The sequence below is a fragment of the Euphorbia lathyris genome, chromosome 7 (assembly GCF_963576675.1).
Source record: "Euphorbia lathyris chromosome 7, ddEupLath1.1, whole genome shotgun sequence".
Classification (NCBI taxonomy): Eukaryota; Viridiplantae; Streptophyta; class Magnoliopsida; order Malpighiales; family Euphorbiaceae; genus Euphorbia; species Euphorbia lathyris.
Window position 1 is genome coordinate 49,875,018 of NC_088916.1, and position 144,179 is coordinate 50,019,196.

The following is a 144,179-nucleotide window of genomic DNA, read 5'->3' on the forward strand; positions in this document are numbered from 1 at the left end:
ATAATACCAATGCTAAGATGTGGAAGACCTATAACAACATGGTGATTGCTTGGATCACTTATAATTTGTCACCAAATATCAGGAAATCAGTGATGTTCATGACTTCTAAGAATGATATCTGGTTGAATATGGAAAAATGGTTCTCTCTTACCAATGGATCTCGAAAGTATAAATTGAATAAAGAACTTTGTGAAGAGACACAACATCAAATGAGCATAAATGATTATTATACCTCCATGAGATCTATGTGGGAAGAGTTAGACTCTTTGAATCTTTTGCCTATGGTTAATGAACCTACTATAGAGGTGAAGACCTTGCTTGCTGCTATTGATTTGCAGCGTGAAAAAACAAGCATCTTCCAATTTCTTAATAGATTGAATGATTTAGCTTCTAGTGCTCTGCAATAGGAAGAGGCACATCGAGAGGTTCTTAGCTCTGCAAAATTTCACACAGACATATCAGCTATGTTTAGTAAATATCAACTTGACAAACAAGCTTGTGCAACTTGTGGAGGTAAAGGTCATATCAAGGATAGATGCTGGATACTGGTAGGTTATCCCAAATGGCATTCCAAGCACAAAGGAAAGTCAAAAACATCTCAGTCCTATTCTCCTTCTGGTCAGGTCTCAACTCCTAAATGGAATGCTCCTACACTGGCTACTAGTGCACAAAGTAGTGGTTCATATGATGCTCCTGGCCTTCTATTCAACCCCTCAAAAAATTGAACAACTAATGCAACTTATGCCAAAATTGCAATCACATCAAAATAAAGGCTCTGAGACTGATGAGGAGCTTTACCAACCCTTTTCTAGCATCATTGCTTGTCATAATTCCACCACTACTCCTGGTGAATGGATAATTAACTCATGAGCCTATGATCACATGGCTCCTTACTTAGAGAATCTTATTCAGCCAACTCCAGCTACAAATACACCTACCATCAACCTTCCAAACAGGCACACAACTCACATATCTCATGTGGGAAATACCATTTTGCCTACTGATGCGGTTTTCGGAGAATCCTCACTAAGGGATAAGTGTACCCCGTCGTTATCAAGTAATAAATTTCTGGTTTAAGTCCAGGTTATCGTCCACAGGATTTATTTCTGCAAGTATCAAGCTACTCGGTCTCGGATGTTATCTAGGCTTAGGGGGTTTTGAGTTTGGTTTGTTTAATTAATCTACTCCTAGGTTGAATTATGCTAATCCTAGCTAAGTTATCTAATTCTAACTAAATTATCTAATTCTAGTTAAGTTATTCTAAGCCTAACTAAGTTACTCTACCCCTAATTGATCTTTCATTAATGAAACTATTCGAAGGAACATGGTATGAACGATAATAATAAAGATAGATTATCAAGTCTATTGAATAAAGACCTAATCTGAGTCACTTATATTCAAGGCGATTAACCCTACTTACCCTCCTGAGGTTCCTAGCGCGTGATTCCCTAAAGCCGAAATTAGGTCTAAGGCTCAGTAAATTGGCGCTTAATCAACTAAGAGGTTGTCAATCTCCTAGGCTCTGACTAGGTCAGATTCAGCTCGCAATATGTGCCTACTAGATTTTGGGGCTTTTGAATGAGTTAAACCAATTGAATAAAGCGTAAGACAAAGATTAAACAATAAACATAGAACAAAACAAGAGCTAAATTATTATTAAAGGCGAAGATAATTGTCACAAGATACAATAAGTCAAGTTCGGCAACTGTATCAAAGAGTACAAACATGGAAAGATAAAAGGAGATACAAAAATCCCTTTCAGGGAACCTGTTTACTCTGCAGCCGGCGACTTGATCTTAAGGACGGACCTTGATAATTCCTCGGTAGAAAGCTTTGAAGGAGCTTCAATGGAGGTTGAGGAAGATGGAGAAGATGAAGAGGAATTACAAGGGGAAAGCTAAAATAATTTACAAAAACGAAAGATATCTAATTACAATTGAAAAATCCTATTTATAGATGCTTCTCGGGCCTCGTTTTGACCTATTTTCGTGTCCTCGTTGGTGTAGGAAGACGTGGGGCCGAACGTGGCTTCGTGGGGGCGGAATTGGTCTTTTTGACCAATTCCCGCAGGGCTGCTCGCCGAGCAGGGAAGGCTGCTCGCGCCGAGCAGGCTCCTGCTCGGCGAGCAGGCCTCCAGGGGCCTGCTCGGCGAGCAGAAATGGCCCGTGGAGCCCTGCTCGCCGAGCGTTTTCGCCCGAAGCGTGCTCGATCCAAGCTCGATGAGTTCCGCGACCTTTTTCGTCCGACTTCACACCTGCATACGCATAAAAACTCCAGAAAACATTAGTCCAAAAAGCCAAATTGATCCGTCAATCGCTTATTTTGAGCAAACGCTTCGTTTGGTGCGACTTTTGACGGACCAATTAGCTTCAAAAGATAACGGAATTCTAATACGCATGCTATTTCGGCCGTATTTGCCTAAATTGATTACAAAACGAGCCTAAACGGCGAAAAGTAAATAGAATGTTTTCAATTCCTAACTAACTCACACAAAAGCATTTAAATGTGAGTATTGCTCGCTTATTAACCGAATAACTCTAAAAACCGTCCTAAAACCGTACCCAAAGATAGGGGTTTTTGACCCCTATCAAACCTCCTCGCTCTTAAAACTTTACTTGTCCCCAAGTAAACTAAAAAACTAAACCCGCCATCATAAGCAAGCTAGAAAACTTCCCAGTTTGACTAGGTGCTTGACACAATTTCGAGCATCTGTAATTACATGCATTCGGAAATACAAAGTAGAGACACGATATCCAAAAGCTGCATTTTAATTATCATGGGTCATAGTTTTAAGCAAATGGACACATGTTCAATTAAACGAGTTTAAGGGGATCGCTAGGTAAAACACCTCACCATAGGTAGTTCACTCATTCACACAATTTTGGTGGCTAAAGTGTTTACTCTCGGCTTATGTTCTTGCTTAGGATTACGTTGATTTTGCACGTTCATCCGAGTTCCTCTACTATGCTATATGACTCCGATGATATCAAAAACAGCCTCTAATTGGGGTTGTAATGTGGTTAGAGGGTTAAAGGTACAACAAGGGTTAAAAGTTCTAGCGCTACAAAAACAAAGTTAAAATGGCTTTAGCAAATACGAAGTGACTGAGCTTTTTATTCATCCCTTATATTTATATTTTTTTTTCTTTTGGGATGTTTTCTTGAGACGTTTTTGATTTTTAGGAACTGGGGAATGAAGTTTTTCCCCTTTTGTTCGTCTCTTTTCTTTTCTTTTTCTGTTTCTGTTTTTCTCTTTTTCTTTTTGGGGTAGTGATGCTCATTCACTTCTTAGCCTTTTGGCTTGCTACTGAAATGCCATAAACAAAGGTAAAGCGCTAGAGGAAAGCAAATGCTCAATTTCGAGCTTTGCAAAAACAAAGGTTAAATAGCGAACCAAGTTGTGGTTTGCAAAAATGGGTTAGAACGAAAGAAAAATCTACAAACTACAAAAATGTCGGCTCAAAGGGGCTTCCTAGAGTTGATGAAAAAGAAAAAAATAAGGTAAAGAAAAGGATTAATTCTAATGAGGCTTATTCATCGTTTATCATCTCAAATCATTGCATGTAGGTTCAACACAGTATTAGGTGCAAAATCTGTAATCTTCCACAAGTCAAAGCATTCACACAAAAATGTCAAGAAAAAGAGCTTTTTTGATGTTCGCTCTTAGGCTCAAATTCAGCTCACAATTCTTTGGGTTTCAATTTTGTGTTTACTAGTTTTCCCCAAACTCAAGTTTAATATCACATGCCTTCAATTCTTAAGTTATCTACCTAAGTAATGCTTTTAGCATTTCTTCAAAAGTAGGGTCTAAATGCAAACTGTAGCTCATGCTTTTACAGATACAAGAGTTGTGTCCTACGCCTAAACTAGTTGTCATGCAATTTTAGATTCGGTTCTCAGCCCTCAAAGACAAATAACGAAGTTTAGATTCGAAGGAGGTTCACGGTTTTAGGTCCTAAACATGCAAAAACATAAGTAAAGCAAAAATAAAACACCAAAACGCAAACCTAAACTAGACACGACGCAATAAAAATTAAAAATTTATACAATTTTTGTAAGTTTGTCTACCCCTCCTCCTCACACTAAAACATGCAATAAGTTCCAACATTGCATCACAAATCATGAAGTACGAGTGTAAAGAGTTAGGGTGGAGAAGACAACTTACTGATCAAAGTTAAAAACAGAAATCTATAATTGAATTAAAAAGAAAAACAAACCTAGAAAAAGTTTAATCCAAACTTGGGTTGCCTCCCAAGAAGCGCTACTTTATAGTCGGTGAGCTCGACATAGAATTCTCGCCTAGGTGTATGCTTCCTGAATAAATAATCCGTACCTACAAAACGGATTAAGAGCCTCTAATAAGTTTAATGAAAGCAGGAGGCCGAATTTAAACATATTATGAAAAAGTTTGGTTTGCTCCCTTTTGGATTCTCTTGGTAGGTCGAAGAGAATGAAAACTTCTGAGCATGAAACAAACCTAAACTTTTCTAATTTTTGAGGAAAAGGTAATTGAGATACACAAGTTTTGATTTGATCTTTTATCTCTACCACATGATTTAGAATTTCAGATTTTGAACCGGGGTTGCTTACCGCTTCCGGTTCTTCACTTACCTCGAGTGATGCATGTGATAGTGGACTTGGTTCTACCTTTTTGTCATTCCTCAATGAGATGGCTTGAGCTGATTCCCTTTGTGGGATTTCTATGTTTTCCTTTATGCATGGGAGAGCATCTCGGGATTGCTTTTGCATCTCTTGGTTTATTTGAGCCAATTGGTTGCTCAAGTCCTTGCAAACCTCCTCGTTGATTGTAAGTCGGGCTGATATTCCTTTCAAAAGGGACAGCACCTCATCTCGTGAGCTAGAGGGTTGTGGAGGAACTTGGCTTGCTTGTTCGTAAGGGAACATTCCCAATTCGTTTTCCATGTGCTCATTAACAAACCTATTTGGAGGCCTCAACATGTTAGGGTTCCCGTAGGACAGATTTGAGTGTTGAGGTCTCCTCCAATCACTACCATAAAAGCTGTAAGAATTGGGGTTAGAATTATACCTTTGGTGATTACCCACAAAACTTACACTTTCATTGGTGTTGAGGCTCAGATTTGCCATCAAGATATCCATTTTCTCATTTAAGTCGGCCATGGAGGGATTGGGAGCCTCATTCTCCAGGGTATGAATGTATTGTCTTGATGGGATAGTAAACTTTTGAGCTTGCCACTCGACTTTTTCTTGCCAATTCATTGATCAGAGAATGCTGAGAAAAAGTGAAGTTCTAGCACAAAAGTTGATAAGTAACAGTATACAGATATGAACAAGTATAGAAAAGTATAAAGAAATCATATATCAACAAGTATAAACGATATAAACAAAGATATTCACAATGAATGCCTAAACTAACAAATCAACCTTTGGTTCGATATTGCAGAAGAAATAAATCCCCGGCAACGGCGCCAAAAACTTGATGCGGTTTCCGGAGAATCCTCACTAAGGGATAAGTGTACCCCGTCGTTATCAAGTAATAAATTTCTGGTTTAAGTCCAGGTTATCGTCCACAGGATTTATTTCTGCAAGTATCAAGCTACTCGGTCTCGGATGTTATCTAGGCTTAGGGGGTTTTGAGTTTGGTTTGTTTAATTAATCTACTCCTAGGTTGAATTATGCTAATCCTAGCTAAGTTATCTAATTCTAACTAAATTATCTAATTCTAGCTAAGTTATTCTAAGCCTAACTAAGTTACTCTACCCCTAATTGATCTTTCATTAATGAAACTATTCGAAGGAACATGGTATGAACGATAATAATAAAGATAGATTATCAAGTCTATTGAATAAAGACCTAATCTGAGTCACTTATATTCAAGGCGATTAACCCTACTTACCATCCTGAGGTTCCTAGCGCGTGATTCCCTAAGGCCGAAACTAGGTCTAAGGCTCAGTAAATTGGCGCTTAATCAACTAAGAGGTTGTCAATCTCCTAGGCTCTGACTAGGTCAGATTCAGCTCGCAATATGTGCCTACTAGATTTTGGGGCTTTTGAATGAGTTAAACCAATTGAATAAAGCGTAAGACAAAGATTAAACAATAAACATAGAACAAAACAAGAGCTAAATTATTATTAAAGGCGAAGATAATTGTCACAAGATACAATAAGTCAAGTTCGGCAACTGTATCAAAGAGTACAAACATGGAAAGATAAAAGGAGATACAAAAATCCCTTTCAGGGAACCTGTTTACTCTGTAGCCGGCGACTTGATCTTAAGGACGGACCTTGATAATTCCTCGGTAGAAAGCTTTGAAGGAGCTTCAATGGAGGTTGAGGAAGATGGAGAAGATGAAGAGGAATTACAAGGGGAAAGCTAAAATAATTTACAAAAACGAAAGATATCTAATTACAATTGAAAAATCCTATTTATAGACGCGTCTCGGGCCTCGTTTTGACCTATTTTCGTGTCCTAGTTGGTGTAGGAAGACGTGGGGCCGAACGTGGCTTCGTGGGGGCGGAATTGGTCTTTTTGACCAATTCCCGCAGGGCTGCTCGCCGAGCAGGGAAGGCTGCTCGCCGAGCAGGGCTGCTCGCGCCGAGCAGCCCCCTGCTCGCCGAGCAGGCGCCTGCTCGCCGAGCAGGCGCCTGCTCGCCGAGCAGGCCTCTGGCGGCCTGCTCGGCGAGCAGGCCTCCAGGGGCCTGCTCGGCGAGCAGAAATGGCCCGTGGGGCCCTGCTCGCCGAGCGTTTTCGCCCGAAGCGTGCTCGATCCAAGCTCGATGAGTTCCGTGACCTTTTTCGTCCGACTTCACACCTGCATACGCATAAAAACTCCGGAAAACATTAGTCCAAAAAGCCAAATTGATCCGTCAATCGCTTATTTTGAGCAAACGCTTCGTTTGGTGCGACTTTTGACGGACCAATTAGCTTCAAAAGATAACGGAATTCTAATACGCATGCTATTTCGGCCGTATTTGCCTAAATTGATTACAAAACGAGCCTAAACGGCGAAAAGTAAATAGAATGTTTTCAATTCCTAACTAACTCACACAAAAGCATTTAAATGCGAGAATTGCTCGCTTATTAACCGAATAACTCTAAAAACCGTCCTAAAACCGTACCCAAAGATAGGGGTTTTTGACCCCTATCACCTGCAGGACTACAACTTTGTAGGGTGCTTTATGTTCTCTTCTTCAAACATAATCTTCTTTATGTTTAAAAACTAATCAATAGTAACAAGTGTGAGGTATATTTATATCCTACTCACTGTATTATTGTTGATGGTGTAAGTAAACAACTCATAGGAGTTGGTAAGGCTAAAAATGGTCTGTATTATCTTATGAATCACTTGGTTGAACATTGTCCTGGGGAATGGTTGCCTAATGCATCATCTATATGTTTTACTGCTGAAACCCAACCTCATACTTCATCTATATTAGATATCTGGTGTAACATGCTTGGTCATGATCCTATTGAAAAACTTAAGCTTATCCCTTGTATTACTTCTCATGTTCAACATAATACCAAAATATGTCTCACTTGTCCCCTATCGTAATTCACCAAGAGGCCTTTCAGTCTTAATTATTCTCATGCTAGTGAGCCATTTGAATTGATATATATAGACATATAAGGTCCATATAAAGTTGTGACTAGGGGGAAATATAGGTTATTCCTCACCATTATAGATGACTATTCTAGATCTACATGGGTTTATCTTCTTTAATACAAGTCTGACACTTTAATTGTGTTAGAAACTTTTCTAAATTATTCCAAAACACACTTCCAAAAGGCTATCAAACACTTGAGATCTAATAATGCACTTTAATTTGCTGATACTCATTGCACATCCTTTTTTTCTAAAAATAGGATTTTCCATTAGATATCTTGTGTCAAGAGGCCATAACAAAATGCTCGAGTAGAAAGGACACACGTGGATATATTAGAAATAGTAAGAGCACTTCATTTCCAGGCTGGTTTGCCCTTTTCTCAATGGGGGAATTGTGTTCTCACGGTAGTTCATCTTACCAATCGCTTGCCTACCCCTTCTCTTCAACACAAAACTCCTTATGAAACCTTGTATAATGTCCCTTCCACTTATTATCATTTAAGAGTCTTCAGTTGTCTTGCTTTTGCCTACAGTCTTTCTTTCCTTCCTGATAAATTATCTCCTAATGGTACCTTGTGTGTTTATGGGTTACCCTTCTTCATATAAAGGATATAGACTGCTTAATTAAACCATTTTATAAATATTTATTTCTCGAGATGTCCTGTTTAATGAATCAGTTTTTCCTTTTCACTCAAATTCAACAACTTCCTATATGCATCATATCCCTCATTTAACTCATACACCACCATCTGCTCATATCTTTGATGATATTTATATTGAGGGCCTTGGTTATCCACACCTTTCTCCACCATCTTCAGTTCCTCCTTATTCATCTTCTACTTCTTTGCCTTCACCAATCCCTTTACGCAGATTCACCAGGCCACACATTCCCCTGGACTAGCCTAAAGATTACACTGCTCCTTATATTTCAAATATAGCTTAAGCTATTACCAAATCATCTTATCATGGTCTTCTTGCTGATCTTATTTCCCACACTGGCCCTATTTACTATAAAGAAGATGTTCAACATGGATACTGGGTTGGTGCCATGAACACCGAACTTGATGCTCTTGAAGCAAATGACTCTTGGGATGTTTGTGACTTTACCTGTAGGGAAGACAACTATAGGTTGTAAAAGGTTTTTTAAGACCAAATTCAATTATGATGGCTATATTGAGCGTCATAAGTCTAGACTTGTCATTTTGGGGGTGCAGACAGAGGTATGGAGAGGACTATGCAGAGACATTTGCCCATGTGGCCAAAATGACCACTGTGAGGACATTACTAGTTGTTACAGCTGTGCAGGATTGGTATGCTGTTCAAATGGATGTCACTAATGCCTTCCTCCATGGTGATTTGTCTAAGAATGTCTATATGTTGCTTCCTCCTAGTTATACTCATTTTGGTTACAGAATTACTCATCATTGTCACCCTATTACACCTTTAACAACTAAGTCTACACTAGTGTGCAAATTGAAGAAATCCTTATATGGGCTTAACACAGGCCCCTAGATAATGGTTTGCTAAACTTTCATCAATTCTACTCTCTCTTTTTGGGCTTCATTCAATCGAAATCAGATTATAGCCTTTTTATTAATCATACACCTGATTCAATTACAATTATTCTTATCTATATTGATGATCTCTTGATACAGGTAATGGTCTTTCATCCATTAATCATCTTAAACTCATGTTCTCTCAAAATTTCTATATGAAAAACCTAGGTGAGTTGAGGTATTTTCTTGGTTTGGAGATTGACACTCTTCCTTAGGGTTCTTTATCTCATAGAAAAAGTACACTCAAGACATTTTACGTGAATTTGGGATGCTTCATACTAAGCCTTTCAAAATACATATGGAAAGTAATGTTAAACTCACTCTTGATAAAGGAAATCCCTTACCAGATGCTACCTTTTACCAAAAACTTCTTAGCAAACTTATATATCTCACCATTACAAGGCCTGATATAGCCTTCCCAGACCAACTTCTTACACAATTCCTTCATCAGCCTACTTCCATACATATGCAGGCAACAAAGAGAGTTCTTCGTTATCTGGTAGGCACCTTGTCTCAAGGAATTCTTCTAGCCTCCATTTTCGCTACTTCCCTTATAGCTTATTATGACAGTGACTGGGCCAGCTGTCCCATGTCTCAAAGATCAACAACATGGTTATGTATCTTTTTTGGTGACTCCTTTATTTCCTAGAAAGTGAAAAAGCAATCTATAGTGGCCAGGTCTTTTGCAGAGGCAAACTATATGGTCGTGGCCTTTACCACATGTGAAGTTACTTGGCTCTCAGCTCTTTTGAAAGACTTGGGCATCAAAAATCTTCCTTCTACAATTTTTAAGTGTGATAATCAGGTAGCTATTGTGAGCACAAACTTTTTCTGGCCCTAGTGATGAGTCTATGTTACAATCTAGCTAACAGTTGGTCTAGGTGGGCTTCACACGACGTGATGTGCGAGATACAAACTAAGACCTGGATCCCGTTTTCTGAGTCATTTAGCTTGCTTTACTTCGTTTTTATAAAATTCTATTTGATTTATCATTTCTGAAATTAAAAAAAGCCTCGAAGTAAAAAATGATCTTCGATCGAAGACCTGTTCCCCGATCGGGGATGAGGGTCTTCGATCGGCGATCCTTGACGGTTTTCGGGCAGTTTTTAGCCAGTTTTCTGGCAGTTTTTTCCACTCTCCACTACTAAAAGGAGAGTAAACTACCATACACAGAACAGAAGTTCAGAGACATTTTGAGAAATAATTTTAGTGAAATCAAGTGAAATTCACTTGAAAGTAAGTGAAATTGAGTGAAATTGTGAGGTTTTCTACACAAATCTTACCAAAATACATCATTTTGAGAGGTTCAAATACCCAAACACAAATTATTTCAAAAATATTAGTCGAAGAAACACGTTTTCTACAACTATTCTTCACTAATTTGTCAATTCTGAAGTCATTACACTTCTAGAATTGACCTTTTCGGTCAAATCTACTCCAAATCGGTGCTTTTCGGTCTAGTCTAGTGGGATACCACATTCTGGTCACTTGAGATTTCTTACTGCACGAGTCCGGGTTGCTGCTCAAGTTACAATCATGCGTACGCCGGCCTACTCCACATAAAAACTGGAAAAGTGTTTCAGAGGCAACGTCTGAAGGGTTTTAAAAGCCCGCTCCCTACTGCTTGCTCTTTATTTCTTTATTTTCATATATTTCTCCCCTTGTTTTTTTGATTCTAACATCAAAATAGAGGGCCTGCCCGAAAGGCAATCCTCGATCGGGGATACCATCCTCGATCAGGGACCCTTGTTACTGATCGGGGATCACCTCAGATCAGTAACATGGAACATTTTGGGCAGATTTCTATTTTCTTATCCAGGTAGTTTAGATTTCTAATTTCGGTAAATCTACTATTTTCTGTCCACATTTGCAAATGAAGATAAAAGCAATCCCGGGATGTATTTTGGACTTTTCTATTAAAATCATTTTAGATAAATAAATTAGGCTTCGAAATAATTGCATGTTATGTGTCAGATCTTAGGAGTAAATGAGTCCTATTTGATCGAGTCTGGCGTCGTAGTTAAATCCGAAAGACGGGTCCCAAAGCACCCGCAGCTAACGTTTATTGTCTTACAGGTTTGATAGATTTATTTCATAGGGTTAGATTTGATGTATTAGGGCTATTTGTGTCATTTGTGAATTGATGTAATAATTTGTATTTCAGTATTTATTTATCGCTTTTGAATGATTAAAATGATATATAACTGAATCTGGAATAGAAATATTATAATATTTTAATAAAGACAAGTCTACGCGTTTATTAATCAGACCCTTGAACCGTTTAAGTCACGAACCTAACTCTGAAGTGATAGCATGTTATGAGTCTATGTGCTATCTAACTTTTTAACATGTTCCCGAAGCATTAAAATTCGGGTGGTGACTTTGATATAAATACTTTAACCCAAAACATGATAAAAGGTTAAGGTATAAATATAAAAGAATGCATACACCGGAAGGGACACGCTAAGCGTTGTCCTTAAAAACAGAAAGTGACGGTGTTATGTAAAAACGGAATCCCATTTGCCGGAAATCCATCCTCCCTCGCAGGAGTAAAGGATAATCGGGTTCTGCGGCCGCTCACAGCTGTGTCCATTGCAGCCAATCCGGTTCTATATGAAAGGACTAAACATGTGGAAATCGATTGCCAATATGTTCGCGATCAAATCAAGGCAGGCATTATCACTCAAGTTTATGTCTCTTCTACTCAACAGGTTGCAGATTCATTCACCAAGGTTCTCAAAATCAAGCAGCATAACTCTCATGTATCCAAGCTTGGAGCAACATCTTCCTCCTCAGCTTGAGGGAATATTAAGGACGATCTAGTGTATTTTTTATTTTGACAGTGAGAAATGAACAATAATTTGGGAATTCATTTTTATATCATTCCTTTTCTATTTCTCTGATATTTCTCTGTGTTCTTCTTCTGCAATTTCGCTCATTAGTTTATAATAACTAAAGAAAGGAATTAATAATAACAAATATTTATATGATTCTTGTATTTTCATTATTAGATAGTTAGCAATGCAAATACGTAAAAGACTATAGAAACTTTTAAAAATCCACTCGTTTGTCTCTCTCAAAAGAACCAGTGCCACCGCCGCCTGCCTAGGGTTTCTGCTTTAGCACCGCCGCTGCCGCCTGTGTTTCCGCCGGTGAGAGGGTACTTCCGGTAGCCGTGAAGAGTGTCTCAAGCTAGGCTTTGAGAAGTTATGTATTGATGAGTTGCTGTCGTTTGGGAAAGGTCAGAGGATCGTAAGAGTGTAGTGTTGCCGCCTGGTTTCTGTCGTCGGTCTTCTAGCGCCGTCGCCGGTTTATTCTGCCGGAGTAAGGGTCGGCTGTTGCTACGACTTGGTTTTTTCAGGTTCAGTTTTCTAATCCTCTTGTGCCTGTGTGTTGCTGTTTTTGAATCGGTTTTTTCGGCTCCGTTGTGTCTGCGCATTGTTGGTTGAGGTGGATTGTTTTTCCTGTTTCTTGTGCCTATGCATTATTGTTTTGAGTTTGGATTTCCAGCTTCTTGTGCATGTGCCTGTGCATTGCTGCTGATATTGGATTTTATTGGTTTTTTCAAGCTTGTTTATACCTGTGTTGCTATTGAGTTGGATTGTTAGTAGAGTTGGTTTTTGGGGTTTGTGGAAATGGAAAGGGATATGTCATGTTTGTCAATTGAGGAGGATGAGTCGGGCCACCTTGAATTGGAGGTGCCGCCATCTGCTGAGGTCTTGGAGGACTTAGGATTATGGTTTTTGGGACGGTTTGTGGCTGATAGACCACTTAATTTTCTGGTCTTGTGCAACCGTCTGGCAGTTCTGTGGAGACTAGGGAGGGGAGTCGACATACAAGAGATAGGCCCCAATCTTTATTCTATTGAATTCTTTCATCCTATTGATAGAGACAGGGTGCTTGCTGGAGGACCCTGGACCTTTGACAATTATATTCTGATTATGAACAACTGGAGTCTAGGGGTTAATCATGATGAGACTCAATTGTTTAATGTCCCGATTTGGGTTCAATTTTTGGCTTGCCTGTGGGAACAATGTCTGAGACTGTAGGTAAGCAGCTATGGAATTTCTTGGGAAAATTTGAGGAATATGATCCAAATAACAATCTTGGTTACCATAGACAGTTCATGCGTATTAGAGTCAGTATTGATTGTAGGCTGCCACTGAAGAGATTTAAGAAAACCAAAAGCACAGGAAATATATGGTCGCTGGCCACCTTAAAATATGAACGTTTGGGGATTTTTTGTTATATTTGTGGAATGTTTGGCCACACGGAACGTTTCTATGAGAAATTATTTGACCTGCAGGGTGTGGAAGTTAGGAGGGAGTGGGGAGAATGGCTTAAGGCCCCTAGTAGAAGGGGAGGTGATCAGAGTGGGGCTAAGTGGCTTATGGAGGGTGCTGGGAATCCCACGTCAGGGTGGGGACCAAGAGGTCGAGGGAGTTCAGGGGGTGGGCGTTTGGGAGTTCTAAGGGATATTCCCAACATGGGGAGAGGAAGGGGGGAAAGAGAGGTGGGGGAGAGAGAGGTGGACATATGTTCATTTTCTGGACCTTTTTTTCGGGTGCCAATAGAAATTGAGGAGATAGGAAAAGGAGGGGAGAGTGGCGAGGCTGAGGGAGTCCTTGAAGATACTGAGATGGAGTTACTTGAAGCTAGGAAGAGGAGATGGGAGGGAAAGGAGAGAGAAGGGGGTCGGGTGGGAGGTCAAGGAGAGGGAGATTCTGTTCCAGAAAAGGATAAGAGATTCCAAAGGTTAATGTTTCGGCGAGCCCTAGTGCGCGGGGCCGCCAGGCGGAATGAGTTGTGTAAGCTGGAACTGTCGTGGTCTGGGAAACCATCGAGCAGTTCGTGCACTGAAAGAGTTAGTTACTTCCCAAAGACCGGTACTTTTATTTTTAATGGAAACACTTGTTGAGGACAATCATATAGTTACTATTAAGCAGCAATTGAAGTTTGAAGGGGCTTTCTCTGTAAATAGGAGAGGGCGTAGTGGTGGTTTGGCAATATTATGGAAAGCGAAAATTCAGGTGTGTGTGAAGAGCTATTCTGAGCACCACATAGACGTGGTAATAACTGATGGTTTAAATGGGGATTGGAGGTTGGTTGGTTTTTATGGATTCGCAGAGTGTAACAGACATGGTGAGTCGTGGGAACTGTTGAGGAGGCTTGCCGGTGAGTCGCAACTCCCCTGGGTGATTATAGGAGACTTTAATTCTATCTTACATGCAGATGAAAAGGTTGGGTGAGCCGAATATCCGACAACTTTAATGCAGGATTTCACTAAAGCAATTGAGGAGTGTGGTTTGATTGAATTGGGTTTGAAAGGCAATCCGTTTACTTGGGAAAGAGGTAGGGGTACCCAGGCTTGGGTGAGGAAGAAACTTGACAAGGGTTTTGCTTCGGCTGGGTGGCTTAACCGGTTTGCTAACTACCAGCTCAAATCATGTATGACGGGTTATTCTGATCATCTTCCCCTCTTACTTGGGATGGAGCAGAGGGAAACTCACAAAAGAGCCAAAAGGTTCTACTTTGAGGATAGCTGGCTAAAGGAACAGGAGTTCACTGAACTGGTGATAAGAAATTGGGCAAGCCATGGAAGCAGGCCTGTGCTTGAGAAGTCGAGGGAGTGTGTAAGGAAGATGGCTGAATGGGGCAAGAGTTTCAATGTGCGTTTTAAGAGTCAGATTCTCAAATGGAGAAACCAAATGGAGTCCCTTCATGGAAGGAGTGATGAGGTTTCAATTGCTCAATTCTTCTATGCTAAACGTAAGCTTAACGACACGTTGGATGCAGAAGAGAGGTTCTGGAAACAGAGGGTGAAGGTTTTCTGGCTAACAGAGGGCGATAGAAACACTCAGTTTTTTCACGCTAGTGTGAAGGCAAGGAGACAACAGAATTTCATTTCCTCCCTCAGTGATGAATCAGGGGTGGAAGTTGATAACCAGTATGAGATGATGAGCCTTGCACAAAGGTACTTCCAATCGGTTTTCTCTGCCTCTAGTACTTCTGGATCTGAGACGGTTAATGTCATTGATGTAGTGATTGATACGCCAACTAATGAGCTACTCACGGTACCTTTTGAGGCTGAGGAGTTTAAGTCTACCCTGTTTTCTATGAGCCCAAACAAATCTCCTGGCCCTGACGGGTTGAATCCTGGTTTTTTCCAATCTTTTTGGGGTTTAATGGGAAATGAGTTGGCATCGGCCTGTACAAAGTGGTTAAATGATGGGATTTTCCCACCTGAGCTCAACGATACCACAATCGTACTTATCCCCAAGATTGACAATCCCAGAATGTTGAAGGATTTTCACCCAATTTCCCTTTGTAATGTGATTTACAAAATTTTAGCAAAGGCATTGGCTAATCGGCTGAAGGGTGTCCTCCCAAAAATTATTGGGGAAACACAATCTGCTTTTGTCCCTGGAAGATCCATAACGGATAATGTGCAGGTTGCTTTCGAAACTATACACTTCATGAAAAGGCACAACAAGGGGAATTCCGGGCAGGTTGCCCTAAAAATTGACATTAGCAAAGCATGTGATAGGGTGGACTGGGATTTTTTAAAGGTTGTGATGACTCGCATGGGTTTTCACGAGACATGGATCAGATGGATAATGCTATGTATAACAACTGTTAGGTATAAAGTGGCGGTAAATGGAGAAAGCACTGAACAAATTATTCCAGGTAGGGGCCTCAGACAGGGAGACCCGTTATCCCCTTACCTGTTTATCCTTTGTGCTAAAGTATTGTCTAAATTGATCAATAGGGCTGAAAATGAGAATTTAATCTCGGGGTGTCGGATATGTCGCAGGGCACCGTCTGTTACTCAATTATTCTTTGCTGATGACAGCTTTATGTTCTTTAGAACAACGACCAGGGAAGCTAGAAAGGTGATGAGCATACTGTCTGAATATGAGATAACTTCGGGACAGGCTGTGAATCTGAACAAGTCTGGTATTTTCTTCAGCACGAATGTTCCCACTGGTTTGAAAAACGAGATTAAAGGGATCCTGAGGGTTGATATACCATTGGACACTGGTCGCTATCTGGGCTTGCCTTCTCTTATTGGGCGTTCTAAACGTTGGATTTTCAACTTTTTGATAGATAGGCTGCGCAAAAAATTTGGTTCCTGGGGACTCAGATTTCTTTCCCAAGCGGGAAAGGAGGTGTTGTTGAAGTCAGTGGCCCAGGCATTACCTACCTTCTGTATGAGTACGTTCCTTTTAACTTTATCTATTTGTGATGAATTGCAAAAACTGATGAATTCTTTTTGGTGGGGTTTGAAACCTGATGGGAAAAGGAGTATCCATTGGTTTGACTGGTCTAAATTATATCAGTCAAAGGACCTAGGAGGGATGGGGTTCAAAGACCTACATGTGTTTAATCTGGCTTTATTAGGCAAGCAGGGATGGAAATTAATTAGTCACCCAAATACTTTAGTAAGTAGAATGTTCAAAGCAAAATATTTTCCAAGGGATGACTTACTTTTCTCTAAATTAGGCAATAACCCTAGTATGGTTTGGAGAAGTATATGGGGTGGCCTAAGCATACTCAGGAAAGGTTTAAGATGGAGGGTGGGGGATGGTAGATTGATTAGAGTATGGGAGGATGCATGGGTACCTAAGCTTGATGATTTTTGTATAAACTCTTTTGTGGTCCCTAGAATGCAGGATTTGAGAGTTGCAGACTTATTGTTTGAACATGGCAGGGGCTGGGATATGGATATATTAAATGGTTGTTTTAGTGAGGCTGAAGTGAGTGCAATTTGTGACATTATTCTACCATTCAGTGCTAACGAGGATATGAGAGTGTGGCATTGGTCAAAGGATGGTTTCTACAATGTGAGATCGGGATACACTGCAGGGATGGAGGGGCAGGGGGAAATTCTGGGGAATGAGGGATGGAGGAGGCTTTGGAAATTGGAGGTCCCTCCTAAGCTTAAGCTCTTTATCTGGCGGCTCTGCTCGGGATGCATACCCACTCGTACTAGGCTGGCCCAACAACGAGTCCCCATCACAACTGAATGCCCAGTGTGTGTTGATCAGGATGAAACAGATAACCATTTATTTGTTGAATGTTGCTTTGCAGGTGACCTTTGGCGGATCGCTGGATTCCCAGTTCCACAAACTAACGGGCTGAATTTTGCTGATTGGCTATTGCAGACATTATGTGGTTCAAATCATGAGAACATTGTCCGGATTTGTTGTGTGTTGAAGACGATTTGGGATCACCAGAATAGAGGTCTATGGCATATGGTTTGGTGCCCGGTGGACGTTAGTTGGCGCCATAGGATTGCCGAGCTTCGGGACTGGAGGGCTTACCGACAGGGCTCGACGTCTATGCCAGTCCTGGCTTCGCCTGCAGGTCTGACACGCAACCAGCAGTAAGGGGTTGCCGCTGAGTTCGTTCCGCCTCCTTCAGCTACGGGTAACCGCGTTCAGCAACATGGTGAGGCTAATGATGCTGTTCAGCAGCTCGCACGCTCCTTGACTCGCTTTCAGCAGCAGCCGCGACATCCGACAATGCCAAAATGGAAGCCGCCAACTGCCGGTTTGATCAAGTGCAATATCGACAGTGCAATTTTCAAGGAGGAAGGGTCGTGCGGTATGGGTGCGGTGATTAGAGATGCTTCAGGTGCGTTTTTATTCTGTAGCAACAGTTTTATTATGGGTATCAGAGAGCCAAGGGTAGTTGAGGCGCTAGCCTTACGCACGAGCTTAATTTGGCTTGCTACTATACAATACACGCATGTTGAGTTTGAGTCTGACGCTAAGCTTGTAGTGGACGCAATCCACTCCTGCAAGAAAGATATCTTGGAGTTTGGATCAATTATTTATGATTGTCGAGTTATTCTTAGATCCAACCTTACTTTTACTTTAGCTTTTGTTTCTCGTTTAGCGAATAGGGCTGCACACTTGGTAGCTAGGCAGGCCTGTTCCAATGCTAGCGATTTTTTATCGACTGTTATTCCGGAATGGCTGTCAAACGTTATTGTTGAGGATATCAATCTTATTTTTATATGAAAGTTCTATTTCGGGTTAAAAAAAAGATAGTTAGCAATGCAAAGTCACTTCAATTTAGAGGAAAAGGTAAATGGATAAAGGGCTAATTACTAATCTAGCTCATTTGAAGGGGTCCATTGACATATTTGACCCACTTTGCTTTTATCTTACCAAATTAGACACTTTCATCCACTTTGGACAATAATACCCTTATTTCAATTCACTTTCTTCCTCAGACTCTCAACATCTTTTTTAGAAAGAAAACACGGTGGTTTATAGAGAGAGAAAGAAGAGATTATGTTTGTAAAGAGAGAAAAGACGGTGGTTTATAGAGAGAAGAGATTATGTTTCGTTCAATCATTGAAGAATTAGAGTATGCGGAAGAGGATTAGGATGGAAAGCTCAAAAAATGAAAAAGAAAAAAATCTATCAATTAAACTGCTGCGTTGTCGCATTTGTGACGAAATGCGACAACATTTGTCGCATTTACGATGAAATGCGACAACTGTTGTCGCATTTGTGACAAAATGCGACACTGTGTGCCGCATCTGTGATGAATGCGACAAATTTCATCACAAATGCGGCAACAATGGAGAAAAATGAGGAAAATGAAGGAAAATGGATATAGTTACTATCTAGAGACTTATGAGATATAAATGTTGAAGGAAAACGAATGGAATTTCCACCAAACTTGTTCATAATAAAAAGAGATGGAAATGGAGGTTGCGTTAATTCTCATTTTCAATTTTTCTTCCAGAAAAAATTAATTGCTACTAAATGTGTTCAAGGTTTTAATTATACATGGTGATAAGGAAGAGTGAAGAGACAATGGAATATGTGTAGAATGGAACTTCTTACTAAAAAGGCTGTAGGAATTAATTCCAGATTTTTTGAATTACAGATTACTAGCAGAAGCAGAAGCAATAATGGAACTAGGGTATATTTGTCCAAAAAGGATCAAAGTGTCTAATTTGGTGAGATGGAAACAAAGTGTGTTAAATATGTTAATGGATCCCTTCAGTTTGGCTAGATTAGTAATTAGCCGATGGATAAAAGATGCAATCAATCAATTAAGAAGGAAGGAATGAATAAATAATTAATTAATTGGTCCTTAAATTGTACTTTTGAGAAATGTAATTATTATAGTATTTTGAAAGAGCTTGATCACTTTCACCAAATATAAACAAATCCAAAAAGGTAATAAACCAAAGCACCCAGAAATTATCTTTGAGTTGAAAGGGCACTCACTAATATTGGCCCTACCCTACCCTAACTTAACGTCCATCTTTATATTAAAGAACATTATCTCTTCCTCTCTTTAATCTTTATATATTCACCACATAATTATTTTTTATTTTTTTTCCTTTAAGATAGTTTTTATTTATCAATTCATAATTCATAGTTATTTCTATTATTTTTTTTAAAAGGACATATTTTACACACTTAGCAAAGAGAAAGAATTTAACTAGCAGTTTTTTTTTTGAAGAATTTAACTAGCAGTATTAGTTTCTTTTTAAAAAAAAAGACTGGCAGTATTAGTCTTCAATGATGCGGCACAGTATTAGCTTCTAGTCAATGATGCGGCACATCGATTTTGATAACATGACATATTAACTTGATGATTTTACTGATATGGTACAATAGAATATTAACTTTTGATGGAACGATATGTTGATGTGCCAACATGACATGTTGAGTAAATGATGTGTCATATTGACTAGATTATGTATCAAACCATGTTAGTAAAATAAACCCATTAACCGTGTAAAGCACATGTCTTTTTTTACAAAAATAAATTAAAAGTACATTCCTCTACTAACAAATCGATGAAACAATGAGTTTTTTTTTTTTATACTTTTTCTAATTTTTTTATATTAAAAACATTAACCGTTGTAACTTTAGTTGGTCAATTGAATTAAGGTCTAATTTATTTCCACAGTAATTAAGATAAAATAGGAATTCTATCTATCTAAGGGATAGATTTCTAACTGATTAATAATAAAATTAAAATTATCATATTCTCATATTAATTGTGTTTAATCATAATCTCCTCCATATATAAAAGGGTTATGGTTAGAAAAAAGAACAAACGTGCGACAAGAGGTTACTCTAGACACTATAGCTAACACCCTAATAATGAAAATATGTACAAAGGATCACTACATGAATTCATAATAGTGTTTCAAGAAAAAAGTCTTAAAGGTCTAGAAATTGGTCAACTGTAATCGAGTCAAACATTTAGGTTTCTTGTTCAGGCCTGAATTGGGATTTAAACATTCACAAAATGTGTAATATGGATCAAAAGTGTTCCAACGCGACTAAGCATTCCTAAATTTGGACGTATAATAAGAAAGTTATACTCCGTGGAAATTTTGGACAAAGTAAAAAGTATCCAAAAGTCAGCCTTTTGATTTGAGGCTAGTTGAGGCATGATAATCTAAAAGATCTATAGTACTTGATGAAAATGTTCCAATGCAATCGACTATACTGGATTCAGAGTTGTAAGGAACAAGTTACGTTTCTCAGAAGTTCAGGACGAATTCGAGCCTTTGATTAAGACATTGATCATTTCTAACATTAATTTTTTTCTTAGATGTCATCACAAAGTTGTAGAGTGTCTCGTCACTAGTCTAGTGGAACTGGTTTGAAAGATACGATTCGTGGATGTTCACAAAAGCCTATCTCGGAATCACCATGTGCCCCACTGGATTGGGTGTACAAAGTTGACGTCCACGAAAACCAATAAAAATCATGTATATGTAATCTTGTAAACTCAATCTTGCAATAGATCGTGACTGCGTATACACAGTCCCGGTCTATCTGCTCGTAGTCCCGATCGAGGCCCAATTGAGACCATGTATACGTGTTCGCTCCCATAACAAAGTTATCCCATTTTTAAGCGGATTTCCACTGTCTTTTTAGGGTGACTTTTACTTCAAATATGACATTTTTAACTCTATAGAAGCTTTGATGTTAAAGTCAGTGAGAGTATAAAGAGAAAAAGTAGAGAAATGCAGTAAATCACATGAATAAATATTTGATGGAAGATTGCACACATTTTATAAGCCTTGCCAGGTTTGATAATACTAATATACTTTTGAAAAAGAGACGGTTTAGATCACACATATGGATCACATCGTCACATAGGGGCGGCGTCGCCCTTGAGTATCAGTCGTTTTGTTCCTTGTAGCCTCCCGTAATATTAGTGTCTATGTAGGATTATTTTAATGTTTAAAGGTATATAAGTTGGTTAATAATGGATGTTCTTATTTTAGAGATTTTAGGTTCAACTCCCACCAAACTTAATTTATTTTAGAAATTTTTATTTATTTTAACTTTATTTTTCAGTAATTATAAAAATATATTATCATATTATTAATTAATTTAAATGGACTCTTTATTTTGATAACACTTTTGAACTCATTTTTATTATGTATTTTCTATTAAAAAAATCAATTTCTTATTTTTTAAAATCAAACAACTTAATTTCTAAATTAAATTTTAATTTATAAAAAATATAAAAAAATTAAAACTAAAGATAAAAATTGTAAAAATGTTATCATTTTTTAGGAACCAGCATTAAACTAATAGAAAATTAAATATGGTTACTCTTTTCAGATTTGACACTTTTAATATTTTAACGAACACATCAAAATGAGGGTGTTTTAACACGTAGGAGTCTAATTTTTTTTTGCTCAATCCTAATAGATTGAACTCTGAAAATTTACGCTCAACCATACGTCTAAAATTAGTCTACATAAGTCTAAATTTCTAGCTTCCCTACTTGATCACAGAAAAGAGAAAGATAGGCGATGTTCAGTTGGACTCAGGATCGTCTCCAGCATTTTAGAGGCCTCAGGTGCATTGTGCACTTTTTTTTCATATCTAAATCTATTACTATTTTAGAAATAATAAATATAGATTTACTATTTTAGAAATAATAAATATTAAATAGTAAAACCAATATATTATTAACTACAATTCAAGTCATATAATAATAACATAAAACTAAAAATTTATTTGCTTTTGTAGATGTAAAATCGAGTTTTCTTTTATATATTTAAAATCAAGTTTCTTCTCACCAGTCATGCGAGAAGCAAGCAGACAAAGTATTAATTTTTGGAAATTAATATTGGACAGCTAAACTCAAACCTAATCGCAAGATTCTATGGAAAGAAAGAGAAAAATTTATCTTCGAGATTAAAAATTGGTTGAGTCGTGTATTTATTATGAATTACAGACTTAAATCACTATTTGGACATCGATTGATCCAATGAATCTTGTCATTTGAACCAAATTACAAATTGTAATTCATAAGTGAATTTCATCTTGTAATTTATAAAAAAATAAAAAAATTTAAAAATAACTACAATAACAAAATAATAATTTATACATTCGTGTTGTCAAAGAAAGAAAGAAAAAATATGAAAAAATATGAAAAAAAAATGATAATTTGGGGAATCAAACTCTCATTCTTATAAACACATCCACTATGTCTACCATTCAACCTAGCATTATTTTTTGTTATATATCTAAATCTATATACCTTTTAACCATAAATCTTTAATAATTATCAAATTTTAAAAAAATCCGATCGGAGACCCCCGTAAGTCGGAGGCCCTAGGCGACGGCCTAGGTGGCCTCCCCCTAGAGCCTGCCCTGTGGACTTTATAGATTAATTTTGTGTGGTAGTATATTATACAGTTGCGTTCACATGGACCCTGATAACCATGCAAATTTAGTCATTCACCGTTAGATCTATGCGGATTAAATATAAGTCTTAGGATGTTTTTAATTTTCACCTTAGAATTTTAATCCGTATAGATCTAACAGTGAATGATCAAATTTACATGATCATCAGGGTCCATGTAAACGCAATTGGTATACTATATGTAGAGGCTAAATGTATTCTCCCAAACCGAATAATTATAAGACAAAATTTATAATTATACGAAAATATTAATGGCCCTGTTTGGGAATTAGCTGTTAGCTGTTAGCTGTTAGCTGATTACATTAGCTGTTAGCAGTTAGCTGATTACATTAGCTGATTTGACTAGCTGATTTGAATAGCTGTTTGTGTAGACATGTTTGGTAAAAATTAGCTGATTGATAATAGCGGTTTGTGCAAAAAGACGAATAAGGGCATTAATTTTGACGCAGGAAAAGAGGGAGTCTATTTATTGGGGTCAAAAAAGTCCATTAATTTTAATATCCCAAAACGCTAATTGAAAAAGCTCCTAAAATGAGCTTTTTCAAAATTAGCGTTTTTATCCCAAAACGTTCTTCCAAACCTCTCTTCACCAAACACTTCAATCAGCGGTTTTAGTGGTCAAACCGCTAAAGTTGGTCAAAAACGCTCTTTTTATCCCAAAACGCTCTTTGCCAAACAGGGAATGTATGTGGTAGTATGAAGAAGGTCGGAAAAAGGGACACGTTCAAGGTGAGATTGGCTTGCCAAAATAGGGAAACACATGTTGGTCAATAATTGGGAGTGTCAGTCTGAGATTGGAAGCAAAGCAAGCGGAGAGAGACGCGTGGCATTGGCATGTTCTACTGAAAAAGACTCCTACAGATATTCATCTTTCTCAAAAAATTATCACAAATAAACTACAGTAAAAAATTGGATAATTAATTTATTAGTCCTTATATTTTAGCAAAACACATTGTTTAGTCCCTATATTTCCAAAAATACATAGTAAAGTCCCTAACAATTTTTTCGGTGAACTGTTTAGTCCCTAACGTTTTTTTTCGGTGAACTGTTTAGTCCCTATCATTAGACTCTAATGGATTTGCATTCTTCTTTTCCTTTATTTTCCTTTCCTATAAACTCTCATGCATCTGAAATCAACTTTGAGCGTTCTTCTTCTTGATTTTCTTCTTAATCGTTCAAATTTGTAAGCATTGGGTCTGTTCTTTTTCTTGTTCTCCATACAAATAGCTTCTTTTTCTAAATTGGATTTCCTCTTCTGAAGTTTGAAGGTAAATAGTAAAGGGTAATTTAGTCATTTTCAAAATCATAAATGGTAAAAAATCCAACAAACAGACGGAATGACTAAACAGTTCACTGAGAAAAAGGTTAGGGACCTTACCATGTATTTTTAAAAATATAGGGACTAAATAATGTGTTTTGTCAAAATATAAGGACTAATAAATTAATTACCCATAAAAATTTGCAGAAATAAACGTGATCGATATTTCATTCATTGAATTCAATAATTATAAAATTTATCTATTATTTAGTTGTAGTGATCTAAATTGCTGTTTTAAAAAATACAAAACTATTGTTTCTTTATTACAAGAAAAGAAAATGGATATTTTGTTAAGGATCAAGCCTATGCAGATAAAAGTGGGGACACAGACGTCCTCGGTGGCGAATACAAGATTAGTCAATTGGGCCGATTTTACATTTGCATTTGAGAATTTTTTTTTTTTTTTGCTAATTCGAATTTGCTTAATTATTTTTTTTTTGTATATATGCGTGTTATAATTTGAATGGCCAATAACCAATTTTAAATAGACCTAAGAGGCCAAAAAATTTAGAAATTTGGATTTATGGAGGCCTAAGAGGCCAAAAAAATTAAAAATTTGGATTTAGAAAAAGGCCTAACAAGCAAAAAATAAAATTTATAAATTTGGGTTTATGTAGTACCCAATAGGTCTAAAATATTGAATATTTGAATTTTGGACAAGCCAAACACGTAATGGAATATGTTTAATTTTTTTTATTAGTTCAATACTAGTTTCTAAAAAAAATTATAATATTTTTACATTTTTTTTTTTAGTCTTAAAATTTTAAAATTTAATTTAGAAATTAAGTTGTTTGAGTCTCAAAAATAAGAAACTAATTTTTTTAATGGAAAAGATATAATAAAAATGAGTTCAAAAGTGTTATGAAAATAAATAAATTAATTAATAATGGTAACATAGTTTTATAATTATTGAAAAATAAAATTTAAATAAATAAACACTTTCTAAAATAAATTGAGATTAGTGAGGCCAGATGTTTTCAACTAGCTCAACGTTTCTTGACAGCTAAGTGCTTTTGGTACGAGGGAATCGAGGATAGAGGGACCAAGCCCTTTTTAGTATATACAAACTCCCCAGACAAGTTCCTAATCATCACTCCAAAACCAAAACAGTCCACTTCATTGAAGGTTGTTGCATCGATGTTTAACTTCAACATGTTCGACAATAGGACCGACCCTGAGCCTAGGCCAGGAATGCGGTCTAGGGCTGGAGGGGTCCAAAAAAATTCTAGGTCTATATAGTTTAATTTTTTATTCATTATATTAATGTCATTTAGTCTTGGGTAAATAATTTATTATTGCTTTCATTTTTACTTAACACACTGTTTAGTTCCCATATTTTGAAAAACAAATTATAAGATCTCTATCCTTTGTTAATATTAACATTTTGGTCCTTCTGTCTATTTTTTTAGATTTTTAACCGTTATATTTGACATAAACATACAGACAGAAAATAACAGAGTAACATGATAATTTTGTATCTACTATGACTATCCTGAAAGCTAAGATATGTTCGGTTAAAAATCTAAAAGAACTAGACAGAAGGACCAATGAGTTAACATTGACAAAAGATAGGGACCTTATACTGTGTTTTTCAAAATATAATGACTAAATAATGTGTTAGGTAAAAATGAAGGAATTAATAAATTATTTATCCTTTAGTCTTTAAAAGGCTCAAACAATTGATATTTTAGATATAAAAGTGGTCCAATTGACTTTTTGAATATAGGCTGAAAGTTAATCTAAAGAAATTGTGAAACATTTTTTATTTTACATAAATAAAGGTACTTAATGACCGTAATAATATGAACCGTATAATCATTAATGAAATATTTTTTTGTTTATTATTTATAGGGTTAAGGTGCAAAAATACCCCTAACGTTTTGGGTCAGGAGCAATTTTACCCCTAACGTCGAAAATGGTGCAATTTTACCCCTAACGTTAGTAGCCAAGAGCAATTTTACCCCTAACGTTGATAATTTGGATCAATTTCAGACACTATTATAAAACACATATATTTTTGTTCCTTATTTTGCACCAATTGCATATCAATTTGTTCTAAAAAAAAAAGATTTCATGTTTTTATAATTTAATAATAGAATTGGATATTAATATTTATAAATTCGGTGAATTTTTTGAATTTTTTTTATCCAATTCGTACAAAAGACAGCATATGTTTTTTTTTATTTTTTTTTCACATCCCAACATATGTTTGTGATTTATTACTGATAAAATGAAGCACGTGTGAAGGGTAAATGACAAGATTCGTGACCGAGAAGACAGTTTGATGAATTATTTCTCAATTTGATCCAATTTATCAACGTTAGGGGTAAAATTGCTCCTGACTTCCAACGTTAAGGATAAAATTGCACAATTTTAGACGTTAGGGGTAAACTTGCTCCTGACACAAAACGTTAGAGGTATTTTTACACATTAACCTAAATAAGAATTTATTTTAAAATTCTACATAAAATAGTTTTTGTTAAAGAAACCTTATTATTATTGCTGAGTTTCGATTTTCAAAACTTTTTTATAAATATCACTTTCAAAGTGATTTCTAAACAATGTGTCAAACTATACCTTAAAGTTTTATTGTTTTTCTTTTTCTAAATTCAATTTGATCTTGTGGTCTAGCCCAAGAGTTTCGGTTTGTGCCATATATATAGTTATTTAATGTTAACTATTATCTTCAATGGGTTATAAAAAAAGAAAAAAAAAGGTTAAAAGCATTCTGAGGCTTCTCATCTTTTATTGTTTGGTGCATTAAGTCCTCGATCTTTCATTTAGACACATTGAGTTTCCGATCTTTCATTGTTTGGTGCATTAAGCCTTCGATCTTTCATTTAGACACATTGAGCCTTTGATCTTTCATATATGGGTATATTAGGTCATTTTGTAAATCAATTCATATATGGATGTATTAAGGGCCTGTTTGGTTCAATTGTTAGCTAGTAGATGTTGCTGTTGATATTAGCTGTTGTAGTAAACTGTTTGTTGTTGCTGTTGGTTGTTTGTTATTAATTGTTTAATTATTAGTGTTTGGTAAAATTATACTGAACTGTTACTATTAGTATATATTTATTTCTAATATGGACATGTTTTAAATTCATCTACAAATAAATTATAAAATAAAAAATATATTATACAAATTAATAAAAATAAATTATATAAAAAATTAAAAATTTATTGAATGCAACAAAACTTTGTTTTTCGATAATTTTGTTCTAGAAATAAAAATAATGTAAAAAAGGAGACACATTTTGTGGAAATAAGAAGGATAATTTTGTCAATAACAAGTAACTACAAACAACTATCCATGAAAAGCTCTAAAAAAGAGCTTTTCGTGAAGAGCTCCAAAATACTGCAGTGTCCAGAGAAAATACTAAACGTTGCGGTTATATATACCTAACCAAACGCTATGTTTCTTGCGGTTTGGAGTAAAACGCTAATAATTAAACAACTAATAACAAACAGCTTACTACAACCGCAAACAGCTAACATCAGCAGCAACATCTATTAGCTAACAGTTGAACCAAACAGACCCTTAATACATCCATATATGAATTGATTTACAAAAGAACCTAATACACCTATATATGAAAGATCAATGGCTCAATGTGTCTAAATGAAAGATCGAGGACTTAATGCACCAAACAATGAAAGATCAGGGGCTTAATGTATCTAAATGAAAGATCGAGGGCTTAATGCACCAAACAATGAAAGATCAGGGTCAGGATGCTTTTTGCCAAGAAAAAACTACTAAATTCAATTTATACTATAAAACAACTAAAAATTATATTTTGTCTTACTAAAATTAATGGTATAAATTTTCCAGCCAAAGTTATATTGAAAAATAATTTTCCATTACTTTGATTATAGAATTAAGACCATACCATGTCAGATTTTTAGTGTCACATCAACAATAAAAATATTCAATTACAAGTCCATAAATAACAACAAATTAATTTTTTTTGGGTGGTTCTCATGATCAAATTATATCACGTTAGTTTTCCGATATAAACTTGGACAGAAATTTATAACAGTGATTTTGTTATGACAAAAATCAATGCTCAGTTATTAAATGAACTTTTTTTTTTTTGCATGAAAAATTTCCCAGCTTGATATTAGACTATGGATGGATATTCTTGCATCTGTTCATCCTTTCAGACCATATAAAGTGTAAACAAGATTAATTCTAATTTAGTCAAAATCGAAATTTAAATATGAACTCAGTTTTGTAGATGATCACATTTAACAAATTAGCTCAAATTTATTAAATTTTAGATATTAAAATTGATTGTATTTTGATAAATTTATTAAATATTGTCAATTTGAAAAACCGAATAGATATCTAAAATTTGATATAAATTAAATGATGTAAGTGAAGGAATATTTTTTAGGCTTAATTGGTATAAAACCAGAATAAGATAAGGAGTGAAGCACTAAAAAAGAATATGAGCACAGTTGTGGGTCGGAGAAAAGTGTAACAAGTTTCCAAAAAACAACACACAAAACCCACAAAAGAAAATTGGGTCTTTGCATCATCTAAAGGATAGTAGTAACATCTTAGACACCTCAATATTTGGGCTACAGTTGACACCTGTTCTGTTCACTTCCCACTGTCTCAGTTGAATTAATGATTCTCCCAAGCTACTCATTTATCTTTCATTTTATAATTACATATATACCAGATAATATATATTTGTTTAAAAAAATGGAATTAGGAAGAATATTTCCCACACAATGCTAAGAAAAGCGCATAAGATAATTTACATATTTTGCAGCGTATGAACTATATTGAGAAAATCAAATCCAAATGGAGTGTTGCAAGAATTTCTTAGTTACCATTACAGCTAAAACCACCCTAATGTGCCTAAAAACAAATGTCATATCATAACTACCCATTTTATTACTTCAATATTTCCTACTTTCATGTGATATCTGGGGTAAATTACACCCTGTCCATTTTAACATTGTGTCCAATCAATGAACTTTAATTTTTAATGATCACTGAATTTTATATTTTTTAATATCGGTGGTCACTTAACTTTAACTAACTCCTCAAAATGACGGTCAGTGACCTTAAAATGAAAAGATTCAAGAATTAAAGTTGTTTAAAACACATTTACTATGAAACTACATTTTTCATTTTCAAAAATCACTTTTTTAGATCTTTCTTAAAAATCCACCATCTCTTCTAACCAAACACCACCTAAATGACATCAAAACTAAAATTTTCAAAATTAAAATTTCTTAAAATATCATTATCTCTTTGAATTTTTTATTTTAAAAATCTACGGTCGTTTTGGGTTAAGTGGTCACCATATTAAATAATGTTAAAATTGAACATGAGTGCAATTTACCCGTGATATCTGATGTGGATCTCTTGGGACTATTATTATAAGAGTTGATTCTATTTCTGTTGACTCCTTTCTTTTACAAGTCTTCATATATCCACCATCAGGTCTCATTAATTATTATTATTTCTAACTTCATCAACTTGATTATTACTTGGCTTGATGCTACTAGTAATCACTTTCATTTTACGATTCAGTCTTGATTATATAGAATCCTATTAGGTGGATCTTGAAACTTTAATTGATAGATTAACATTTTTCTTTGTCAAAAAGCATCCAGAGTTGTTTAATTATTCACATTTCATGGATTAGGCATGTGACCTTTCATTACAAGGCATTAAATCTCAATTTTTATAGTCACATTAAGTCTTAATGACCAAAAAAAAGTCACGTTTGAATGTCAAACTCAATTAATAAAACACAATCCATTTCATATATATTTAAAATTTACATTTTTAACTTTCTCTTAACTGTAAAAAATACAATAGACATGAAATCAATAACGTTCTTTTAATTGAATTAGATGTTACAAACTAATTAATTTAACTAACATGAGTCTAATGTGACAAAATATAAATGATTAAGGATTTAATGTGTTGAAATAGAAAGATTAGAGGCTAAACCCACTAAAACTGGGGATCATCATGACTAGGTTTGTAAACGAACAGAGCCGCTCATGAACGGCTCGGTAAAAGCTCGGCTCGGTTTGTAAACGAGACGAGCTTGAACAGACCAAAGCTCGGCTTGAAAGCAAACTCGATTAGAGGCTCGTGAACAAGTTCATGAACAATACAAATTATATTTACATATATTAAAAATGATAATTTAAATTTAATAAAAATGATAATTTAAGGCCCATCATCTCATTAAAAAGAATGAAATAAAAAGAGCAGTAGACCCATGCCCAAAAATAATGATCAGATAGACATAGTTAGGGCTATAAACGAGCCGAGCCGAGCTTTGGCCTGCTCGGCAGTTTCTTATCGAACTTGAACCGAGCTTCGAGCTCAACTCGATTGTGCACGAGCCGAGCTCGCTCACGAACAACTCGTTTTAATTGTTCGTGAGCAGCTCATCTGTTGTGCTCGCGAGCAGCTCGTTTGTTTTGCTCACGAACGAGCTCGTTTATGGTGTTCACGAACAAAATAATATTAATTGTAAACACAAAAAACATTACAAAATAAATACTTAAAAGTGACTAAATTAGCAAACTATGATTTAAAACAATAAATAGATGAAAAAATCTTAGGCTTCGTGAATCCTCTCTCTTTCCATCCTATTTTTCTTCTAAATCTCGTCCATTGCAAGATCAAATTTCATATTCAATCATGTGAACTTCTTGGTCGTCCTCCAAATTCTACATATTACAAAAAAAATCAATATTATAACTTATACAAACAAAAAAATTTAATAAAAACATACCTTCTTTTTCTTCAAACCATGTGAGGCTCTAACCCAACTACACATCAACATCTCCACTGTGTCGGCGCCCAATGACTTGAAATAACTCTACCTCCGGCACTAAAAGCCGATTCAGATGCCACAGTTGTGATTGGAATTGATAAAGCCATTATTGACAAAATAGGAAACTTCAAACTGTGATCTTTTCCATCAACTCAAAGCATCAAATGGAGGGTATATCTCATCGTTGTGAACATGGTTTCTTTCCTCTAAATAGAGATCTAACTCTGACTTTTCAGTTGGAAGAGTTTCAACATCTCTCATATGACTATCAAATTGTGTCATACCTCTAGATCTACCTTTCCCAAGTCTTAAATTGGAAGATTGTGATTGACTTTCATTTTGGAATTGGTTCTCCATAATTTTTGCTTTATAAGATGAGATGTATTCTTCAAAAAGACTATGCAAGTTCTCAATCACCTCATTCATGTGCTTCATTGCTCAACACTAGAATATACCTTACCAAAAGCAAATTCAATGAATCTAATTTTGTTTATAGGGTCCATTATGGCTGCAAGTGAGATTAACAAATTACCCCAATACTTATCAAACTTAATTTTCATCCTCAAAGTTATTCCTACCATACAACTATTTTCACTCAAAGTAGCATCATCCAATACCTTTTTTATATGGTATACTTCACGAAGAAATAAATTAGAGGTGGGGTAATCAGTCCCTGAGATTACATTAGTTACCACTTCAAACTCCTCAAGAAAATCACACACATATCTAGCCTTTTCCCAATCATTTTCATAAGGCAAAGTATGATAAGCTACATCTCTTTGAGCATAACGAGAAAACACATCCTTATAGCCTAATGCAACAACTACCATGGCATATGTAGCATTCCACCTTGTACTAACATCAAGAATAAGCTTTCTCTTAGGCATTTTCAATTGACTAACAATCCCACCAAACAGTTGAAGACGAGAAATAGAAGTACCAATATGTTTCACACTTGCACGCACATTTCTAATTGTTTCTCCAATTTCTGTCATACTATCTTGCACAAGAATATTCAATATACGTGCACAACACCTCACATGAAAAAACTTTCCATCAAGAGGAAGACTAGCAACATATTTCAAAGTTTCTTTCAACTCTTTCACACAAGCATCATTATTGCTAGCATTATCCATTGTAATTGTCCATATTTTTTTTTCAATGCCCCAAGCAACCAAACATTTACGCAGAATGTCAGAAAGCACAATACCCGTACGTGGTGAAGGAACATTAATAAAATTCAAAATACGCTTCTGCAATCTCAAAGTAGAATCCACAAAATGACAAGTGACAACCATATATCCAATATTTTGACCAGATGTCCATAAATCTGTAGTTATGCTAACTCTATTGGCACTACTCAAAAAGATTCCTAATTTTCTTTTTGTGTAACTCATAAGTACTAAAACAATCATCCCTCAAAGTAGAATCACATTCTTTTTAATGCGATGATGGGCCTTAAATTATCATTCGGCATTTGAAGGGTTGTATATTGACATATTTATGGACATCTGGTCAGAATATTGGATATATGGTTGTCACTTGTCATTTTGTGGATTCTACTTTGAGATTGCAGTAACGTATTTTGAATTTGATTAATGTTCCTTCACCACGTACGAGTATTGTGCTTTCTGACATACTGCATAAATGTTTGGTTGCTTGGGGCATTGAAAAAAAGATATGGACATTACAGTGGATAATGCTAGCAATAATGATGCTTGTGTGAAAGAGTTGAAAGAAACTTTGAAATATGCTGCTAGTCTTTCTTTTGATGGAAAGTTTTTTCATGTGAGGTGTTGTGCACATATATTGAATATTCTTGTACAAGATGGTATGACAGAAATTGGAGAAACAATTAGGAATGTGCGTGCAAGTGTGAAACATATTGGTACTTCTATTTCTCGTCTTCAACTGTTTAGTGGGATTGTTAGTCAATTGAAAATGCCTAAGAGAAAGCTTATTCTTGATGTTAGTACAAGGTGGAATGCTACATATGCCATGGTAGTTGTTGCATTAGGCTATAAGGATGTGTTTTCTCGTTATGCTCAAAGAGATGTAGCTTATCATACTTTGCCTTCTGAAAATGAATGGGAAAAGGCTAGATATGTGTGTGATTTTCTTGAGGAGTTTGAAGTGATAACTAATGTAATCTCAAGGACTGATTACCCCACCTCTAATTTATTTCTTCGTGAAGTATACCATATAAAAAAGGTATTGGATGATGCTACTTTGAGTGAAAATAGTTGTATGGTAAGAATGACTTTGAGGATGAAAATTAAGTTTGATAAGTACTGGGGTAATTGCAATTTGTTAATCTCACTTGCAGCCATCATGGACCCTAGAAACAAAATTAGATTCATTGAATTTGATTTTGGTAAGGTATACTCTAGTGTTGAGCAATGAAGCACGTGAATGAGGTGATTAAGAACTTGCATAGTCTTTTTGAAGAATACATCTCATCTTATAAAACAAAAATTATAGAGAACCAATCCCAAAATGAAAGTCAATCACAATCTTCCAATTTAAGACTTGGGAAAGGTAAATCTAGAGGTATGGCACAATTTGATAGCCATATGAGAGATGTTGAAACTCTTCCAACTAAAAAGTCAGAGTTAGATCTCTATTTAGAGGAAAGAAACCATGTTCACAACGATGAGATATACCCTCCATTTGATGCTTTGAGTTGGTAGAAAGATCACAGTTTGAAGTTTCCTATTTTGTCAATAATGGCTTGTGATATTTTATCAATTCCAATCACAACTGTGGCATCTGAATTGGCTTTTAGTGCCGGAGGTAGAGTTATTTCAAGTCATCGTGCATTTTTGGACGCCAACACAGTGGAGATGTTGATGTGTAGTAGTGATTGGGTTAGAGCCTCACATTGTTTGAAGAAAAAGAAAGTATGTTTTTATTAAAATTTTTAGTTTGTTTTTTCGTTTGTATAAGTTATAATATTGAATTTTTTTTTTTTTTGTAATATGTAGAATTTGGAGGACGACCAAGAAGTTCACATGATTGAATATGAAATTTGATCTTGCAAGTTGCAACGGACGAGATCTAGAAGAAAAATGGGATGGAAAGAGAGAGGATTCACGAAGCCTAAGACTTTTTCATCTATTTATTGTTTTAAATCATAGTTTGCTAATTTAGTCACTTTTAAGTATTTATTTTGTAATGACTTAAGGATGTTTTATGTGTTTACAATTAATATTATTTGATGTACCGAATTTGATATTATTTTGTCTGTGAACACCATAAGCGAGCTCGTTCGTGAGCAAAACAAACGAACTGCTCGCGAACAAAGCTCGCGAGCACAACAAATAGCTGCCCACAAACGATTAAAACGAGTTGTTCGTGAGCAAGCTCTCGAGCTCGGCTCGTGAACAATCGAGCTGCTAAACGAGCCGAGCTCGAACAAAAAATTGAGCTCGAACCGAGCTCGAAGCTCGGCTCGAGCTCGATAAGAAACTGTCGAGCCGAGCTCGAGCAGGCCAAAGCTTGGCTCGGCTCGTTTACAGCCCTAATCATGACACATTGCTTTTGGCACTTCACTCCGACAGCTCATATTAATTTGTTGCTTTGCTGATTTTACGTATTCAATCAAGTGTTGCCCAATTGAGTTTCATCACAAAACCCATTTATGGAGAGAGATTCAATCAATATCACATATTACAAATTGATTCTGCTAGTGAAAGCAGCAGTGTTATATAGAACAGAGGGCGTCGGACTCTATTATGTCCCAATCTAACTCGAACTAATCCCAAATCAGATACTTGATGCATTGAAGGAACATCTAGACTCAGTTTTGCAGAAATACCTACCTGCAAATTTTCAACTTCTATCACGAGTGTCATACTACTTTAAACACTCAGATGACGACGACGGTCAATTCTCATCTTTTCAGGACAAACATAGTTCAGGATAATAGGATGTCCAAATGACATGATTCGCAAAATTTTTGAGGATATGATTATATAAATGTCGTCAACTAGTTCAGTGTACTACCTTTATCAACTTCGTCTACGTCGGCGAAAATGTCGAAGGATAAAGCTGTCTGCATATAATGGATAGTTCTTCCTGATTAGGCCTTTAATGCATTTCCAATAAGAAAAGTCTATCAATTGTCCATCTTTTCGAACTATAAACATACATCTTGAGGTTTCAAAATCAGGATGATTTCCAACCTATAAGTAGACAAACAATACAGTGAGTTCATCTAAACATCAGATATGAAAGGAAAAAAATGATGTCAGAACAATTCACAATTAAGCTAGAGATTGTCATTGCTAAATCTTGGCAAAGTTGATGCATAGAGAAAAATAAACTTATATATTCACGACCAAATTGGGTACCGCCTTTGAGACTTGATAACACAGCAGCAATTTACTGTCACCATAGGATGCAGATTAGTCAGGGACATGTAGTAGCATTCTTATGCGCCCTGTGCAGTTTTTGAACTTTGACCATAAGGGGTCTACTTGTTCCCAAAACATATTTGAAAAAGAAGCAGAAAACCCATTATGTTTCTGTGAGAGACTTCTAATTTCCCGCTCCTAGCTAGACAGAAAAAATTCTAGCTGTTGGTGAAGGGGGAGGGGGGTCTACTTGTTCCAAAAACATATTAGAAAAAAAAAAAAGCATAAAACTCATTATTGTTTTTCTATGAGAGACGTCACTAAAAGCTGCTTCTGTAGGTTGGAAGACTACAAGTTTGACACTGGCACTTTGAATCTGACCTAGGACTTAAATATGCTGATGCACATGCATATTATGCTCCCTCCAATGCCAAAAGGCCTCATCAAGAGTTAATATAACATAATAAACCATGCAACACAGCGAACTTGATTCAAGCACTTCAATGTGTATGCAAGTTTTTATCTTCTAATGTTGTTACAATTACTAATTAATCAATTGGTAGCACCAAAAAGATGTCATAGCTATGTTTTTATTGCTATTCATTGTCCAATATATCTAATGTCCGATCAAGCAATAGGAGAAGAGAGCTTACAGTAATATAATCAACTCCGCATCCGATTTTCTTTTTGAACTCCGGATGATATGGAAGCAGCCTCTCTAAAATGGTTACCTCATGCTCTGGACTTAGTCTATCCCCATTTTCATATCTGCAACAAGAACCAATATATGGATAACAAAATAACAAGAGATAGACTTGCAAAACCACTTCATCACTTGATTATTCCACGAAAGAAAAAAAGCGCAGTGCAGACATGTAGATGTTAAAACCTATCATTACTCATCTATGTTGCACAAAAACTTCTCTTCGCGTTTCGCAGTTCGTACCTATCCGGTTTCATTTACATTTACTGACTATGTTTTAGAAATAATGCTTCCTGTTTCAGTTTCTGATTCTGATTCCGTGCAACATAGTTATTCATTTCCGCATAAATCATAACTAGTTTAATGTTGAACAGAAAAAGCTTGAACATGTAGCCTACATTTCCTTCACCATGTTTTACCAAAGTAAAACAAATTATAATGCCGCAAGAACAGCTAAGTTATATATTTGAAGTTGATGAGCAAAGGTGTAAAGTAAACCAAGGAAATAAAGATAAATAAGAAGCAGCTTCTTGCCTTGTGTTCTGTATCTATCAGAACTCCATCAATTTCAGAAACTATAACATCAAACCCAAAGGTTGAGCAACAAATAGTGTAGAGAGATGTCATTCTATAGCTATTTGGGATTGAAATGCTATCAAATATACTAAACATCCACGGGCTAGGAAAATTCAGCATATATAAAGATTGATTTTGAAGCGACAACACCAATTAACAGCAATCTGTAAACATGCTAATAAAAACATAAACCAGTGTAACACTGCACTGTGCTGAACATTCCATATAATTCCACAGTAAGAATTGAAGAAGCTGCTGAATCAAAGTAAAAATTCATTATAGAACTCGTATAACAGCTGAATCATACTTACTTGCCAGAGTGAAGAATCATTCTAACAAAGCCAACTAGCGGAACAGTGTCTTCCAAAATCTGGTCCTCCCAATCGACCCATTCTTCGTCTTCCTTATCTTTGTAAATTCTCTTCCCATGATGTTCCTCCTCCTCCTCCTCCTCCTCATCTTCAGAAATCACATCCAACTCCTTCCCTGTGGAGACAACCGGCTTCCTAATTAAGTCCGAACCATCGGATCCAGTCTTTAGGGCATGAAGACGCGAACTAAGAAAAGTCGTTCGACAAAAAGGGAAACAGAAAATAGGAGAAGAGGAATGAAGAAAGATAGGGTTGGAGTAGGCGTGCAGGTTGAGGCACGGTGGTGGTTTAAATAAAGAAGTCATTGGTAATCCGGCGAGAAGTATTAGTTAATTGGTGGTAAGAATGGGCGGTTCAGTGAAGAGTAGCCATTTGGGTATGGAAGGTTGAAGAAGAGAGGAAGCGGTTAATGGTGTTGCCACTTATCGACACAACACCCGTCCGTCGGTCATCAGAGAAGTTGAATGGAAATCTATAACGGATAAAATGGTCCGAGTAGGATATGTCATACCCTCTTCTTTTGCATTTGGGCTTTCACCTTAAACGTTATTTGGGCTTCATGCAACTAAATTGGGTACGTTGCATCAATGGTATAGTCACATTCTAGCACCTAGACTTCGTTCTTTATTTATTTTTTTTGGTCCAAAAATATACATCAGGTGAAGATAAATCTACAATTTTGTACCTTTACCGGTAAGTGACCGAGCAACACGCCATTTTTAATTAAAAGTATGACTCGTCATACATTCAACTAACATAAAAAAATAATACTACTCTTTAATCTTTTCCCTCCCAAATGATCAACATCAATTCTAAAAATCTATTATTTAGATCTCAACTCTCCCTTCACATATTCAAACATGAATCCTCAAATCAATAAAGCTATAAATCCCCCATAATTAGTTTAATGTAATCTTGAAAACCCCAATCTTGCAATACTTGCAATTGTTTGAACTCAAAGGACACTAAAGATGACGTTGTCGTATAATTCAAGAGACTGGATTTGTCATTATGGCTTGCAAGCACTTCTTATAACTTCGTAGAATAATGTGTAAGTTAATTAGTTATTTTCCTCTATGTTTTTTTTTCGCCCTTTCACTTCTCTCTTGTCTATTGTTTTTCCTCTGAGTGAGATTATTAAGTTTTGTGCTTTCCATTTAAAGAAATCAAATTCCTGCAATTTCTTTGAGTGGCTTGACCCACCAATAATGAAATAACAAAGTTTTTTATCCTTATACTTTCGAGAAAGCTTAATAGAATTGAAAGAGAATGTGCAACATTGAAAGCAACGAGAGGCAACATGAAATAGAAAGATAAAGGCCCTGTTTTGGTAAACAACGTTTTGGGATAAAAAGAGTGGTTTTGACCAACTTTAGAGGTTTGACCACTGAAACCGCTAATTGGAGTGTTTGGTGGAGAGATGTTTGGGAGAGAGTTTTGGGATGAAAACGCCAATTTAGAAAAAGCTCTTAAAAGGAGCTTTTTCAATTAGCGTTTTGCAATATTAAAATTAATGGACTTCTTTAACCCTAATAGATAGACTCCCTCTTCTCCTGCGCCAAAATTAATGCCCTTATTCGTCTTTTTGCACAAACCGCTATTATCAATCAGCTAATTTTTACCAAACAGGTCTACACAAACAGCTAGTCAAATCAGCTAGTCAAATCAGCTAATGTAATCAGCTAACAGCTAACGTAATCAACTAACAGCTAACAGCTAATTCCCAAACAGGACCAATGTGAAATGGAGAGAGAAAGTGAAAGGCAAATGCAGAATATGATGGGAATTGAAAGAGAAAAGAAAAGCGACACAAGTTGTAGCTCGAAACAGAAGTTTCTTGTTAATCTATTGGTTTGTGTATTTATTATTTTAGTGTATTATGTATCAAGCTAGTTAAATGGAATTGTAAGGTGATGTATTTTATTTTAATTTATTTCATTTTCATTTTCATGTGTTTGGTTAACAACTCTATGAAATGAAGAAATTTTATTGGTTCATTTTTGTTGTTGGTTTTTATTTGAAGCTGAATTGGTTACCAAATTTATAACATGTAACTTAACAAAATGAAAATTGTTTATTTGACATTGCTTATCTTCTATTAGACCGAGTAGAGTACGGTAGTGTTCATCATTTTCTTTAAGGTGCGATTTTTACACTCTGCCACTCCATTAGACCGAGGAGAGTACGGTAGTGTTACCTCGTGAATAATTCCATGTTGGAAGAAGAACTCGTAAAATGGTTCAACATATTGCCATCATGATCTCTTCTAACCACTTTAATCTTTTTATTAAGTTAGTTTTGTACTTCCTGTTTATAGAGAATAAATTTTTCTATAACCCCGAGAACATTTTATAAAACTCTTGTACTCTCGAGTTCGGAGGATTTTGTTTTTTTATTCATCCCGGGTTTTGTATTTTCTTTTGAGCAAATATACATAACAATATCTTGTACTGTTGTCAATAAAAGTAAATAAAATATTTATTACGTCCTCTAACTTGAATAAAGTTTAAGTCATAAATATCATTAAATATCAAATCAAACGGTTTTGTTTTTCTTTCCATTGAATGAAAGGAAGACCTTGTTAATTTGGACTCAACACAAATTTTATATTTATGTTTATAATCAATTTGGAATGAAGGGGTATGATCTAAATTAATTAATATACACATCATAATTAACATGTCCAAGTCTATCATGCCATAAATTAAATGACTCAATGATATAAGCAGAAAAAACACCATTCTTATTAATATTCATTAAACTTGGATTACACGAAATTGTATTGAATTTCCACATCCCATTTGATATATAACTTTTCCTCATACATTCCCCTTTAGGTAAAACAAAATTTTCAGCTTCAAAGACCATCCTAAAATCGTGTGCACTAAGGAGGCTTCCTGAAACTAGGTTATTCCGAATGTCTGGCACATACAAGATCTTCTGTAGTTTCATTTCCTTCCTAGAAGCCATCTTCAGAATTACAGTTCTGGTCCCCTTGATCTTCGAGGTAGAAAAATTGTCCATAAAGAGCTTCTCTCCAGTTTGAGGAGTCGGTTTAATAAATGACTTCTTATCACAATAAACATTATGTGTGGCACTGATTTCAACCACCATTCATTTGGGTTGGAATCAACCATGTTGACCATTGAGACCATAACACACAGATCGATATCAAATACATCTTGTGCTACGATTTCTATAATGTTTGCTTCATTTGGCCTGACCCTCTTCGGCAGCCTATGGTCATATGACTTGTATCCCATCTTATCACAATTGTAGCATTTTGCATTGAATTTTATATTATTGGATATGCCATGGGACCATATTTTGGCTTATTGCCTTTCTTGGAGTTTTTTTAGTCTTCGTCATATTGGCCCTAGCCACTGACTGACTAGGCACATTGGAGACATTCTTCGTTATGCCTCTATTGTCCTCCTCAATTCAGATTTGGATAATAAGTTCCTTAATTGTCATTTTCTTTCGCTTATACTTAAAGTAATTTTTGAAATATTTCCATTAAGGCCGCAATTTTTCTATTATTACTGCCATTTAGAACAATTTAGAGATTGACATACATTCGATATGAATTTCATGGATAATAAGTTGTAATTCTTGCACTTTACTTACAACTTTTTTGGAATCGACCATATTAAAATTCAAAAATTGACTGACTAAGAATTTCTTAGCAGCGATATCGTCTGATTTATATTTATAGTCCAGAGATTCTATCAGTTCCTTTGTTGTTTGCTTGACTTGATAAACATTATAAAGTTCATCACTCAGGTCGTTCCAAATTTAATTACAACAAAGAAAGTCAGAGTATCTTCATGCTTCCATTTCATTAAAGTTGGTAGCAACATTTACCTCATCCTCTCTAATTACATGAGGATAATCCTTTAAGCACTTTGCCAATTTAAGTATGGTTAGATAAAATAACAATTTTTGTTGCCATGTTTTGAAATTCACACTGATGAACTTTTCAGGGCATTCACTGTGGCTGACAGATGTTGGCACAAATACTAATAGACTAGTAGCCTCTAGAGTGATTGTGTTCTCATTAGTCTTAGAACTGATCCCTCTCACTTCTCAATTTCAACCATTGTTACTGAAATTTCAAACAGCTTAAGTAAGAATAAAAAACAACAATCTGATTTAACCAAATAGAAAAATGAATATAAATAAATCGATAGAGTGCATTTTATTATATTCTTTTAGAACATTCCCAAGACAAATTTTTGTCAACAATAAAAAAAGAATTAAAAAATTCGTTCGAAACAATATATTTGTATGTGTTCTTTGGAAAAATAGAAAACAATATATATGTATGTCTTCAAAATGTTGTCTTTGATCATTCGAAATGAAAATAGAATACATAAATACTAAATTTGAAGTGACAGAAATTAAGCAAAAGTATGTAAAAGTGTATGAAACACTTGAACTGGAATCATTAGAACATAATTACAAAAATATGAGGTATGTATTAGCAGTCTCCTTAAGTCAGATTTCATTGCTATTGACGATCGTCTCATTTGATACAACAAATTATGTAAGTGAACTCTTACTGTGTATAAGGCGTTATCATCGGACAAAGAAGAAGAAGAATACGAGAAAACAGAGAGCATGATAATTTAAGAGAGTAGAATTTGGAATTTTATATTTTTGCAGTACATGAAAACTAACAGTTTGATTTCGTATAGATAAAACTCGAACAGACACGACTATTCACAAACAGAACTGAGTTTGAGGAACAATGTGACTGTTGGAATTAAAATTAATTAAAAAATTACGAACAAAACTCAACTCAGACTATTTTAAGGATAAAAAAAATGGGCCAAAGGAAAAGTTGGCAGACCCAAGGACTCCCATTTTGGTGCGGCATTCACGTTGCCCACGTTGTGCGGGTACGCCCCTAATTTGATGGTGTTTCGACATTCCCCCACACGAGAGAGCCTTTCCTCTAATAATTGGTTAAAGGCTTGTAAAATCCTTTTACTTATAAACTAGTGGAAATTCTCATTTCTTTCATACGTGGGATGATGAAACTTAATTTCCTTTTGTCCTCTTCAAAGCCATTTCAAGTGGTTCACTTTGAGCATCAATTTCTCATTCGTTACTTGTCCGTTTTGAGCTTATAATATACTGTTAAAAAGATCACATGGTATACAATACATTGATGTATTTCAAGTTATTTTAAACTCCATTTATCCGTCATATATTTAAGACTCAAGTTGACAAAAAATAACAAACCAAAATTATTATTTTAATACAAAATTTCCAACACTCTTTCCCCTCCCCCCCTCTATTCCTCTCTATCTCTCTTTTATAACTCTACAAGAAAGGAAACAATTTTTGATATAAAGATTAAGCTTGAGGACAAGACTATTTATAGTCTACCAGGAAATTAAAATTGTCAACATTTCCAACTGGTATTTCAGTATTTATTGCATCGAAAGAATTCACGTGCTTTTCAAACATTTGTTAATATTTTCAATTGGTATTTTGATGTATTATTGCACCCAAAGAATTCATACACTTCTCAAACAATTGTCAAATATTTCAGTGTATTATTGCATCGAAAGAATTGACATACTTTTCAAATAATTATTTATAATTAAATCCTATAAATCTTCCTCCCTATATTGGGAAGATACCAAAAACTCCTGCCAATCAAACGCAGTTCTCAAACAATTGTCAGGTATTTCGATGTATTATTACATCGAAAGAATTTAAGCGCTTTTCAAACAATTAGTTGTAGTTGAACCCTACAAATCTTCCCCTCCAAATATATAGAGAGGACACCAAAAAAGATCTTTAATTAATTGAAACTCATGCCAATCTTCTCAACCAATTAATTGTAATTTTTTTTTTGGTAAGAAGGAAAGAAAAAAAACAAACAAACAAAAACCTAGCCTGGGATTAGCCTAGGGAAGCTAACCCCGATACTATCCTCTAACAGAAGAGACGAGAGAAAAGAAGGGGGAGCCGAAAGGGTAGAAACACCTAACGACCCCTCATGACCAGCAGCAGCCAACCAATTAATTGTAATTAAATCCTACAAATATTTCCCCTCATATATTGAAAAAACACCAAAAAAAGATCTTTCATTGAAACTCCTACAAATTAAATGCATTTCTCAAACAATTGTCAGGTATTTCGATGTAGTATTACATTGAAAGATTTTAGCACTTCTCAAACAATTAGTTGTAGTTGAATCCTACAAATAGTCCCCTCCAAATATATAGGGAAGATACTAAAAAAAATCTTTAATTAATTGAAACTCACGTCTTCTCAAATAATTATTTGTAATTAAATCCTACAAATCTTCCTCCCACATATTGAAAAGATACCAAAAAAGATCTTTAATTGATACTTCTGTCAATCAAACACACTTCTCAAACAATTGTCAGGTATTTCGTTGTATTATTGTATCGAAAGAATTTATGCACTTCTCAAACAATTAGCAGAGTTAGTTTTGGGAGTTTCAGGAAAGGATAACGGAAATAAGATATTTCATTCCTTTTGTTGGTGTTTGTTTTATTAATTCAATCATTCCATTTATCATTTTTTAGTTTTGGGTTTATCCATAACTTCTCTAATCACATTCCCCAACCTCCGGGGTTTCCATTCTTTTTCTCATCTCTTACTAATTTGAATCTACCATTCTTATAAAATTCTATTTTAGTCTCTGTTTTATTTTTTAATTTTTATTTGGTCCATATATTTATGTATTTTTATTTTTTTAATCCTTGGATTAATTTCACTTTTGATCCTTATATGTATGTATTTTTTTTATTTTTTCCTCAAAAAATATTTTTGACTATATTTTACTTTTTGATTTTTAGTTTGATCCTTATATTTTTTAGTTATATTTTTTTATGTCATAAACCAATTTCACTTTTGATCCTTGTACTTATTTGTTTTTATTTTTTTATCTTGACAAATATTTTTCCTTTATCATATTATTCAAATTTAGTATTTATTTTTAGTTATTTTAAAATAATTATTATTTTTAAATAAAATGTTTATGCATTTTCTTTGATTTATTTTATTTCAGTTTTTCATGTTTCACCGTCTTTTGGTTTTAATGGTTGAAGTAATTGATTTTCATTCTTATATTTACATGTAATTAATTTATTAATACAGACACATGTATGTATAGAAATTATTGTTAAAAGCACAATTCTTATTTAGTACATCGTTTGAACCAAACAACCAAAAAGAGAATAAGATGTGTATCATTCCTTTTGTGGAACTGAAACAAACAGATAAGAGAATTCATAATTATTTCATTCTTTTCTCCTTATTTCCCTTTTTTTTTATTCCATTATGTTACCCCTAAGTGAACCAAATGTCCCCTTAATTGTAGTTGAATACTACAAATCTTCCTCTCCACGTGCATAGGGAAGATACCAAAAAAAGATCTTTAATTGATTCAAACCCATATCAATCAAGCAAATAATTATTTGTAATTAAATCCTACAAATCTTCCCCTATATATTGGGAAGATACAAAAAAGATCTTTAATCAAACTCATGCGAATCCAACACACTTCTCAAACAATTGTGAGATATTTCGATTTACATTGCTCTTTCTCAAATAATTATTTATAGTTGAATTTTATAAATCTTCTACGAAGAAAATACCAAAAAATATCTTTAATTAATTGAAACTCATGCCAATCAAACACGTTTCTCAAATTATTTCCAGATATTTCGGTGTATTATTGTATGGAAAGAATTTAGTATGCAAATGAATCTTACAAATCTATTCCTCTAAATACATAGGAAAAATACTAAAAAAAACATCTTGAAACTCATGCCAATCAATTTATTACATTTTTCTAGCAATATGATTTTTGATACAATTTACCTTCAAATTTTTGGTTGTCATTCGTAAAGAGTCCGTCTTGAAGACCACATTGACTATGGACCCGTGAATCTCACGTTTGAATTTCCATGTCATAATTTAATGGACCACAAAAATTCCATGATACCACCCGTAGCCCAAGTGGACAGAACTACATTGTTTCAGCAAGTTCGGACCAGCACGCACCACCATAAACGCGCATAAAATAACATTCAACTACTTCAAAATTCTTTATCCACTCTCACTCTTAAAAGTTGTCCTACACCATGCAATAGAATTAATTAAATCTCCGAACCAATCAGCAGGACCCGTTTCCTACACGCGCTAGTTGTCGTTTCCATATAAATCTCATGGCCGACGGTATATTAGCTATCAAGTTGCCAAAAGGCAGCGAAGAAAAGAAAAAGGCCTCCCTGTCTCTCTTCAGTCTTCACGTTTTATAAATTTTTATTTATTGTTTAAAAAGTCGGAAATGATTAAAATTCCAGTTCATGAGATCAAAACGATGGCGTTGCTCGCACTCCATTCCCTAGATAGAGATTAGAAACCCCACAAAAATAAAAAGAGAATTTAAGAAAAATAAAAATAAAAAATATAACACCAGCAAACAAACAAAAGAAATGGGAGATAAGACAGCATTTTCAAGCCGTATATATAAATACATGCCAGTTCATTTCCTTTCGAATTCGCCCTTTCTATCTATCTCGGTCATTTCCTTGTACACTGACTGACAACCCACCCCCCTAGATCTCTCCTCGAAATTGTAAACTGAACCTTCTAAATCAATTCTCCTATTCTCTTCCTTTTTTCTTCTCTTCTCATTGTTTTCAGTTTCATCTGGTTTCGGATCATTATGGAAGGCGCTGGCGATGGTACTGTGAAGCTTAGTGCTCTCTACTTGAGACCCGATCGGAACGGCTTGGACTCTGGCGCCGATGTGTCCGTTTCATCGCCAGTGACTAGACAGAAAGCTGCTGCTGCTAAGCAGTTCATAGAGAATCACTATAAGAACTACTATCAAGGACTGCAAGATCGAAAAGAGAGGTGCATAATTCGATTGATCCTTGTATCTCTTACTTTCTTTTCTATTATAGATTTTCTTCAGTTTAGATGATTTGTTGTTGCTGTAATTGAAGTCAATGATAGGTCAAACCTTCAATGCATATTGTCCGAATTTTTTTATAATTTAATTTATTTTGTTTGTGTTTTAGGTAGATTTGGAAATTTTCATCCATGATTTCTAGTTGCGATCAGCATTGTATGTCTTGATCTTCGTTGACTGGTTTATTAATTCGCTATGCATATATATGATGAGTAACCTAAATGGGAACGCGATTTAATGAAGCAAGTCCTAACTCTGTTTTAGACGTCAAGCACTTCAAAGAAGAGCAAAAGAAGCTGATGTATCAAATGAAGAGCAAGAGCAGATGCTGCGGAATCTTGAACGCAGAGAAACAGAGTATATGAGACTGCAACGGCGTAAGATTGGAATGGATGACTTTGAACAGTTAACTGTGATCGGAAAAGGTGCATTTGGTGAGGTACATTATTTTTATTATTATTATTACGATCATATAACGACTTGCCGTTATTCCTTTTCTTGTTTACGAAAGCATGTATCATTACTTTTTGGATTATGGTGAGAAAATCTAGACGCTGAAGTACCACTATTAGTATGCCAATTGTTTACATTTTGGTGATTTGGCCAATTGGGGCGTATTTCTCATTGCCATTTCAATCTTATTGGCGTATCTTCATAATCTGATCTGGTCTTTGGATATTAAAAGACACCTAATTTATTATTATGTTCAACAATTTCAGGTCAGATTATGCCGTGCCAAAAGCACCGGAGAGATATTTGCCATGAAGAAACTGAAGAAGTCTGAGATGCTTAGCCGTGGGCAGGTGAGAACTCCAACTTAAGTTTGGCTACGTATTTTGAATAATTATTCGTGGGATTTGAATGCTTAGCACTTCCTTTTGTCAAATGCTTAAGTTAATTTTTTATAATTATGTTATGAACACGGACTTGAGATCTTGTTATGGGACCTTGCACCCTAAAGTCTCTAGGAAGAATGCTTAAAAGTCTTCCTTCCCTTACCTATCTTGTTGAAACGGTTAGGAGCTATCTCTTTAAGGGTTTAATTGGATTTTGAACTGATGCTATTTTATTAATGATCTCCCCTTTAAATAGAAGAGACAGAATTATAAAATAGCAATAGTGCTAGCTAGGGCTGCATAGGCAGCAATTGATTACGAATAGGAAACAACAACTAATTAGGAAAAGAGAATAGCCACTATTAATGCATGAATCTTAAATAGACAGAAACTATTATAACTGAAACAAATCATAGATGGAAAATAATTAATGCGTGACTCCTAATTAGGACTCTAAAACATAATACTAATTAGGACTAACAGTAACAGCTCGTTCATGACAAATTACTTTAAGCAATGCTGAGTTTGGAGCACAATTTTAATTAAAGCATTCCAAACTTTGAATTGGATATACAGACAGAGCCTGGCCTTTCCTTACTATTGGAGTGTGTCTAATTTTCTCATCAATTTTCATTAGTTGTGTGCCATCACACTGGAAATAACTTGTACACTGCAGAGAGTAAGGCTTTGTATATTCAAGTTAGTTGTCTGATTCAACAGATTAGTGTGATTACTTGTGTAGCATCAGTAAGTAGATTCTTTCACAACTATCATTAAGAAATATATAATGCACTGGCAACCAAAAGATGGTGAATTCAGCTGATAAAAAAGTAGGGTCTCTAGGATACAGCATTTTGAGGTGTTTGAATTTTGAATTGAAATAAACTTGCGTGATCCCTTTTCTCTTTTACGATGAAGACTAATCCTTCTTTCCTCTGCCGGTTTTAAGGTTGAACATGTTCGATCTGAGAGGAACTTACTTGCAGAAGTTGATAGTCGATGCATCGTAAAACTTTTCTATTCTTTCCAAGATTCTGATTTCTTATACCTTATCATGGAGTATTTACCTGGTGGAGACATAATGACATTATTGATGAGAGAAGATATTCTTTCTGAAGATGTTGCACGCTTTTACATAGCTGAGAGCATTCTGGCAATCCACTCAATCCATCAGCACAATTATGTTCACAGGTAAGATATGTAAAACGGTACTGTGTATTTTTCAAGTTGGCACATTCACTTGCTCATGTGGCCATGAGTCATAGTGTTTTTGGACTTCTAGTTTATTCACATGTATCTGTCAACTAGAAAGGTGATTATGTTGATGAAAGTTGAAGACCTGCTGGATTGGCACAATTTTTTTATGCCAGGCTCCTTGTCTTTATTCTCACACATGTTTGATTGAGAAAAATGATTATAATAATGAAGAAGGTGCACCTTTTCACTGTGTCTAGACTGTAAGTCCTATTGGATTCGTAATGTTTCTTATGAGGGAACCTTGAACAGCCTCAAACTTGTCAGTTGTTATCTAATGCTTTCTTTGAAGAATAATATCAAACTGAATAACTACACTTCTCTAACAAGTCTCCATAAAAGGAGAATCATATAATTATATCTTCCGTGTCTTTATTCTTAGACTGTTCTGTATGCAGGGACATAAAACCAGATAACCTGATATTGGACAAAAATGGCCATTTGAAGCTTTCAGATTTTGGTTTGTGCAAGCCTCTAGATGATAAATACTCATCTATCATCCTAGAAAATGAAGATATTTCCAATCAAGAAGATCCAAATGGAGTAGGAAATTCTGGGGGTGACAGAGTTCCTTGGCCAATGCCGAAAGAAAAATTACAACAATGGAAACGTAATCGTCGTCAACTGGTATTACTACATATGCTTCTCCTACTAAAGCCTTATTTTTGCACTTCCCTGAATTGGTACAGGAAAAAGAGATTAAGCTGTATAATTATCTAACGTGCAATATATTAGCATGTCCTAGTTCTGAATCTTGCCTTGTCCCAAAAACTTCTCCATTTGCAACGTTTACAATTTTCTTTCATCTTGAGAAATGATTTCTGCACGTACTGATTACCAACTCACATTATTGACTTAGGCTTATTCAACTGTTGGAACTCTTGATTATATGGCACCTGAAGTATTACTAAAGAAGGGATATGGAATTGAGTGTGATTGGTGGTCCCTAGGTGCAATCATGTATGAAATGCTTTTAGGTTATCCTCCGTTCTGTTCTGATGATCCGAGGATCACGTGCCGTAAGGTAATGGCTAGTGCCTAAGCCGTGGTTTTCAGTCCATGTGTTTTCCTCATTTTTTTATTTGCTAATATACAAATGCCTGTCTTCTATAAGATAATCAATTGGAGAACATGCCTCAAATTCCCTGATGAACCAAAAATATCAGACGATGCTAAAGATCTTATCTGCCACTTGCTGTGTGATGTTGAAACAAGGCTGGGAACCAGAGGAGTGGATGAATTAAAGGTATTTGCTTGGTAATTACTCTTCCAATGATAGCAATTTTCTCCCTTACCTGTAATAAATGAAACTTCAGAATTTTTTTGTCTTGTTCTAACCTATCAACTTCTGAGGGATTATAGATACCTGCTATGTGAAAAGACAATCTAAATAAATAGCAAATAGTCTGTGTAAAATGTGCTTTGAATTTTCCAAATTGTTTGGATCCCTTCTTTTACGAGGTGACGGTTCTTTGCAAAATTCTGTCAGGAATAGGATTTCTGACAGTAAGAATAGGATAGAAAAGATCTTAGGAGAAGAGAAGAATAGAGAAAGAAGAGAGAATAGAGAGAGAATTTAGAAGAAAGAAATAAGATTTCATTAATCAATTTGCATAATGAATTAGTACAAACTCATTCTCTTAAATAGGAAAAAAGGAAAATGAAAGTATAGCTAGTCTCCTAAATTCATGCCCCTAATAATTCTAACTTACCTTAAATCATCCTATTCATTCTAACCTACCTTAAATAAGAATAGGAAATATAGCAATTCACTCTAAATAGGCCTAATAACTGCTGATGTGGCAGCAATTATAATTTCCCACAGCTGTAAACATTCCTAAATAACATCTATTAAAGCTAAATACCACTTAATGTAAAAACAATTAACCACCTAATAATACCTAAATAATCCCTATCTATAATCGTGACAATACCACCCCCCCCCCCCTTTGAAGCATTCTTGTCCCCAAGAATGTAGAAATGTGAGCTTGCCACACTGAATTTCCAAGGAGTGTCCAATGCTGCTCGTATGTCTTGTAATCTGCATCAGTGAGCTTGTCTCTATTGTTTCATTTAATGGAGCTGCAATATCCATGTTCAACCTGTTGAGTTCTTGAATTATTCTTGCCTCCAGAATCGCTACTTCCTTGCACATTGTTGATCCGCAATCGTCATCACCTACATTGCTGTCCCTAAGATAAATTTTTGCATTCATTGCTTTCTCAGTAGCTACCTCCAAGAAATGTCCTTCAGCTCGATTTATGAATGCAGCAAATCCACAATTTCTCGATTGCCATCGTTCTTTAGTTGCTCCAGGCCACTTCATCTTCACTGTAGCAACAGACCCAACTCTTCCAAATGTCCGTAGAAAAAAATTCTCATCAATAATACCCTTTATTGACAAATTCATGCCAATTAAAACAGATGATAAATCTATAGACTCGTTCATGCCAAAGGAAACACCCGTGATTAATTTTGAGTCATTACAACCTCCTTTTTCAGAAGCATAAGGTCTCCCTTGTCTAATGGGAGTAATGCAAGGGCTCAGAGCCTTAGCATCAATTTGAGCATTAGGAGTCGCACTCCTTGGCAAGGAAGAACCAATAAGAGCATAACTATGAGAGTAAGGAAGCCCAATTGTTTAACCAGACGATGGTCTCATATTTGCTCCAAATAGTATAGTGTCTGGAGTTTTCGGGTTGGCCACTGGTATCAGATTGGTTTCAGGCAGAAGTTGCAGCTTGATTGGGGTGTTTTGGGTGTAAAGTGAAGTAGTTAATGGAGGTGGGATTCACCTTCTCCTTTTGAGGCTTAAAGGCTTCAAAATGTCCTTGATTAACAATTACAGCAGTGGACTGCTTCCTTAGCGAAGGCTGCTCTAGCACATCTTCAATTTTTCCTTGCGAATAGATACCTTCCAATACTATTTTCTTTTTGTGGCATTTCATCAAACAGTTGGAGGGTGGTTTGCAAGGTTTCCTCTTCTTTGTTCTCAGGCATTGCATCAAACAACTGGTAGGCAACAGAAGAGGGATTTGAAACTCCTTGAGTTTCTAGAACCAATTGAGACATATTTGAGAGGGATTTACAGATTTGTTCAAGAGAGTCTTCTTCCCTTTTGCGAAGCAGTTCCCATCGCTGATCAGAGTCATGTTGCTCCTTGCAAATCCGTTCCCATCGTTGATCAATTTCTTCCATGGCCGGAGGAAGGAAATCTCTGATACCAATGTCAGGAATAGGATTTCTGACAGTAAGATTAGGATAGAAAAGATCTTAGGAGAAGAGAAGAATAGAGAAAGAAGAGAGAATAGAGAATAGAGAGAGAATTTAGAAGAAAGAAATAAGATTTCATTAATCAATTTGCATAATGAATTAGTACAGACTCATTCTCTTAAATAGGAAAAAAGGAAAAGGAAAAGGAAAGTATAGCTAGTCTCCTAATTCATGCCTCCTAATAATTCTAACTTACCTTAAATCATCCTATTCATTCTAACCTACCTTAAATAAGAATAGGAAATATAGCAATTCACTCTAAATAGGCCTAATAACTGCTGATGTGGCAGCAATTATAATTTCTCACAGCTGTAAACATTCCTAAATAACATCTATTAAAGCTAAATACCACTTAATGTAAAAACAATTAACCACCTAATAATACCTAAATAATCCCTATCTATAATCGTGACAAATTCTCATCCATAGCTTACCTTATGCAGTTTAATTCTTAATTCTCCACTATTTCAGGCACATCCATGGTTCCAATGCATTCAATGGGATATGCTATATGAAATTGAAGCTGCATATAAGCCTATAGTTAATGGAGATCTGGATACTCAGAATTTTGAGAAATTCCCTGATGTGAGTTCCTATCTTCATTTTCAAACATTCCTTTTCTTCCTTTCTTCCTGTCTCATTCTTCTTGTTCTTCTTCTGGCTAAGCTTTCTTTTTTTGACAGTTGGAAGTCCCTCAATCCACAATTCCAAGTGTTGGACCTTGGAGGAAGGTAATGACTCTTTGAACACACTCGTGTGTGTGTGTGTGTGCAAATATAACAGCTAAAATAATTGGGTGGAGTGGCAATCAGTAACAGCCACCTACCTCTATTGTCTACAACACTCATTATGTTAATAGTACTAGTATTCTTCTATTTACAGACACTTTTACCTGTCTTATGTGCTGGTTCTCCTTCAATTGTTTTGCATGATTTCCTTGATTTTGAACTATTCTATTGTGGCCATTTACATCTTCCTTAGTTGGCATTCCAGTCTATCAGTCTCCTTTTCTTTTCGTTTTTTTGAATGATTTTTTTTATATGTTATTTTATTACAACCAGGTGTAAAGTAGCATCAAGAATGTATGCATCCGTATCATATTCACTGATTTTATATTCATGTTTGGGCTAAGTTTTAAGGCATATTCAAATACTCTATTATTCTGATATTATTGCACGTTTGATGAGAAAATTCTGTATAAATATTAAATCATTGTGGAAACTTGTGGTGGCAAATACTCTCTCCAATGTTTTATTGGTCTGTTACCTTTCCTTTCTTAAGTGCTAACTGCAAGTTTAATATGTTTTACAATGGATGCAATGGTTTTTAACTGGTTAGTCACCGTTGGATCTATGCTTTATTAGATCTAAGCCTTGCCATGATTTTAATCTCCACGCTAGGATTCTAATAACGGTAGATCTAATGGTGACTGACCAAGTGAAAGCCACCAATGATGGATGTCCAGTCTATTGTTACCAAGTCAATTTGGATGGTTATATCCAAGTGGAAACTAGCATCAAGAATGGATATAAAATTGATCTTAACTGTGGTTTATACCCTGTACATCATTTTAAGACCATATTAAAATATTCTAATTCATCAAATTTCTGTAAAAGGAGTGCACTGAGTTATTGTAAAAACTTGTGGAGGTCCAATCTATTGTTATCAAGTCAGTTTGAACTTGTATGCTTTCATCATTTCTTTCAAGCGTATGCAATTCTTTCTAGAATTGCCACCGATATGCAATTCAAGCACCTTATTTTTGTGAATTCTGACTTCTGACTTATGATCTATATGGGACTGCAGATTTACTGTCTCCTAGTTGGGAGGGCATGTTATACTGAGAATGTGGTTTTTTATTCAATAGCATTTAACAGTCTTATGAAATTGTGCTATTATACATTACATTATTTCGTTTCAAAGTCTGCTACTTTACTTTACTCAACTTTAGGCTGTAGTGTTAAATAAGCATAATGCTAATTCCTCTATTTTGTTGCTTTGGTTCGATAATGCAGATGTTGACATCAAAAGACACCAATTTTATCGGATTTACTTATAAGAAATCAGATGTCCTTAACTCACTGCACAGTTCAGGTAATCTTGTTGAAGCTTTGGCAGATTCCATTTGGTGCATGATGACTTCTAGTGGTCTTTAATATCCTATGAGATTTTTCATAATCTTGATTTTAGGACTGTGTATTAATAGTGAGAAGTTTAGAACTTTTGTACATATTCAACTGCTACCTCACTTGAGCATTTGCATTCAAAAGTTTTGTCCTTACACCGGATTAACCTCTTGTCAAATAAAAATTGGTTGTACTAATAAATGTTTCAGTATTACTTTTTACTAGCTGAGGCTTGCCTGATTGGTTTTCCACTTTCTTTACAGGAACAGACTTGAATTCAGATGCTTCTTCAATGAACCCATCTATTATTTCCTTGTTAGGTATGAATCACTTTTTTCCCTTCCCACCATTATGGAAGTAGATTAGTGATACGTGATAAATCATCAAGTCTTCAAAGATAAGGAACTAACCTAATTTTAACACAAATGCCTTGTCTAGCGTCAACTGTATTTCTTTTCACTGATTTGACTGAAGATATACTTCTGTTTGAGGACATGGACTTGGGAGGAACACCTAACTGACCTCAAATGGTACTTAAAGGAATATTTAACACCCCCTCACGCCCAATTTATTTGGAGTGTGAAGCTACTATTAGTGAGGACCCAACATTGAACTATAGTTTTGATATCATATAAACAGAGACCTAACTCACCCAAAAGGTATCTCAAAGGATAGCTCCCTAATTAATCAATGTGTGATATCTAATCTAACACACTCCCTCATGCCCAACTCATTTGGAGCGTGAAACACATATCAACGGGCGATCCACTATTGAAAGTGTTGTGAAAATTAGGAAGAAAAGATAAAAATTGTTTGCTTGAGGCGTGACAAGAATCACTCAAAGAATGCATCATAAAAACGTTTTATAAAATCTAATATATAATACACAAAGAAAGATCTGAGACGATGTCAACAAAGCCTAACTCACCTTAAAAGGTGTTTCAAAAGAAGATTAGTTCACATATTTAAGGGACATATAGCTTTCTAATTGAGATATTTAACAGATTTTTTATATTCTCTATAATAATGCCACCTTTTATACAAACCATTTTTAAAGGAGTGTTTATTATTATTATTATTTCAGATTTTTGTTGGATGATTGGTTATGGTTGCTGGGATCACAAACATGGGTTAAATAATTCAAGCTAGTTCGTTATTATTTTACATGGTATTTTTGGGTCTTAAGTTTATGTAATTTTTCTTCCAATAAGCAGGTAGGATGGACTTGCAAGAAGCAGAATCGGAAGGTGAGCAAACGCAGGAAACGTAGTTTCAAACCATCACACGTTGCCTTATATATAGTAGGTATTCAAATACTCTTCACAAATATAATCAGCAAAAAGGAAGAATTATACAAGAGAGAATTGAAAAGAGTTGCTGTGCAGAAATAAATAAGGGCAGCTTGAGCTTGATGTGGTTTTGGGTTCGATTCATTTTATTTTATTTTTTTGTCTTGTATCACACGCGAATTGATTCTGTAAAGCTGGTAAATAGTCCAATTCAATTGGAAAATGATTTTTTGAGAGCTTATTTTTCCATTATTTGTGTCAAGGTTGAGGCATATGTCAATATAATTTTGTACATTTAACCTAGACATTTTTCTGCTATTTTATTGGCTACATGAAAGTTGTGATTTGGAATGTTCAACCCAAGTGAGACTAGAGCTGTCAAAATGAGTCATGACCCATTTATTGACCCATTTAACCCATCATTTAAATAGGTTAGGATTGACCTTTTTATGGATTGGGTCATAAAGAGGTTGAGCCATTTAACCTATATAATAAAAGAGTTGAATAGGTTTTTGGAAGGGTCAACCCAATAACACATTAATTTCTTATTCATCTTAAAACAACCACAAATACTTATTCTTTAATATTAGTAAATTTGAATTATTGAATGAAATTTGAATTATTCATCCACTAAATGAGAAATATTCTCTTCATATTATTCTTTTCATACTTATTCTTTAATATTAGTAGATTTTTTAATTCATTATATATAGTTTCCTTTGAAATAATATATTTATTTATTTATAAAATGTGAAGATGTGAGGCTGTGACGACAACCCAATAAATAATTTCGTCAAAACATTCATTTATTTAATAATTAATAAATATATTTTTTTTATTTCTCATACAAAACGTCTAAAACAAAAAATAATATTCTCTAATTCCATGCAATATTAAATTATATATTCTCAAAAGAAAACTTATAAAATTAAGGGTTTTTTTTTGGAAGATATAAAATTAAGGGTTAATTTAAAAAAACACATGGTTTCATGTTTTCATAGATCAGAAATTCTAAAATTCCATAAGTTTCTAGAATTTAAAATTCCAAAATTCTAGAATTTTCTGGAATTTCAGAGCTCTGAAATTTTTGAAATTTCAGATTTCTAAAATTTCAAAAATTCTGGAATTTCAAAAATTCTGGAATTCCAGAATCTGAAGAATTCTAGAATTCCAGAATTTGAAGAATTCTGAAATTCCAGAATCTGAAGAATTCCAAAATTTGGAAAATCTAGAATTTCAAAAATTCTAAAATTCCAGAATATGAAAATTCTGAAATTCCAGAATATGAAAATTCTGAAATTTTAGAATTCAAAAATTCTAGAATTTTAAAAATTATGGAATTTCAGAACTTCTAAAATTCTAGAATTTCCAAAATTCTGAAATTTCAGAAATTTTGGAATTTTGAAAAATAATAGAATTCCAGAATCTGGAAATTCTAGAATTTTGAAAATTCTGAAATTCCAGAATATGAAAATTCTGGAATTTCAGAAATTCTAAAATTCTAGAATTTCCAAAATTCTAAAATTCTAAAATCTGGAAATTCTGGAATTTCAAAAATTCAGAAATTCCAGATATTCTGAAATTTCAGAAATTTTAGAATTTTGAAAAATTCTAGAATTCCAGAATCTGAAGAATTCTAGAATTTCAACAATTTTGGAATTTCAAAAATTCAAAAATTTTGAAAATTCTGAAATTTCAAAATCTGAAATTTCAGAATCTGGAATATCAAAAATTCTGAAATTTCAAAAATTCAGAAATTCCGTAAATTCTGAAATTTTGAAAATTCTGAAATTTTAAAAATTCTGAAATTTTAAAAATTCTGGAATTTCAAAAATTCTGAAATTTTGAAAATTCTGGAATTTCAAAAATTCTTGATGATTTGGATGATTACTACATTGTTGTTTGATTTTATAGAACATTACATTATTTGGACTAATAGTTTTTTACGTGTATGTTAATTGAAATTCAAATGAACAAATTTTTAATTAGATTTAGTTAAATGGGTTAAATGGGTCAACCCATGTAACCCATTTAATAAATGGGTTGGGTCATTTTGACCTCTATACAAATAGGTTATTACAACCCATTTATTAAATGGATTGGGTTGGGTCAACCCATTTATTAAATATGTTGGGTCAATCTTTTTAGCCATTTTGACACCTCTAAGTGAGACTATCAACTTGATTAACTTGTCAAGTTGAAATGCTCTCAATTCATTCTTAGTTTAGCGTTATTTGTTGTTCACAACATTTATGTGGTTGGCATCTGCAGCATTTAATAATCTGACCAACAGATTTTCATTTAAGATCTTGATTTGATTTGAAAGTAACACACGAAGGATGCGTTTTCTTCTTTATCCGAGAAGAATATTTTCTTTTACACTTTATTCTGCTATTGTTCGATAAATGTAAATAACATGATACAGTTTCTTCAACTGTAAAAAGTACTATAAACAATAAAAGGTAGATGTCATTAACTAGACCTGAGATATTACAGAGTTCAAAATATCTTTCAGTAGAAAAATAAAAATCTAAACCAGAAAATAGACACAATTATACATTTGGGATTTTATATAAAGGATAAGCAGATAAGGTTGACCCAATTATACATTTGGGTTTCTTTCTAAGGTTGGAGATGAGAAGAAAGATTACGACTTGTTTGATAGGGGTGGATTGAATGGTTGAGTTTTATCCCTTCTCTCCTTTGTAGGACCTAGAAAATGAATCCTCACTCACTCCCAATTGAAAGGGAGATAATTGAACTTTTTGTTCATTTACATATTTATTCCTTCTCATCATCATATATATTTACATATTAAGAAACGAATGAGTAAATTTAATTACCATATAATTTTATATTTGATCTTTTCTCTATCACCCTCACCTAAACAACATTTTCTTCACTTTCGCTCTCTTCCAACCAAACAGCTTTAAGAAAGAATATTTATCCATCCTCCCTATATTCCACCCTTCTTACCAAATTCCATCTATTTTTCTTGCACTAGTTTTTGACCCGTGCGATGCACGGATTCATCTTAATATATAAATATTAACAAAAATATAATTTAATAATTACAATTAATGATATAAAGGTGCTATATAAATTAAATATTATTATTTTATTTTCACATTTAATTTAAATAATCTTTTTATAGATAAATATAATAATATAATTAAAATTAATATATTATATATTATATTATATTTTTTATCAGTAAAAAAGTAGGAAGTGATAGCTCAGCTCCATCGTTACTGTTTTATATTATATATAGATATGCAGATAATTAGAGAGATTTCATGGATTAATTTAGATTCTGTAGAACTTTTAGATATAGATATGCAGAGAATTAGAGAGATTTTAGGGATTAATTTAAATTCTATAGAACTCTTAAATATAGTATATAAATTAAATATTATTATTTTATTTTCACATTTAATTTAAATAATCTTTTTATAGATAAATATAATAATATAATTAAAATTATTATATTATATATAGATATGCAGAGAATTAGAGAGATTTTAGGGATTAATTTAAATTCTGTAGAACTCTTAGATATAGTACGGATAAAATAATATTTTTATAGATAAATATAATAATATAACTAAAGTTAATATATTATATTTTTTATCAGTAAAAAAGGAGGAATTGACACCTCAGCTCCATCGTTACTGTTTTATATTATATATATATATATATATATATATGCAGAGAATTAGAGAGATTTTAGGGATTAATTTAAATTATGTAGAACTTTTAGATATAGATATGCAGAGAATTAGAGAGATTTTAGAGGTTAATTTAAATTCTGCAGAACTCTTAGATATAGTACGGATAAAATAATCTTTTTATAAATAAATATAATATAACTAAAACTAATATATTATATTTTATATTATATTTTTTATTAGTAAAAAAATGAGGAATTAACACCTCAGCTCCATCGTTTCTGTTTTATATTATATATAGAATATAGATATGCAGAGAATTAGAGAGATTTTAGGAATTAATTTAAATTATGTAGAACTTTTAAATATAGATATGTAGAGAATTAGAGAGATTTTAAGGATTAATTTAAATTCTGCAGAACTCTTAGATATAGTACGGATAAAATAATCTTTTTATAAATAAATATAAAAATATAACTAAAGTTAATATATTATATATTATATTATATTTTTTATCAGTAAAAAAGGAGGAATTGACACCTCATCTCCATCGTTACTGTTTTATATTATATATAGATATGCAGAGAATTAGAGAGATTTTAGGGATTAATTTAAATTCTGCAGAACTCTTAAATATAGTACGGAAAAAATAATCTTTTTATAAATAAATATAATATAACTAAACTTAATATATTATATGTTATATTATATTTTTTATCAGTAAAAAAGGAGGAATTGACACCTCAGCTCCATCGTTACTGTTTTATATTATATATAGATATGCAGAGAATTAGAGAGATTTTAAGGATTAATTTAAATTATGTAGAACTTTTAGATATAGATATGCAGATAATTGAAAAGATTTTAGGGATTAATTTAAATTCTGCACAACTCTTAGATATAGTACGGATAAAATAATCTTTTTATAAATAAATATAATATAACTAAAGTTAATATATTATATTTTTTATCAGTAAAAAATGAAGAATTGACACCTCAACTCCATTGTTACTGTTTTATATTATATATAGATATGCAGAGAATTAGAGAGATTTTAGGGATTAATTTAAATTATGTAGAACTTTTAGATATAGATATGCAGAGAATTAGAGAGATTTTAGGAATTAATTTAAATTCTGCAGAACTATTAGACATAGTACGGATAAAATAATCTTTTTATAAATAAATATAATATAACTAAAGTTAATATATTATATTTTTTATCAGTAAAAAATGAGGAATTGACACCTCAGCTCCATCGTTACTGTTTTATATTATATATAGATATATAGATATGCAGAGAATTAGAGAGATTTTAGGGATTAATTTAAATTATGTAGAACTTTTAGATATAGATATGCAGAGAATTAGAGAGATTTTAGGGATTAATTTAAATTCTGCAGAACTCTTAGATATAGTACGGATAAAATAATCTTTTTATAAATAAATATAATATAACTAAACTTAATATATTATATTTTATATTATATTTTTTATCAGTAAAAAATGAGGAATTGACACCCCAGCTCCATCGTTACTGTTTTATATTATATATAGATATGCAGAGAATTAGAGAGATTTTAGGGATTAATTTAAATTCTGCAGAACTCTTAGATATAGTACGGATAAAATAATCTTTTATAAATAAATATAATATAACTAAAGTTAATATATTATATTTTATATTATTAAAAAATGAGGAATTGACACCTCAGCTCCATCGTTACTGTTTTATATTATATATGGAATATAGATATGCAGAGAATTAGAGAGATTTTAGGGATTAATTTAAATTATGTAGAACTTTTAAATATAGATATGTAGAGAATTAGAGAGATTTTAGGGATTAATTTAAATTCCGCAGAACTCTTAGATATAGTACGGATAAAATAATCTTTTTATAAATAAATATAATATAACTAAACTAATATATTATATTTTATATTATATTTTTTATCAGTAAAAAATGAGGAATTGACACCTCAGTTCCATCGTTACTGTTTTATATTATATATAGATATGCAGAGAATTAGAGAGATTTTAGGGATTAATTTAAATTATGTAGAACTTTTAGATATAGATATGCAGAGAATTAGAGAGATTTTAGGGATTAATTTAAATTCTGCAGAACTCTTAGATATAGTACGGATAAAATAATCTTTTTATAAATAAATATAATATAACTAAACTTAATATATTATATTTTATATTAGTAAAAAATGAGGAATTGACACCTCAGCTCCATCGTTACTGTTTTATATTATATATGGAATATAGATATGCAGAGAATTAGAGAGATTTTAGGGATTAATTTAAATTATGTAGAACTTTTAAATATAGATATGTAGAGAATTAGAGAGATTTTAGGGATTAATTTAAATTCCGCATAACTCTTAGATATAGTACGGATAAAATAATCTTTTTATAAATAAATATAATATAACTAAACTTAATATATTATATTTTATATTATATTTTTTATCAGTAAAAAATGAGGAATTGACACCTCAGCTCCATCGTTACTGTTTTATATTATATATAGATTCCATCTTCTTAATCAAGCTAATCTTAACATTATTATGCTGTGATTTTACATTAATCGTGTTTGCTTGGAATGAGGTTAAGGGAGGGGAAGGAAGGTGAATTAAAGACTATTAACTAACCTTGCTTGGATGAAGTTGAATAATTATAAGATTTAAAAAAAAAAAAAAATAACATGCATTAAATAGAATCAGAATACAAGGCTTGAACAATGAAATCTGGAGGACTAGCATGCCATTCCACCAGTCCTGACATGGAATATGATGCTCTTACAAGTTCATGGGAAACACTATTCGCAGAACGACTAGCAAAAATGATACTAACATTATTAAACGAATGAATCAACATATTACAATCATCAAGAACAAGGCCGTAATAAGACCTGAAGGCAAGTTAATTAAGATCTAAAACCACCATCTCTGGATCGGTTTCAACAAGACAACCGTTCATACCTTTTCTGTTGAGCCAACTTAGAGCTTCCTGAATGCCCATAGATTCCCATACACGAGGCAAGAAATCACTCCGCACAAGTTTGGAGAAAGCTCCACAAAACTTGTCGTTGTAGTCCCGTAGCACCGTCCCTAAACCCAGCAGATCTGACCCCGAGATAATAAAGGCATCCACATTCAGTTTAAAGCGAGTTGGAGGAGACCGTAACCAGCAAATCGCACCCTGAGCAGACCTGCCCCACCTAAAACAACCTAGGCACAAACATCCATCCCCTTTGATTGAGCATCCTGCCACTCCTTCAACCCAATGCACGCTAGACGAAAACAAACATCTGCAGAATTCCTTGAATTATTCCAAATAGAATTGTTTCTATTCAGCCACATATTCCACACAACCGTAGCCCACAAACAACAATTCTCAGCATTAAAATTCGCAAGAATGAATTCCAACCAATCTTTAAAGCAAAGAAAATCGCCACCCAACACTCTACCCAAACCAGACGCGTTCCAAACAGACTGAGCGTGAATGCAATATCTAAACACATGTAAAATAGACTCAAAATCTAAATTACAAATAGCAAAACAAGATTGTCAGCCACGCATTTCTCCATAAGCACAACAACTGTAGGCAAAACATTTCTACAAGCACGCCAAAGCATATTACGCACCTTAGGGGGAACTTTCAAGTTTCACATCTTCTTCCACATACTATTACCAACCAGTTGGGTCCCATTACATAATCATTTGTAAGCACTCTTCATAAAAAAAGAACCATCCTTTTCTAAACTCCAAAACCAAATGTCTTAAACGCAATTACTAAAAAGCGTAAACTAAGAATAAAGTTTTGATCTTCCTCGTTAAAGACATCTCTTATGACTTATTCATCCCATCTTCTATAGTTAACTTCGAAAAGAGATGAAACTTTTGGATCTGAAATTTCTTGGGGAAGAATCGTAGATGGTTTCCCTTCAATTCCACCAATCAACCAAGGATCATGACCGATCATAATATCTTCACCACTTCCAACCCTTCTCTTACAACCTTGAATCAACAAATCTTTTGCTTGAAAGATACTACTCTAAACAAAACTTGGGTTATTACCTTTAACTGCTTCAAAAAACTACAATTTTTAAAATATTTAGCCTTAAAAATACGCGAAACAAAAGAATTGGGTTGAGTCACAAACCTCCATCCCTGCTTACCCAACATAGCTAGATTGAATTCACGCAACCTTTTAAAGCCTAAGCCACCCATCTCTTTAACATCGCAAAGCTTATCCCAACCGAGCCATCTTATGCCTTTTCCTTTATTACACCACCAAAAGCCATTTAGTATACGCTCAATTTCAAGACAAAGACATTTAGGAAGCAAGAAAACATTCATAGCGAAATTAGGAATAACTTGCACCACCGTCTTTAGTAATATCTCTTTGCCTGCATGGGAAAGGAGTTTGGAACGCCATGAATTAATACGGTTCCAAACTCGATCCTTTATGAATTGAAGAACTTATGTTTTACTGCACCCTACCAAAGAAGGAAGACCGGGATATCTTCCTTGATTTTGAGTCTCCGCCACACCAAGCACCCCATATACTACACTTTTCTCATCAGGTTGTACATTCCGACTAAACAAGATAGCTGATTTCTGATAATTTACAGTTTAGCCTGAGGCAAGTTCATACTCCTACAAAACCTCTTGGACAACTTCACATTCCTCTAAATTAGCCCGAAAAAACAAATAGCAATCATCTGCGAAAAATAGATGGCTAACAATAGGAGCCCCTGACTTCACACCACAACCATGCCAAAAACCTTGTCTTTCCTTCGGTCGAATCGGTGCGCTCAGCCTCTCTACACAAATAATAAAGATATAAAGTGAAAGTGGATCACCTTGGAGAATTCCACGATAAGGAATTATAGGTCCAAACTCTTGACCATCAATTGCAATATGATAATTAACTGTTCCCAGGCAGTGCGTAATCAAATCCACCCAATGTCACTAAAGTCAAATCTGTTTAACACTGCTCTAACATATCCCCATTCCAAATGATCGTACGCCTTACTCATGTCTATCTTCAAGGTAGCAAACTGATCCTTCCTTCTAGTTGTTCGAAGAAAATGCGTTGTTTTAAATGCTATTAGGATATTATCCATGATCAACCGGTCGGGAACAAACGCACTTTGAGACTCAAAGATAAGAAAATCTAGTAAAGGCTTCATTCTATTTGCAATTATCTTATATAGAACATTGTAGAGGGAGATCGCACAAAAATCGCCCATAGTTTCTAGTTGCTCATTCTTGGGTATAAGCACAATACTTGTATTATTCAAACCCAACGGCAAAAAAACTAGTGGCAAAAAAATCCCTACAAACTTTGACAACGTCCACCCCCACCAACGACCAAAACGAATGGGAAAACTCTGGATTCATCCCATCTGGCCCCGAAGCCTTATCGGGATGCATACTAAACACGACCTTTTTACCTCATCAACAGACACCTCTTCCAATAGCTCTGTGTTTTGATCAATAAAGATACAAGGATGAATACAATCCAGAATTTCGACAGAGAAATTATTTGAAGATTGAAATAAAGAAGAGAAGTAATCCACCATCACATCTCCAAGAACACTATCCCAATTGCGCCACTCACCAGCTTTATCCTTAATCTTCTCTATCTTGTTTCTTTTCTTCCTACCAGTAGCAAAAGAATGGAAAACCTTGGTATTAGAATCCCCACCTCTAAGCCAATGGGCCTTTCCTTCTGCTTCCAATACATTTCTATAGCAGCAAGAAGATCAAAATACATGCTCTGTTTAGCGTAGAATTCTTCCACGCCATCAGCGTCTTTACGGGATCTCAAATTCGCCAGATTCTGCTTTACTTCCTTCAAATCATGGAAACTCTACCTAATATAATTATTGCCGCAATTCAAAAACGCCTTGCTACATTCTTCAATTTTAACCTGCAGCTCCGAGGTAGCAAACTCCAACCAAACATTTTCCATGATTTCACAACACATATGTTCACGAAGCCATAGATTCTCAAATCTAAACTTCTAGGTCAAATCTTTCTTGTATTTTGTTGTAAGGATAAAAGAAGAGGAAGATGATCGAACGAAGTAAGATTAAGAACACGAACCTAAGCTTGAGGAAAGAAACCCAGCCAATCAGTATTCACCATATCCCTATCCAACCTTTTCTCTACCCAACGATCGCTACCACACCCCCTCTCCCATGCGAAAGGGTGACATATGAAACCCAAATCCACAAGCTGATAGTCAGAAATTGCTTGTTGAAACCCTTTGAGAAGCCATTGCGGTTGAGGAACATTTCCCCTCTTTTCATGGTTCAAAATGATATCGTTATAGTCTCTCATATAGAATCAAAGGAGGTTAGAAGATGAAGACAACATCCTTAGCAGATTCCAAGAATCAACCCTCTTTAATCTTTCAGGGAAACCGTAGTAGCCTGTAAATCTCCATGTTTGATTCACACAAAGGTTTATCTCTGCATTAATAAAAGGGTAAATTCCAAAACAAACCCCTGTGGTTTTATGGATTTTAAAAAAAACTCATGTGGTTTGTTTTTACAAAAAAGGGACTGTGTTATACGCCGTTACCCGAAAAATGGAAAATGGCTTAACAGTGTTAAAAGTGATGACGTGGCAAAGGGTAAAATTGGAAAAACCAAATTTTTTTATTTTTCTTTCTCTCTCTCCCTTCTCTCTCCTTTTTCTTCCATGGTTATTCTTCTTCTTCTTCTTCTTCCTTCTTTCCTTCTTCTTCCATTCTTCTTCTTCTTTCTCCTCTTTGTTAAGCCCAAAATATACCTAAAATATCATTAATATTCACGTCAGTTTTGTTATGAAATCGTGCTATTTATATCTATTTAGAGTATTTTTACTTCCGAATATGATTCTTTGATGCAAGATATCTAAATATTTGGTAAAATCCAAATAGGAGCGAAAACGGATAAAAAAACGAAGGAAAAACCCTAAGTTACAAGCCGAAAATCAGCACACTGATACGTGGAGACGGGAATGGAGTCCGAATCTCGGCAGAGATTCTGGTGTCGCGACCGAGATGAATCTCGGTCGCGACACGCCTTTTTCATGCACTTGACCTGTTCGTTCTGAAGAATAAAAATTGCTCTCCTTATCTCGGCAGAGATTCTGGAATCTCGGTAGGATCAACAGCTTTTTCAACACCAAATTCACATGTTTTAATTCCAAGAAGCGCGTCTGTTCAGGTGGATAGAAACTAGGGGTGGGCACGGTTCGGTTAATCGGTCCATTAGGCAAAAAAATTAACCAAACCGTTATTAACGGTTTTTTAACCATCCAAATCGAAACCGGTCCATATCAATCGGTTAACCATACGACCGGTTAACCATCAATTTCGGTTAGGTTTTTCGGTTAACGATTTTTAACCAATTCTCACTGGTTAACCAAAAATCAACGGTTAACCATAATTTTTACCCAAACCTAAATTTTTAAACAATATTAAAATACACATAATTTCAAAAATTCAAACGAAACGAATTCATATAAACGTTCAGAATTCATACATAAGTACCGAACTAAAAATAGGGTTTTTGTTTTTTATTTTAAACAAAAATAATAAGACAGCATCAATTATATTATAATATAACTTATGTATATATTTTGATTTTGAACAAAACTAATAGTTTTGATTTTGAGCAAAAAAACTGATGCGTTTATTTTTGTATTTTTTTTAAGTACAGAACTAATATAACATATAATATATATAATATATTTAAATTAATCTATGTTAGTATAGTTACAACAATTATATATTATAATATAATTTATATGATATATTAATTTTTTAGATATATATTTATTAAACGGTTCGGTTAATCAGTAACCGCGGTTTTTGAACACCTTGAACCGAAACCGGTATTTGACTATTTTTTTAACCATTAAGAAAACCATCGGTTCGGTTAACCACTTTTTTCGGTTTGGATTACCGGTTTCCGGTTCGGTTACCGGTTTGACCGGTTTATTTGCCCACCCCTAATAGAAACGACTTTTCACAGCGGACACGACCCTTCAAACACAACTCTTCAACATCTATAAATAGAGAGTTGATTTCAGAGTTCAATGTTGGTTGATTAATTAAGATTAGAGAGCAGAATTTATGTAGAAACTCTGACTCAGAAAAGAGTCAAAGTTTAGATTTCATTTCTGTAAAAGCAATCTTGATGTACACAAATTGTTCTTAGATTTATTACAAATACAATAGCAATTAAGTTTAGATTAAGAATTGTTCGAAGACGAGTTTACATTTCGGTAGAAGACACATATTCAACGAGAAGATCAAGCAGCGGAGGTGACCCAGAGTCTGACAAACTCAAACGAAGTTTGAGGAAAGGATTGACAACCCGGAACTCAAAATTAGTTCGAATGCTTATCATGTTTTCTTTTCTCTATTAACTTGTATCGATTCACAAATTCTATAATAAAAGTTTACGTAATTCAATATATCTTTCTGTAGTTACTTTGATAATTTCTTCGAAGTAAGATTCTGGTGTTTTCATTAAAACGTATTTAATTCACATAGTTACAAGGAAACTTTGTTGAACACTTGAGAGAGTTTATATTTACGGATGATATGATCGTTAGGTCGGCTTATCGGAAATAAGTATCAATTTGATTAAGGTAGAAATCTACTCCGATCCAGAGAGATTTCTACGGTTCAAAGCCTTTTAATTGAAGGAATTTATCTTTTGTTACACACATAATCCTTACAAAGTTTAAGTTGATATCTTTGCTTATTGCAAACGAGTTTAACGCTTTTCTTACTTTAAACGTGAAAATTTTCTGTCTTGTAATCCAATCTCAAGACAGAATTGATTTCTAAATTTCTAACATAAATTTCTAATCTGATTCTTATTAATTAAATTCAATACAATCCAATTCAATTAAACGATTTTCTGTATTATAAACCTAAAACGTGAATCAAACTGAATTAAAATAAGTTTTCGTTAAAAAGCGTTCTCTGTGGGTTTGATATCTTTTTATTACTACAAGCAAAACCGTGCACTTGCGGAAATCGCTCAACACTCTTCCTCCTCCTTTCTTTTCTTCTTCCTCTCTCTCTTCTCTTCTTCTTCTTTTTTTCTTCTTTTTTTAAATTCTGATGAAACGGATTCTGGAAATTTCCAGAATCCGTTTCAGCCATCGCTGATTCTTCAACCGCCCGCAATTCTTCAACCGCCTCCACTTTTTCCTCCATTCTTTCTCCTTTAATTCCTTTACCGCCAATTCCGTTTTTAACTCCACCGCCGCCTCTAATTCCGTCGTTCCCTCCATTACCACCGCCTCCATTTTTTCCTCCATTCCTTCTCCTTTAACTCCATTCCCGCCATTCCCTTTCCCTCCATCTCCTCCTCGTGTACCTGCCATTCCCTTTTCCTTCTTTCTGTTCTTCTTTTTCCCTATAAAGATTATGATTCAGTATGTTTGTCAATAAGAATGAAAGAATAAGAAGAAGAAGAAGAGAGAAGAAGAAAAAGAAAAAGAGAGAAGAAGAAACTATTTTAATTATAATTCAGTATGTTTGTCAATAAGAATGAAAGAAGAAGAAGAAGAATCTATTTTAATTTTCTTTTTATTTTTTTTATTTTTTTTATTTCGGACCATTTTAACCTTTGCCACATCATCAAATTAACGGTGTTAAGTCATTTTCCGTTTTTCGGGTAACGGCGTATAATACGGTCCTTTTTTTTGTAAAAACAAACCACATGGTCTTTTTTTGAAATCCATAAAACCACATGGTTTTTTTTGGAATTTACCCTTAGTAAAATTGCGGAGTCACAAATTTATATTTGAGGGAGCTAAATTTTACCGTCTAATTGGGTTAATTTTTCAAAGTCCAGCCCATTAGGGGCTGTGCAAATATTTTTTAGCCTACAACGTGAACAGTGTAGACATATTTAGTATTCTATAAGTTCAACGCTAATTTTTTTTAAAAAAAATTGCACTTTTTTATTTTTAGTTTTTATTTTTATAAATCAAAATTTAATTTAGAAGTTAAGTTATTTAAGTCTAAAAAATAAAAGATTAATTTTTTTAATGGAAAAGAGATATAATAAAAATGAGTTAAAAGATGTTATAAAAATAAAGAGTCCATTGAAATTAATTAATAATAATAATAATTCTATAATTATTTGAAAAATAAAGTTCAAGTAAATAAAAACTTTATAAAATAAAGCAAAATGATTGAGGTTAATGGAATATGTACCCAAGACCTTTTGAATCAAAGCATTTATCTTAAACCATCTCATCTACTTCATAATATTGAAATAATACTCCATATAGTGTATATAAACTAGGGTAAATAATTTATTAGTTCCCTAGTTTTTACCTAACACACTGTTTAGTCCCTCTATTTTAAAAAACACATTATAAGGTCCCTAGCTTTTGCCAATATTAACCCTTTGGTCCTTTTGTCTAGTTTTTTTAGACTTGTAACCGTTATATTTTAGCATAAATAGACATATATAAAATAACAGAGTAGCATGATCAACTTGTATTGTACCGTGGTTGTCCTAAAAGCTAAGATATGTTCGGTTAAAAATCTAAAAAATAGATAAAAGGACCACAGAGTTAATATTGGTAAAAGATAGGGACCTTAAAATGTGTTTTTCAAAATAGGGGGACTAAACAGTGTGTTAGGTAAAAACTAGGGAACTAATAAATTATTTACCCTATAAACTAATATTAGAGTGCTATAAAAGACGAAACCACCGCTACTTAATAGTGGAGCCGGTGCCGGGGGGCTTCGCCCCTAACTGCATCTCATAATATATGCTATTTAGGTAGGGGAACATATGATTAAATCACCCTCCAACTTAAACATATGTTATCTAGTTTATAATTTTTAAGCCACTAAATTAAAATCATAAATAACTAACATTAAAAAAAAAATTCAAAACAATTAATTGTTGAAAAACAAATCACTTAGATTAAACATAACAAATCAATTGCTCATCATCTATCTAAAAAGAAAAAGAACAGTTGTTTTAACAAATATAATCAAGTTACAATGTTACATGTTTGACAAAAAAAAAGTATTGATACAAATAAATAAATAAATATTTGAGCCATCTAAATGAACATTATTGATAAAAGAATGTTTGATAATGGAGCTCTCGGAAGAAAAAAGAATAGTATATAAAAAAAATAAATGGGACGAGGGTGTCTCGATGTTAAGCTTAGAATTAGAAAGGTCAGAGGATGTTATATTTGTCAACTGAAAATATCTAACTCCTAAATCCCACCGTTCTAGGAGATTAAAAACTGAGCTTTTCTAATCTTGAATTAACCTTGAAATAACCTTCCCCCTTCACTTTAAAGTAAATTTCTATCCAAGCATAGTTAGATAGCTAACCTCCTTTATTTAACCTTGAAAAAACTCCATCCAAGCAAACTCCAAGGATAAGGTATAAAAATACTTCTAAGTTGACAGTTAAAAGTAATTGTATCCTTAACTAACATCATAAATAGTGCAACTTTTTCATAATGTGGATAAGTGGGGTCAATTTCAAATATCATTAAAAACACAAATATTATATTTTCGTGTTTTATACTAGTTGCATATTAATTTGTTAAACAAATTATGTCTTTTTTTTTTTTGTAATTTCAGAATAGATTTGGAGATAAAATACCTCTAAAATCAATGATATATTTGGATTTTTTTGTACAACATGTGTAGAATATTATATATTTTTAATTTTTTTCACATGTATGTATATGTCTATCATTTATTACTGATGGGTAATAACATGACATATATGTGCAGTGAAGATAACAAGATTCGTGACTAAAGAGAGGATTTCGATAATTATGTTTAAAATTGGCACAACTTGTCAATGTTATAGATAATTTTCACCATTTATGATGTTAGGGATCGACAAGCCACATGAGATAGGAATTTGTATAAGATACATTCACGAACAACCGGTCATGCCCTCCATGACTACTGTGTGTTCAACGCCAAAGAGAGGATCCTACTATGACTTGATTTAGGACTATGTATTTTACTTGGATTTGTTTTGTTGTACTATATATAAGTGTTCATGTATATGCCATATTAAGTACGTTGAAATAATATTGAGAATACTATTTATTTATATGGTATGAGAGCCATAGAAGATTTAAACACCAAATAGAGATTATGGCCACCCCAATGAAAAAATTCTTCTTCTTCTACCATGTTGACGAGTCTTAGTCAAGGGTATGGTTTGAATTTTATTTTTCATAACCAATTTATGTTATAATTTACTCCAAATATGTCTTATAGCTTGTCTTTCAACTATGGAAAACACAATTAGTGTTGCCCTTGAAATGACGTCGATTATACATTCAATTGATAACACAATTCCTCCTCCCTCTGATTGTGATGGTTTTATTTTATATGAGCAATAAGATCATCAGGTTTTCTCTTGGATATTCTAATCTGTTTTTTAATCAATCGTACCGCAACTCATTGGATCATCAACATTTCTACAAGCATGACAGAAGCTCCATGCTACCTTTTCTTAAGGGTCTAGACCTCCATATTCGGTTTTTGTGCAATAAGTTGCTTACTAGTCAATGTGATTTGATACAATTTTTGTTTATTTGCAAAAAAGTAAAATCTATTTTGATCAATTGACTGATTTACAACATCACTAATGATTTCTTTGATTACATTTTGGTTGGTTTGGGAGTATCCTTCTAACCGTTTGTTCGAATTTTGGAAGCTTATTTGGAGCCTATAAATAATGTGCTATTTGGATTGCTTCTCAGTGAAAAGAATCATTCAAACCGAGATGGAAAACTGAAAACCACTTGGTTACACCGTCTACACACTATGCAGGTAAAAAATCTAATAATCGAGGTCGTGGATGGGGGTAAAGTGAACCATGGTGGACAAATGTCTAACACTCAGTACTAGGTTTTCTCCAAATTGGAATTCTCAACAACTTTATACGCAACCTTTTGGTCAAGTTCGGGGAACTACGATTGTTATATTAGATATCAAAATTTTTACATGTTATAATTGCAAAAGGCGGATCACTTTGCACAAAATTGCACTTATCATACTTTCCTAAAAGACAACTATCTACTCTATCACCCTCAGTCTAATATTTTCACACATTAAGCTCAAAACCATCAACTTTGGAATATGGGTATTGGTATCAACCATCATTTAACATCGAACTTGGAAAATCTTGCTCTTCATTCTTAGTATCAAGGTATCGAGGAAGTTACAAATGGTAATGATTCTAAACTCCTTATTCATTCAGTTGGTTCCTCTAAATTTCCTCTCAATGGTAAAACTTTTGATTTTAGAGATGTTCTTTATATTTCTTTTGTTGCCAAAATTTAATTTATATACAATGGTTTCTGATTGAATTAGTTAGAAGTTTACCAAACTGTAGAGAAAAGAATGCATGTTCATCTAGACATAGAGAAGGAAGGTCAAACATGTTTCTTCAAATAAATGTCCCATACATAAATAAAGGTAGGGAAAGGTAAGGACAACTCGCACTATCTCACCATTTGTCTTTATTTCTTGAATAACACGAGGTCACTTCTCCATCAATATAAAAGGAAAGCCTATATGATCCCTTACTACTTTTAATAATATTTCTATTGAATTTTTCTACTAATTCTTTTATTATTAAGGATTTGGTAACAAAAGAAACACTCCTCAAGGGGTAGAGTAAGGATGGGCTCTACTATCTTCTAATGTTGTCTTTCGTTCCAATTCAAATATATTTGACAGCTTTAACAATATGAAATGCTCGTTTAAAGTATACATATGTTCTCTCAGTAAGGAAGTTAATTAATTCTAATATTATTATTTCATTTGATAACAAAATTCTCTCTCTCCATGACACAAGTTGCGTTAGCAAAATTCATAAATTAGCTTTTGTTCATTCTTTTTAAACTCCTACTCAACCTCTCAAATTAATTTGTTCTGATATATATGGTCCTACAAAAATTTGATCTCACTATGGATATTCATATTATATACTATTCTTTGATCATTATAGAAAATATTCATGGATTTATTTTCTAAAAAATTAATCAGAGGTATTTGATGTTTTGTGTGTTATCGATTAATGGTTGAGAAATTTTTTGGGCTTCCGATGAAGTCCTTTCAATCTGATTGAGGTGATGAATTTCGTGCTCTCATAATTTATCTTGCATATAATGGGATTGTACAACAATCACCGTGTTCCTATACCCTAGAGCAAAACGTTGTGTAGAATAGAAACACATACATATTATTGAAACTGCTTTAGCAATGCTTACCAGCTTCTTTTTGTCTTTTGTTTTTGATACAACCAATTATGTTAATAATTGGTTTCCTACTTCTACTCTTAACTTTTCTATTCCATATCATGTCTTACTTGGCTCAACTATTCACAATTAAGTGTTTTTAATAGTCTATGTTATCCATAGTTACTCATAAATTATCTCATTGTTTAGTTAAATGCATATTTTAAGATATAGGAAATTTAATAAATATTTTTCGTTATTTTAATCCCATTTCTTTGAAAATTACGTTTTATGGCATGTTATTTTTTATGAGTAGGATTTTTTCATTCGAAAAACTAAATAAAAAGGAATCTGATATCCATGATTCGCCGTCAATTATGCCTACACCAACCATCGCATTTCTAGAGCTTTTTTTCACCAACCTAGTTTGGACGACAGTCCATCGAGGGCATCTAAAAAATGACTATTTTCTCTGGGCTTCCGATGAAGTCCTTTCAATCTGATTGGGATGGTGAATTTTGTGCTCTCATAATTTATCTTGCATATAATGAGATTGTACAATGATCATAGTGTTCATATACCCTGGAGCAAAATGTTGTGCAAAACATAAACACATATATATTGTTGAAACTGGTTTTCAATGCCTACTATGCCCACATACCAACTTCCTTTCGTCTTTTGCTTTTAATACAACCGATTATGTTAATAATCTGTTGCCTACTTCTACTCTAATTTTTTTATTCTATATCATCTTTTACTTGGTCCTATTATTCCTAATTACGTGTTTTTAGTAGTCTATATTATCCATAATTACGTATGTATGCTCCTCATAAATTATATCATCATTCAGTCAAATGTATATTTGAAGATATAGGAAATTTAATAAAGATTTTCATTATTTGAATTCCATTTCTTTGAAAATTTATGTCTTACGCCATGTTATTTTTTATGAGTATGATTTTCTGTTCGAAAAACTAAATAAAAAGGAATCTGATATCCATGATGCATTGCCAATTCTACCTACACTGACCATTGTATTTCTAGTGTTTTTTTTGCCAACCTAGTCTGGACGACAATCCATCCAGGGCATCTAGAAAATGACTATGTCTAGTTCTACATCTAGTCGATCAGTGTATAATGTAGTCGTGCCATTTGGAAATTTGACCCATCCTTCCATCAATCCTGATTTGTCATATTGCTATACTCCAGTGAGTCTTCAACCTATCCCATTGGTAGAAGAATTTTGTGATGTTACACAAGCTATGCCCATTCAAATTGAACAAACCACCTCATCAGAGATCATCACATCTCCTATTATGAAGGGTTTACGACATCCTCTGAACACACATCATATGATTACTTGGGCAAAATTGGGCGTTTTTAAATCGAAATTGCTGAATGTGGCTGTTCCAAGGGATTATGTCACTTACTTATAGGCTTCCAATTAGATATATTTGCACCAACCGTGTTCTGAATTCTTGACATGCAGCCATAACATTATTTGAAATCTTGTTGGACGCTTCCTAGACATTCGAATTTAAATATCTCTTAAAAGCTCTGAGGATAACATTCACATGTTATCATATGGGTAATTTTGTTTCTAGGAGTTAATGTTAGGTGTATTTTTATACTTTATTCCATTTATCGAAATTCTTAATCAAATTAAAATTTATGTTTAACGTTTGTTATTATTGAATTAAAAAAGACAATATTGGAATAAAATAATATGATAAAATAAAATAAATTACCTACGAGTTAGTTCAGTTAGTAATGCAGATTGCGTTTGTGAAAAAGATCTCAGATTTATCTTTCATTAATTACGTTTGCAGTGAAGGGCAAGAATCATTAACTATGACTAAACTACTACCAAGATTATCTCAACGAAGATACCTGCAATTTAGAACAGACACACATATATAATTCGGTGGTTTTCACCCAGTGAATTAGGCTAGTCATTGATAAATATAAGCTTATTAGATCTAAACTTTAGGATGATTTTAATATCCACCTTAGGATTCTAATAAGCATAAATCTATCGGTGATCAATTGGTCAGTCACTTACGGTGAAAACCACCGTATATAAATTAGGTAAATAATTATAAGGTTCTTGTATTTTTACATAACATACTAGTAAATCCATTATGTTATTATAAGATTCTTAGACCCTGTTTGTTTGGGGGAAAATATTGTGTTCTGAAATTTTTTATTCATGAAAAATATTGTGCAGGAAAATAAAATATTTTCATGTGTTTGGCAACAACACTGGAAAATATTTTCCAACCACTAAATATAGATTTTCTGTATTTTTTATTTTCAATTGTATATATAAAACACAAAAAAGAGATTCACATGTATTAAGCACAAATTAAGCACAAAAAACACACATAAACTGTAAGGTGTGGTTTGGTTAACAGAATGGAATGGAACGAAATAGAATTGTTATTCCAAAAGAACAGAATAACAAAGAATGGAATAAAAATTTCTTAGGAATAACTATTCATATGTTTGATTGGTAGAATAAGATAGAATAAAATATATAATTTTTTATTCAAAAAAACAACATTACCCTCAAATCTATTACTATAAAGTGTACGTTTTCTCGTGTAAATTATTGTTATTGTGTTTTTTTTTTTTGCATTTTTTCTTCATTTTTTCATGTTTTCACGTTTATTTTTTCGGTTTTTTCCTTTTTTTTCGCGTTTTTAATTTTTCGCATTTTGTTACTTTTTCGTGTTATTCACGTTTTTTCATGCTTTTCATATTTTTGATGTTTTCGTGTTTTGCTTGCATTTTTCGCCTTTTCATGTTTATCGCGTTTTTCACGTATTGTCATGTTTTTGCGTTTTTGCATTTTTTGTGTTTTTCATATTTTTTCACGTTTTCGTGTTTTTTGTATTTTTCACGTTTTTATATATTTCGTGTTTTGTCACTTTTTCACGTTGTTCATGTTTTGTGCCTTTTCAAGTGTTTGCTCTCTTTTTTTGCGTTTTTGCGAGTTTGTTCGCCTTTTCATGTTTTTTGCGATTTTTTTTTCATATTCTCGTGTTTTGTAACGTTTTTACGTTATTCATGTTTCATATTTTTCGTATTTTTACATTTTTTTAACGTTTTCACCATTTTTCTCTAAACGCGTATATTTTGGGGAAAATGTTTTACATTTTTCAAAAGGGTAAAACATTTTCCCTTATTTCTTTCTTCTTTTTCCATTGACTTACTACTTATTTTCCTGCCTAAATAAACACTGAAAAATTGGGAAAATATTTTCGTGCAGAATATTTTCCCCCAAACAAACATGGCCTTAATCTTTATTTTAATCAACTCTTTAGTCCCTCCATTTATTTTTGTATATTTTTTTTTTGGGATGAAGGAAGGCACTACGCCCAGGAAAAAAAAAAGAAAGAGCAAAAATAAATCCTAATGTACAATCATTCTAGTCGTCCCTCGGCCTTGCCAATCTTCGAGTAGAATATGCTGGAGACCTGCAAGAGACGCACCACACTCGTGGTGATCCAGGACAAATGTGCCTATGAAGCTTGCCATCCAGTCAGCTGCCTGATTACCTTCCCTGAAAACATGCTTTAGCTGTACTTCCCAATTTCTATCTATGAGTCTCTGACATTCACGTATTATCCATCCCAATGGGTGGTGTACTCGTGTTTTGCAAAAGAAGGATAGTTGGTGATGAATCAAGCTCGACCTGTATTTGTCTGAAGCCCTTAGCCCAAGCCAAACAAAGCCCAAAGTATAAACCCCATAATTCTGCTAACAGCGCCGAACAAATTCCCAAATTGACTAGGAAGCCCCCTTTCCACTCGCTTGAGCTATCTCGGATTAGTCCCCCCCGCAGAGGCGGTTCCCGAATTTCCTTTGCTTGCTCCATCCGTATTCACTTTCACCCAACCTGAATCAGGTGGAGGCCACACAACCCACCTTGCTTCCTTCTGTTTAGTCATCTGAACCAACAGTCCCATTTTCGCCGCCACACACTCTCGGGCACAGAACTGAACATGATCCGCCAGCAGTTCTGGCACTCCCGCATCATTAAAAATCCTCCCATTCCGTGTCTTCCATAACCACCAAATTCCAATTGAAAACAAAGTAGGCCATTCAATCCCATTCATTCGATGGTTACAGTTGATATTTGCATCAAACCAGTCGATGAGACATAAAGAAAAAAAACGTATATGAAAATACAAAATTACTCCTAGTTAATGATATAAAGTTAAAAAAATATATATATTTTTAAATCAAAATATTTTTTAATGAAATTTATGTAGTATATATACGTGGTGCTTTCTATGCTTATTTTGTTTTTGACAAAGTAAGGTTTACTTTGTTTTTTCTACCATTAGATGAGTTTACTTTGTCAAAGTTCATCACCATCCAATAGTAGAAAAAACAAAGTAAGACTTACTTTGTCAAAAACAAAGTAAGCATAGCCTAACCCATATATACGTACACCAATATTTATATACTCATGTATTTTAAATATATAAAAAATAATGTTATTTGTTCTCTTAATCTTTTTTATACTTTAATAAAATATCTTTAAACTAACCTCAAATATTATTATGATTATTTTAAAAAAATTATATTTTTATTTATTTCATTCATAAAATAAAAAAAAAGTAATATTATTTTAATAATTTAAAAAAATCATTATTCTTTTAATGAATAAGTTTAAGTTATAACATTTAAAAAAAAAGTTTAACGTTATAAAATCAAAATATAGTTATATAAAAATTAATAAATATTACTTAACATTAGAGAAATTGTGATTATGCGAAGAAAAAAGAAAAAGACATAAAATAAAATATGTATTTTATTAGTAAAACATAGATTGAAGATTAATTTTCGTATTTCAAATCATCATCTTAAATATAAGAATTAATAGTTGATGAAAATAAAAATTTAGAGACTATATAAATTAAAAAAAAAATACAGGACTGATGACTGTGTTAGATACAAACATAAAATCTTATAATTGTTGATTATACCCTAAAATAAAATGTAATATTATAATTGTACTTTCCAAAATCGGTAGGAGTATTACATTCACTTAATTAATGAGAAAAGTGTTTTATAAAATAAGAACGAGAAAAGGTGAAAAAGAGTTTAATAAACAAAACATAATTATAAAGCAAATTATCGTGGCACCGACTTTCATTAAGTAAAGTAAAGATGTGCTTAGTCAACTTTGCATCATCTGGGAAGTGAGATTAGTGATTAGACATTACTACTATTTTGACTTGTAAATTTAAGATAAAAAAATTATATTACCGCAATAACATTTATTGTAAAAGAAAAAAAAAATTCCAAAAATATCATTAGCTCGTTTATTAATCTCTTAATTTCTTGATCATTTATTTAGATACATTAAATATTTCATCATTTATTTTTTTTCATTAAATCCTTTATGACCAAATTAATAAATTATGATCGAAATTCATCTCTGGTAGTTACTCGCCGAGCACAAATGGACTTGCTCGCCGAGCAAGGGTTTCAATAGAAAAATTTAATAAAAAATAACACGTGACATTGGTGTGGTTAACAGTGAAACGCGTTTTCTACACGGGTCAATATTTTAATCGAACATAGGAGCGTAAGAGGCTGTATGTGATGTTTTTGGAGAGTTGATGGGGTTGAGAGGTTGTCCCCTAAGTTGAGGGGGTCAAGTGAAAAAAAGTTACAAGTTTAGGGGGTTGGGTGCCTATTAAGCCTAATATCTAAGTACGTTATTAACTTAATCTGTATTGAAAATTATTAAAAAAATATTTTTTACGGTTTGAGTTAAAGTTTTTAAATTTTTTCTATATCTAAATTACACCTCCAAAACTGCTTTTAAACAGTGAAAAAATATAAATTTTGAATGCAGGTGTAACTAATAATAATCTGTTAACCAAATTTTATGTTCAGAAATCATTATTTTTTTTGTCATAAAGAGTTCAATGAGATAAAAAAGTACATGATCATAGTTTAATATATTTAAATAAAAGATCATATATCTAATGATATTTTTTACCAAAAAAACATGTAAATGAATATTACTGAATATAATAACAGATATTTTTTTACAATTCAGTTTTTAGATATTTTCTATAAATATCTTCCTAAAACAAAATTTTGCTATAAATATCTTTTTTCCCTAAGATCAACTTGAATGAATGGTTATGATTTGTAGACAGTTGGTTTTGGTTTTTCTTTTCTATATTTACATATTCGTTTTTTAGATTTAATGATATATCAGAAAATTAAAAAGAAATTTTTACAACCGAATAATTAAATATCAAAAAATAATATCTATGGATTTCATTTTTGGCATACTTTTACAAAGAAAAAAACTTATATGCCTCAAGAACTTTGTGATTTATTAATATAAAATTATTAATCGATAATTCTTTTTAATAATATATAACTTTTCAATATTGCTGACAGAAATAATATTCTAAATCAGAAAATAACTTTTAATAATTTGAAAAAATAAAAGGAAGTATGATTTTATCAGAAATTTAGTTTTAAATAATTTTAATTCTGAACTTTTTTTTATTTTAAGATCAGAGACATTTTCACAATACACTTTTATGTTTAATTAAAAAAATAGATTTCAGAGATTTTTGTGTTTAAATTTAAAATTCAGGGGCTGTGAGTATAGTTTATCCAAAAAAAAAAAAAAAAAAAAAAGACAAAAACCCAGAAGATAATAACAGCGGGCCATGGTGATAATAAAAGTGCAGCCACGTAACTTAATTTTAGTTCACAAGTCAAGACAATAGATATTTTCGACGCACACAAAAAGATGAGAAAATATCTACTTCTCCCCTCGGCGAAAGATCATTTCCATGTGACGTGGCCGTTGACACGTGTAAAAATCGGTGACAACTGTAACTTGTTTTTGTCCCCAACGCCACCTCCAATTCATCATCACATCATTTTGCCCTCTCTTCTCTTCACCTCTCCTCATCGAAGAAGAAGAAGAAGAAGCTCTTCTCATTCTCTCATTTTCCTGCCTTTCCTTTTGTAATCTGCAATTTCTTCCACTTAATTTACCATACACACACACATGGATGGTTTCAGAAGCAAAGCTCATGCCATTTCACAACCTTCCGTGTCTTCCAGTGCCGACTCTGCCCACTTTGCTCAACAGGTAGATAATTGGGGATTTTCTATAGATGAATTCTAAGGATATGATATGTATCTGGAGATTAACTTTGCTTTTCTTGTTTTATTCTCGTCATTCTTTATTCTTCAGATATTTTTTTGTTTATTGTTACTTTTGTTAAAGAGGAAGTGGACTTTGAATACTAGCAGGAGCGAATATTGATTCAGTAGTTGGGTTTTGATTATTTGTGGTGTTCGTCCTTTTGCTGTATTCATAGATCTGTAAATTTTCCGTCAAATTTGATTTTGTTTTTTTGACACAAATCATCCTTTTGGTTTGTTGATTCTGCAAGACTACCGCTGTTCCTTTTTGTTTCATTTCTTATTGACCAAAAAATCTCTTGTTTGTTTTTTCTGTTATATAAGATGTTGATAATGATGGTACTCCAAGATCTTGAATAGGGAGGAAATGAGGGGTTTTCTCAATTGCAGCATACGTATGATACTCTTCAAGTTCTGCTATGCAGAACTCTATATAAGCATTTTTCTGCAGGGCTGAGAATGGAAAGGAAGTAGCAAAGTCTGATGAATTAGTTTCACTGATGGGTATCACCATCACATAAAATGTGTATATCATCGAAACTGTAGGTGATTTAGTTGCATCTCGTTGCAGCCTGTTACCGTTGATGTTTGAGTAGGATATTCCATTACCTGAGCAAAAAAGGAGAATTTGACATTGGGTTACCATGTCTTAAATCATGCTCACTCCCAGAGAAGCGTCCTCTAGTGATCCACTTACCACAATGGGATGACCTAGGATTTCTCAGGCACACTATAATGGGTTTGATAAATGAGCCAGAAAATGCAAACTTATCCAAGGAATCCTAGTGGCATCGAGTATTGTATGCCTTCCTGTAATAATTCCTGACCTAGTCCTAGACTCCTAGCAGGGTATTGTCTATTAATATCTCACCCAGAGTATAATCAGACTAGGTTGAAGTAAATTATCTGGTCTTTATGAATGTTCAACCTATCTTCTAATACTTTTGTGGTCCATTATACAGGAATTGCAGCATGAATTGGGCCTATAAATTATAATCACTCAAACCTTCAGGATTAGCTACTTTAAGAATGATGGCCATAGCTGTTACGTTGGTATATCTGAGTAATCTGTCATTCCTAGAAGAATAGTGGATCCCAAAAACTTAGACAACCTTACTAACTTCTTTACCTGCAATATGCAATTATTATTGTATTATAAAAGAAATTATTATATCCACCGGCTCTAGGGGCTTTATCACTCTCCACACTAATTATGCTTGGCTTCTTTAACTTCATGGTCCATAATAAGACTGCAAAGATCCTTTTGAGCGACTTGATTTAACAAATTAAGTTGAGAACCTGAGATCATTCTCTCCTCTTTCTGTTATATCCCAAAAGTTGTTTATAAAAGACCAGAATAGCAGATATGATCTCAGTGGGTATCTGTTAGAATTCTACTGTTGGACTTATTTGAAGTTTTCCTACATTTGATGGAGTTATGAAAGATTCTGGTATTAGCAACATCCAAAATTCATCCATTGAATCACTTGTTTCCTATTGGGCCAGCTATCATCTTCTTATAAACATCTCTCTTCATCCAAAAGATTAAAATTTATTGGATACAGTTAGATTCTTTTAGCAGAGATTCTAAAAGCTCTTTACATATAGTAGCTTGCGTGGAGATATCTTGGAATACCAATTAAGGGTTGCTTGAGTAGTAAGGGCCTTAAGTCGCTTAAGCTAGAGATTTCGAGTTCGAGTCCTACTGTACCCATTAAACTTTAATTGGGAGAGAGGCCACCTAAAGGGTGCCTGAGCAACTTTGAGCCAATAATCGGACCTAATGACAAAATAATAAAAAAAATAAATAAATAAAGAAAAGAGATATCTTGAAAAACCTCTCTAGTGGTTCCTTAAAGCTGTCTTTGATTTTCTCCAATCTTTGAAGAACCTGAAGCACTGCAGATCCTGTTGCCTTAGTCCAGCCAAAACAGGTTTACTAGTACCCTATCAAGTTTCTCCATGGACCTGCCTTTATTTTCTGCCAAGTAACTGACCTTTTCTGATGGAACAACTAGTTGTCTCCTCTACTAGGATGACGTATTTTTTCTTGCTTTCCTTTTTCTTTTCTAAATATGCAGCTTAAGATATCAATCCTTTGCTATTACTTTCAGTTGACTGGATGTTTGCTCAATCATACAACTGACCACTGCCAATGTCATGTTGTAGTTAACCATCTATGTTTTTTATTGTCAAATGACATGTCACCTAGGGAGATTTTCTCATATTGAACAACAGGTTGTTCTTATTTTGTTTTTATATATGTCATGCTGCAAATATGTTATTGCTAGAAGTAAGATATGCATTAGCATCTAATCAAATTTAACAATGATGACCATTAAGTTACCAATTGCTTCCACTTATGATCATAGAACAGTGACCAAATAACTAATGATTGTAGAACGTTGGTCAGATATAATGAACTTCTTTTCACTATCCCAAAGAGTTGAAATCAAATAATTAAATGGACAACAGATTCCTGACATATATTTTCTTTGTTCATGGAGTTAAAGAATTATATAATTGAAGTTGAACTGCAATATTCTTTTTCATGGATATTGGTAATTTTCTTGAGCATATTTTCTAGATTTCCTTCCAATCCTCTTTTCCATGCCCTCTTTTTGTTGAGTTTGAGTTCAATAGAGAAGTGGTGAGGGGATTCAGAATCTGCAGTCAGCTTACAAGAATACTTCTCATCTCTGTTAGAGCAGTGTAGTCTGAGCTCATAATGGATCAAAACATTTGAGAAGCTGGACCAATTTTCACTTTGGTCCTTGAACCAGTCATAATTGTTTTAAGTTGATCTTTATCAAATCAAGATATGTATTTATTTATTTTTTCTTTTCTTTTTTGCTTATTACCAGTAATTCTTGAATATGAATCTCCTTTGTGATTTCATGAAGCAGAAAGAGCTTTTTGGAGTATTCTGATGACAAATTATAATTATAAACTATCAGGATTTGACGATGGAAGAATCTATGTGTACAGAATGGACAAATGAGAAACACAGTCTTTACCTTAAATCCATGGAAGCATCATTTGTGAACCAATTATATGATTCCATGGATCTTCTTGGTTTGCAAATGCCAAAAGAGATGTCAGATCGAAACATATCACAGCAAGGTCAATATAACACGTCAACTTCATCTGGCCAGGTTTGAAACAGAGCATTGATATTTTTTTAATTAAATACCCTTCTCTTTCTATATGAACTGCATCTGCATGCACGTGAATATATACACCTCATTGAAAATACTATCCTTTTAATTTCCGTATTTTTCATTTTAATTTTATTCTAGTTCAAGGTTCTCAGAGGCGGTAGCTGGAAGAGAGTAAATTTTCAAAAGCCAGACTCACAAGTAAATGTAAAGAATGAACCCCATGAGATTTTGACAAACCCTTGGATTCAACATTTCAAGCCTGCAAGAAAATCACAAGTTACTCCTCTCGAAAGTGATGCATCACTATGCCAAGCAACCAACTTGAGTGAGAAGACCTCAGCTTCCGGTGGGAGAGCAACATTTTCCAAACATTCTTATCCATCATATCATGATGACCTGGTTGACTGTAATACAGGTAATCTCAGTTTTCTTTATGTGCTTCCTTGAAGGTTTGATTTGGTTGGTATTCTTTTACATCTTCGCCGTTAATTTAATTTTTTCCTTTTTGTATATTCAAGGCATTATTATTAGCTTCCTTTCTTCCATCGTGTTTCAGTAGGTGTTTTAGATACATAATTGAGTTAAATAGTTTATCCATATGTGAGGGAGAAAGCTACAAATCATACATAAAATCAAAAATCAATTTGACCAGTTCATTTTTAGATGAGCCCGAAGTCACGAGACTAGTTTCTAGTGCAACGAGTATGAGAAAGTCCACCATTTCAAAAGAAAACTCCAGTTTGGCATCGACTGCAGAAATTTCAAACAGAATCAGTGTTTAGATTGCTTCATTACTTGGAAAACATATTTTATGGTTTGTTTGACTCCCCAACATGCCTATGCATGATAATTAGGCCGTCTAGGATACGGTTCAAGAACTAATGCTCTGATAGTAAAGTAGAAGAATGTATCATTAATACTTTGGATCATCTTTATTATGACTGGAAAATGACTTAACAATTGTTGGTCTTGCAGAGGTGTCAGATCAGAATTTTGTGGATGAAGATATTAAAACAGAAAAGAAAAGGAGTATATGTAGCTCAAAGAGGTTGAAGATTAGGAAAAATGCAGGTACAAGTAATGAGCAGGTAAGTTGCAGTTCTGGATGCAATTGAATTAATGTGATTTCAGTGCTCTAGTCTGAGATCATGTTTTGGAGATCTTACAGGTTGTGCCGTAAGGCAGAGTGCGGATGACAAGATATATCACAACAAAAAAGAGAAGTAAATTTCCAGAGCTCCATAAAAGTGTGGCTTATGTGGGTGGTTCTGTTCCTTTAACAATTAACTTATATTAGTGTTCCTATGGTAGCCAGAATTGTAGTAGCCTTTGTTCATATGATTTTGAGCAATTGAGGAATGTTTTATTTCGTGGTGGTTATTGATGGTTTTCTTTGGGTGTACATGCGCTTGTCCGGCCGGACCCATATATTTATATGCTGATTTTGTTTAGTTAGAGAAGCATATTATTTTCCTTCATATCTCCAATCTTTCTTTATTATTACCATATTATTATCCCAAAATTTATGTTGATTCATTGACTGAACTGAAAGGCTTTCTGATGTATTTGGAGCTTCCACGATCGAAACACCCTAGACTTTTCTGTAACAAATTGGATTCTTCCGTAATTATTATTGATAACAAAGTGTCTATTTATACATGAATACAGTTTGAGTTGTGTTCAATGACTAGTTTAAGATACAAGTCTAGATATGAGGAACTAACTATAAGATGCAATGTTATCTGTTTAATATATTCTCTAATACACCCCCTTAGTCGAGGGGTTCGGAGGCCGAACATTGAGACTAGTCCTGAAGTCTTCAAACAACGGTGACGGCAGACCTTTGGTGAAGATGTCAGCAATCTGATATCGAGATGGGACGTGTAGAACCCGGACTTCACCTTTTGCCACTTTTTCCCTAACAAAGTGAATGTCCACCTCGACATGTTTGGTGCGATGGTGCTGAACATGATTGCCACTGAGGTATACTGCGCTGACGTTGTCACAGTAAACTAAGGTGGATTTTGCAATTGGACAGCCAAGTTCCAGAAGGAGGTTACGGATCCAGCATGTTTCAGAAACTACATTTGCAACACCACGATATTCAGCTTCAGCACTTGATCTCGACAGTGTAGGCTGACGTTTGGCGGACCAGGAAATGAGACTGTCGCCGAGGAAGACAGTAGCCGGAGGTGGAGCGACGAGTGTCGGGACAGCCAGCCCAATCAGTATCTGTGTATGACGTCAATTGAGTGGGTGAGGAGGCTAACAGACTGAGACCAAGATCCAGAGTACCGTGCACATACCGTAGAATACGCTTAAGGGCAGCCATGTGTGAAGTTTTTGGATCGTGCATAAATAAGCAAATCTGTTGTACTGCATAGGATATATCTGGTCTTGTAAGAGTAAGGTACTGAAGGGCCCCGGCAAGTCTCCTGTATTCCGTGGGGTCGTGGTAAGTGGAGCTGGAGGAAGCGCTAAGCTTCTGTTTGGTGTCGACAGGAGTATTAGCTGCGTTACAGGAGCCAAGGCCAGCCTTCTCAATGATTTCTGATGCATATTTCTTTTGGGATAGAAAAATTGAGCCGGGGGAGCGAGTCACTGAAATTCCCAAGAAATAATGCAATGGACCCAAGTCCTTCATTGCAAATTCAGAGTTCAATTGAGATAAAATAGATGTCTGTAGCCTGTCGGACGAGGTGACGAGAACTATGTCATCGACGTACAGGAGGATGTAAGCTGTATCCAGGCCTTGTCTGTAAACAAATAGAGAGTTGTCTGAGATGCTGTTGGTAAATCCCACCTTGATTACAAAATTGGCAAATCGCTGATACCAGGCTCGAGGAGCCTACTTAAGGCCGTAAAGTGATTTGCGGAGCAGATAGACATGATCGGGAAATTGAGCATCTCGGAAGCCCAATGGTTGGTGCATGTATACAGTTTCATTCAGATCGCCGTGTAAGAAGGCGTTTTTGACATCTAATTGCCGAATATTCCAATTTCTGGACAAGGCTATACTGAGAACTGCTCTAATTGTTGCTGGTTTAACCACAGGACTGAAGGTTTCACCACAATCCACTCCAGCTAATTGACCGGAACCATTGCCAACCAATCTGGCTTTGTACCGCTCAAAGGAGCCATCTGCATTTGTTTTGTTCCTGAAAATCCACCAACTACGAATAACATTAGCATTTTGAGGACGGGGTACGAGTACCCACGTCTTATTTTGAATTAAAGCCTCAAATTCATCAGTCATGGCCTGTGTCCAGTTTGGATCACTTAATGCAAGGATCGGTGACTTTGGTATGGGAGAAATTATGGGTGCAGTAGAGGCTGATAAATTTAGCATACGACGGGGTTTTCGGATGCCGTGTTGAGCTCGTGTGACCATGTTATGTAATGTGGGATGTGGGCTGATCTGATGTTTCTGTAGTGAATTGGCTGGGAGAATTATTAGTGCTAATGATTGGTGGGGGGATGATGGGGATTGAGAACGATGAGACAAGGAGCGACTCGAGGGAAGACTCGATTGGGAATGTGACGAGGAGACAGACGCGGGAGACGACGACACTGACACTGAAGACTGAAGCGACGATGCTGCTGCGGAGGACGCAGACGACGACGCAGACGCGGGAGACAAATGCGACGGGACTGACGCTGGTGACGCCGGAGAGGCGGAAGGCACAGATGGTGAAGGAGACGTGGACTCGATGAACGGAAGGGGCGAGTGAGGTGCAATGTGGGAACTGTCTAGGCGATCCGTGGGAAGCAGGCCACCTTCGACATCCGCGATGGTTTTAGAATTTGAGTTAGGTGACGGGATTGTTGACGAACAGGGAAATTTGGATTCATCAAATACAACGTGCCTGGAGATTATAATTTTGTTATTTGAGAGATCTAGACATTTGTACCCGCGATGATTGGATGGGTAACCGAGGAACATGCAAGGCCGCGAACGAGCCTCTAACTTATGACGTGACACGGAAGGAATTAAAGGAAAGCAAAGACACCCAAAAATGCGTAAATGAGTATAGGTTGGGTCTGTCTGATATAGAATTTTTGTGGGAGAGTGGTAGCCGAGAATTTTGTGGGGATATATGTTTAACAGGTAAGTTGCCAGTTCAAGGGCATGATGCCAAAATTTAAACGGGACTGATGCGTGATTCATGACAGTGCGAATTATGTTATTTACTGTGCGTATTGTTCGCTCAGATTTACCATTTTGGGAGGAATTATAGGGACATGAGAATCGGAATTGCATTCCGTGAGTGGAAGAAAATTGACGAAACGAATTATTATTGAATTCACCCTCATTATCACATTGAAAAACTTTAATGTCGCGTTCAAATTGTGCGCGAATGAGTGAACGGAAAGCAAGAAACACGTTAAAAACTTGTGATTTATGAGCTAGTGGAAATGTCCAAAGAAAATTTGTGTAGTTATCAAGAAATAAGACATAGTAACGGTGACCACTTGAGCTTAAAATTGGGGATGTCCAAATGTCACTATGAATTAAATCAAATGGCATACATGCAGAATTATAGGAGGATTGAAAAGGCAATTTGACTTGTTTTCCATTGATGCAAGACGGACAAACCGAAACATTCGGAACTTTATTACATGAAAGCAAATTTTTATTGAAAAGGGCATTCAAAACAGGAAGCCCTGGATGTCCTAGACGACCATGCCAGACATCAGACGACAAAGCAGTAAAAACGGAAGCTGACGACGGTGGCGGAAGGGAGCTAGACGCGACTGGATAAAGATCCCCGCTACTGTTACATCTCATGATATTGGTACCCGTCTGTAAATCCTTCACAGAAAAACCCAAAGGATCAAATTCAACAGAGACTCGGTTATCTTTAGTAAATTGACGAACAAAGATTAGATTTTTTATAAGATTAGGAGCATGCAACACATTATTTAGTCTCAAGGCTTGGGTTTCAGTGTTCAACAATGCAGTGCCAGATCCACAAACAGGAATACAGTGACCATTACCAACAATAATACGTTCATTGAGGCTTGAATTAAAATAAGAGGTGAGTGTACCTTGGTGAGCTGTCATATGTGAGGTGGCTCCGGTGTCCATGTGCCATAGCCTCTGCAATGTCGGTTGGAGCATAAGATGGACCGATCATATTCAAGTGAGCCTGCTGCGTTTGTGGACGGGGACCCAAAATGCCGGATTGCTGCTGTGGGCGGCCCTGATTCGCCCAGTTATTGGATGGGAACGGACAAGGAGGTGCTGCCCATGGCTGTTGCGGCCCCCATGGCATGGAGTAACCCCACGGCTGAGAGTACCCGCCGCGAGAGGAGGAGCCGGGATACCGCTGATTCCCGCAGTAATTATTTCTGCCGCGGTAATGATGGCGACCGACGTGCCTGCCGCCGCGGTTGTACTGGTTAGGGCGATTAATGGTCGAATGGCCACGTGGGGACTGTGTCGGGGTATGGTCGGCGGTGGCAGCAGTGAGAGCGACGGTGTCCTGTGGTGGGGCGGTCTTCCGGGCACGAGCCGTTTCCTCTAGGATAAGCATGGAGCGGGCTTTCTGAAATGAGGGAAGAGGATCGCCATGTCTGATTTGGGTACCCACAGTATCATAAGCATCAGACAGTCCAGAAATAAGTTGGAGGACCATTTGATCATTTGTCACAGGACAGTCTACACTTGACAGTTGATCAGATAGGGACTTGAGGTTTTGGCAGTATGAGGAGATGTCGGAGAAGTTGTCGAGTTTGATTTTGGAGAACTCCTGTTGAAGGAATAGAGCCCGAGAATGCTTGTTGTCAGAGAAAATTTCTTGTAGATGGGTCCAGGCTTGAGCCGCAGTGGAGTCAGATTCAATGATTGTGTGTAAGAGGTCAATTGAAATGGTGCTATAGATCCATTGTAGGACCACAACATCAATACGGGACTAGAGATCAGGATTGGATTGGTGGAAGGCAGTAGGAGTGGGAGGAGGGATAATGTGATCAAGGACTTGGAAAGCTTTGGCGTGGAGTTTGAATAGGGCGGACCAGGCGGGATAGTGACCTTTTTCGATGTCAAGGGTTATTTTGATGAATGTAGAGATGTTGGATACGGTAAGGGAGGGGTGGGTTGTTACTGTGGTTTCGGAATTGTTGGTGTGGGAATTGACAATGTTTATGTTGGTTGGACCGGTGGAGGAATTGTTGGAGTTGTTAGATGTGTTTGTCATGGTGGCTGTTGTTGGAGTCGATCGGTGTAAAGTATGCAGGGGAAGGATCGGTTTTTAATTTCACGATGAAGAGAGGGAGGAGGACAGTGTTTTAGGGTAATCGGAAATCGGTGTTTTAGGGTTGATGGGTGGCGGCGGCAATGGCAGCCGCGGCGGAGGTGGTGGCTGGGTAAGATTGAAGAAGATGGAATTAGGGTTGGAGAAAAAAAATAAGTTTAGCTCTGATACCATGTAACAAATTGGATTCTTCCGTAATTGTTATTGATAACAAAGTGTCTATTTATACATGAATACAGTTTGAGTTGTGTTCAATGACTAGTCTAAAATACAGGCCTAGATATGAGGAACTAACTATAAGATGCAAGGTTATCTGTTTAATATATTCTCTAATATTTTCCTTGAAGTTTGGGTATGCAACAATTCAAATTAAGGTAAGGGTCAAAATGACTCGTAATGTTTGATCCATTTAGCCAAAATATCAATTCAATCCTCAAGTTGTTTATTTATTTGACTGATGTTTGGGCGTCATATTTTGAATTGATATGCTTAATTCCAACAATTGGATAAGTTTCGTACTCGGCCTTTTCTGTTGAGTCTCCGCCCGCCCCACTAATTGAATAGACATAAAATTAATAAATTATCTAGAAACTCCTTACTCATTTTTAAGTTCCTCTATCTAGAGATTTGTCTATTTCATCTTTATCACGTAATCATTTCCTTTCAAAAAAACTGTTAATTTTTAGCCACGCCTGATGACATATTGAAATTCAAATTACTTCTAGTTTATTTTAATTTGTTAGTAAAAACCCCGCAGCGGAACGAAATATTTAATTTGGGTAAATAAATTGACAACAAAATAAAAAAAGAACAATAAAGTAAATGACACAAGGATTTACGTGGTTCGGCGGTGTGCCTACTACACGGGCGAAGGAGACCGAAAATTATTCCACTGGAGAGACAAAAATGGTACAAAAGAATGGAGAAAATAACACTCAAAACCCTTAACCCCAATACACCCAAAACCTCACAATTCTCTCTTGGAGAATATTACTCAAACTAGCAATCTAATATTAATTGCTTGGATGCCCAAAACCTATGCCAATGCATGGCATTTATAGGCAAATTTTGGAGTGTAAATACAAAGAAAAAATAATGTGTGAACAAAGGGAAAGAAAAGGGATAAATGTGAACTTTGACAAATTTAATTGGTGTTCAAAGTTCAACATGGTTTGAATTGAAATTCAAAGTATTCATACTAATTTCAAAGCATTCATACAAATCTCCACCTTGATTTGAAATTTCACCAAAAGTCTTCCTTCACCGTAATGCCCTTCCGGGCTAGCTCACTTATTGCTAATACCAATCAAGTTCAAGCAATGCTTGAACTTAGTCGTTGGAAGAGGCTTCGTCATCATGTCGGCTGGATTATCTGCAGTACCAATTTTACTAACTGTAATATTTCCTTCAGAAATAACATCTCGAATAAAATGGTACTTCACATCAATGTGTTTCGTTCTTTCATGAAACATCCGATCCTTCGTCGAATATATAGCACTCTGGCTATCACAGTGAACGAAAATCTTCTGCAAATTTGAACTGAGCTCACCAACCAAGCCTCGTAGCCAAATAGCTTCTTTTACAGCTTCAACTACAGCCATATATTCTGCTTCTGTAGTGGACAATGCAACTGTAGGCTGTAAAGTAGCTTTCCAACTAATGGCACTGCTACTAAGAGTAAACACATAACCTGTAATGGATCTTCTTCTGTCAAGATCACCTGCATAGTCTGAATCAACATAACATGCCACCATGTTCTCACTCCTTCCAAATTTTAAACAAGCATTAGTAGTACCCTTAAATATCTCAGAATCCATTTCACAGCATTCCAATGATCTTTACCAGGATTGGACATATATCTACTGACTACACTGACTGCATGTGAAATTTCAGGACGAGTACAAACCATTGCGTACATGATACTACCAACCGCACTAGAGTAAGGTACATGTGACATATATTCAATATCCATTTTGGACTATGGACACATATCAGCAGAAAGTCTGAAATGAGCAGCAAGTGGGGTACTTACAGGTTTAGCATTTTTCATGCCAAATCGCTCCAACACTTTTTCAACAAAACTTCTCTGAGTTAAACAAAGTGTTCCTGCAGCTCTATCTCTATAGATCTCCATACCAAGAATCTTCTTGGCAGCTCCCAAATCTTTCATCTCGAATTCACTACTCAACTCTACTTTCAATCTGTTGATATCAGACATATCCTTGGCAGCAATAAGCATATCATCAACATAGAGTAACAAATAAACAAATGAGCCATTTAGAAGTTTTGTGAAATAAACACAACTATCATATTGGCTCCTAAAATAATCATGCCCAATCATAAAGGAATCAAACCGCTTATACCACTGTCGAGGAGACTGCTTTAACCCATATAGTGATTTCTGCAACAAGCAAACATGGTCTTCTTTGCCTTCGATTTCAAAACCTTCAGGTTGTTGCATATAGATTTTCTCCTCAAGTTCTCCATGTAAGAAGGCAGTTTTGACATCGAGTTGTTCCAACTCCAAATCATTTATAACAACCAATGCAAGCAAAACACAAATAGAGCTATGTTTAACAACAGGAGAGAAAACATCATTAAAATCAACTCTGTGTACCTGACTATAGCCCTTAGCTACCAATCGTGCCTTGTATCGAGCATCTTCAACGCCTGGAATGCCATCTTCTTGTTCTTTGGCGGTTTCACCAATTCCCACGTTTTATTTTTGTGAAGAGATTCCACGTCCTCTTGCATGGCTATCAACCATTTTCCAGAATCATCACCGGACATGGCTTCTGAATATGTTGAAGGATCGCTGATAGGGGTCAAAAACCCCTATCTTTGGGTACGGTTTTAGGACGGGTTTTAGCGTTATTTAGTTAATAAGCGAGCAATTCTCGCATTTAAATGCTTTTGTGTGAGTTAGTTAGAAATTGGAAATGTTTTATTTACTTTTCGTTGTTTAGGCTCGTTTTATGATCAATTTAGGCAAATACGGCCAAAATGGCATGCATATTATAATTCCGTTATCCTTTGAAGCTAATTGATCCGTCAAAAGTCGCACCAAACGAAGCGTTTGCTCAAAATAAGCGATTGGCGGGTCAATTTAGCCTTTGGACTAATGTTATCTGGAGTTTTTATGCATGCGCAGGGATAAGTTCGGACGAAAAACACATTGTTGGCATTCGGCAACCGCGCGGGGGCGTATCGGGCAAGACTGCTCGACGAACTGGCCTATTTTAGGCCAGCTCGCGACGAGCTGGCCCTCTGGAGGCCTGCTCGGGCGAGCAGGGAGCCTGCTCGTGACGAGCAGTGCCTGCTTGCCGAGCAGCTCGCCCTGCTCGGCGAGCAGACCTGCGGGAATTGGTCAAAAAGACCAATTCCGCCCCCACGACTTCACGATCGGCCCCACGACTTCCTACCTGCATAAGGACACGAAATAGGTCATCAAAAGAGCCCGAGCCACGCCTATAAATAAGATTTTTCCAATGTAAATTAGGCATCTTTCATTATTTGTAAATTACTTTAGCTTTCCCCTTGAATTTCCTCTCCATCTCCTCCATCTTCTTCAACCTCCATTGAAGCTCCTTCAAAGCTGTTCTCGAGGAATATTCAAGGTCCGTCCTTAAGACCTAGGAAGCCGATTGCAGAGTAGACAGGTTCCTTGAAAGGGATTTTCGTATCTCCTTTTACCTTTCCTTGTTTGTACTCTTTGATACAGTCTATGAATCCTAGGCTAATTGTATCCTGTGACATTATCCTTCATCTTTAATAATATTTTAGCTCTTATTTTGTTCTATGCTTATTTGTTTAATCTTTGTCTTACGCTTTATTCAATTGGTTTAACTCACTCAAAAGCCCCAAAATCGAGTAGGCACATATTGTGAGCTGAATCTGACCTAGTCAGAGCCTAGGAGATTGACGACCTCTTAGTTGATTAAGCCCAAACTGCTGAGCCTTAGACCTAGTTTCGGCCTTACAAGGGAATCACGCACTAGGAACTTCAGGAGGGTAAGTAGGGTTAATCGCCTTGAATACAAGTGACTTAAATTAGGTTTTTAATCAATAGACCTAATAACCTAACTTCATTATTATCGTTCATACCATGTTCCTTCGGGGAATTGCATTAGTGAAAGATCACCTAGGAGTAGTGTAACTTAATTAGGAGTAGTTTAACTTAATTAGGCATAGAATAACTTAGTTAGAACTAGTATAATTTAGCTAGGAGTAGCGTAATTCAACCTAGGAGTAGATTAACTTAAGAAAACAAATTCAAAACCCACAAAGCCTAGATAACACCTGAGACCGACTAATTCGATACTTGTGGTAAATAAGTCATGTGGATTCGATACCTGGACTTTCCAGATTTTATTACTTGATAACGACGGGGTACACTTATCCCTTAGTGAGTCTTCTTTACGGAAGGCGCATCAATCGCCAACTCCTTCAGTCTCTTGTGCAGCAACACAGGCAAAAGTGACATAATCTGCTAATCTTAGAGGTTGTTTTCTTTCTCTTTCTGGCCTGCTTCTAACAACTGGATGCTCCTCTTCAATAGATGTAGATTCTTCTACTTCGGTAGACTCTGTCAATTGTTCATTCAATGGAGAGAATGAGTTCTCCACCTCAACTTGAACCTCCACCTGCTTATCAGAATTCTGTATCTTGGTGTTAGAAGTGACTGAAGACTCCTTTGGATGAAGCATGACAGATTCATTAAATACAATATTTCTACTGATTACAGATTTTGGTGACTTGGGATCAAGAAGCCAAACTTTATATCCCTTTACACCAGGAGGATAGCCGAGAAAAATGCCCTTTTTAGATCTGGGCTCCAACTTTCCATCATTCACATGAACATAAACATGACATCCAAAAATCCTCAAATCAGAATAATCAGCGGGTTTTCCAGACCATACCTCTTCAGGAGTTTTACAATTAATTGAAGCAGATGGAGAACGACTCACCAAATGACAAGCTGTTAAAGCTGCTTCAGCCCAAAAGTCTTGAGATAAGCCAGAATTTGATAACATACAATGAACCTTTTCCAACAGAGTTCTGTTCATCCGCTCAGCTACACCATTTTGTTGTGGTGTTCCTGGAACTGTGAGATGTCTAGAGATGTCCATATCTTTACAAAATGTGTTGAATTCATCATTGCAAAATTCTAGACCATTATCAGTGCGGATCTTATTACTGGTCTGGTTTTCCACCAAGGCCTTCCATTGCTTGAAAGTGGCAAAGGCCTCATTTTTCTGCTTTAAGAAATAAGCCCAAACCTTCCTGAAGTAATCGTTAATGAAGGTAAGCATATATCGAGCACCACCTTTTGAAGGAACACGTGCAGCCCCCCATAGATCGGAATGGATATAATCCAAAGTGCATTTTGTTTGGTGAACACCACTGTTGAAACTGACTCGTTTGTGTTTGCAAAAAATGCAATGCTCATAAAACTCCAACTTGGACGTATGTTGACCATAAATGAGACCTCATTGACTTAACATGGACAAGGCTTTCTCACTCATGTGGCCGAGCCTCATGTGCCACAATTTGGTAATGTCTGACTCCGGCATGGAAGAGGAAACTGTAGCAACACCCGTGGCTGTTGAACCTTGTAACACGTACAATCTTCCAACTTTTTTAGCTTTCATTATGACTAGAGCACCTTTCAAAACCTTCAAGACTCCATCTCCACCAGAAAATCTGCAATTATTGTCATCTAAAGCAGATAAAGAGATAAGGTTTTTCTTCATGTTAGGAACATACCGTACATCTGTCAAGGTTCTGACAACACCATCATGCATTTTGATTTTGACGGTACCAATACCAACAACTTTACAAGGAGAATCGTTGCCCATCAACACAACTCCTCTGTTTACTGATTCATAAGAGGAGAACCAATCTCTGTGAAGGAAAATGTGAAATGAGCAAGCAGAGTCAAGGATCCACCCTTGTCCAGATCTAGCACCATCGTCGGACATGAGAAAGACTTCGCAATCTACTTCATCTTCAGCAACACTAGCTTCGACATGATTGTCTTTTTTATGAACCTTTTCTTTATTTTTCTTCTGTAGCTTGAAACATTCAGCTTTGATGTGCCCTTTCTTTTTATAGTAATTGCATGTCACATTACTGTATCTAGATTTTGATTTTGATCTGGATCGATTGTTGTTGTTGCTGCTGCTGGGATCTTTTGTAGAAGATCTCCCTCTAACAACCAAACTTTCTGCAGGGCCATTTCTATCACCAGAAAGCTCGTTGTCTATCAGATCTTTTGAAAATAGACACCCTTTAACCTCATCTACAGTTAGAGTGCTTTTACTATAGATCATAGTCTCCCGAATTTTTTTAAAAGACGGAGGTAAAGATCGTAACAACATAAGAGCTTTATCTTCTTCTTCATATTTAATATCTAAATTTTCCAGATCCAGCAAAATTGAACTGAAATTATCAAGGTATGACTTTTGGGATGTACCTTCCGCCATATTGAGCATGTGAAGATGCTGTTTCACAACAAGCTTGCTGGTGAGGTTTTTGGACATGTAGAGAGACTCAAGTTTCTCCCATAAGCCTTTAGGAGTCTTCTCATGGATGACTTCATGCAGGACCTCGTTCGACAAGCATAACTGAATGGCGGCTAGAGCTTTCTCCTCCAATTCTTGTTTTTTCTCCTTTGTTACCGTGGGAGGTAACTCGTCTACTAACACCTTGTTCAATCCGTTCTGTGTCAAAATAGCTTTCATCTTGACTTGCCATAAGGCAAAGCTGATAGTACGATCATACTTCTCGATATCAAATTTTGTTGTCGCCATAGTAGATCCCAAAATAAATATTAATTGTCTCTGATACCAATTTGTTAGGAAAAACCCCGCAACAGAACGAAATATTTAATTTGGTTAAATAAATTGACAACAAAATAAAAGAAGAACAATAAAGTAAATGACACAAGGATTTACGTGGTTCGGCGGTGTGCCTACTCCAGGGGCGAAGGAGACCAAAAATTATTCCACTAGAGAGACAAAAGTGGTACAAAAGAATGGAGAAAATAACACTCAAAACCCTTAATCCCAATACACCCAAAACCTCACAATTCTCTCTTGGAGAATATCACTCAAACTAGCAATCTAACATCAATTGCTTGGATGCCCAAAACCTATGCCAATGCATGGTATTTATAGGCAAATTTTGGAGTGTGAATACAAAGAAAAAATAATGTGTGAACAAAGGGAAAGAAAAGGGATAAATGTGAACTTTGATGAATTTAATTGGTGTTCAAAGTTCAACATGGTTTGAATTGAAATTCAAAGTATTCATACTAATTTCAAAGCATTCATACATAATTGATAGTATTAATATTCACAAGTTTTTTTGGATGAAATTCGAACTGTCATTAATCAAATCATTATGGCATCATTACATACCGAGTCCTAGATATTAGAAAAGCAATCCTCCATAAAGACTAAAGGGGAGCTAATGTCCCATGCCCATACCGCCATCATGTGAGCCGGTTCATTCCCCTCTCTATAAATGAAGTTAAAAGTGTTAGGGATTAAAGCCAGTTAATCAATTGTAGCGCAGCGGAATTGCGGTTTAAAATTTATTTCTAATCCCTTTGAGTTTGATCTTTGTCCGTTAACTATTGATTGAATAAAACCTTTTGATCCATTTAAGGATATAAACATACCCAGACTGTCTCTTCTAGAGACGGCTGAAGAATCCACAAGGTAGTAAGATCTCCGTAGTCAGATGCACGAACAACTATTGAGCTAGAACCGGTGCTAGCCGAAGAACGAAGAAGAACTGGAGAGATCTTGATATTTGCCAAAACAAAACCCACTTTCAAGTGGAATGGTGGCTACGAAATCATTGATTTGATCTGCCTCAATCTTTTGGTGGCCGAATGAGTATTAGGGTTAATCAGGTTTAGAGTGTTTTAATTTATATATATAGTGTATTCCTAAACCTAATTGGTTTAGGGTTAATTGGTTAATTACAAAACTAATCCAATCCTAATCTAATTACATAAATAAATACCAATAATATGTATTCTATGCAATTAATTATGATTAGATTAAATTTAATTACCCCAATTAAATGAATAACACTAATTATTAAATTAACGTATTGATCTAATTAATTATTCACCGAATCCAATTTCATTAATTTACAAATTAACTAATTACATCGCGCAAACTAATTAATCAATTAAATACTCAACACTTAAGACCATTAATTAATTACCTTGATACAAAGTATCAATTAATCAATTTATAAACCACCAATTAATTACCTTGACATTTTACTATTAATCAATTAATTAATTCTATCTCTCCAATGTACCGTTCTATAAGTTCTAACTCAGATGTTCGATGTGCACGATCCTATGGGACTGTCCTTAGCTAGCAGTGGGCTTATGGCTCACAGACAATAAGTGGGTTCTAGCAAACCATTACTGCCCTTAACTAAGACAGAGTTTCAGCAGTCTAAAGATGCAGAGACCCTGTAGTTATCTCTTAACGTCTTTTACCATTTGATATCGATATTATAAACTAGAAGCATGGCGACTGTCATCCTCTCTGATGTTTATGATATTTCTTGATCTTAAGTAGATTAATGAATCAGATAAGTAAACTACTTATCAGGGTGTGGCCACATACTTATCAATCTCACTGTTATGTGAGTGGTAATTCCATCACTTCACTATCAATACTAATGTGTTCACCTGTTCACCCAATCATACCCGTATTTGGCATCCTGTTACAGACCTGTTAGGCGTATGTCAAAGTGAACCGGATCCCACATCGATATTATAATGAAATCTGGTCTGAAGACGGTTAGAGACCTACTTAAGAAAACTAATGACACAACCACCATGTAGTTTTCTCGGGCGGATCGATCCAGTCACATGTATACAACATGTACCCATATTTAAAACTAACGTATCAAGTGCTATCGCTAGTATCAATTACTACCATACAGTCGTCGAATATACAAGTCTGTGGTCCTAATCATTCCCATGATAGAATAGACTTGGGATATGGTTTTACGATTATCAATCAATGGATTCTCTATTCATATTATAGCACAAAATATAAATGAATTAGATTAATGCCTTTATTAATGTGACACGGATACATTTTATAAGAACCAATGCCTATAAACTAGGGCACACCAACAGTCTCCCACTTGAACTAGTTCCAAGCGGGTATTGCCCTAAACACTATAGATCTAGTACTACCAATTGCCTTGGTAAACTGACCAGCGACATTGTTCTCAGTGTCAACCCTCTATAATGTAATGTCACCGGGTAAGGTGTTACTATCTAAGTACGCGTTTGGATCTCTTGTGTGACATGGGATCCAGTGCTTGTGCTATGGCCCCATTATTGTTACAGAAAACATCAACTGATCTTAGGAGAGTTTGACCTACTCCTAAATCAGTTATGAACTTCTTAATCCAAACTTCTTCCTCTGCATCATCGCATGCAACGATGTACTTAGCTTCTATCATAGAATCGGCAATGGTTGGCTACTTTAAGGATCTCCAACTAATGCCATCGCCATTCAGGAGAAATCTATACCCAGTATGTGACTTGTTATCATCCTTAAAACCTCGGTCAGTGTAACCTGATATTGCCATTCCTCCTACCCATCAAATACTAAGAAAAACATCCTTGGTATGGTTGAGGTACTTCAGGATTGCCTTGACTATCTTCTAGTGTTCCTTATCGGGATCTGACATGCACCGACTAGTCATGTTTGGTGCAACACACAACATCTGGCCTTGTAACATAGAGTACATGATGGATTCTTGTCTATGTACAATGCCTGACTCAAGCCTAGAAGTCGGTTGGATCTAACCTTGTAGATCTTGATCGGCTTCTCCTAAGTCTTTCATTGTGAAGCATTTACTCAACCACTGCTTAATTTTGCAGTGTTAATATATTGCATCCAATGAGCAGTATGTCATCGACATACAATATTAGGAAAGTGGATATGCTCCCACTGAATTTCATATACACACAGGGTTCCTCAGAATTTTGTATGAATCTACTTGAAACACCACCTGTATTACCGGTTTAGCCTCCTCAATGTTTTGAGGATCTATATCGATTCCCAAAGCATCCTCAACATAAGCTGCAGGAGTTTGTGAGTCTTGAATCTCAACGAGATCAATATCACTCCCACTGTCTACTTTGGAAAGGAATTCCTTTTCTAAAAAGATTGCAGACCTAGCCACGAATGTTTTATTCTCAGCTGGGTTGTAGAAGTAATAACCCTTAGTTTCCTTAGGGTAACCCACAAACTGACATTTAACAGATATGGACTCTAGTTTGCCACTTATCAATTTCTTGACATGTGCATCAAAGCCCCAAATCTTCATGAAGGAAACGTTGGGCTTTCGGCCCGTCCATAATTCATATGGTGTTCCTTCAACTGTCTTGCTCGGTGTATTATAAATTATATGAGTAGCAGTTTCCAAAGCAAATCCCCAAAAGGAGATAGGGAGAAAAGCTTGACTCATCATTGAGCGGACCATGTCGAGCAGGGTCCTATTCCTCCTTTCTGACACTCCATTCCATTGGGGCGTACCAGGAGGAGTGAGTTGGAATACAATCCCACACTCTCTCAACAATGAGACAAACTCTTGGCTCAAGTATTCGCCCCCTCTATCAGACCGGAGCGCTTTTGCTTTCTTGCCAAGTTGATTTTCTACTTCATTTTTAAATCTTTGAATCTCAGAAGAGTTTTAGATTTATGTTTCATCAGATACACATACCCATACCGGCTATAGTCATCTGTGAAGGTAACAAAGTACAGAAAACCAGATCTAGCACTTGTGCTCATTGGACCGTATACATCTGAGTGTATCAGCTCCAATAGCTCCGTGGCCCTTACACCAGTTTTGGTGAAAGGCGCCTTTATCATCTTCCCTCTTAAACAAGATTCACACGTGTCATAAGACTGCATGTTGAATGACCCTAGCGCTCCACTAGAGTAAAGCCTAGTTATGCGTTTCTCATTTATGTGGCCAAGACGACAGTGCCAAATATATGTAGGATTTAGTTCATTAGTCTTAATCCTTTTAGCGTTTATGTTATAGATTGATTCACTACGTTTTAGATCAAGGATATACAAACCATTTTCTAGAAATGCGGTTCCATAAACAATATTGCCACGATGTATAAAAATCATACCACGTCTAATATTAAAATTAAAACCATAAATATCCAACATAGAAACTGAAATAATATTCCTGCGCACTACAGGTACAAGATAGCAATTTCTAATTTCTAAAACTAATCCACTAGGTATCTCTAAGAATAATCTTCGATCTTTAAGGCCTCTACATGAGCACCATTGTCGACTCGAAGATCCACTTCACCAGATCCCAACAATCTCTTATTTCTTTGTCCCTGCACATTTGAACAAATGTGAGTACCACATCTAGTGTTTACAACCCAAGATGCAGAAATAGCCAGATTAATTTAAACAACATAAATACCTGAACCAGAAGCTTCGTTCTTCTGTTTCTCCCTTAGCTTTGGACACGCATTTTTCCAGTGTCCCTTCTCATTACACTCATAGGAGATATCATCTGCTGAGGCCAACCTACCTTTAGAAGCTGCCGCCTTCCTAGCCTTGGACTTGGCCTGTTGGGCCTTCGCTTTGGACTTGGACTTGGCCTTTCCCTTAGGCACGTTCCCTTTGTTAACCAGCAACACTTCTGGAATCCTCTTGCAGGATTGCTCAGCAAGTTTCAACATGCCATGCAATTCTAATACAGACTTATCAACGCCCTGCATATGGTAGTGCATGATAAACTGATTGTAGGATGCCGGAAGTGATCCAAGAATGATGTCGACTGCTAGTTGTGTAGGCACTGGTTAGCAAAGCCTTGACAATGTGTCAATAAAACCCTTCAACTTTAGCACGTGTGTGCTAACAGAAGTCCCGGCTTATATCATAGTGCTGCATAGCGCCTTTATTGTCAAGTATATTTCCTGACGAGCTTGATCTTGGAACATCCTTTTGAGTTGATCCATGATCTCAAAGGCATGCTGCTCCATGAACTGTTTCTGAAGATCAGGAACCATGGTACCCAGCATAATGCATGACACATCCCTGTCATCCTTAACATGTCGGTCATACTCCGCCATTTGATCAGCGGTTACGTCCCGACCTGTAGGATGAGCTGCTGGTAAGGCAGCAGTTAGCACATATTCCTTCGACTCGTGTCTAAGAACTATTTGCAAGTTCCTGGACCAGTCAAGGAAATTAGTCCCTGAAAGCTTTTCCTTTTCCAGGAGTGGTCTGAGTGAGTTGTTGCTTGTTGCAGCCATTTAATTTTCTTTTCGTGTAATTCTGATGTGGAGTTTAATCTACATGGAAATTACATTAGAGTTAGAATAAAGGGCTTAAGCCAAAAATCAAATTAATAATCCATTTTAATTCGTTATTGGTGATATTTATTTGGTTGTCTTGACCAAAATCCACACTCCATCAACAATAGACCGAGTTAGGGCTCTGCCGTCGACCATTGACGATTTGGTAGGATAAACTATCCAATCCTCCGCAAGGACTCTTGGTTTGATGGGCTTTGTGACACTTAGCCTATCTGTGCTTAGGGCCCACTCTGAGCTAATGCTACCCACGTTGAGTCCAACCACCATACACGCGTTAGCCATACCGAAGTATCCTAACCCTCGACGGCCCACTAATTACTACAGCATACCTGCTAGGGCACGTCATACACTGTAGCAGTACCTGGGAGGAAGAGGTGTGAATCTGGAAAGCACTTTTAAGCGACTCAATATTTCATTATCCGGATTAATTAAGTGATACGGCTTTAACATATAATTATCACGGGTGATGATCCGGTGATCGTTGCTACTTATATTTCATGTTATACTAAGCAATTGTATAATCAAAATAAACATAAAGACTCTATGGGCCTTATAATACATCCTAGTGAAACTAGATACTATCTAATCTTCATGGGCTTGCTTCAAGTCTCCTTGGGCTCCCACCATGGGCTTGGACCATCTGGGCTTCTTCACGACCAATTACAATTTTATGAATAGAACCTATTCTAAAATTACATTAATGAAAGAATGACACACAGGCCATATTTCCCAAAATAAATTAAATTACAAACCGACTTTAATTTAGGGCCCATAGAACTCTATAACACATTGCTACACGGTAAGACATATAAATAAAATGCATGATCATGGCATTTCAAAATCATCTAATAAAGTTAAGCCGAGTTACTTAGGGTGAAATCGCCAATTTTACCATATGTGATAAGGCCCAAACGGTTAACATCAATTTGTATGCAAAATTACAATTTTGCTCCCACTGAATTTTAGGGTCGTCACATATCTAAAATTTATCCCTCCTAATTTAAACAGGTGTCACGGTCTGTTGGGCCAATTTCACAAATTAACCATATTCAATTTTACACAAATTATCAATTCGATTAAAATTAAATATGCATGCCAATCAAAAACGTTTTAATACTAACTAATTTTCATTCAAAACACGTTTAATAAATTAAACGGTATTAGGACCCTGATTTTATTAAAAATACCCGTGAAAAATTTTAAAGATTAAAATCAGTCCCGTTAAATCCAAAATTAGACTAATTCTGAATTTTTGACGGATCCGGGACAGCGACGGGGCTGCTGTCCGCGGACAGCAGCAGTGCTACTGTCCGCCCAACAGCAGCCGCGGGGCTGCTGTTCGTGGACAGCAGTCCTGTGACTCCTGTTCCGTGTCCGAATTTATTTTTTTCTGTTTATTTACTGTCTAAATAAAATGCTGCTGTATTTTTATTTAATTTTAAATTATTCTAAAAACAATTTCATAACAAAACACACCAAAATATAGACAGAAATAAAATTGAAAACTTCCTAGAACCATTTCTACACGAGGAATTAATAGGAAATTTCAAAAACTTGATTTGGAAAAATAATAAAACCAAATCATATTAATTTTTCAATCAATCAAAACGGACTAAACCTCGCTCTGATACCACTGTTAGGGATTAAAGCCAGTTAATCAACTGTAGCGTAGCGGAATTGCGGTTTAAAATTTATTTCTAATCCCTTTGAGTTTGATCTTTGTCCGTTAACCATTTATTGAATAAAACCTTTTGATCCGTTTAAGGATATAAACATACCCGGACTGTCTCTTCTAGAGACGGCTGAAGAATCCACAAGGTAGTAAGATCTCCGTAGTCAGATGCACGAACAGTTATTGAGCTAGAACCGGTGCTAGCCGAAGAACGAAGAAGAACTAGAGAGATCTTGATATTTGCCAAAACAAAACCCACTTTCAAGTGGAATGGTGGCTACGAAATCATTGATTTGATCTGCCTCAATCTTTTGGTGGCCGAATGAGTATTAGGGTTAATCAGGTTTAGAGTGTTTTAATTTATATATATAGTGTATTCCTAAACCTAATTGGTTTAGGGTTAATCGGTTAATTACAAAACTAATCCAATCCTAATCTAATTACATAAATAAATACCAATAATATTTATTCTATGCAATTAATTATGATTAGATTAAATTTAATTACTCCAATTAAATGATAACACTAATTAATAAATTAACGTATTGATCTAATTAATTATTCACCGAATGCAATTTCATTAATTTACAAATTAACTAATTACATCGCGCAAACTAATTAATCAATTAAATACTCAACACTTAAGACCATTAATTAATTACCTTGATACAAAGTATCAATTAATCAATTTATTAACTACCAATTAATTACCTTGACATTTTACTATCAATCAATTAATTAATTCCATCTCTCCAATGTACCGTTCTATAAGTTCTAACTCAGATGTTCGATGTGCACGATCCTATGGGATTGTCCTTAGCTAGCAGTGTGCTTATGGCTCACAGACAATAAGTGGGTTCTAGCAAACCATTACTGCCCCTAACTAAGACAGAGTTTCAGCAGTCTAAAGATGCAGAGACCCTGTAGTTATCTCTTAACGTCTTTTACCATTTGATATCGATATTATAAACTAGAAGCATGGCGGCTGTCATCCTTTCTGATGTTTATGATATTTCTTGATCTTAAGTAGATTAATGAATCAGATAAGTAAACTACTTATCAGGGTGTGGCCACACACTTATCAATCTCACTTATCAAGTGGCCTGTGATATCATCTCACTGTTATGTGAGTGGTAATTCCATCACTTCACTATCAATACTAACGTGTTCACCTGTTCACCCAATCATACCCGTATTTGGCATCCTGTTACAGACCTGTTAGGCGTATGTCAAAGTGAACCGAATCCCACATCAATATTATAATGAAATCTGGTCTGAAGGCGGTTAGAGACCTACTTACGAAAACTAATGACACAACCACCATGTAGTTTTCTCGGGCGGATCGATCCAGTCACATGTATACAACATGTACCCATATTCACAACTAACTTATCAAGTGTTATGGCTAGTATCAATTACTACCATACAGTCGTCGAATATACAAGTCTGTGGTCCTAATCATTCCCATGATAGAATAGACTTGGGATATGGTTTTACGATTATTAATCAATGGATTCTCTATTCATATTATAGCACAAGATATAAATGAATTAGATTAATGCCTTTACTAATGTGACACAGATACATTTTATAAGAACCAATGCCTATGAACTAGGGCACACTAACAAAAAGTACAAGATTCAAAGCCCGAATTAAGGTTCATAACATCATCATACATGATGCACAATGATGCTTGGAGGACACATGTTCATAGTAAAGTGTCAATGACTATTTGAGCATCTGATTCAATACATATGCGGGGAAAGAAGTGTTGAAACACCGTTCCACAAGATTTTGATTTGACAAAATCATCCATGATTAAGGAATAATTAAATTTAAGTGCTTTGATTTAATTGTACTAATCTGTTTGTTAAATGTTGAGTATAAAACAAAAAGATATAAAAAGAAAGACAGGACAAAGTCAGCCTGAGATCAAAGGACAAGGTGCGTAGAATTGAACTCAGTACCAAAGAATAGAAGCCTGAAGTTCAACAAAGCTAAGTGGAATGGAACTCAGCATCAAAAGCTCTCTTACTAGTTGTCGTGCAAAACAAAACTGACCAAAAAGGGAACTCAGTATAAGAGTTAACAACAAACGAAGACAACGTATAAAGAAGAGGACGAGTAAATCCTCAGGACAGCATGAGAGATCCGTTCACTAAAAGACAAGTTCTGCAAACCGTCTGCACCAATAATTGAATCCTCGGAAATACGTAATAGACACATTCCGAGATGTATGGGTCAATGGATTATTACTAAAAGACAACTGCCGCAAAAAGATGAAGTCTGTAGGAACAAGACAAGCCTGACGTCTGAAGAATTCAGAGGATAGGATTGGCCTACAATATCTGAAGCTGACCAGAATTTGTCTCCCAAAAGAGCCGTTTTGGAATCAACGGCTAAATCATTTCAAATGATCCTCCTACAGGTCTTCATCTATATAAAGACAATCAAACCTCTTGGATCATTGCTGAAGTACAAAAAGAAAAATACAAGAAAGAAAAATACAAGTTCAAAGCACTTCAAAACAAGAAAAAGATCTTACACTCATTTTCTATTCCTGTGTAAATGCTAGTTTGATTCTCTGTAATCATATAAAGTGTTCTCCCTCTGAAAGAGAACAAATTGTATCAATTGAAATATTGAGAGTGTTGTGCTGAGTGTTTGGTTGTAAACATTCAGTGGTAGAGAAATCTAAGTACCGGGCTGTGGTGCTTAGTAGGAGTTGAGTAGAAGAATAGAGGACGGTACTCTTGCATATTCAACTGCCTGTAATCGGTTTGTGCTCTACCTTTAAAGAGCTCAGTATTGGATTCCAAAAAGCCCGGAGGATTCTGGGGACTGGACGTAGGCAGAGAGGCCGAACCAGGATAAGTGATACTGAGTAATTTCTAACTCTCTCAAATATATATATGTATATGTGCTTGTGTTTTTTGTTGCATTTACTCAGCATATAAACTGTTAGAAACAAACACGGAGTAAATCGAAGTGCTGAGTTGGAAACCAACTACAAGAGAGTCAATTCCCATCTCTCAAGTAAAACAGTCTTAGTCAGCATCTGACTAAAGCTGTCTTACGCTAAGCTCACCCAAGCTGACCAAAGCTGAGCTGTTCAAATTACTAAAATAACTAAGTCAGCAAGATTAATTAGCGAAAAAGTTATATTAGTTCCTAACCCCCCCCTTGGAACTAATCACACGGGACCAACAAGTGGTATCAGAGCATCAGCTCACTACTCAAAGATCTAACAATCTTGAGCTGATCCCGAAAAATGGGTGAGAATAGCACTCGTTTCCTTCCAGGGAACCAAACAACACAGATACTCCCCGAGGGATTATCAATCAGTCGGCCTCCCCTATTCTTTGGATCAAACTCTACATTCTGGAAGAATAGGATGAAGAACTTTATCTAAGCCACAAACATGAGTGCATGGCTTGCAATTGTTTAAGGGCCATTCGTGCCATATAAAACTGTTAACAATGAGAAAGTTGTTAAGAGTGAAACTGAGTGGTCAGAAGATGACCTTAGAAAACTCCAAAATAATGCTTCGGCTATAAATATGCTTCACTGTGCTTTAGATGCTGCAGAATACAATAAGATTTCAGGTTGTGAGTCAGCACATGAGATTTGGAAGAAGCTCGAGGTAACCTATGAAGGCACAAGCAAAGTCAAGGAGTCAAAGGTGAATCAACACATGAGATTGTATGAGCTATTCGAAATGAATGACAACGAAGACATCTCCAGCATGAATGCCAGATTCACCAATATTATAAATGAGCTAAAAAGACTCGGCAAGAACTTCACCGAAGAAGAACAAGTGAAGAAAATCTTGAGAAGCCTACCAAAGAGTTGGCAAGCAAAGAAAACTGCAGTAGAAGAAGCTCAGGACCTGACTACATACAAGTATGATGAGCTAATAGGATCTCTGCTGACTCATGAAATCTCAATGCAAAACTTTGAAGCTAAAGAGAAACAAAAGTCAGAAGACAAGAAACAAAAGTCACTAGTCATGAAAGCTGACTCGACCGAAGCTGACTCAACTGATGATGAGGAAATGGCTATGTTCACTAGAAAAATGAAGAAGCTGTTCAGAAGAAATGACAGGAACAGCAAACGACCATACAAAATAGGTGACAGATATAAAGCTGAGTCAAGTGACAAATACAAGAAGGACAGATCCAAGTCCGTCACATGCTTTGAGTGCCACCAAACTGGACATATCAAGTCAAGCTGTCCGAATCTCAAAAAAGATAAGAAGGGAAACAAGAAAGCAATGGTAGCAACATGGAGCGACAGTGATGAGTCAACCTCATCTGAAGCTAAGCAAAATGAAACTGCTAATATATGTTTCATGGCAGATGATGGAGCTGACCATTCTCAATCTGAGCAAGCTGACCTCTCTGATGAAACTGACCGGGAGGCACACAACAATGAGGTAACACCCTTACTCTTGTTTAAAAATGAGATGGTAAATGCCCTGAGTGATTTATACAAGTTAACTAAGAAATGCAATAAGAAAATAAAATCACTCAGTGGGCGATGTGACGAGATTGAAGAGGTCAAGCTGAGTGACCTCCGATATCTCCTTCAAGACAATTCAGACTTACATAGCAACATTCAAATAATGCATAAGTTTGTCACGGAGGTCCAATCTGAATCAAAGAAACTTAGAAAGGACGTTACAATCCTATAGAGTCAAGTAAAAGGCTCAAATAAAAATAAAACCCATGCTGAGTACACAAGTACTAGTCAGCATAAACAGTTCACCCAGTGTGACTGTTGTGGGAAAAGGGGACACATAAAAGATGTGTGTTGGTTCAACAAGCGGATTGTCCAATGTGACTTCTGCGGAAGAAAAGGACATACCACTAAGGTATGTTGGCATGCTCAGCATAACAATGCTGACCACACTCAGCATCACCCTTAAAGAGTAAGTTATTGTGACTTATGTGGTAAAAATGGCCACACTATAAAAGTATGCCGTCACAAACTGAAATATGACTTTGCACCTGTTTATAATAACAAGAAAGGACCTAAAAAGAATTGGGTACCTAAAGATGAATAGTTTAAAATGCAGGTTAGCTTGACATGCGTGGAGAAGTCAAAACTCTGGTACATAGATAGCGCATGCTCAAGACACATGACAGGTGATGAAACACAATTCATCACACTAGAGCTTAAACGAGGTGGAAGTGTAAGCTTTGGAGATAATAAAAAGGGTAAGATAGTCGGCTCAGGAACTATCGGAGGTAACCCAACTATTGAATCTATCTCCCTAGTTAAAGGTCTCAAGTACAATCTGCTGAGTGTAGCTCAGCTTTGCAAGAGCGATAGAAAGGTTGTATTTGATGATACCAAGTGTCAAATACTCGAGGGAAATACAAATGAATTAATTTTAACTGCCCCTCGTGTAGAAAATGTGTACATGCTAAATTTAGAAAAACAGTTTTCTAAAAACATATGCTTGGTGTCTAAAGAGGATAACTCCTGGCTATGGCATAGAAGACTTGGGCATGTCAGCATGGATCTTCTTGCCAAATTAGCTAGAAAACAATTAGTTGAGGGATTACCCAAATTAAAATTTGAAAAAGATCAATTGTGTAAAGCTTGTCAGCAAGGCAAACAAACTAAAAAGTCATTTCATAGTAAAAATATTGTCTCAACCAAGAGACCATTGGAATTACTACACTTGGATCTTTTCGGACCTATCCAGCCACTCAGCTTGGGAGGTAAAAAAATTTCCTTGGTCATTGTAGACGATTTCTCTCGGTACACTTGGATCATCTTGCTGAGTAGCAAGGATGAAACATTTGAGATGTTTACCACATTGATTAAAAAGCTTGAAATTGACAAAGACCTAAAAGTAGCTCATATTAGAAGTGACAATGGTGGAGAATTCAAAAACCAACAGTTTGACGAATTCTGTGAAACCAGTGGTATTGACCATAATTTCTCTGCTCCTAGAACACCTCAACAGAATGGGGTTGTTGAAAGGAAGAACAGAACTATTGTCGAAATTGCTAGAACCATGCTGAGTGAAAATAGGCTTCCAAAGTACTTTTGGGGTGAGGTTGTCCACACAGCATGCTACATACTGAATAGGGCTCTAGTTAGACTTATACTTAAGAAAACCTCATATGAACTCTGGAAAGGACGAAAGCCCAACATTGGCTACTTTCGTGCCTTTGGGTGTAAGTGTTTTATACTCAATACAAAGGACAACCTTGGAAAATTTGATGCTAAAGCTGACGAAGCGATCTTTTTAGGGTACTCAACAAACAGTAAAGCATATAGAGTATATAATAAAAGAACTCAGGTTGTAGAAGAGTCTGTACATATTGAGTTCGATGAAGCTGACCCCACAGGAAAGTTAGCTCAGCTCAAAGAAGATGAACCAAGCTCAGCTTCCGCTGATCATCCAGGAGCCTCTGAGTCATCAATACAAGGGCTGACAAAAGGTAAGCAAGAAACTGAAATTACATTTGCTGACCAATCTATTCCTATAGAAATTGCAGAAACACCTGTTCCAAATGACTCAACATTACCCAAGGAAATAAAGATTCCAAGAGGACACTCAGAGAAATCCATTCTTGATGCTACTGACAACAAGGTAATGACAAGAGATCAGCTTCGAAAGTATCTAGGCAATGTGGCTTTTGTATCAGTACATGAACCAAAGAACTTTGCGGATGCTGAGCACGATGAATATTGGATCAACGCTATGCAAGAAGAGCTAGACCAATTCACAAGAAATGAGGTTTGGGATTTAGTACCTAAACCTAGAAATCAAAAGTCCATAGGAACTAAGTGGGTCTTTAGAAACAAACTAGATGAGCATGGAAACGTAGTCAGAAACAAAGCTCGACTTGTAGCCCAAGGCTATAGTCAGCAAGAGGGTATTGACTATGGTGAAACTTTTGCACCAGTTGCGAGGCTAGAAGCTATACGTATATTGTGTGCTTATGCTAGCTTTATGAACTTTAAATTATACCAAATGGATGTTAAAAGTGCATTTCTTAATGGCTTTATAAACGAGGAGGTATATGTTAATCAGCCTCCTGGGTTTGAAGATCCAAAGTTTCCAAACCACGTTTATAAACTCAAGAAGGCCCTGTATGGCCTAAAGCAAGCTCCAAGAGCTTGGTATGAGAGATTGACCAACTTCCTGCTAACCAGGAACCATGTCAGAGGAAAAGCTGACACAACCTTGTTCATTAAGAAAAAGGGTAAACATATCCTACTTGCTCAAATCTATGTAGATGACATAATATTTGGTGCTACTGATGAATCTTTGTGTAAAGAATTTAGCAGACAGATGCAAACTGAGTTCGAGATGTCCATGATGGGTGAACTCAACTTCTTCCTTGGACTTCAAATTAAGCAAGGTAAGAATGGCATCTTCATAAGTCAGTCCAAGTATACCAAAGAAATGTTAAAGAAGTTCGATATGGAAGAGTGCAAACCCATATCAACCCCTATGGGTACTGATACTGTCCTATGCAAAGATGAGAAGAGTAAGTCAATAGATAGTAAACTTTATCGAGGTATGATAGGCTCCTTACTTTATCTCATAGCTAGTAGACCTGATATACAGTACTCAGTATGTTACTGTGCAAGATATCAAGCTGACCCCAGGGAATCTCACTTAATTGCTATTAAAAGAATTTTTAGATACTTGCAAAGCTCAGTTGATGCAGGTTTATGGTATCCAACCTCAAATGACTTCACGCTCATTGGATATACTGATGCTGACTATGGACGGGATAAGCTAGAACGTAAAAGTACTTCAGGAGGATGTCATTTCCTTGGAAGCTGTTTAGTATCTTGGTTCAGCAAGAAGCAATCATCCGTAGCCTTGTCTATAACTGAAGCTGAATACGTAGCTGCTGGAAGCTGTGTTGCTCAGGTCCTATGGATAAAGCAGCAGCTTGAAGATTATGGAGTAAAAACAGAAACAATAGAGATCAAATGTGACAACAAAAGTGCCATTGATCTATCCAAGAATCCAATCCAACACAGCAGGATGAAGCACGTCAGCATAAGGCACCACTTCATTAGACATCACGTACTAAAGGGTGAGATCAAGCTGACCTACGTGCCAACAGACAAACAGTTTGCAGATATCTTCACCAAGCCATTGGCTCGTGAACAATTCAACATACTAAGGGAAGCTATCAGTATGTCTAATCCTCTCCAATAATTCTATGTGTAAAATGGAATGCCATGCTGAGTGAATTCAAAATTAGTAACTGCTACTTACTTGGCTTAAAATTTAGAAGACCACTCTATGCTCAATAAGATATACATGCTGAGTGATTATTCTACGCTAAGTTACTAAGAGACAAGAAATTTATCCACTAGGTACTTAGAATCACAAACGTTCCAGATTCTAGTAAAACTTAGTGAAATCCACCTGCACCACTTAATGCAAACACATGTAATAAAAAGGGCTTCTGGGATAACGCAAGCAATAAAGGCAAAGCCCATGCGCCGAACATGTCATAAGTGACAGAATGTCTGTCGATTGAATATCCCAATGGAAAAACGGCTAGCCCAATGAATAGGATCGATTTAAAATCTCTATAAAAAGTGAAAGATTTCTCACTTAACCATCTTTACGCCTAAATCCTTTGGTATCCCAATTTCTCTCTCTGAATTTCAAAAACCCTCGAAAATCTCTGAGAAAAAGGATGTCGAACCCTCAGAATGTCTCCGGTGGTGATTCCGACAAACATCATGTTGGTCCCTGGTAATTAGTTCCAAGGGGGGGTTAGGAACTAATATAACTTTTTGCGTTTTAATTAGGCTGACTGAAGTTATTTTTGAGAGTTTGTTAACTCAGCCTTTGGTCAGCTTGGTGAGATATATCATAGGACAGCTTCAGTCAGATGTTGACCAAAGTAGTTTTCTTGATAGTTAGGAATTGACACTCTTGGAGGTCAGCTTCCAACTCAGCACCACTTACTTACTCAGGATCAGCTTAGGCAATTTATATGCTGAGTAAATAAAGCAAACAACCCATGCAGTTATAAGAGAGAGTTTAGAGATTACTCAGTATCACTTATCCTGGTTCGGCCTCTCTGCCTACGTCTAGTCCCCAGAGTCCTCCGGGCTTTTTGAATCCAATACCGAGCTCTTTAAAGGTAGCACAAACCAATTACAAGGCAGTTGAATATGCAAGAGTACCTTCCTCTATTCGTCTACTCAACTCCTACCAAGTGCTACAACCCATCACCTAGATTTCTCTACCACTGAAATGCTTACAACCAAGCACGCAGCTTTACACTCTCAGTATTCCTATTGATCACAGACTTGTTCCTTTTTGAACTAAAGAACACTTTAGATGATTACAACTCAATCTAGCTTTTACACATAGAATAGAAACGTTGGTGTAAGATTCTTTTTGTATTTGAGTGCTTTTGAAACTTTCTCTCTTGTATTTTTCTTTCGATCCTTTAGTACATATCCATGTTTTTCGATTGTCCTTTTTTAGAAAATTTAGTTTTACTGATGGAATTTTTTGACGGAATAAAATCCGTCAATAAATTTGACGGAAGTTTGTCAAAATGAATTCCGTCAATACTTTTGATGGAATTTGTTGACGGAATGAAAATTCCGTCAAACAGTTATGGCAGGAACATTCCCGCTACTTTTTTGATGGAATTTCTTGATGGAAATTTTTTCCGTCAATCTTTGACATATTTTTGACGGAATTATTGACGGAATTCTGTCAAAATTTTGAAAATTTAATATGTTAAATTTAATTTATTTTCACATTTGTAAACCAACAATCATATTCTTTTTAGATAGAGTTACGAAAAAAAATTCTCTACTTTAATATATTTAAAATAAAAACATTAATGTATTTCATATTTTTAGAACAAAAATGATATTATTCAAACTTTAATGTTTGTTTTTATTTTGGTTAATGTATTTCTAAAAATAAATATCTCTACTTTAATTTAATTTAATATTTCCACGTATAGTTTTTATTTGTTGAGTTTTATATATGAGGATAAGGTGCAAAAATACCCATAACGTTTACGGTCAGGAGCAATTTTATCTTTAACGTCTAAAATGATGCAATTTTGCTCCCAACGTTGGCAGCGAAGAGCAATTTTACCCTTAAATTTGACAAGTTGGATCAGTTGTACCCTAACGTCATGATAAAATTGCTCTTAGTTGCTAACATTAAAGGTAAAATTAACTGTATTTTTGCACCTTAATCCTTATATATGTAATTTGTTATGTGTTAAAAATTAACTACGTGGGCTATGACATAGACTTCGTAAATTATTTTGACATTTGAAATAAGTGAGTATGAATATATAAATTATATTTACAAATTACTGAGTTTTATGAATTTATATCATTTCGATAAATTAATAATTTAAATAATCAAAAGGTAAATTTATAATTTGCTTAATAAGGTATGGGATTGGACTTTGATAAAGAAAATGAAGTGAAAAATAGATTAAATGCAAATATAAAATTAATTTAAAATAAAAGCTCAAAATTAACACCTGTAATGAGACCAAGTAAAAAAAAAAACTCGAATGAAAATGAATTGTACACCTTAATGTTCCTGATACAATCTAAACCCTTGATCAAATCTTAATGCAAAGGCTATGATTTAACCACCTCTGCACTATATAAAGTTAAATACAAAACCCTAAAATCAATTTTCTCCTCTTCTTATCGCCGCTCCCTCTTCTCTGTATCTCCGTATCGCAAAGTCACCTATTTGATCTTCTTCTCCATTCGTTCATCTTCAACGGCGATGGCGGCGACACCTTCTACTACCGTTTCACTCTCAACGACGGTAGCCTCTTCTCTCTAGGAAGATGTCACATCCGTGTCTAATTTTTTTTTTAAAAAAGAAGATTTATTTCAATAAAGAATATTTTAAGTATATGATTAAAATCAAAGGAAATTTACTAACCAATTTGAATTAAGTTGCTCGGAATAACATTTTGAAAACACCATTTAAATTCGATTAGACCCGAGATAATTTTTAGAACAAATTTGTTTATATTTTTATAAGAATCGGAATTGGTTATATGCAATGAATTTTGTATCCGAAATAATAAACAACAAATAGAGATAAAAAAATATGATAAATGAGGTCTAACTACACGAATTAGAAAAGTTAGGGGGTTAAATTATGATTTTGTAAATCCCACAGAATCTTAACTCTAATTTAATTTATGTGGAGGAATGAGTGAATAAGAATGGAATGTGCTAGAATTTTAGAATAAAATAAGTTATGGGGAAGATGAAGGGGAAGGCAGCTTTTTGGGGCCATCACCCCTTCATTCCGCAGAACAACTAGAGATAGAGAGAGAGAGTTCTCATCTCTTTTCCTCACCTCTTCTACTTCCCCTCTCCTACTCCTTTGTTCATCTTTTTCCTCACTTATTTTCCTATAATTAAGAACCTTGGCTATGGCTCCGATGGTCATCGATGCACTCCTGTTTTAGCTGTTGAACGATTCACTCTGGTTTTAATTTGGTGTTTCCCACCTTTAGACCGTTTCAACTAGATCTGATCCATTTTACTCAGGGAAAAATGCAGTATTTACTCCGATCCATGTTTGTGTGTTACGTTTGGGGTATATCTGAACCCCTAGAGAGGGAAATGATCACCGTTTAGCTTTTGTAGGGTTGCTACGGGTCTAATCTACACATGCATGGCGTCCTTTCGAGGTAAATGATCTTCGATCATTTTTTTTCATTCCAAACTTCCTCTTTCTGGGATGTGCTTACAGTTAAGGTTATTTTCATTCTATGGCTCTTATGAGTTCTTCGAACTCAGTTTCTAGTTCGGACCTTGCTATCCACTATGAATGATTTCCTGGACCTTTCTGTTACACTGTTGACTTAATTAAAGATCTAGTTTACTACTGATTTAATTGCAGATTTGATTTAGTGCTGAGCTAATTAAAGATTGTTGATTTAATTGTAGATTTGGTTTACTGCTGATTTAATTAAAAATATCCTGTTATTGTGACTTTATGTTGTAAAAAGGCTCTTTTAGCCTATGGGTCATCTCATTGTGTTGGATTCTTGGTTAATGACCATATTTACTAGATGCTGGTGAATATTGCTGTGACTTGTATGAAAACGTTAATTTTTGAGGTCTGACTATGAAGAAAATTGATCCCTTTGTGTTACTAAATAATCAATTTAAAAGCAAAGGAAAATAACTTTCATTTTAAGATATAAAACCTTACTAATATAATTAAATGTATTGTGTTCTCGGTTCTATATAAATGCACATTATTGGTATCAGAGAGACATTTGTTTAATTGATAAGTTAGAAACCTGTAGCAAATTTATCTATATGAGGGAAGAAAACCTTACTCTCAATAGTCCATTTTGGGTTGGATAGCTAGATTTATATACCATTATATTTTATCGAGGTAAAGTTCAAGTAATGTGGTTCCCTAGGTTAATTGACTGTCTGAGAATGTGCATCAGCAGCATTTTACCCATAAAACGGAAGAGTTTCCGAATATGTTCTTTGGATTAATAACTTCATGTTTGGGTTCTTAGTTAAATTAATTTTGGAAATACAAGTGGAATCATATGGTAGAGCTTCCAATCCTTCTAGTAATTCTGATCATGTCATAAATGAGTACTCTTTCATCAGCCTTTACTAGCAGGCTCTTAATGAAATTTTACTGTCAATATATGGAGGTAAGTAATGGGTTCATTATTAACAATGCTTCATTTGGGGTGATGCTTGTAAAACAAAGCAAAATAAGAGCAACCATTATCTTTGTGCTATTAATTATATTATTATTAGAATATTTGGTTTAACCAATTGTTTAGCTTAATTGGTGCGCTCTTAATAATATAGCTAGGATTCGATTATTTGGAATTGATAGAACTACGTGGCTTTGATTCTCGATTTAAAGATGAAAAGATGATTCGGGATACGTAGGAAGCTCGATAGAATTATCGAGTCCAAGCCAAATAATTAAATAAATTTTAGGGAGTCTGAATAAATTTTTATATATTAGAATATAGGTTCGGGTTTCAGGCTGTACGAAGTTCGTTATCCTATATTCCGTTCATACCCGATGCCGTTCAGGGTCGGGTGTGACAGAAGACCTCCGTCAATCTAGCTCTCGGCTTCTCTCCTCGGTGTAGACACTCTCTGGTAAGGATCTCCTTGTTTTCTCCTCTGCTCTGTGTTAAGTTTATAACGTTGGTTATCAGGTTCAACTTTCTTGTGGGTTCTTATCCTCTATAATCTGGTGTTTACTTTTTGTGATATTTTTTGGCCTACATGGTAGAGATAAGCTTGGGAAACATAATGGATGGGGGAAGAGAGAGGACAAGTTGTGCCATGTTTCTTACCAGAGCTCAGGTAAATAAGTTCATAAAATTATTTCTCCTGTACTTATGAAATCAAGTGAATTTTTGGTTTATGTTTGTGAATTCCTTGCACACGGTCCTTTTATTGTCTGTTATATATGAAATTATATGAAATTATCTTCCTTATTGTGCAGTTTTTCTTCTTCATGAGGGGAATTTTTTTTTTTTTTACTTTATTTCCGCAAGTAAGCATTTAAAGTAAATAGGATTAGATGTGTCTATAAGACAAGCTTTTTGGGAGGACTTAGAGGAAGTGGTGCAACAGGTTCCTAGGGATGAAAAAATGGTACTGGGGGGTGATCTCAATGGACACGTGGGTTCTAGACGTGATGGGTTTGAGAGTGTTCATGGAGGGTATGGTTTTGGAGATAAGAATGAAGCAGGAAATGATATTTTAGAATTCGCATCAGCCTATGACTTGAGTATCATGAACACATGGTTTATGAAGAGAACATCCCACTTAGTGACTTATCGGAGTGGCGGTAATGCGAGCCAAATTGACTTCTTCTTAGTAAGGAGTGCTTGGAGAAAGAGTTATATTGATTGTAAGGTGATCCCTGGTGAGAGTACGACAACCCAACATAGAGTAGTGGTGCTTGATTTTCGAAGTAGGAAATGTATAAGAAAACAAACACCACAAGTAGAGACTAAGATTAAGTGGTGGAAATTGCAAGGGGAGAATCAACAAAAATTTGTGGATGAGATGACCAAAAAAGATATTTGGACTTGCAATATGGATTTAGATATAGATTCGATATGGACTAAGATGGAGCATAATATAAGGGAAGTAGCGAAGGAAGTTCTAGGGGAATCTAAAGGTAGCATGCCACCGGGTAGGGACACATCTTGGTGGACAGAAGAAGTACGACAAGCAGTAAAGAGTAAGAGAGAATCCTATAAAATATTGGGGAAATGTAGGAGTGACGAGAACTACGAAAAATACAAAGAGGCTAAAAGGGAAGTAAAGAAGGTCATACGAGATGCTAGAGCAAAGGTGAATCGGGATCTGTATACAAGATTGGATACGAAAGAAGGGGAAAGAGACATATATAGAATTGCTCGGATGAGAGATAGGAAGACGCGAGATCTCGGAAAAGTTAAATGTGTGAAGGATGTGGACCAGAAAGTCCTAGTTGGAGATACGGATATCAAGGAACGATGGAGGTCCTATTTTGATGACTTATTTAATGGAGATCGCCAACAAGATGTTGGAGATATAAGTATCCATCACGATATGATAAATCATGAATGCCTGCGGAGAATTCAAAAGGGTGAAGTCAAAATGGCATTAAGTAAGATGAAGTCGAAGAAAGCAGTAGGACCTGACGGCATCCCTATTGAGATTTGGAGATGTTTGGGAGAAAGAGGAATCGAATGGTTGACGACGTTCTTCAACAAAATTTGGAGAAACAATAAGATGCCATCAGAATGGAATGGAGGAAAAGTATCTTAATCCCTTTGTATAAGAACAAATGCGATGTCCAAGATTGTGCCAACTACCGGGGAATCAAATTAATGAGTCACACTATGAAACTTTGGGAGCGAGTGATCGAACAAAGGCTAAGGAGGACGGTGAAGATCTCGGAAAACCAGTTTGGCTTTATGCCGGGAAGATCAACTATGGAAGCCATCCATCTAATGAGACAATTAATGGAGCACTATCGAAATAAGAAGAAAGACTTGCATATGGTTTTCATTGATTTGGAGAAAGCATATGATAAGGTACCAAGGGAAGTACTTTGGTGGGCCTTGACAAGGAAAGGCATTTCGCGGAAATATATTGACATCATAAAGGACATGTATGAGGGAGTATGCACGAGTGTACGTACTAGTGTTGGGAAGACTGAAGAGTTTCCTATTACGATTGGAGTGCATCAAGGTTCCGCACTAAGCCCATTTCTTTTTGCCATCGTTATGGATGAACTAACACGTTCACTTCAAGATGGTATACCATGGTGCATGTTGTTTGCAGATGATATTGTGTTGGTCGATGAGACGAAAGAAGGAGTGGAGAGGAAGTTGGAACTATGGAGACAAACTCTAGAATCTAGAAGCTTTAAGTTGAGCCGAAGTAAGATAGAATATTTGGAGTGTAAGTTTGGCGGCCATAGGAGTAGGGAGGCAGGGACAATCACCCTAGATGGGAGAGTTGTTCAGGCCTCGGATTGCTTCCGGTATTTAGGATCTATTATCCAAACGGATGGAGAAGTAGATGGAGATGTTGCTCATAGGATTAAAGCTGGTTGGTCGAAGTGGAAGAGTGCTACGGGTTTCCTTTGTGACCCCGGCATGCCTAATAGATTGAAGGGAAAATTCTACCGGACGGCAATTAGACCAGCATTGTTATATGGTACGGAGTGTTGGGCAGTGAAACACTGCCACATCCATAAGATGTCGGTGGCGGAGATGCGTATGTTGAGATGGATGTGTGGTCATACGAGAAAGGATCGGGTGCGTAATGAAATAATTAGGACAAAAGTAGGGGTCACATCTATTGAGAATAAAATGAGAGAAAATCGACTAAGGTGGTTTGGCCATGTGAGACGTAGAGCGCTTGATGCGCCGGTTAGGAGAACCGAAGAGTGGCAAAGGGATGTAGTGGTGAGGGGTAGGGGAAGACCTAAGCAAACTTGGAGGAGGGTGATCGAGAGTGATATGAGTTTACTGGGAATTGAGGAAAATATGGTAGTGGATAGGACGGAGTGGAGGGAGCGAATTTGTGTCGCTGACACGACTTGATTTCACGGTTTTTATATGATGGTTCATGTTAGCCGACCCCGAATCATTTCGGGACTAAGGCTCTGTTGTTGTAAGTGTTTCAACAGACATTAGTGTCAAATTCTATTAACATGCTCATAACAACATACAATATTGCAATGTAATCACAGAAGCATTACCTCTCTGCATACACTTGGATCTAAATTGCAATGTTTTTCTTACTGGAAACTTTGCTTTCTTATTCTTGAAGAATTTTGTTCAAATTTGAAGTTTCATTTCAGCACATTATATTTTAGTGAGATGTTAAGAAATAGTGTATAAAGTTGGCTTGAACTCATTCGCATTGGCATTTATGAATTTGGATATTTCCAGTCCATTCAGCGGTGGGAGATGTCATAGCCTTGTGATTGATTCAGATATTGAAAAGCTTCATAAAATCGATCAACTATGGGTATGTTCTCTTCTTCTTGCTTTCTTCCTTGGAATTTGTTGTTCATTTGGATCGGAGTTTGAACATGCAATAAGCTTTACCCATTTTAAAATTTTCGCCCATGGCTACACCAAGTGTTCGATTGATGTTTTTTTCCCTCAATGAGTCACCATTAAAATTCATTAGAAACAAGTTAGAAAGAGACAATGAAGCTTAATTTTCTTCCTATTGTGCTTGATTTCTCAAATTTTGGTGATGGAAGAAAAGAGTTTTCAAGAAGACAAGCTTGCTGTTGGGAAAGTAGAATTTAGTTTAAAATTGTAAAATTGGATGCATGTTTGAACTCTTAGGCATGAATTAGGAATGAAAGGAAAAGGAAATTTAAATCTCAAATGCTTTTATATATTTTTTTATTCTGTTGCTCTCTTTTTTACTGATCTTTTGATTGATTTTTCGTTTTTACTTGACTTGTATTTGCTAATCCTTCATGGTTTAGAAACTCACAAGCTAGCCAAATTATTTCTCATTACATGTTTATTCTGCATTTGCAAACTGAATTATTTGTGCTTTAATTGTACAACCACTCTCTCATGCTCTGGTGTCATTTCTGTGGATTTGAATTTAGGACAGATCCTGAAGTTGAGCGAGGTAAATCAATCTTCTCTTCTTAACATTTGCTTGCTGGGGATTGAGTGAATTTCCTTCTTTACTGTGTGTTTTATTTATTTATTAGGACAGTGTCATTACTCTTGGACCTACTGCTGCTCCAATCCAAGCCTCTCCATTTCCTTTTTCATTATTTGGTGATCGGGACATCATAATACTTACCAATTAAATACGAGCAAAAAGACCATCGTTTTCCCTGCTTTGGTGAGGAATGGAAGAAATTGGCCAGGAGGTTAGAACCTAAATACAAAATGGTTTGGGAAGAGACTGGGATTTATAATTTTACCTACTTGACTCAACACGAGATTCATCAAATACGGAAAAGCTCTGAATCGCTTATTGATTCACGGTTTTAATTCTTTATTTTTTTCAAATACAGAAATAATTGGAACTAATCAGTTTCAACTTACTTATACTATATGCCATGCATCATACATGCTAATTAACTTTTTATTAAGTTACTCATTACTCTTTGGCTATTCCTTAGCACACTAGTCACTATTTCTATTTTTATAATAAAATATATTATATATTTTAACAAATATGATGTATATTATGAAAGAGTATAAATAAGCAGTCTTTTTTTTAAAATATGGTCTTATTTAATTTGGCAGGTGGTGAATTGTAAAGATGAGATTGCTCAGTTCTACTTAATGGATTGCATTATTCAAGTCTTTCCAGATGAGTATCATTTGCAAACGCTAGAAGTTCTATTGGGTGCATGCCCCCAACTTCAGGTGCAAACTTGGTTTGATGCAGTTGTCAGTTGACTCAATATATGTAGCAATTTGAGTTTTTAAATTCTGCTTCCTCTTCTGACTCTGTTTTACAGCCATTTGTGGACATCAAGACTGCTTTCGAGATTGATGGAGAGGCTCTCAAATTACGCAGCTTCATCTCTCCTCACATTTACTCTACATTTAATAATAGGGACTCTACAGAGGATGCATGTCTTCGGTGTTGAAAATAGGGACACACTTTGACACATAAAGCCATGGGGTAATTATATTAAGCACTTTGGTTTAGAATCAAAGCACTTGCTAGTTGAACTATTACAGCGACATGTATTCCATATTTACTTTCATGGTCTATTACCTTCTGTCAAGACTCTTGCTTGCTGAACTAATTTACTTGGAAAAACTATACATATTCATATTTACTTGTTTGTAGTGTATTTTTCGTATTTACAATTAACTAGAAGTACCATGTTATTTGGAATTTAGAAGTAGAGTTTTTGTAAATATAATTAGCTCCTTTCAATCCAAATGTTGATATTTAACAAATAATATTTATTTTTTAATTTATGAATTATAATTATAAAGCCAATGCCAGCATATTATTATTTATTTTTAAAAATTTGATTTTAAATTTACTGACAGAAACTTCCGTCAAAATAAGTATCCTGACGAAAAAATTACCGTTTAAAATATAACGGTAACAATTTTGACGGTTTTAATGTCAATGGAAGCGTCAGAAGATTTTGACGGTTCAAACGTCAAAAGAAAACGTCAGAATTTGTTGACGGAAAAGTTCCGTCAATATTTTGTCAGCACATATTCCGTCAAAATACATTACCCACGCATGTATTGCTGACGGATTTCATTCCGTCAATGTTCCGTCAGGAAAGCACTTTACTGACGGAAATTGGATGTTTACTGACGGACATTTCCGTCAGTAAACCGTTATTTTCTTGTAGTGGTTGGTGTAAGATTCTTTTTGTATTTGAGTGTTTTTGAAACTTTCTCTCTTGTATTTTTCTTTCGATCCTTTAGTACATATCCATGTTTTTCGATTGTCCTTTTATAGAGGGAAATCTGTAGATTTGATCGTTTTGAATTGTCCTAACCGTTAACATCAAAACGGCTCTTTTGGGGAACAATTTCTGGAAAGCTTCAGACTGCACCTCCATTCCCAATTTCTGTTTTCTTCAGGCGTCAGGTTTGTCTTCTAGCGTCTGGTTTGTCTGTTTGTGCCAGTTGTCTGTTTCCAATAATCCAACGTCCCATGACTCTCAGAATTAGTCTTTTAGGTGTTTTCGAGGTTCCAATTATTGGTGCAGAAGATTTGTAGACTTTGTCTTTGAACGAATCATTCATGCTGTCCTGACTGTTACTCAGCTTTGTTTGTTCTTTTCAAATGTTCACGGTTCATGCTGAGTTCCTTCAAGGTCAGCTCCGTTTTGTTTAACCGCTCCTGAAGAAGTCTTCAGCTTTAGTCAGCTTCGTTTTGTTTCAGAATTTTAACTCCACTCAGCTTCTATTCTGTCATGCTGAGTTCCTTTCTATTCAGCTTCGTTTGTGCTGTCTTTTGTCCTGTCTTTACTTTATATATTTTTTGCACTCAATATTTAACAAACATATTAGTACAATTAAATCAAAGCATCTAAATTTAATTGCCTCTTAATCATGGATGATTTTGTCAAATCAAAATCTTGTGGAAAAGTGTTTCAACAAACCCCCCCATTTTGATGTTGGAAAAATACATAATTATGGAACTCAGTTATAAGTTACCCCATGATTGAATTATTTTTCATATGGAAACTACTCCCCCGTAAGGGTTGCAACTGCTTTTGAACTTTCCATGTTTTAGTTTTGAAATAGACTCAGGATGTGCGGCTAACTGGATTTAGTTCTAGTGTATCTTGAGTTTCAGTCAGTTTTTAGAAATGTTTGAATACTCAGATTGGTTCATTCATTAATATGCAAATGCTGAGTATCAGTTTGTTCAATTTTGAGAGGTGTGACATTCGAAAAGAAAAACAGTTCATTAAGGCATACACAAAATACAGCATACAATGCAAAATATCACTGCCTACCAAATAGATTTCCTAAACAAAAACTTAGATTTCATTTGTGCTAGAACCACTAGCCTTAACCCTTTTCCTTCACAAAAAAACAGATATCACTTGTGCTAGTACCCCTAGCCTTAACCTTTTCTTCTCGTCTTTCCTTTGAGGGTTCACTGTGTAGCTTTACCTTTTCCTTTTACTCTGCTTCCTGATGCACCTGTCTCTTTGGGAGTTCCATCTTGAGGTCTCTCCCCCGTTTTTCCGGCATCACCCTTATAGATGAAGGTGTCATTGCGTGCAGCTGAGGATAGAACATTGGAATAACGCTGTAAGCGCTTCGTGCTCTCACTCAAGCCATCTATGACAGGAACGCAATCATCACGAACGGTTCGAGGTACAGGGATAGATCCAGTAATCAGGTTGATTATACACTCATGGGACTTGCTGAGCCAAGTGAGGGAGCTGGTTATTTGAGCAAAGGATTGATGAAACATCTTCATGAGAGCAGAATCATAGAAGATGCGTTGACCAAGGTCATAACGAACAGCCTGGCGAGTGCTTGGTGAAGAGTGGTCACTGACTGGGTCAATCTCCATCTAGGCTTTGTGGACACTAAGAAGACTCACAGCTTCACTGAGTTGGTCAATTTGACATTGAGAGGTGGAGGAAATAAGCTCTCGAGTACAGATGAGATCAGCAGTCAGCTTGTCAAAGCATGCCTTCAACTCAGTAGATGTGGCATATGCAGGATTTACCGGTGTCCCAAAGTTGGGCAGATTTGCTTGGAGATTGGCAAATTGTTGATTCAACTCTGCCGAAGTGGCATAGCCAGGAGTCGGGACAGAGATATTGTTGATTTTATCTTCAATGGAGTTGATATGATTGATCATGAGCAGGAATAGTTCAGTCAGCTTGGTAATGTGCTCTTGAGTAGGCTGCTGGGATTGGACAGTTGTCATAATACTGATAAGATCTTTGAGGCCCTTAAGTTCTGTGAGAAGCTGAGTAATGGAAGGGGTAGGAGTGGACTCAGCATTGGCAGTTTTAACAGCATCAGAAGTGGTGAACTCCTGCATAAGTGATTGGGCCGTTTCCATGAGGCGACGTCCAGCCTGAGTTGTTGTAAAATGGGCTTGGTGCTTATCGGAATCTGGTTCAGACACAGGAATGTGGGTGGAGCTGGACGGTGGTAGAGTTTGGTCTTGATGAGGATGTGGAGTGTGAACAGGTGGTTCCATAGCAGTTTTCTCTTGTTGAGTCACTGAGTCTACGAGATCTTGCTCGGTAGAGTTTGGATTGGGTGGAGTCTTGGCATGTTCCTCGATCTGAATAACAGTGGCTTGATTTTTATCCATATTAGTGGAAGGAGACTCAGTGTGATGAGAAAAATACTCAAACTGGATAGTGGAGGGATCCGTAGTTGGCTCAGAGGGAGAATCGGCTAAGAGATCGATAAGGAGAGGTTTGTTAGCCTTCTTCTTAATTCTTCCGAGGGACTTGGTTTTTTGCGGTGACATATCAGTTTGAACATCTATATCCTCAATCTCAGGTTCAGCATCATGTACCTGCTCAATAATGTCCAGCTTAACATGATCGGGTTCATTAGTATTGAGCTGAATATCATCCTGACTTCCTTTTTCTTCTTCATCAGCTTGCTTAGCTGGGGTTTTCTCAAGTTCGACCCCAATATCCTGAGCACAGTGAGATTCAGGTGTCACAACCTGATCAGTTTCAATAGTTTTTAAGGCAGAGCACCTCTTTTTCCTTATCATGGGCTGTTCTGGAGATTCCTTACTTGCTTCCTCGGGTACAGTTTGCCCTTTCCTTGTTTCTGCTAACTCAGGTGTAACCTGAGGCAGGTTGGCATCAGCATGCTTTCCTCTGGTCATAGCCCTCCTTTTTCTAGGCACAGTGTCAATATCCTTGGCACAAGTGGCAAGTGTCTTCCTTTTCCTTTTCTCTTTTGAAAGATCGGCAGCGATATCCTCTGGTTCAACCTCTGGTACAACATCAACTTCTGCTGGCTCATCCTCCTTAATTTCTTCTTGCTCAACATTGATTTCTTCCTCATCCTCCTCAACTTCTTCAAGTCCTTTCAATGGTTGGCTATATACTAACCCAAACAATAGTGCATCAGTTATCTCAGACCCTAAGCTCTTAACCTCACTGATTGTTTCTATATTGTGGTCTGCAAGAATTTTCATGATTAGAGAGCCTAACCTGAGTTTCTTTCCTCCGCGTTGAAAAGCACTGACCAGAAACACAGGTAAGTTGAGTGGATTATAGGTTAGCATGTGCCAAATAAAGCACTGCTCAAAGTTAGATGCAGATGAGGCTGCGTTGAGTTTAGGGAAAATGAAGTTAGTGAGGATGAAGTGTGCCATTTTCTGGTGTTGTCCTAAACAAGTACTGGGCACTTCTCCTTTGTAGTTTGCAGGTTTGCAAAACTCCTTAACGTGGTCGAGCTTTTTTTTTGTTGTCCTGAACTCTGTTCCTTTGTTAGGCAAGTTCAGTAAGGTAGCGAGATACGACGGAGTGATTACGATCTTGCGGCCTTTAACATGTGTTTCCAAATAGTCAACATCATCTTTATCAACCTTGAGACCAGAGTAGAATTCCTTAACGAGTCGTGGATAGGAAGTTCCAGGTAGAGAGAAGAAACATGTCCATTCGTTTTTCTCAATCCATTCGCAGAATGGCTTCTCGGCAGTAACAAAAATGGATGAGAACCAACGGCACTTGAGGACTTCAAGTTTATCTACTTTGGAGCAAACCTTTACCATGGATCTAACCTTAACTTTCTTTGGTTTGGAGGAGCTTGCTGGCATATCCTGAGGACGTTTTTTTGTAGTTGGGCTGAGAGATTTAGGGTTTTCATCGATGGGTTGTTCGTCGGGGTTACCACCGGAGCAGCTCTGGGGTTTAGACATTCTCAGAGTTTTTAGGTGACTTTGGAAATTTTGGACTCAGAAAAGATTTTGAATGCCAAGGATTTTTGTGTGAAGTGAAGGTAAAGAGGGATTTTTCCTCTACTTATTGAAACCTAAATCGTCGTTTGAACTATCCGATTTTATCTTGGGGAATTCAATGGACAGAGATTCTGCCATTTATGATGCTCTTCGGCGCATGGGTTATTTCATAATTATTTACCTTTCCTAGGTTCCTTTTATTACACGTGTTGGCATTTATGGTTGCAAGTGGGCTTTTGGTACGGTTTTCCTAGAAGGTGAACCGTTTGTGAAACTTAGTATTTAGTTTTATCCAGACAAATTTTCTGTCTCTTAGTGACTCATCATAAGCTAATTACTCAGCATGTACATTTACTTAGCATAGGGTGATTATTTGTTATGTTTACTCAGCACAGAATATTTACACGGTATTTGTATTGCGCTCAGTATAATCACTCATGTATATGTCAACTTAGCATAGAGTGATTTCTATATATCAAGCTTGGTAAGTAGTAGATGTTTATTTTTACTCTACTCAACATGGCATTTGCACATTCAATCAAATTTTCACTCAACATGGCATTTGCACATTCACTCAAATTTTCACTCAACATGGCAAAATATTCAATTTATGCAGGTTTAGTCAGAGTGGATTTGACATACCAATGGCTTCCCTTAGTGTATTGAATTGTTCTCGTGCCAAGGGCTTTGTGAAGATATCTGCAAGCTGATCATTTGTAGGTACATAGGTCAGCTTGATCTCATCCTTTAGTACATGATCTCTGATGAAGTGATGTCTTATGCTAACATGCTTCATCCTGCTGTGTTGGACTGGATTTTTTGATAGATCAATGGCACTCTTGTTATCACATTTGATCTCTATTGTCTTTGTTTTGACTCCATAATCCTCAAGTTGTTGCTTTATCCATAGGACTTGAGCAACACAGCTTCCAGCAACCACGTACTTAGCTTCAGTTGTAGATAGGGCTACGAATGATTGCTTCTTGCTGAACCAAGATACTAGACAGCTTCCGAGAAAATGACATCCTCCCGAAGTATTTTTTCGTTCTAGTTTATCTCGTCCATAGTCAGCATCAGTGTATCCAATGAGTGTGAAATCATTTGAAGTTGGATACCATAGACCTGCATCAACTGAGCTCCGCAAGTATCTAAAAATTCTTTTTACGGCAGTTAGATGAGATTCCCTGGGGTCAGCTTGATATCTAGCACAATAGCATACTGAGTACTGAATATCAGGTCTACTAGCTGTGAGATAGAGTAAAGAACCTATCATACCTCGATAGAGTTTACTATCAACTGACTTACTCTTCTCGTCCTTGCATAGGACAATATCAGTACCCATAGGGGTTGATATTGGCTTACAATCTACCATGTTGAATTTCTTTAACATTTCCTTGGTGTACTTAGACTGACTTATAAAGATGCCATTCTTACCTTGCCTGATTTGAAGTCCAAGGAAGAAGTTGAGTTCACCCATCATAGACATTTCGAATTCAGTTTGCATCTGTTGGCTAAATTCTTTGCACAAAGATTGGTCAGTAGCACCAAATATTATATCATCTACATATATCTGTGCAAGTAGGGTATGTTTACCCTTTTTCTTAATAAACAGGGTTGTGTCAGCTTTTCCTCTGACATAGTTCCTAGTAAGTAGGAAGTTGGTCAACCTCTCATACCAAGCTCTTGGAGCTTGCTTTAGGCCGTACAAGGCCTTTTTGAGTTTATAAACGTGGTTTGGAAACTTTGGATCTTCAAACCCAGGAGGTTGATTAACATATACCTCTTCGTTTATAAATCCATTAAGAAACGCACTTTTTACATCCATTTGATACAGTTTAAAGTTCATATAACTGGCATAGGCACACAATATACGTATTGCTTCTAGTCTTGCAACAGGAGCAAATGTTTCTCCATAGTCTATACCTTCTTGCTGACTATAGCCTTGAGCTACAAGTCGAGCTTAGTTTCTAATCACATTTCCATGCTCATCTAGTTTATTTCTAAAGACCCGCTTGGTTCCTATGGGCTTTTGATTCCTAGGTCTAGGTACTAAATCCCATACCTCATTTCTGGTGAATTGGTCAAGTTCTTCTTGCATGGCATTTATCCAATATTCGTCTTGCTCAGCATCAGCAAAATTCTTTGGCTCAAGCATTGAGACAAAGGCAACATTGCTGAGGTATTTTCTAAGCTGATCTCTTGTCATCAACTTGTTGTTGGCAGCATCAAGAATGGCCTGTTTTGTATGTCCTCTTGGGATTTTTATTTCTTTGGGCAATGTTGAGTCGTTTGGAAGAGGTGTTTCTACAATTTCCACGGGAATAGATTGGTCAGCAAACGATATTTCAATTTCTTGCTTACCTTAGGTCAGCTCCTGTATAGATGACACAGAGGCTTCTGGTTGATTAGCGGAAGCTGAGTTTGGTTCATCTTCTTCAGGCTGAGCTGACTTACCTCCGATAGTACCTGAGCCGACTATCTTACCCTTCTTGTTGTCTCCAAAGCTTACACTTCCACCTCGTTTAAGCTCTAGTGTGATGAACTGAGTTTCATCACCTGTCATATGCCTTGAGCATGCGCTATCTATATACCATAGTTTTGACTTCTCCATGCATGTTATGCTGACCTGCAGTTTAAACTATTCATTTTTAGGTACCCAATTTCTTTTGGGTCCTTTCTTGTTAGTATAAACAGGTGCAAAATCATATTTTAGCTTGTGACGACATACTTTTGTGGTGTGGCCTGGCTTACCACAGAAATCACAAAAAGGTACCCTTTGTGGGTTGAACTGAGTATAGTCAGCATTATTGTGTTGGGCATGCCAACATACTTTTATGGTATGCCCTTTTCTTCCGCAGAAGTCACATTGGACAGTCCGTTTGTTATGCTAACATATATCCTTTGTGTGTCCCCTTTTTCCACAGCACTCACATTGAGTAACTTGCTTATGCTGACTAGTATTTACGTACTCAGCATGAGCTTTATTTCTTTTTGAGCCCTTCTCTTGACTCTGTAACGTTGTGATATCCTTTCTAAGTTTCTTTGACTCAGATTGAACCTCCGTGACAAACTTATGTAAGATTTGCATGTTGGTATGCAAGTCAGAGTTGTCCTGGAGAAGATATCGGAGGTCACTCAGCTTGACCTCTTCAATCTCATCACAGCGCCTACTGAGTGCCTTAATCTTCTTGTTACACTTCTTTGTTAGTGTATATAAGTCACTCAGGGCATTTACCATTTCGTTTCTAAGCAAAAGTAAGGATGTTACCTCATTGTTGTGATTTTCTTGGTCAGTTTCATCAGAGAGGTCAGCATGCTCAGATTGGGATTGGTCAGCTCCATCATCTGCCATAAAACATATATTGGCTGTTTCATTTTGCTCAGCTTCGGATGATGTTGACTCATCACTGTCACTCCAAGTGGCTACCATAGCCTTTTTGCTTCCTTTCTTCTCTTTCTTGAGGTTGGGACAGCTTGACTTGATGTGCCCGGTTTGATGACACTCAAAGCATGTGACAGATTTCGAGCTGTCCTTCTTGTACTTGTCACTTGACTCAGCTTTGTACTTATCATTTCTTCTAAATGATCTTTTGCCGTTTCTATCATTTCTCCTGAACAGTTTTTTCATCTTTCTGGTGAACATGGCCAGTTCCTCATCATCAGTTGATTCAGCTTCAGTTGAGTCAGCTTTCATGACAAGGGATTTTTGTTTCTTATCTTCTGATTTTTCTTTCTCTTTGGCTTCAAAATTTTTCATTGAAATTTCATGCGTCAGCAGGGATCCGATCAGCTCATCATATTTATAGGTAGTCAAGTCTTGAGCTTCTTCTACTGCTGTTTTATTTCCTTGCCAGCTCTTGGGCAGACTTCTCAAAATTTTCTTCACTTGTTCTTCTTCAGTGAAGTTCTTACTAAGCCTTTTTAGCTCATTTATGATGTTTGTGAATCTTGCATTCATTTCTGAGATGTCTTCATTTTCCTTCATCTCAAACAGCTCGTAGATTCTCATATGTTGATTGACTTTAGACTCCTTAACTTTGCTTGTGCCTTCATAGGTTACTTCAAGCTTCTTCCAGATCTCTTGTGCTGACTCACAACTTGAAATCTTATTGTATGCTGCAGCATCTAACGCACAGTGAAGCATGTTTATAGCCGAAGCATTATTTTGTAGTTTTCTGAGGTCATCCTCTGTCCACTCAGCCTCACTTTTAACAATTTTCTCATTGTTAACAGTTTTGTATGGCACATGTGGACCTTGAACAATTGCAAGCCATGCACTCATGTTTGTGGCTTGTATAAAGTTCTTCATCCTATTCTTCCAGAAGGTATAGTTTGACCCAAAGAATAGGGGAGGTCTAGTGATTGATAATCCCTCAGGGAGTATCTGTGTTGTTTGGTTTCCTGGAAGGAAATGAGTACTATTCTCACCCATTTTTTAGGGATCAGCTCAAGATTGTTAGATCTTTGAGTAGTGAGCTTAAGCTCTGATACCACTTGTTGGTCCCTGGTAATTAGTTCCAAGGGGGGGTTAGGAACTAATATAACTTTTTGCGTTTTAATTAGGCTGACTGAAGTTATTTTTGAGAGTTTATTAACTCAGCCTTTGGTCAGCTTGGTGAGATATATCACAGGACAACTTCAGTCAGATGTTGACCAAAGTAGTTTTCTTGATAGTTAGGAATTGACACTCTTGGAGGTCAGCTTCCAACTCAGCACCACTTACTTACTCAGGATCAGCTTAGGCAATTTATATGCTGAGTAAATAAAGCAAACAACACATGCAGTTATAAGAGAGAGTTTAGAGATTACTCAGTATCACTTATCCTGGTTCGGCCTCTCTACCTACGTCTAGTCCCCAGAGTCCTCCGGGCTTTTTGAATCCAATACTGAGCTCTTTAAAGGTAGAGCACAAACCAATTACAAGGCAGTTGAATATGCAAGAGTACCTTCCTCTATTCGTATACTCAACTCCTACCAAGTGCTACAACCCAGCACCTAGATTTCTCTACCACTGAAATGCTTACAACCAAGCACTCAGCTTTACACTCTCAATATTCCTATTGATCACAGACTTGTTCCTTTTTGAACTAAAGAACACTTTAGATGATTACAACTCAATCTAGCTTTTACACATAGAATAGAAACGTTGGTGTAAGATTCTTTTTGTATTTGAGTGCTTTTGAAACTTTCTCTCTTGTATTTTTCTTTCGATCCTTTAGTACATATCCATGTTTTTCGATTGTCCTTTTATAGAGGGAAACCTGTAGATTTGATCGTTTTGAATTGTCCTAACCATTAACATCAAAACGGCTCTTTTGGGGAACAATTTCTGGAAAGCTTCAGACTGCACCTCCATTCCCAATTTCTGTTTTCTTCAGGCGTCAGGTTTGTCTTCTAGCGTCTGGTTTGTCTGTTTGTGCCAGTTGTCTGTTTCCAATAATCCAACGTCCATGACTCTCTGAATTAGTCTTTTAGTTGTCTTCGAGGTTCCAATTATTGGTGCAGAAGATTTGCAGACTTTGTCTTTGAACGAATCCTTCATGTTGTCCTGACTGTTACTCAGCTTTGTTTGTTCTTTTCAAATGTTCACGGTTCATGCTGAGTTCCTTCAAGGTCAGCTCCGTTTTGTTTAACCGCTCCTGAAGAAGTCTTCTGCTTTAGTCAGCTTCGTTTTGTTTCAGAATTTTAACTCCACTCAGCTTCTATTCTGTCATGCTGAGTTCCTTTCTATTCAGCTTCGTTTGTGCTGTCTTTTGTCCTGTCTTTAATTTATATATTTTTTTCACTCAATATTTAACAAACATATTAGTACAATTAAATCAAAGCATTTAAATTTAATTGCCTCTTAATCATGGATGATTTTGTCAAATCAAAATCTTGTGGAAAGGTGTTTCAACACATCACACCGATGAAAATCCAAAATCTCCTCAGCCTAACCAAATTCCAGACAAAAACCCTCAAGCTGACCCATCAAGCTCTTCAAAGAAGCCCAAGGAAAGAAACATGGTCAAGGTCCACAAGAAAGTCAACAATCTGGAAGTTCTGAAATGCAAGTGGTTCTCTTCCAACTTCGTCACAGCTGAAAAACCCTTCTGTGAATGGTTTGAGAAGAACAAATGGGTAGGTCTCTTCTCTCCCCCTGGAAAAACCTATCCTAGGTTAGTTAGGGAATTTTATTCCAATCTTCGTGTTGACAAGGAAGATGCTGACTACTTGGAGACTTCCGTCAAGGGCCACAAGATTACAATCACCCCATCTTACCTAGCAACCTTACTCAACCTGTCGGAAGAAGGAAAAGAGTTTAGAACAACCAAAGAAGCGCTTGACCATGTCAAAGGATTCTGCAAACCAGAGAATCACAAAGGAGAGATACCCAGCACCTGTATGGGGCAAAATCAAAAGATGGCTCACTACATGTTGACCAACTTCATCTTCCCCAAACTCAGCTCATTATCGTCTGCCTCCAATTTCGAGCAGTGCTAACTTACAACCCACTCAACATGCCGGTATTTTTGGTCGGAGCATTTCAACGAGGAGGCAAGAAACTCAGATTGGGCTCCCTAATCACCAAAATCCTTGAAGATCAGAAAATAGAAACCATCAATGAGACTCAGAGTTTGGGAAGTGAAATTACAGCGACTCTGCTGTTAGGGTTAAAATTCGATCAGCCGTTGAAGGGATCCGAAGATGTTGAGGAAGTTGAAGAAGAACATGATACTGAATAAGAAGAGGAACCAAGGAAAGGAAAGCAAGTTGCTGACAAATCTGCTGAGTCAGTAAAAGCAAAGAAAAAGAGAAAGGCACTCGAAACATGCTCAAAAGATATTGCTACTGTCCCAAGGAAGACACGAGCTGTCTCTAAAGGGAAGAAAGTCGATGCTGACCAAACACCTCGGTCAGCAAGGAAACGAAAAGGGCAAGATGAGACCAAAGAAGAAAGTGAAGAGACTATAGAACAACCTCTGCAGAGGAAAAGAAGAAGCTCTGCATTACAAATTGTTGAAGCCAACCCCCTCAACTGGGTTGTCCCTCCAAAGTCACACTTTGTCCAAAGTCGCGGGATTGATCTTGAGCAAACCCCCAGTGAATGAAGAAGAGGAAGAGCTCGAAGTCCAAGATAGTCAAGCTGAGGGGCAATCCATGGAACAACCTGCTCAACTCTTCCATCATGATGAGCACATAAATGACTCTATAAGTCCTTTGCCATCAACTCCAAATACTCAAGCTGTTGAGCACTTAGCTCCTTGTACTGAGCTTCCTCAAGGTCCACTTATTAATCCATCTGATAAGCAGCCAACTCCACCACCATCAAGCTGCACTTCAATTCCTGCTTCTGTGACAAATCCTGCTGGCACAATGGCCTATTTGAGTGCTACTGAGTCTGGACGCAAAATCATTGCCTCTGCTCAGTCTCTCCTTCAAGATTTAAATCCTATGTCTATGGATGCCGCTGAAACTGCAAATCTTGAGTCCCCCCAGATCACATCCCTCGCTCCACTTCTGCATGAGATTCGGAGCCTCAAAGATATTATCAATGTTATGAGCACAATTCAGACACAACAACCTAAGCAAGACCAAATTGCAAAGATCACTGAACTACTGCTCATGATGGTCAACCACATGAATGCACTTGAGGGAAAAGTCCAGAGACACCCTGATGTAAATCAAGGATATGCTACTTCTACTGAGCTCAAAGATTATTTTGCTAAGCTAACCACAGACATGGCTACCAGTGGATCTACGGGTCATCCTGTGTATGCTACCTCTGCTGAGCTGAGTCAATACTTCTCAAAGCTGAGTTCTGATCTGAATTGCACTCGTGAACTAATTTCCTCCACTTCTTAGTGCATCATTGATCAACTAAGTGAAGCAGTGCACCTCCTCAATGTCAATAAAGACCAGATGGATATTGACCCCGTCAACACTGATGCTTTTCTAAACTTTGTGCAAGACATCCATGATCAACGAAAATTCTTTGACTCAGCCGTACTCAAAATGTACCACCAATCCTATGCTCAGCTCACTGAGTCCGTCTCCTGGCTCAGCAAATCACATGAATATCTCATTAGCATCCTGAGCAGCTCCCTGCGTGTTCCTAGAACCATTGAGGATGATGGTGTTCCAGTCATAGATGGCCTGAGAGAAAGTACTAAGCGGTTGATTCGATATTCCAAAGCCTTGTCCACTGCGGCTAGGAATGATACTTTCACTCCTCCTCCTCCCAATCTTGGCAAAACGGGGGAGAAAAGACATGGAACTCAGCGCACTCAGTACGCAGGTGGCACATCTGGGAGCAAAGATAAGGGAAAAGGCAAGTTGCAATTACCTCCAGGAAGAAAAAGTAGTTTAATCATCCTTCAGGAATAAGCATGTAGTCTGTGCTTAATATCTTTTTGTTTTTTTACTGTGTATTTTTGTGCACTTTGATGTTTGTTTAAGCTATGGTAAGTACTATTCTATCCAAACTCTCAAAATACCATGTGTGCTAAAAACTCATAAATCAAAATTGAACAAACAAGCAAAAAGTAAAACATACTCAGAAACACCAGAACAATCTGTGCATCAAACTGATCTAGATTAGATCTTGGAAAATCTAGAACTGAACTAAGTCAGCAAAAGAAATGCCTTAAGCCTATTCGATTAAATCTTGGAAAGGTTTAAAATTAAGCTAGAACAATTGATGCAACCCTTACGGGGGAGTAATTTCAGAAATATGAAAAACAATACAATCATGGGGAATTTCAAAACTGAGTTCCATAATTATGTATTTTGCCAACATCAAAATGGGGGAGTTTGTTGAAACACCGTTCCACAAGATTTTGATTTGACAAAATCATCAATGATTAAGGAATAATTAAATTTAAGTGTTTTGATTTAACTGTACTAATCTGTTTGTTAAATGTTGAGTATAAAACAAAAAGATATAAAAAGAAAGACAGGACAAAGTTAGCATGAGATCAAAGGACAAGGTGCGTAGAATTGAACTCAGTACCAAAGAATAGAAGCCTGAAGTTCAACAAAGCTAAGTGGAATGGAACTCAGCATCAAAAGCTCTCTTACTAGTTGTCGTGCAAAACAAAACTGACCAAAAAGGGAACTCAGTATAAGAGTTAACAACAAACGAAGACAACGTATAAAGAAGAGGACGAGTAAATCCTCAGGACAGTATGAGAGATCCGTTCACTAAAAGACAAGTTCTGCAAACCGTCTGCACCAATAATTGAATCCTCGAAAATACGTAATAGACACATTCCGAGATGTATGGGTCAATGGATTATTACTAAAAGACAACTGCCGCAAAAAGACGAAGTCTATAGGAACAAGACAAGCCTGACGTCTGAAGAATTCAGAGGATAGGATTGGCCTACAATATCTGAAGCTGACCAGAATTTGTCTCCCAAAAGAGCCGTTTTGGAATCAACGGCTAAATCATTTCAAATGATCCTTCTACAGGTCTTCATCTATATAAAGACAATCAAACCTCTTGGATCATTGCTGAAGTACAAAAAGAAAAATACAAGAAAGAAAAATACAAGTTCAAAGCACTTCAAAACAAGAAAAAGATCTTACACTCATTTTCTATTCCTGTGTAAATGCTAGTTTGATTCTCTGTAATCATCTAAAGTGTTCTTCCTCTGAAAGAGAACAAATTGTATCAATTGAAATATTGAGAGTGTTGTGCTGAGTGTTTGGTTGTAAACATTCAGTGGTAGAGAAATCTAAGTACCGGGCTGTGGTGCTTAGTAGGAGTTGAGTAGAAGAATAGAGGACGGTACTCTTGCATATTCAACTGCCTATAATCGGTTTGTGCTCTACCTTTAAAGAGCTCAGTATTGGATTCCAAAAAGCCCGGAGGATTCTGGGGACTGGACGTAGGCAGAGAGGCCGAACCAGGATAAGTGATACTGAGTAATTTCTAACTCTCTCAAATATATATATGTATATGTGCTTGTGTTGTTTGTTGCATTTACTCAGCATATAAACTGTTAGAAACAAACACGGAGTAAATCGAAGTGCTGAGTTGGAAACCAACTACAAGAGAGTCAATTCCCATCTCTCAAGTAAAACAGTCTTAGTCAACATCTGACTAAAGCTGTCTTACGCTAAGCTCACCCAAGCTGACCAAAGCTGAGCTGTTCAAATTACTAAAATAACTAAGTCAACAAAATTAATTAGCGAAAAAGTTATATTAGTTCCTAACCCCCCCTTGGAACTAATCACACGGGACCAACAAGAAGCAGTCGCTGGCTAGTTGGAGCTCCGCCATAATCGCCCGGAGTTCAACAGCCTCACTCGTTGCGCACGGGTCCATTAAATAGCGGCCGATGCTAGCACTGACCCTCCCTGTCCTTAGCTATTAGCTTGACCCTTGCGATAAGGCCGTTTTCCCCTAAAGAAGCATCATAGTTTATTTTTATGACGTCTCACTCCATCTTGATGAGCAACACCATCAAAGTACATCTTCCATAGTGGAAGTCCGGATAAGGCGCAAACAAGAGATATCAAGTCTTGTAAGGGTCTAGAGATATAGTGTGTGTGTGTGGGTGGTGGGGGGGAGGTCGGGTTTGACCAACACCATTCAACTGCCATTCCCTAATGAAATCATGCACTTTTGACTGTAGCACCTCATCGTCGATCCATTCCTCCCCGTGCACAAATTTGTTCCTACGAAACCAAATCCACCACATTACGCACACTGGTCAAACTGAGTCTGTATCACGTAGGCGCTCCAGAAACGTCTCTATCAGGAGAAAGTATCCAACGCTGCAACCTTATCGATTTGGAATGAAGCAACAAGTCAAAATCCACAATCAAGAAGAGTCCAACCTTAATTTATACTAAGTAGAGAAACTCAAAGGTCATGAATTGCCTATTAATGAAGCAAATTCAATGAAGCAACAACTGGTACCATAGAGAAGTGGAAGGCCTCGGATTAAACACATTGGCAACCAGCATTGGACGAGGGAATTTTGTTACGGAAGCGGGCCATCAACACTCGAAGCCAGATCTGAGATCCTGAAACAACATGTGGAAGGCTGTTTATCCGACTTGGTGCGTAAAACATACTAAAAGCTCCAACCCAACACATAAGAATGAATGGTCATAACCACATCTTTCCAACATCTATAAAAGAATCAAGAGCGAGATAACTAAAAATAAGTATGCATCTAACATTGTTACATTTTCGTTAGGTTATATTTGATCGTTTACTAACTTAATTTTTGAAGGTTACATATGGGCTATTTCTGTTGTCACAATCGTATCTACACAAGGTGATAAACGAATATATTTGATGTATATTAATAGAAAATCTATTATCAAGATAGATTGAACTTTACTGATAAAAATGGCTAATTATATATATTTTTTCACTAATTACTTTTCAAGGAAAAATATGTATTTATTTTCATTGATTTCATTGAACTCTATTTATTATAGAACATGTCGTGTTCAATTAAAAAAGTCGAGAAGGTTAACTTATATCGCAGATTTTTTAGTTTTTTTTTCTAGAAAAAGAAGTTGCTAATGACATGTTTTTCAAAAAAGAAAAAAAGTTGTTAATGACATTGGCAACCTTAACCATTCCATCCTTTCTAAATTGAAAAAAAAATTAAAAAACCACGTGTTCCGTGGACATAAATAAACGGTAGGCCTATATTTCTGTTTTCCTTTGCTTCCTCAGCGTCATAGAAATAAGGTCGGTGAAAATTAGGGAGCCACCACAACTCAGTTGCGTCTACGACTACACGCCTCTCCCATTATTCTAAACAACATTAACATTTCTTCCTTTCTGCTTTACCTTCGGGATTCATCTGGTGATTTTCCTCTTCAATCAGGTACGCTTCCTTTTCTTCAATTGTTTCCTTAGGTTTTCAAGTTTCATTCCTCTCTAAGTTCCTGAAATTTCAATTTTCTTCCAGTGCTTTTGATTCTTGGAATATCGGCTTCGTAATTTCCCTGTTTTTATAGAATGCGGTCATTTTTCTCGACCTCTAAGGCACTCCGTTCCATATTAGCGAGTAAAAATGCTGGAAAATACTGGACCAGATCGGCAAATGTCTATACTTCTAAATTTGATAAGATTCGATGCTATAGTAGTATTGTTGGTAGCTCAACGCCATCGGTTGGCGATATAATTGATAGGAAGGAGAATTCTATTTTAAGCATGTACAGTAACACTAGTTCTGCTCAAAAGAGACAATTTCTGGGTTGCGGTGATGGAGAGGAAGGCAATGTTTTATCCAAGGTTTACGAGGAACGGCTTGTCCTGGGGTAATCTTAGCTAATCCTTTTGGTATATTTGCATTGCAATCAGGAATTTTTTTTTTTTCTTTTCCATGTATTGGTGTTATTGATGGTTAAATCGAGTGACATGATTTCAACTCCTGTCAGGTATTCTCCAGAGCAATTATTTAATGTGGTTGCAGCTGTAGACTTGTATCATGGATTTGTGCCTTGGTGTCAGCGGTCTGAGATACTAAGACAAAATCCAGATGGATCATTTGATGCTGAACTGGAGATTGGTTTTAAGTTTTTGGTTGAGAGTTATGTTTCCCATGTAGAATTAAAAAGACCCAAGTCAGTGAAGGTAATTTATTCACCTAAAGATTTGTGTTCTCATGAATTGGATGCCAAGGCCCTATATGGATAATTGAGATCACCATTACTGAAAGGTTTAAAGTTCTTCAGAAACATAGTCTTGAAATGAATGTGCCCCAATATGAATCTCTAATGCATTTGTGTTCATATTTGCTTGTTTTGGGACACTGGTAAATGGTAATTAATTATGAGTTTACGTTGGATGCCTTACATCTGGGTCAGTTTTAATACCTTTAATTGCTAATTTTGATTTCTCTTCATTTTTGTTAATTAGAGATGTCTGTAAGCCGTAATGTAAGTGTTATTGCACATTGCTATTAAAGTTTGAAGTGCATGGTTACTAATAATCAAAAATATTTTTTGTTCTGCATTGCTTTCAGACAACTGTATCACAGAGTTCGCTTTTTGAGCATTTGATAAACATTTGGGAATTCAACCCAGGACCAGTCCCAGGAAGTTGTGACCTTTACTTCTTGGTGGACTTCAAATTCCGGTCACCACTTTACAGACAAGTAACTTCCTCATCCTTTTCCATTTTTTTATTCTGAATTATTGGGAGTTCCAGTTTAAACAGTTTTATATGTGAAAGGAGTATAGTTTCATTGAAGCACTGATGTACAATAATCATTGTTAATAATTTTGAGAGTCTCATATACTAATTAGATTCAAACTAATGAAATAATCTTTTTTTTTTTTTTTTTTTTTTGAGATATTCTACATCATGTGCCTGGATGCAATTCGTATGTCATTTGTGGATGTAGAAATAACAGAAAAACTAATGCAATTTAGCTCTTCTGAGGCTGTTGAAGTTTGATTTTCCGAAATGATTTTTGCAAAAGAAGATTGAATTTTCTATGGAGATGTCGGTTGCACTTTAAAAAACCATTTAAGCAAAGTCCATATGCGTGCTAGGTGACAAAATAGAAGAATAAACATCATGCCCCTCATCACACACTCACACACACTGCCATATAACTAACCAACCCTACTCCCTAGATCGTAACTAACTTATGCCACCTCAGCACCCCCAGCTGTTTCTTCCTTCTAGAATAAACATGGTATATTTTTGGGCCATGGAATGAATGGACTAAAACGGGTTTAGGAGTCACTTCTCTATCAGAAAAACTGGATGCTTTTTGTGGAATCCAATGTCACCCGCTGCATTTGTCGCAGTATGAATCTAATGTTATCTCTTGGTAGATGAATAATATTGGATATCATATAACTCAGTAGCATGTCTCGTACTTCTCATTTGGCAGTGCTACTTTCTGAGTAAAAATCCTAAAGTATGAAGTTGTGTTTATTATAATTTATTTGAAAAGACCCTACCTCCTTATTTTGATATGAAAAGTACTGTTCATGGCTCCCTCATAATTTTTTTTTTTTATCTTCTTGTGGTTATGGATGCTACAAATGAAAGATGTACCATAGAACTGTTCAGTTGGATATTGTGTCTATTTGCAAAAAGGTTAATATCATTAGTTGAAATCATCAATATTGTCTAACTGGAACTTGGAGCATGGAATTTATGTTTATTTTTGCATTTGACTTGCATTTGTTTGGTTTGCACATAGAACCTGTTATGTAACACTAAAGTTCATTTAGGTAAGCACACCTGAGAGGTTGGAGTCAACATTCTTTTAGTTAAAAACACTTTGATGCATAGTACCACTATTAAATGTGGTGGGAGCATTGAATGTTTTCCATTGTTTGAAGCAGTGTATGTACATCAACAAATTTTTGTTTATTTGCTATTATACTTAAATGTACTATTAAAAATTCGCAAGTCATGTAGCCTGGTATGCAACTGGATTTCAGTAGTAGAAACTTATAGGTAGCCCAAAAGGACAACTTAGAAGTGATATATGTATACACCTGCTCAAGTAACAAGTCATGCTTATGCCCAGTACTGCACTTTATATATAGATGGCTGCTACTTAAAGTCATAAACTCAATTTTGTGATGTCCATCATAACCATATTACAATAGGATTAGAGAAAAGCAGTATGAAATTTTTTCATGCTAATTGTAACAAAAATCAGAAAACCACTGATATAGTAGATTTTCTCCTCGTTTTTTTCCTAGTAACATTTCTCTTCAAAGTTGGTATTTAGAAAAAGGTAGAATTTAGTCTAGATTCAGATCCAAGGATTGATTGAAAGTTTTGGAAATGATGGTCACTATCATGAATCTCAATTCCAATCACCAAAGAAATAGAAATGCAGAACATCTTATGATGTATCAGTATTCATGTGTTCCAAGTATTTTCCATGAAAAATATCTGCTGCAGGCTCTGAACTTTGAGGTTTTTTTTCCTTTTACTAAATTGAGCATACTGATTTGATGATGGCATTTTTTACAGGCGGCATCAATGTTCTTCAAAGAAGTGGTTTCGAGGCTGGTTGGTTCATTTACTGAGCGTTGCCGTTTGATATATGGACCAGCTATCCCAATACTTGAGAACCCGTACGGGGAGAAGGTTTGAAAGACTTGACTCAATGCAAAATGAACTTGTGAGTATTTTGAAACCGTGGAGCCGATTGATCTTTGTACTCGCTGTGATTCAGAGGTCTAAATAATAAATTTTTTTTTTCCAGTCACATACCAAGTAGAGAGAAGCTTATTCTGCTTCAGCACATTAGATTTTGTTTTTCTTATACAGCCTTGTTCACAAATCATTAACCTTAAAAATGTACATTGTCCGTTATTAGTACTCTAGATGAAAGATTCAACTAAAGTAATTTTGACGCTAGGCAAGTAGTGCTAACCATCACAGGCACACATTGAGCTGGTTTTGATGGAGGATTCTTTTGATTTTAGATAAACTGTTTTTTCTTTAAATGGTCTATGCAGTCCTATTTAGTCAGAATAGGTGGCTGATTGGAGATATTTTACTGCCGGGTCAATAATTTGATGCTGTGTTACACTCCAATCAATGTTTAAATGTTAATACCGTGTAATTACTTAATTATGTATTTTTTTAACTAATTATTTGTATAAAATTTTAAACCCTCAAATATAAAATAGACCTTATTTCTCCTTTGCCGTTATGTTTTTCTTCTTCTCCCCAAAAGAACAATGTAATTACAACTCTGCTGAAGCAATCCTCTCCAGCCTAATTGCCGAGCCCAGCCCAAACGTGCAAAAATATTGTGAGACCTGTTAGTATAATGGATTTTGCCCAATTCATTGATTTGCATTATATTATTGTGAGAATATTACTGCGAATGGAAATTTTGTTGATATGTTTTAATTTGATCTTTATAGTTTGGTTACTGAAGTTCTTTTGTTTTAAGAAGGCATGGCATAGCTCTTTGGGCAGGGTAAGAACTTCATAGGCTAAATCAGTTTGATTTTTGATATTAACTGACCTCTCACTACATATTTTGTCAAAAACAATAATAGTACTATAATATAAGTGATCAATCTAAATTAACATTAATGTGATTTTGACGGACAATTATTGATGGGTCAATGAATGTCCAAAACAATGATTAAAGAAACATCAATGTGTCTTAAAAAAAAAAAAATCATCAATGTGATAAGATAATGGGACAGAAATTTATAGTTATGTCGTGATTTGAGGGCCTTAAATTGGTTGAAGTGGTTGAAGGGGTTGGATTCAGTAATGGTGGAAGAGAACGAATCCAAATGTTATTTTAGCTTTGAAGAATGACAACTTGGAAGGTTTTTCAGCTGCAGGACTTCTTATTGAATGCTGTAAATAAATCTGTTAATGGGTCTCTTTTCTTTTCGTTCTTGAACCGAGAGATCCATGAATTGGATTGACCCGAACTTAACCGGATCTGATACATAAATACTTATTCAACCCTGGTTCAAATATGTACTATTTTCATGTTGGGCTTAGACTGAGTTGGACCAGGTCAAGGGAAATAATTTCCAAGTATAAGCTTGATCTAGTCCCCCCAACTAATATATTTATATTATAAATATAAATTCAAATTACATTATGATTAACGACAAAAATAAATAAAAAAATCCAATTAATTCATGAAAACTCAATAAATATAATCTAAAAAAAAGAACATTTAACAAAATAATAAAAAATTAAAAAAAATAAATTTCAAATCCAATCAGGTTTATATACGCGTTTGAGAGGATCTAGTCAGGTTGACCCAAACATTAAATACGCATATCCAACCTATGAAGAGTGAGTTTGGACGGGCCACAGTGAGCCGATAAATCCATTAACTAAGTCTAATTATAAAGCTTTTTTCCCCCCTTCTGGAAGAACTATTGGCAGATTATTCCCTCAATTTTTGTCAAGTGCAGTGCTGGTAAAACCACACCATTTTCTGGCTAATCTATATTCTTTAGTTCCTGCTGTTTCAAAAATTACTGTAGTGTACCTACTAAGTCTAATAATTTTTAAAATACTATTGTGCAATTCTGTAAACAATATTTCTATTATAGTTATTATTATGCGAGCTGGTCCAAATGCGTGCATGTCCCTTTTTTAGGAAGAGCATGTATATATACTCTTAACGTAAAAAAAAAAACAATAAAATTTATACTCAACATATTCAATGTGAAACAATTATAATATAAAAAAGCAATAAAGTTTATTCTCAACCAGAAACAATTTTAAACCTAAGCAGTGACGAGGTAATTTTTGCCTATACATGGGCAAAAGGAAAAGAAGTTGTTCAATCCTTCAATCCTTTAAGAGGTGATACAGAAGCAAAACCATCCTTTAAAGGTTGATTTTCTACAAATGAGGTAGATTGGCACTCATGTGTCTCCTTTGCCTCCAGAGAGATTTTACTATACGGTTCAGCACACTACGTCATTGTCATCTGTACGCCGAACCAATAATTCAATAATATGTGAGATATTAACTAATAACATATTAACATATTAACATGTGTAATTAATTAATTGTTTATACAAAATTCGAAACCCTAAAATCTAAAATAAATGAAATGTCATGAAATTATTAGCTTGATTTACCTTATCATCTGCACCGTGCATATACTAAGATTTTTCATTGTCTCCATCTCCAAGCTTAAGTAAGAGTTCGGGCTTATGGGTTTCATTACTTGGATCCAGCCATGTAGAGTTATCTTGATTTAAAATGCTACATGTTTGAAAACATTAAGCACAAAATTTTACATTTCATTTGTAACTTAAAAATGTTAAGATTATTATTGTTGCATAAGTTGCAATAATATATATAATGAAAGTGACACATTCTATTTTGGAGATGTAATAATCA

General features: G+C 35.7%; 5 protein-coding genes across 14 annotated transcripts; 4 read left to right on the forward strand and 1 right to left on the reverse strand.

Moving 5' to 3' along the window:
• Positions 1–30,093: 30,093 nt before the first annotated feature.
• LOC136235542 (protein DCL homolog, chloroplastic) lies at positions 30,094–37,480 on the reverse strand. Of its 3 annotated transcripts, none has more exons than XM_066025275.1 (4): positions 36,936–37,480; positions 35,999–36,113; positions 34,996–35,174; positions 30,094–30,883 (listed from the first exon to the last, which is right to left on the reverse strand). In XM_066025275.1, the coding sequence occupies exons 1-3, from the start codon at positions 37,298–37,300 to the stop codon at positions 35,001–35,003; spliced, it is 654 nt and encodes a 217-aa protein (XP_065881347.1). In that variant the 5' UTR covers positions 37,301–37,480; the 3' UTR covers positions 30,094–30,883; positions 34,996–35,000. The 3 variants fall into 3 exon arrangements, with proteins under 3 accessions (XP_065881347.1, XP_065881346.1, XP_065881345.1); XM_066025274.1 differs by lacking the exon at positions 30,094–30,883 and adding an exon at positions 34,552–34,811; XM_066025273.1 differs by lacking the exon at positions 30,094–30,883 and having other exon boundaries at positions 34,552–35,174; positions 36,936–37,479.
• Positions 37,481–45,464: 7,984 nt separating this feature from the next.
• Positions 45,465–55,087, forward strand: LOC136235317 (uncharacterized). The gene is made up of 12 exons (XM_066024916.1): positions 45,465–45,905; positions 46,228–46,402; positions 46,683–46,766; positions 47,749–47,990; positions 48,452–48,680; positions 48,913–49,077; positions 49,168–49,299; positions 51,798–51,911; positions 52,010–52,057; positions 53,342–53,420; positions 53,716–53,772; positions 54,667–55,087. The coding sequence occupies exons 1-12, from the start codon at positions 45,715–45,717 to the stop codon at positions 54,720–54,722; spliced, it is 1,572 nt and encodes a 523-aa protein (XP_065880988.1). The 5' UTR covers positions 45,465–45,714; the 3' UTR covers positions 54,723–55,087.
• Positions 55,088–79,603: 24,516 nt separating this feature from the next.
• Positions 79,604–84,533, forward strand: LOC136235818 (cold-regulated protein 27). Of its 3 annotated transcripts, none has more exons than XM_066025862.1 (5): positions 79,604–79,838; positions 82,852–83,049; positions 83,194–83,470; positions 84,031–84,126; positions 84,224–84,533. In XM_066025862.1, exons 1-5 carry the CDS (start codon positions 79,755–79,757, stop codon positions 84,280–84,282), a joined length of 714 nt encoding a protein of 237 aa, XP_065881934.1. In that variant the 5' UTR covers positions 79,604–79,754; the 3' UTR covers positions 84,283–84,533. The 3 variants fall into 3 exon arrangements, with proteins under 3 accessions (XP_065881934.1, XP_065881936.1, XP_065881935.1); XM_066025864.1 differs by having other exon boundaries at positions 79,605–79,838; positions 84,031–84,143; XM_066025863.1 differs by having other exon boundaries at positions 79,605–79,838; positions 84,031–84,533.
• A 29,560-nt stretch (positions 84,534–114,093) lies between these two features.
• Positions 114,094–121,760, forward strand: LOC136201431 (vacuolar protein sorting-associated protein 35A-like). 5 transcript variants are annotated; one of them, XR_010673832.1, is made up of 7 exons: positions 114,094–115,095; positions 116,415–116,554; positions 116,691–116,764; positions 119,863–120,568; positions 120,654–120,818; positions 121,201–121,323; positions 121,419–121,760. XR_010673832.1 is itself a non-coding variant. In XM_065992092.1 (6 exons), exons 3-6 carry the CDS (start codon positions 116,715–116,717, stop codon positions 121,548–121,550), a joined length of 384 nt encoding a protein of 127 aa, XP_065848164.1. In that variant the 5' UTR covers positions 114,094–115,095; positions 116,415–116,554; positions 116,691–116,714; the 3' UTR covers positions 121,551–121,760. The 5 variants fall into 5 exon arrangements, 2 of the variants coding, with proteins under 2 accessions (XP_065848164.1, XP_065848165.1); XR_010673833.1 differs by having other exon boundaries at positions 120,659–120,818; XR_010673831.1 differs by having other exon boundaries at positions 116,422–116,554; positions 119,863–120,818.
• Positions 121,761–138,007: 16,247 nt separating this feature from the next.
• LOC136200476 (uncharacterized) lies at positions 138,008–141,911 on the forward strand. 2 transcript variants are annotated; one of them, XM_065990851.1, is made up of 6 exons: positions 138,009–138,180; positions 138,265–138,616; positions 138,737–138,932; positions 139,324–139,455; positions 141,306–141,456; positions 141,541–141,911. In XM_065990851.1, the coding sequence occupies exons 2-5, from the start codon at positions 138,315–138,317 to the stop codon at positions 141,426–141,428; spliced, it is 753 nt and encodes a 250-aa protein (XP_065846923.1). In that variant the 5' UTR covers positions 138,009–138,180; positions 138,265–138,314; the 3' UTR covers positions 141,429–141,456; positions 141,541–141,911. The 2 variants fall into 2 exon arrangements, with proteins under 2 accessions (XP_065846925.1, XP_065846923.1); XM_065990853.1 differs by having other exon boundaries at positions 138,008–138,180; positions 138,314–138,616; positions 141,306–141,911.
• The last annotated feature ends 2,268 nt before the right edge of the window (positions 141,912–144,179 follow it).

Bases quoted from the DNA above. Each gene is read 5' to 3' on its own strand.
- LOC136235542 (XM_066025275.1), bottom strand. From the start codon at position 37,300: ATGACTTCTTTATTTAAACCACCACCGTGCCTCAACCTGCACGCCTAC. The intron at 36,114-36,935 runs GTAAGTATGATT...TTCTTGTTGCAG, and splicing joins ATGATTCTTCACTCTGGCAA to ATATGAAAATGGGGATAGAC. The intron at 35,175-35,998 runs GTAAGCTCTCTT...GTCTACTTATAG, and splicing joins GCGGAGTTGATTATATTACT to GTTGGAAATCATCCTGATTT.
- LOC136235317 (XM_066024916.1), top strand. From the start codon at position 45,715: ATGGAAGGCGCTGGCGATGGTACTGTGAAGCTTAGTGCTCTCTACTTG. The intron at 46,403-46,682 runs GTACATTATTTT...CAACAATTTCAG, and splicing joins GAAAAGGTGCATTTGGTGAG to GTCAGATTATGCCGTGCCAA. The intron at 47,991-48,451 runs GTAAGATATGTA...TTCTGTATGCAG, and splicing joins CAGCACAATTATGTTCACAG to GGACATAAAACCAGATAACC.
- LOC136235818 (XM_066025862.1), top strand. From the start codon at position 79,755: ATGGATGGTTTCAGAAGCAAAGCTCATGCCATTTCACAACCTTCCGTG. The intron at 83,050-83,193 runs GTTTGAAACAGA...ATTTTATTCTAG, and splicing joins CGTCAACTTCATCTGGCCAG to TTCAAGGTTCTCAGAGGCGG. The intron at 83,471-84,030 runs GTAATCTCAGTT...TTGGTCTTGCAG, and splicing joins CCTGGTTGACTGTAATACAG to AGGTGTCAGATCAGAATTTT.
- LOC136201431 (XM_065992092.1), top strand. From the start codon at position 116,715: ATGGGGGAAGAGAGAGGACAAGTTGTGCCATGTTTCTTACCAGAGCTC. The intron at 116,765-119,862 runs GTAAATAAGTTC...GGATATTTCCAG, and splicing joins TGTTTCTTACCAGAGCTCAG to TCCATTCAGCGGTGGGAGAT. The intron at 119,942-121,200 runs GTATGTTCTCTT...TTAATTTGGCAG, and splicing joins ATAAAATCGATCAACTATGG to GTGGTGAATTGTAAAGATGA.
- LOC136200476 (XM_065990853.1), top strand. From the start codon at position 138,315: ATGCGGTCATTTTTCTCGACCTCTAAGGCACTCCGTTCCATATTAGCG. The intron at 138,617-138,736 runs GTAATCTTAGCT...AACTCCTGTCAG, and splicing joins GAGGAACGGCTTGTCCTGGG to GTATTCTCCAGAGCAATTAT. The intron at 138,933-139,323 runs GTAATTTATTCA...CATTGCTTTCAG, and splicing joins AAAGACCCAAGTCAGTGAAG to ACAACTGTATCACAGAGTTC.